This window comes from Poecilia mexicana, unplaced genomic scaffold (genome assembly GCF_051168715.1).
Source record: "Poecilia mexicana isolate PSO_F unplaced genomic scaffold, ASM5116871v1 scaffold_14, whole genome shotgun sequence".
NCBI classification, from domain to species: Eukaryota; Metazoa; Chordata; class Actinopteri; order Cyprinodontiformes; family Poeciliidae; genus Poecilia; species Poecilia mexicana.
Window position 1 is genome coordinate 18,601,836 of NW_028263383.1, and position 124,176 is coordinate 18,726,011.

General features: G+C 41.6%; 1 protein-coding gene and 1 long non-coding RNA gene across 2 annotated transcripts in view; one reads left to right on the forward strand and one right to left on the reverse strand.

Moving 5' to 3' along the window:
• Positions 1-3,023, forward strand: part of LOC106926299 (uncharacterized) — a 6,589-nt gene extending 3,566 nt beyond the window's left edge. The window contains exon 2 of the long non-coding RNA XR_015765198.1: positions 2,969-3,023. This is a non-coding gene — a long non-coding RNA (uncharacterized LOC106926299). The remainder of the gene's footprint in view (positions 1-2,968) is intronic.
• Positions 3,024-11,015: 7,992 nt separating this feature from the next.
• On the reverse strand, positions 11,016-112,651 carry dscama (Down syndrome cell adhesion molecule a). The gene is made up of 33 exons (XM_015001131.2): positions 110,775-112,651; positions 83,041-83,358; positions 82,724-82,873; positions 45,791-45,937; positions 44,407-44,685; positions 43,987-44,262; positions 43,437-43,733; positions 41,563-41,838; positions 39,817-40,095; positions 39,562-39,681; positions 38,256-38,435; positions 28,366-28,562; positions 27,672-27,768; positions 27,460-27,588; positions 27,185-27,352; positions 26,315-26,385; positions 24,833-25,076; positions 23,727-23,873; positions 22,720-22,875; positions 21,280-21,413; positions 21,011-21,164; positions 20,575-20,692; positions 19,888-20,051; positions 19,700-19,798; positions 19,430-19,618; positions 18,181-18,471; positions 17,930-18,106; positions 17,811-17,841; positions 17,315-17,430; positions 17,076-17,234; positions 15,067-15,264; positions 14,622-14,924; positions 11,016-13,139 (listed from the first exon to the last, which is right to left on the reverse strand). Exons 1-33 carry the CDS (start codon positions 110,815-110,817, stop codon positions 12,760-12,762), a joined length of 6,087 nt encoding a protein of 2,028 aa, XP_014856617.2. The 5' UTR covers positions 110,818-112,651; the 3' UTR covers positions 11,016-12,759.
• Between the last annotated feature and the right edge of the window lie 11,525 nt (positions 112,652-124,176).

Genomic DNA, 124,176 nt, shown 5'->3' on the forward strand with positions numbered 1-124,176 from the left:
GCTCATATTTGCAGACCGCTGCAATAACAGTAGCAAAAACCTTTCAAACTGCATGACTAAACCTTGCCATCAAACCGTGTAGCCAACACCAAGCTGTTGTCAAACGGTATGATATTAGTATGTAGCAAATAAACTCTGGTGTACAAGGCCCAGTCCCGTTTGAGTCGCTTGTGTGCTCATCTTTTTTTTTTTTTCTTCTTTCAGCTCAAACAAGATCTATTCTTATCTTTAAATTCTATTTTTAACCCGATCTGTAACTAACTGTGTGTGGTATCCTGTCTAAATGTTTTAAAACTGCCTTTGAGGTGGAATGAATTATTGACCAGAGGACGACGGTCCATCGTTCAATCAGCCACCGCATCCTGGCCTCGCTGCCGTCCCGTTTCAAGTCCGCCGCTGGGGGGAAGCCGCTCCGGAGCAGAGGCGGCGCTGGGATGAGCTGCCTCTGACCTAGATTTTCTTTCTCCTTGTTAAATTCTTAATAGATCCTGAGTGCAGCGCGGTGCGTCTCCCTGGGGAGTCCGTGTAAAAGAACCAAAAATAGCCACACACCAGGAAGGTGGTTTATTCATTTGACCAACTCCCTCTCCGTCAGCAACCCTTAACCAACACGACTCACTTGTGCAGAAGAAGATCAGACCACGCTGATTCAACTTTACTTCCACACCCGGATGTTTCCATCGCGGCTTTTCATTTGAAACCTTCCGCCGGAACCTTTGTACTCATGCGTTTCCGGCTCGCTCGTTTGTTGGACGCGCAAGCAGAATCCACAAACAGCAGCGATGGAAGACCAAGTCAGTTTTCTCACCCGAATCATTTTTCTGATGAACAACCTAAATAACCGATTAAAAACAACAAATGTTTTGGTTGCGCAGCGCCTTGAGCGTCTCTCGGCCCGAGGTGTGACGACACAGCCTCTCCGTCTCTCACCCGACGGATCGTCACAGCGCAAATTAAGCAGATGAAAGTCAGCATGACGCCCTGAGTCCCAACAGCACAAACTGGCTTTGATTTTTTTTTTTTTTTTTTTTGCGTGAGCAGTGAAGCAGATGGCTACTTTGCCAAACAAACCTCCTCTGCTCGCACTGCTTCCATCTCGTGATGGAGCAGGAGGCAGATGTCGGGTCTTAGTTTGACTTTGTTCTCGTTTGACTCGCAGACATCAAAAGTGCTTTGGCATTTGGAAGTGAAAGCGCGGCGTTAATAATTCAAGCTAAACATGGTGAGATGAAACGACGATCTCAGCTGGAAACCGTCTGTAAAAAAAATGATTTGCTTCACATCACGTGAAGTTCAACCTTCTCAGTGGCGCTTTTGTACAAACTGAGTAACGCTAAACATCTCAAGGACGTATTAGTTGTCTTACTTGATGCAAATGAGATTACTTTGCGAATGCTGGACGTCTGAAACTCAGATGGGTTCTGCATTCAAAAGCTGCAGTTTCAAACTCTGAGAAGTTTGTGTTGGTTTCAGTATTTCTCCTTAAGAACTATAATCAACCGTACTCAAACAATAAGTTACTTTTCCTAGCCTTCCTGGCATGAATGGTGGTTAATTATTTATGAGCAAATGTAATGTTATTATCGAGGCCCATTCAATAAATTAGATTATTGTAAAGCCCATTTGTTTTAGTAGATTTATGACTAAGTGAAACACATTATGTAGATTGATTTCACACAGATGGATGTTTGAAAGCCTTTATTTCTATTAATACGTTTCCACTTATAGCTAATATGAAAACATATTTAAAAGTAGAATCTTACATCAGACCAATAAAAAAAACAACATATTTTTAAAATTAGAAATGTGGGCTTATTAAAAAGTATGCTTCAGGTTATTTTTAAAAGGTACTTTTAAGACTGATCAGGTCTAATTTATTGAATATTACAAAATGATTAGTGGGTGAGATTTTTCCCCTGTAGTTAGGATATTTTTGGTTGAGCCTCTGGGAAATTATAATCATATTGTCACATTGCTGTGAGTTAGTAAAATACATAAATACTCTGAGCAGGGGAAGTCTGACATTTTTGGTAATTAACACGTGTCTTCATATCCATGGAGTATAACATTATATTACCAGATATTAACTGTGAAATGCTTTCATAAACAAAGGCTCTCAAGATCTCTAAATTCTGTACATTTAGAGAAACTTTGCTGTAATAAATTCAACCTGCCAGTTTTCTGGTGGAGTCCCAATTCATGTCCACAATGGATGCTTTCTGATAATCCATAATAATTAAATCCATATTCAGAGCCTGTTTGGCGGGCGTCTTAGGAAGAATAACACACACTCTGTAACAACACTCCATTCAAACTCAACATTGGCGAATGATCAACAGTCCTGGTCAGCTGTGATCGCTTCAAACTGTGAGCGGTATTTGGTTTCTAACACGGTACCAAATCTTCAAATCTATTCAGAAAAGAGTTTGTTTAAACGGCTTCCCTCTCTCCCTTTATTATTAATGAAAACAATGAAAGAAAGCAGAAGTCCATACTTCCTTTATTGGGAGGTGTTTTCCATTTCGGTTGGATTTTATCGACCTTCTACCTGCTGCTGTTGGCCACAAGCGCTGGTTTGTTCAACGATGGGAACAAAAACAATAGATTTCTGAAGTTCTGTTCATCAGTCGGGACCAATCACCCAATAGTGGCCACACCAGCTGATTCCACTGTGAGCCTTCGTTAACAATAGGGGGAACTCGGTGTGAAACAAACGCCTCACTGGAAATGTTTTGCCCATCAAATATCACTGATATGCAGCACAAATGAGTGAAAATACTTGGGCTGCGTCACTTAAATCACTTAAAAACCACAGTGACCTCTAAAGGTTTTAACTAAGTTTGGATTTAATTTTAAACATGCTAGAATGATTATATATCTTAGAGAAAAATCTTGAGTCCATACCTGGCTCTGTTTTTTTTTTTCCTTAAGTGTTGAAAACATTTTCCTTCCTTCTTTGACTCTACAGAGGAAAACACCCGGAGCAATGACTGGAAACACCAAGCCATCTGCTGGCCACGGTATGTTCAGAGCGCCATGTTTTATTCTCGTTTCGGTTTGTTAGGGATCGAGAACAAAAGGCCCTTCTAGAAAAACTTTTGGTTGAAACTAAGAGTGATGTGGATGAGGATTGTTTTTGTATAATTCTGTAACTGTTTTGTTTTGGTGACATTTAGAGATTCTCCTTTCCAGTTTCCTGTTTTGTTTTTCCTGTTTTTATTTCTGTGTGGTTCACTTTAGTTCCCGTTTCCTGTCTCTCCTGTTCCTGAGTTTCTTGGTCTGTTTCTGTTCAGTTTTTCTGTTACTAGATGCTTTAGGGTTTTTTTTCTCTAAGTTTTGCTTATGTAGTAAAACATTTCGTTTGTGAATTATTCGGCTTCCAGCCTCATTTGAATCACAAAACTATCAAGAATCAGCAATTACTAATAACAGGCCACATAATTTCCACCTTTTGGGGTTTTTAAATTATAGTGTAATTTTTATACTCTTAAGATTTTTGTCAAACAAAACCCTTCGTTATTGCTGTTGACGTTCCGTCTTTAGGTTTTTATAAAAATGTTCTTTGAACTGCACCTTTAAGACATTCACCTTCCTGCTCAAAAATATGAGCTAAAACTTGGTCATGTTTCAGTGCAGCTGTTATGTATTATACTTTTATCTTATTTTTTGACGTTAAATCCAAAGATTTGAAGCTTATTGACTTTTATGAACAGACAAGAAAAACTTCTTTCTCCTACAGTATTTAATTTTATGTTATACATTTTTTTTCAAACTAATGAAAACATTTAACAGTAAAAATTCGAGTTTGTTTCACACAAACGAACAACGGCCCGCCTCTAGTGGGATTTCTTGTCTCATGACCGCAAATACTTTTATTCCTTCAGTGAGACTTTTCCGCACGTTTCCATTACAAATGTGCACAAAACACCAAACATTTCGCAATTGTGGTGTTTCCACTGAATAAGAGACACGTTTGGTCACTCATTAAAAAACGTCGTCCTCCCACCCCTTCCTGTCCTCGTCTTTGTCATTTCCACCAGCGGTAACATCCTGCTATTGATCGCATGACTCGTGATGCAAAGAAAGTGTTTCTGTTGCAGTTTAGTGAAATACGCTAATGTCGATACGGACAAACAAAAAGCACCTGATCCTAGCTCAAAAACGTTTTATCAAAAAACTTTAGTTTTTCCAATTGGCTCAGTTCTACGGTCAATAGAAATGCAGCTACTGCTGCTAAATTATTTTCCATATCAATACACTACGAAATCTCCCATTGTAATTCTCTCCGCTTCTTCAAGAGAGCTTCCTGCTAACACAATGCATGCAGCAGGTCAATGGCAGCTAAATGACTCCGTCGCCTCAGCCCACTGAGAGAAGCACACCTGGAGGAGAAGCATGTCTCTTCTCTCTGATAAACCTGAGAGGACCGCTGCTGAATTGGGTTTCTGTCCCAGTAGATAAGGAGCGTTACAGCACAGATTCATCCCGCAGGAACACGTCCCAGAGGCAATGGGGAGGGATCTGAGAAAGTTAATTGAATTTCCCACAAGTGTGAAATGTGCTTATTTCTGTCATCTTTCTCGTTTTCTTCCATGACGTGGTTTCGAGTTGCCGATATTGAGTTAAATGCAAGGTACTCTGACATGTTACACAAAATAAAAAGAAAGAATAAAAAATATGCTGATGTTTTATAATCAAATAAAATGCAAGTTTGCTGAAGTTTTCTTCTGATTCTGGGAATGAAAGTTTTTTTTTATTTGTGTCTGCATTTAGGAACTGTTTCTAGACAACTATTTTGGAGCTCTTTTTTTTTTTTTAATAATTTGTATTTCTAAGTTGTTGAAATGCAGCAGGAATCTTTGGCCCAATTTCTTTAAGTACTATCTTATAAACAAAGACAGAATGAAAGAAAAATCACATCCTTTATTTTACTGCTAGCAGTGCTAACCACACCAATCGTGTGTAGTTAATTAATAGACCTGAATATTCCCTGAAGCAGGGAACAGCTGCAGAGTTCCATGTGGCTCTTTTGGACCCTCCAATGTGTTCTAGTAACTTTGGCCCAAAAATGCAAAAGAATCAGTCGATGCTTTTAAATGTAAAGGTAATAAGCAGTTCTTTTCCTAGGCATTTTAATGCGATATATACGTACCATTTCCAATCCATTTAACAAACCGCTGGTTCCCTCCACCAGCTGACTTCTTAGTGCATCTCTCTGGTAAAATCCAATCCTTTGTAATTTATACAGCTCTATTAAAAAAAACTAAATCTCACACAAAGCCTTTTTAAAATTATTTTCCAAAAGGTGTTGGATAAGCGTGCCATGTTTCTGAAGTCCAGCTAAAGTGAGATGACCTTTGACCTTCCAGAGAAGACAGGACCATTAGGAAGAGTCTGTGTGTGTTTTGAGAGTCTGTGATTCTGAAATATAGCTTTGTTTTTATTGTCATCCAAGCAACGCAGAGCCAGCAAAAGGCTCCGTCTAAACGTGAGTAAACCGTTTGGGGGAAAATCCCTTTTACTGCCAGATTGGCCACTTTCACCAGGACCAGCACAGCATGCATGGAGCTCTGCACTGTATGACCCACTTTGATGCACGAACAAACATCACAGAGGAAGCAGTGAAGCCTCAGATCTAAATGCTGAATATTTTCTGATCTATTGATCACATTGTGCGTGTGCGAACAACCAGCACTGCCTTATGTTTAACATATGCACTATGTTTACCCCTTGAAGCACAAAGAATGAGGTTTTGCTTGACTGGAATTTTACAAAATGGATGTGGTTAAGTCCCAAAGTTTCAGACTGGATATCCCTTAGAAACTGGGGCTGTTTGGTCAGTCAACACTGTCTTTATGAAACTGAAAAATGCAAGTTTTAAAAGACAAAGAAAGCTCAAATCTACTGTAAAACAAGCAGGTGGCTCTGCTTGGTTTTGGAGCTCCGAGATCCGTGAATCTCTGCAGCACACAAGTCTCTGGACTCAGACACCGGCCGCTCGTCACCCAACAGGAAACCTTCATCGAAAGGATTCAAGAATGGCCAAAAAAAAAAAAAAGAAGGCTCGCCGTCATTGCAAACCGTAATGCAGCGAAACGTCTGGAGAAAACTGTGGTGTGAAGATGCAAAAACGAGAGCTTTAGCAGTTTGCTTTAGAAGAAAGCAGAATAAAATAATTCAAAATGTTGCCTTTTTTCAAGTTCCTGGTTATTTTGGAGATAGCTTTGTTTACTGCACCTTAGTCCATGCCTACATGTTAAACTTATGTTCATAGACGCAACTTATGTCTAACAAACAGCTCATGTTTTCTCCTTCACTGTCATTACACCAAAAAGTGTTTAATTCAGACACTTCTTTTTTCATTCACTGAGTATTTTGATTCAGCATTGTTTATAAAATAATGACAGTTTAGAATGAATAGTAATAATAGAAGTTATTTCTTTTCTTTTCCCGAAAACTAATCATTCAAGCTGAATAAACAGTTCATCAAATGTAAGAATGTCATATTTTGTTTAATGAGTTTCTTTCCCTTCAACACTGAGTCTGATTTAATGTCGGACAGTTCAGGAAAACAAGGGTTTTTTTAATTCAGCGTATGTAAATATCTGGGATCATTTAGGTTTGGACATTTGTCCACAGATATGCGGTCACTCCGGGTCTGGAATGGGTCAACATGTTAACCACAAGCTTCTAAAAGTCTGTCTTTTCACTCTTTCCCTTCCTGTCTACCTCAGATGAAAAGAAGAACAACGTCCCCCAGGACTTTGACATCGACATGGACGACCCCGAGACGCAGAGGGCCGCTGTGGCTATCCAGTGTCAGTTCAGAAAATTCCAGAAAAAGAAGCAGGATGTGAAGTCGTAGAACAAACGTCGTCAGACTCGTCGCTCTTCTGATATGGTCTCGGTTTTGCATGTCGATCAAACTGCTGCACTGTCCAGAGCTGCGAGGAGAGAAGGCTGAGGTCGGGGCTTGGGGGGGGGATCCTGGAGGTCAGGGTGGGCGGGAAAATATCACTGTAAAAGTCTGTGTAAATTTTACAAACACTAAAACATCTGATATAAGCATCATTGGGTTGGTGACTTTTCATTCTGAATGGGTCATTCTCGTTGAGTCTTATAGAACCGTGTAAGGCGCAAATTTACACGTAGCAAATAATTGGGAATAATTGGAGAACAGAAAGTCACAGATTATAAATGGTTTAATAAAGAGCCCCACTGAATGTCTGAGTAGCTATAACTATGAACAGCTTCAGCTTTTACTTTCACGCCGCTGTGTTGTTCTGACGTGAACGTTCTGCTGTCCCTTTAACGTCATCACGGCTGTGTCAAACACTGTGTACTTGATGTTGCAATTCTTGGTGTGTTATTGTGTTTTGCTGCTGTGACATAACTGATTCAATGTTCCTGTAGTTTTCTTGTATATGTTTAGTTTACAAACACACAGAGTTATGCACGCAAGCTTGCACACATGCATAAAAGAAGAAAACAAAAAATCACTAATAAAGAAATTTAAAAAACAAAAACAACACCGATGAGTCAGTTGCTTTCCTTTGCTTCACAACTACAGTTAAGCCAAAATGTCAATGTCTGTGTTGGATTACAGCTGCAAAAATACACCACTCCTGGTCAAAAACAACCAATTAGAGTCAGGAAGAGTATCTTAGTGCTGTCCATCAATCTCATGTACTCGCTGCTCGATGTGCTAACAGTAGAAAAACAACTTACAGTTTCAGGAAAACCGTTTATCTGCTGTCTGTTATTGGTGGCCATGCTAACGAGCCTTTGCATTTGTAGCGGGCTACGTTGTGGTGAACCTGCTTTAGCATAGCAAACAGCAAAGGGGGACAAGTGTGTGCCAAGACCCTCCTCTTGGCTCTGATTGGTTGTTTCTGACTGAACGGTGTATTTCTGCAGTAAATACTGGGAGATGGAATAGGAGCTTGATTTTTTTTATATTATACTGTCACAACATAATTTTAACAAATATGCAAGGCACTGCATTAATATTAGCAAACATATTAGCATTTCGTTGCCTCACACTAGTTAGAGCAATAATAAAGATTTTAGCTATATTAGTTATTTTTAGTATACTGAATGTAAGTGATGCCCCACATGGTACTGACAGCATTTAGGCTAGCATTAGCATTTTGGCTAATTTTAGCTGAACATACTGAATGGAGTAAGTCCATGTCAACATGCTTGTGACTCTCTACAAGCTCTTGAGTACATTGTAGCTGACTTTAGCATTGATGCTAATTTTTAGCATCAGAACTCTGGGTTCCAGCCGACGGGCACACTTTGTCAGACCCCGGTTAAATTTCTTCATAAATCTTTCCGTTTACTTATTCTTTCTCCAAACTAACAGGTTGTTTGTATTTTCACTAGCATGTACTCGTCTATAAGCCCAATAATAATCAAATCACGGACAACAAAGTGGCAGTTTCCAATTGTACTGACACCAGTCCGACTTAGAACACATTCAGCCCCAGCAAGATCCTGATGAAGCCGACATACTTAGGTGAGTTGGTGTAGTTGACAGCTTAGTTAAAATGAGTTTGAAATCCAATGAAAGTACACAAACAATGCCCAATGCACCAGAAATGCACCTTGATCCAGTGCCATGACTGTCACTTCACATTCTTAGTCATTTATAACGTGCAGCTGGACTCCGCTTCATTGATCACCTTTTAGTAAATAAAAGGTTATTCAGGTAGCATAATGTTGGACTCTTGCATATTTTCATATTAATTTTCCTGCTGAAAGACCTTATGATGACCCATTTATAGCTTTCTGACAGACTCCACCAGAGTTTGATTGAAAATCTCCTGTTAGTCTAGAGTTTATGTCATCCACTCTAACAAGACCTTTAGAAAACGAACATAGCATTACAGGGCCTACGTTGTATTTAAAAATGGGTTTGAAGTGCTTTCTTTTTTACATTTTTATAATGAATTTTCTTTAGAAAAACCGTGGGGTGCTTAATGTTTGCTAGTATGGCGCTGTGTACCTCTGATGTACATATTTTCAGTTTGACTTGTTTTAAATAGCTAAAATCGGCTGGAACAAGGTTTGCCTGTTTTAGCTGTTAGCCAGGATTTATCCTTTCGCAGAACCATCTGACTATTGTGGGTACAAAAACTATTACAAAAAATGTTAACTTAAAAAAAAATCCTAACTTTGCTTCTCTAATTTTCTCAGGTAAAACATCTAATTTTAGTACAACCATTACTGTGGTACTTAGCTCGCTCAACAGCTAGTTTCTGCACATCACAACAGTTTTCTCCAAACTGCTGTCATGACAACGTGCTTAAGACTAGCAGCTGGGTCTATGCCTGAAGAATCAGCACATGCACAGCAGCATAAATATGAATAACAGCTGCTGCATCGCCATGTATTTTCCCTCTCTTATTGTAAATAGCTGATTATTTATAAAATGCGTCTGGTTCATGTGACCACGCCAGCTCGATGGGCAGCTTGATTATTGTACAACAGCGCCATCTACAGGACTGGAGAACAATAATAAGCAACCAGCAGGTGTGTTATCTCCAGGTTTTTGCCAAAACAGTTTCAGCCAGCTGCGTTTCAGATAACAACATGTAGCTTAATTTCCAAAACTACAGATGAAACCACATATTCATATACTCAATAAAAAAAAAGTATATCCCTCACTGCCTCACATTAAATCAGACTCAACCTGGCTTGTTTTAGACCCTTCAGATTAGATTTAGAAAAGGAAAATGATTTCTGATTGTTAAAACCTCGCCTTAAAAACACTGATAATGATATAGCTATGTAGTTTGCAAATACACGAAGACTTTTTTAAAGATGTGACCTGTGGCTTGGTGAAACTGAAGATGTTTCTCCATAATGACAGTTGTTACACCTGGAGGAAAAAGGTGGACCTTCAAAACTTAAAACTCCTTCAGAAATATGAAATACAGGGTTGGCAGCATCATGTTGTGTGTGTTTTGCTGTTGGTGGAATTGGTGAAAGAACATCATTTGGTAATACTGAAGCAAACATCTCAATGCACCAAACAGGAAGTTAAAGCTTGGGCACGCATGGATCTTCCAAATGAGCAATGACCCTAAACATGCCACGAAATTGGTTACAAAGTAGTTTTAGGACAACAAAGTAAATGTTTTGGAGTGACAATCACAAAACCCCCATCTTAATCTTTCAGAAAGTTAATGGGATGAGCTTAAAATGTGAAATGTGTTCAACCAAGATGGTCTCAACACTCGACTCGGTTACACCAGCTCTGTCTAGAGGAATGGGCCAAAATTCCAGGAAACTGTTGTGGAAGGAAACCCAATTTGTCTGACTCCAGTCACAAAGTTTAAAAGAAAATTCTGATAAATATTGAGGACATGTACGGTATTTTCCAGACTATAAGCCGCACCTACAAATATTTTTGAAAAAAAAAAAAAAAAAAAAAACTGGAAACATACATATATAAGCCGCACCGGGCTTTAAGGCGCTGGTATCTCCGCCGGACGCAGCCCTCCGTCTCCAAGCCGAACCATGGATTCGTTCATGCCGAGTTTACGTACAGCGGCTCCATTTCCTTCCTGTACTGCCAGATTGATAGCCTTCAACTTAAAAGCGGCATCTTTTTCTTCGTGTTGTTTCCATGATGAGCGGGTGGATGTGCCTGCTGCTAGCATGTGCTTGTTCTAAATGAAAATCAGCACTTTCTTCTTTGATTTCCAATTTTGACTTCCAACGATTCACTTGCTGCTAAAGCGCCCCCTGGTGGTTGAAGAAAAATCCACAGGAAAGCCACATGGTTCAAAGAGTGGGGAAAAAAAGTAGCCGCTTCTAGTCCGAAAAATACTATACCAATAGGAAAGATTGTGATAGTCCTACTTGAACTAAAGTACAAAACATCTTCATTCACTTTAATGCCTGACAGGAAGGAAATAATGGAGACGTGTTTTCTTATGAAGTGTATGCAAATGTTTAGCGTCTTGTAGTTTCATGGGGTGTCATGTCAAACCTGCGCGGGACACTTTGGGGAACAGCCATTTTATTAGTCAAATTTGAACCTTTGTGTTAGTTTCTCTTTATTCCAGTGCCACCATGGTGAACACCAATGTTAAAAAAAAAAAAAAAGTGACATTTTTTTTTTTCGTATTTTGTTAAAATGTATAATCAGAATGAAGACAGTTAATAATAGAAACTAATCGTAGAAACCGACAGCATGACCTCACAGCGTTTTGTATCAAACTCTCGTCCCTTCAGACTAAAAAAAAAACAAAAAACAAACGAACAGAAGTGGGCCAGGGCAGACAGGAATTAAAAACAGCTTCTTTATGTATATCCACATTATTCTTTTTTTTTTTTCTTATCTTTATTTTCATTTATTTTATTTTGTTTTTTCCCATAGACATTAGAAGTTTGGTTTGACGTTGGGGATTTCTGCTGGATTGTCTCACATGTCTTATCTTCCCTGTCGAGGAGCATCGCTGCCAACGCAGCAACGGTAAAATCTACTGAGAGGAGAGAGAGCCACGACGACTCTACCTAGTGCACTGTAAGGAGAGGGTCAGGGGGTCAGGGGTCAAGGGGGGGGGATCTATCTGGACACACTTGAAGTGCAAACCCTCAGTTCTCTAAAGCCTCCCTGTTCTAGCTAACATCATTTACCACCCGGGCGAACAAGCAGTGGCAAACTACACCTGAAGACAAGAGCCGGAGAGCGTCCAGCCCTGCATTTATACTCACAACATAGTTATTTCTCATCATTACAGTACAGTATAGATCAATAGTTTTCATATACTTGTCTTATCTTTTTATCATATTGCACCATCAAGAATGGGACACAGAGAAAGATTAACAGAGACTCCATTTCCTAATTAAAACAAGATATGTGCAAACATGACTAAGGACTTTATTAACCAAATCAAATTCTTCCCTGTAATATCCACAAATAAAAGTGATTTCTCTTTTTATATATATATTTATAGTAATAAGAATAATAAATCTTCACATTGGATCATTTCATAGTGTGACAAAACGCCTGACTGGACAACCCAGCCGCGTCCGTAATCATTGTCTTTTTAGTTGGTCAGTCCCCATGCATCCATAGGAAATAGATTTTTTTTTTCTTTTCTTTTCTCTTCAAAAAAAGTAACAATTTGAGAGCAGCTGAAAAGTTTGGACTGGTGTCAATTGCTTTTCATTCCAAGGTTTCTCCTCCGCCGCCCCTGTTCCCTCCGAGGTTTTCGTTCGGCGTCTCGAGGGAGAGAGGGGAAAAATAAACCGTTCCGTAGGAAAAAAATGACTCCAAATCGTCATCTTCCACTGCAGGAAACTTAAAAAAAAAAGAGGAATGAACAATGTCTTGGATCTTATAAAAACATAGAGCAGTAATGCTGACAATAGATCATTTGGTACTTGGTAATTAATGATCGTTAATAGCTGGCAATTAATTAATAATCACTGATTAATAATAAAGAATTACCAAGAATAAATAATGCTCCCTTGTTGCTCAATTAGTTTGGCAAAGCTCCTCCTGGAGTCGATCCGGATGGGTGAATTTTTCCTCCCAAGGTGAAAGAAAATAAAAATACAAATAAACTGTTAAAGAAAACTCTAAAATCAATAAAAGGAGATTAGTAAAAGTGACCCCCCCCCAGCCATGAAGGGAGGGCACGTATATACAGAACTGCGTGGTGAGAGTCAGTTTACTGCACTTGAGTGTTAAGTCCAGCGTTAGAGTGAGTTCTGGTCCCGCCCCAGGCGCCCCTGCTGTTATACCAGCGTGTAGGACTTTGCGTAGGGGTTGCTGCTCTGTTTCATATGTCCTCTGGAGTCCAGCAGGGACTCCTGTGAGGTGCTGAGCTTGGCGGCCTGAGCCAGCTCCGAGCCCTCCCTGTGGGGCAGCGTGGCCGCCGAGCCGGGCTGCCACTGGGCCGCCGGGTCTCTGCTGGCCTGAGGGGCCTCCGTGGGCGTGGGCGGCGCCATGCGGGACGGCCGCTTTAGCGAGCGGCTTTTCTGGGGCTCCAGGCAGGTCTGGCCCATGGCGGCTCTCTCGCCGCCTGCTGTCCCCCTGGAGGAGCCCGAGCAGGACATGCCCCGGTTCAACAGGAAGTCCATGCGCAGGTACGGAGGAAGGTGAACCAGCTCGCCCCCTGCAGGACAACACAGACACAACACAGTTAGCTTAGCCCTTTCATGCATAGTGGTCACTACAGTGGACAGCTGTCAGAAAGCCATGTTCTTGTGGATTTTTATGTTTTAAGTGGACACTAATGCATCATAAAATACACCATCAACTGCTGGCCATCAGCTGCAAATGCAAGAAATTATTTTTGTTAAATCCAATATGGCCGACAGACAAAAAGCATGGCAACCGACCCGGTCCCTCCTTCTACTGTAAAACAAATAATGTGACATCAGATAACCCCTAAAGAACGATACTACTGATGTATTTTTCAAATAACTTTGTATTTGGAGAAAATTACAATTGAACACCTATAAAAAATAAAATAAAAAAAATGTTTGTTTTTACTACAAAATTTTCCTACTTTTTTTATGCCTTAAATTTTTTTTTTTTTTTGAAAAAAATCCTGACACAAAGGATCATAATTCATGCATGAAAGGGTTAGAATGATGTTGGAAAAACATAATCATTTTATAATCATAGCATTATTATTTCTGTTTTAATCATCTAGTGTTTAGCTTCACACTTAAGTACTTGTATATCCATTTACTTGATTCATTAACTCAATCATTTGCATCATTAAGTTCTTGCTGTGTGCTTGAGTCCCTTTTATTTATATTTCCACAGCAGTACGGTTTTAGGATGATAAAAATATCATCCTAAAAGTGCAACTGGTTCATTTCCTATAATGAGACAAGACTTGTCCCAGATATATGGACGTGTTATTTAGACCCCCACCTAAAATGTGAGAGCATTTCCTGTGTTAGTTAGACATCTGATGTCTTGAACTCTCGTTTTCCTCTTGTTCAAGAAAATTCTTGAAACAAACGTTTGGGGGCATCTGTCTCTGATTTGATTTTGCCTCCAATGTTTCCTTAATATTAATTTTCCTAACAGATGAAAAGACAGACGTTTTTTACCGATGCAAACAGAAGAGTGATCGACAGCCAGCTCCTCCATTAACCCTTTAACAACCTTTCTACCAGCGACTCAGTTCCACCAGGTGTTTGCTAATTGCTGCTGGCTAGTCTGGAGGAGCTGAGCGAGGAAGGTGGTGCTTGGCTCCCAAGAGCATTTTACAAACCCAAACGGTTGCCATGGGAGATTCAAGGATTTATCAAACATGCGCGATCGAATCAAGGCAACACTCCAGGTATGTTTTTGATGAGGGAATATCATTATAACATGACGTAAAGTTCAGAAAAGTTGGCTTTAGAAAGCGCTGTCCCATTAAACAGACAAGATTGAATCCTGAAAGCTTACTTGATAACGACATATTAAGAAATTAACCTCGACTGCATTCTGCGATACTTTCTAAATCCATAAACAGCGATATTTCTTAAAGTTAGTGTTAGTAGAACATGTCTGTATTAGAGGTTATTAAGCTGTAAGGAAGCTCTGACACACTGCGGCCTTTCAGGCTGCGCTAAGCGGAGCGCCGTGGCCTCACCCGGTCTGTGGGCCTTGGGCACGGCCATGTTCATGACCCGGCTGACGTCCTGAGGCTTGGGCGGGGAAGCAGTGAAGCGGCAGATGCCCGACTCGGACGGCGTGCTGGACGTCAGGCTGTCGGTGTAGTCGTTGGTGCCGGCCGTCATCTGCTCCGAGGAAGTGTCGGAGATGAAGCACTCAGTGATGGTGAACTTGGCGTGGCGCAGCTGCTCCTCCATCTTGGCGTGCTCGTAGGCCCGGGCCAGCTCCTCGTAGGTGGAGGAGGCGCTCTCTGTAGACACCATGCTGCTCCGCGCTCGGTCTGGACACGGCGTGGAGTTAGTGGGAGGATTAGTGCCGAGAGTTAGTGGCAGAACAAGGAACCTCAGAGCTCGGTCACAGACGGATCCGACGGTACGCGTTTGATGTTAGAAAGCAGCTCCAGCGGTCAACTTGAAGCTCACCTGTGTCCTGAGATGGGCTGACGCTGTAGCTGTCGCTCTCCTTGTCAACAGAACCTGCGACCCTGGGCGTCGGCAGCCGCCAGTCGGTGCTGAGCGTGTGGGAGGAGACAGGGGGGTGGGGGCGGTTCAGAGTCCACTGGCTGGCGTAGCGGTTGCGGGCGGCTGGGCCGGCTTTGGCTGTACGGCGGGCGGTCGGGTCTGAGGACAAGGAGGAGAGCCCAGCTTCAATCAGAGTCTGACTTAGGATCTCGCCACCTTCCTAAAATAATGGCCCAAGTCACTTTTATCGAAAAGTGATATTAGCAAAAAAAAAAAAAAAAAAATCACCCCATTGTTGTTGCCAAAAGGTGACTTAAGCAAAAAAAACAAAACAAAACAATCACATTTGGCAAAGAGAAAAAGTCTTAGGTCATTACTTTGGGAAGGTGACAATATTAAGAAATTAAATAACCAATTCAAACATCAGCTCCTGTCACGTCTGGGGATTTTGTATGTAGCTTTTGAAGTGTTTCAATTTAATAAAACACAGCATCTTACCAAGTTTTTTCTTTTTGTTTCTAGTATAAATCCATTATCATGTCTTTGTTCAGCTCAGGAAAAATAAAATGCGGTTAAAAACCAAAGCATAAGGAACTTATAAACTCCAACACTACTATGTTGTAAGTGTGTTACAAGGAGATTCCCCCCCCCCCCAACATGCAGCAAACAGAAGAGGTTAAAATTCAACAAACAATAAAGGGACAGTTGGTGTAAAATAACACACTGCTGGGGGAGAGCAAACAGTGTAAGACCGTCCATGTTGAGCAAAAAAAAAACATGGACGGTCTCTTGTTAAAGACGGACAGGCAGGTGAAGAAAACAATTATTCAGGTACCTTTAAGTGTTAAAATAACAAAACAAAAGGTAGTACAAGAGCAGGAAAGTCAAACTGTGTGTTACTCACAGTTATTGCTGACTGTTGGACGCCTGGCACCAGTGACAAACTATTGTTTACTTGAACTGACCACTCAGGTGGTTGATCTAACTATTCCAGCTCTGCTACAGAAATCATCTGTCCTAGCCGAGACATTTCTTCTCACAGCCTCACCTTTTCATCAAGGCTCTGTAACCTTGACAATTTCACCTTCGGTCCAGTTAAATGAAACTCGTTGGGTCACAAATATTAAGTCACCGTTTGAAAAAAAAAGAAAAAGATTTGATTAGTAATCCAGGAAGTTTGTCATATTTGATCAACCGCAATTTTATTTCCACAGTTGTGGTTTTAAAGTGATAATAAAAAAGAAAGGTTGCAAAAAGAGAGTAAATAAATGTTCTTCTGTGGGATGTTAATAATTGTGGAAAACTCTGCAAAGAAAAAGCAAAAAGTTTCCAACCTAACGACAAGAAAACTGGGCATAAAAATAGACAACAGGCACTTTTTGTGTTGAAATTTGGTATTATTATTCAATGGAAAAAAAACTGCTGAAGCCTGCATTTGTCTATATTTATCCACATTCACAAATATTAGGTGGTTCTTTACCTTTTTGAAATAGTTATTAAGTGTAATTGTGGACGGCTGAAAGTGCGACTAAAGCTGCAGGTTGGTGCAGATTGTTTCCTCGGTGAGGAAATTTCTGTTCTTTTTCCAAGGTAAGGGTTCCTGAACTTCTTTTTTAAGATAATTTATTTTATAAAAAAATGATTAAATATTTTCAATGGCAGAAAGATGCTAAAAATGAGTTTTTCTCTGTATCATTTTAGATAATTCTATAAGATTTTAGTGTCTCTCTTCTGAGATACTTCACTAAAGCCACATACTAAGGAGGAGCATTCACACTCAAAGGAACCAGACTCCAAACAATAAACAATACAGGACAACTATTTGAGTAAAAGTATTACCCTAAGTACCTAGCTAACGTCGGACAAACAAAAAACATGAATTCAAAAAAACAAAGAGGAAAAGTTACAGCGCAAAACAACAAAGCCGGCGGTGTTTACGTGAAATGATGTTAAAAAAAAAGATTCCGTACTGGACTTACTGGTTCCTGGCCTAGCATCCGATACATCTACCAGTGGACCAGTGGCTTGGGAGAGAGACTGGTAGTGGACGGTGTGGGTGACTGTGGACGACTTTTGCTTCTGCGTCTCTCCGAAGTCGTTGTCCGTCAGCAGCACAGTGGATCTGTCGTCTGTGGGACATAAAAACACGAGGTGAGGGCCGAAACAGAGTTTTGTGGATAGTAAAGCAGCCGCACAGGGAGACGCGTACCAACGGTCTCCATGGTGTCCCTCTCCTCGATGAGGAGCTGGGCTCTGGGGATGTCGATGTGCATGCGCAGCGTCTGTTGCTGTTTGTTAATCGGTTCTGTCGGACGCGTGTTTTTACTGAGGGACACAAGAACAAACGGAAACGGCAACATGTGAAGAGCGTGATTTATTTCGTTCTCAATAGAAAGACACAGCCTGTAATGTTTGCAGATTGTGTCATGTCGTAGCACAATCAAGTAACTGTGTTACCTTCAGTTGTGATGAAAATGCTAAATGTATCAAATATGACTCAAGAGAAATTTCACTTTCTAATTTAACACCTTGAAATTGGCGTTTCGGGAATGGAGATAATCCTGTCGATCCTACCTGACCCGGTCCAGAAAATGTTTAGTCTAACATCAGAGTGAGACAGCAACAGCTACGTCTTTCTGTCCCGTGCATGGAAACATCTTATTTCAGACGAATTTTATCGAAAGACGATGACGTTCAACACTCACCTCATGAGCATTTCAGCCAAACTTTTTGCGTCTGGAAAACAAGAAGAATCGTTTTTCATGTGTTTGAAACTGCAGCAAACAAACGAGCAGCGAGGGACCTGAGCGTTAGTCCGTCTCACCTCTCAGCCTCTTGAGCCTCTGCTCCCTCCTCCTCCTCCTCAGCACCAGCAGCCCGATGAAGATCACCACGATCCCCACCAACACGCAGGAAATGGTCACCATCATCTTCAAGCCTTCGCCTCCCCCAGACGTGTCCTCGCTCACATTGGGCGCTTTCACCAGAGGGGCGATGGTACCTGTGGACAGGTCGCGGTGCGGCGTTAAGGATAAGCTTTGAATTTAATTTTTGCAAACACCAAAAACGACGTACTGCCATCGTAGCTGAGCGTTGCAAACTTGACTCTCTTCTCAGCGTAGCCGGCGCTGTTGGAGACTTTCATCTGCAGCTCGTACCAGGTGGCCTCCTGCAGGTCGTACAGAATGTAGCTCTTCGTGAGGGACGTGCGCTGCGCCGTGGTCCAGGTGGGCGCGTCGACGGCCCGGTACTCCAGGGTGAAGGAGGTGATCGGACACCCGCCGTTGTTCCAGCCGTTGAGGTTGAGCTTGACGCGAGTGGCGTTGATGCTGGTGAAAAGCTCCTGCTCCTTGGAGTATTGAGGCTCTTTTTCAAACACAACGAACAAAGAAAAAAATATATATATATAAAATGTTGCGTCTGTCCTCAACAAGGATCTATTGTCACTAACTTGTTTGGTGGAGGGTTGTTGAAAGATCAAGAACTGAAAGTTCACTCAGTAAAATATAGTACAAGCTGCATTTCTAATGAATCATACACGGAGTTAGCATGCTAACGTTAGCATAGCAATTCAATAAACTACAAAAATGGTAAGGAGCGTAGTTTAGTGAAATGTGTTTCATCAGATATGTCTCTAAAAACTGTCAATAAAGCTGCATCTGTCTCATGTGTTTGTGAGTTTATTATTGAATCTTTCTGAGCCTCATAAACTTGTGTTGAAGTACAACAACACATCAGTAGGGGCCAAGAAAAAAAGGAATGAATCCATCCATCCATCCATCCATCCATCCATCCATCCATCCATCCATCCATCCATCCATCCATCCATCCATCAACATCCATAAGGTCAAAGGTCAGTAGGTGCAGTGGTGAGGAAATGTGTTCTGTTAATTTATCACACTTCAAGGCCACCAAGTTTTCAACATATAAAAGATACTGAGTTATTATTCATAAAATAATGCTATTAATTGCAGTTCGGATCATTAAATACAATCTTTATCAATCACATTTACATTCATTGCTAATGCAAATTAGCAATGAATGTATCGTAATGTAAATTAGCTGATCCTCTAGCTATCGGGTGGATCAGACTCCTGATATCCAGGAATCTAATCCAACTCTTAGCTATGAAAACCAGAACAAACCATCTAAAAATGTAGTTGAAAAAGCTCAGAGCAGTGAATTCAATCTATTTTCCATCGACTTACGATACCAAATCAGTACAGTCCGTTTCAATCAAGTGGTAACACTTAATAGGTCTCAATCCCAATCGGCGGCGAAGCAGATTCCTGCTACAGTACAGGAAGTAAAACAAAGCGGGTACCTTTGCCGTGGGTCTTTGCTTCTATGATTTCACTGATGCGACCGGGACCAACTGCGTTCTGGGCCGTGAGGGTGAACTTGTACCAGGTACCGCACTTGAGGTTCTCCAGCCGATAGGATCGCTCACTGGGACTGATGGCGAAGTTACCCCACTGTTCGCTGTTGTCCTCCGAGTACTGCAGGATGTAGCCTGAAAAGAGCCGGGCGGGAACAACAACGGTCAGCTGCTGAGCTCGGTTCTACGGAACGGGAACGCCGAACCGCGTCTGACCTCGAATGGAGCTGCCGCCGTTGTCTCCTGGGATCCAAGAGAGGGTGATGGAGGTTGTGGTTGTCTTGGTGACGGTGAGGCGAGGCTGGTCGGGTGGAACTAGAGGAACCACAACGCAGTCAGACTTTCATGGATGTTTTCAGACAAGTGACCCGTCAATGTTTTCGGCTCCGGTTAGTGAAGCGCACCTTGAACCTGCAGATTGAGGACGATCTTGTCTGAACCAAAGCTATTACTGGCCACACAGGTGTAATTCCCAGAATCCTCCGCTTTCACTGTGCGAATAACAAGGCTGCCGTTTCCATGGACGCTCCGCCGGCTGTCTATCACAACAGGAGCAGGGGTTCCATTGCTGGAACGCAGACAGATATTCACAGTTAACATTCGGAAACTATCAACGTTAAATGCATTCACCAACTACAAACCAGTGTCTTGGACGTCTACAGTGCCTTGCTAAATGGTAATTGGTTGGTTGTACATCCGTGTGTCGGTACGTACAACACATCCTGTATCTGACGAAGCGTTTCCATGTTGTTAAGGTTGCCATGTTTGGCAACGGAGATGGACTGTCCAGAGTTATTTTTCTGTCACATTGCTCAACTTGACAGCTTAGTTTGGCGGCCATCTCTTGGTGAAGTTGTAGTTTTCCCATAATTGATACATTTTCAGACATATAACACCTAACCTTGTTTTTATCTTCATCACAAATTTGTTTAAAGGTAGCACCTCTGAACAGAAATGGATTTTTACCCTTTAACTCCCAGTGGCTCACATTGAAGTTTAAACATCACAAACATGAAAAGTTCTAGGAACATGAATGGTACAATGCATTAAAACCTGAAATCGTTTTTTCTTTTGTTCTTATTTGCACTCACATCTCCTTCAGCCACTTGATGGTTGGGGACGGATCACCGACCGCCTTGCAGGGGAGGACAATGTCCCTCATCCAGGGAGTCGTGACTGTCCTGTTGAAGGTCAGGATTCGAGCCGGAGCTGCAAATACAAACACGCAGGCTTGTGACATCACAGCATCATCCTGGGTTAGCATCAGTCGCATTTTGTGACCCTTCGGCCAACCGAGTCAAAGCTCAGTATGTTAACAGTGGAGACAACATCGATCAGGCAGAATGCGGAGCTGCAGGTTCCAGACACCACAAGCAAGTACCGTACATGATTGCAGGCTTATTCACATTCAACTGAAGAAACAAAAAGGAGATTTCTACTTCCATCCACCTCAGTCTGCCTTAATGGATCACCTTTGAGTTGAACTGTGGGCTCCGATAAGGAAATGTGCATGTGTTTGGTACTGACCTTCAGCCATGGGCTTGATGGTGATGATCTCGCTGGCATTTCCGCGGCCTGCGGCCGTGACGGCCACCACCCAGATGCTGTACTGTCGGTTCCTGCTCAGGTTAGGGATGCGGTAGAAGAAAACATCTGGAGCTGCTTCGAATTCACTGCTCACCTGCAGGAGGAAGGTGAGGGGAAAAAAAAAACAAGGATTTAAAGCATGCTGAACCTGGTGCAAATCCCATTTGCTCAGCAGGACGGAACAGGAAAGTTGCTGGAATTGGTTTTACCGTAGGGTGTGGATTGGAGCAGAAAACTGTGTACTTCCTGATGATGCCGTTCACTTTGAGAGGAGGGAGCCAGGACACAAACACCACCGAGTTGGATGAAGCTGCAGCTTTCACACCAGCTGGAGGACCAGGAACTGAAAGCAGAAGGAGATCGGTTACAGTAGAGACGCTTAAAGAGGCCAGATGAGTGACCGGCCAGATAGAAACCGAAAAACATGCAGTCTTTTTTCAATAAGTGAACGCACCATAGTACTACTAGAACCCTGAGACAACAACTGTCTTTGCTGCAGAAGTTACTATTGAGAAAAGATCACACAAGGTTTGTTTTTTTCAGTCAGAGGAAGTCGAGAGATGCAAGAAGCTATATGAGTGGAAACTATCTCATGCAACATGTTGAGACATGTCTGCGTTTCCGTCATGTTGATATAGCATCGCTGTCAGCAGATAACAGGGACGTCAACTTGAGCTCCTTTTACATCCTGTTGAGCTTTTAGCCTCTGTCTGTCGTGAAAAACCCCAAATCTGGAAATCTTGGCAACCTCAGAGATAAAGGGAGGTTCGACATTCTCCAGAACACGCAGGCGCAGATGGCTATTTTTTGTTTTTTACAACCTGCAGCGCTAGCTAGGATAATGCTAAATTAAGACGCAGGGTGACTATAAAAACAACATCTTTAGTAATCCTTCTCGTATCGTTTTATATTCTAGTTCTTGAAGAAAAATGTAGAAAAAAATAGCCTTTATCAGATCAAAGGTGCACAGAAACTGAATACAGGAAATCTAAAACTCCAGCTAAACATACGATGAAGTAGAAAAATGATCAGTTTTCTTACAGAAGGATATGAATACACTTGTGAGTGCCAGTTTAAGACCCAAACCAGTGGTGTGAGATCAGACAGATAACTGGCCAGCTTCTCTGTCTCTGCTGTAACACACCAGCAGCACACAGAGAAGATCCTAAACAGTGTCCAGACAATGTATATCCATAACGAAACATATTATGAATATACACTGATAATGTACAATATGTATGTCAATGGAGTAGACGCTCACCGATTATGTCCTGCCATTGGTTATGATACGCATCAGAGAAACTAACATTTTCATCTTGTTTGGTGTCATTTTACTAAGACGTGAAAGTTAGAAAACTGCCTTTTCCAGCCGGCCATCGGTCACTGTTTGAACTTGGACTACCTGCCTCTGTGTTCCTGATAAACATCCAGAGAGGAATCAACCGACTCAAGTCTCCTTAATCAAAACAAGCGAGTGAAGTTTTAGAAACTTTCTCACATATTCAGTGTTAGAATTTCATAGGAAATTGAATAAAACATTAAGAAACTGTTGCCTTACAGTTCATTTATGAAACCTCACTGTATTTGCAAGACAACAGCCGCCTTTGTTTATCTATTTTTCTTGTAAAAAGGTGTGTTCGTCTTCCTACCGTCCTCCTTGGTGCGGGTGTAAATCTGCTCACTGCGGACGCCGTCTCCTGCTCGGGTGAAGGCCAACACCTGGATGCTGTAGTTGGTGTATTTCTCCAGTCCATCCAGCTCCAGCGAGGGTTTAGAGGTCGTGACGTTCCTGATCTCCCCGAGCTCTGAAGAGGCAAAGGAGAAACAGAGGGCAGTAAGAAACTCTGTGTCTCAGCCAAAACTATATCCTGACCCAGAAATCAGGAATACACCAATATTGGCAACCACCACTGGCCCAGCAACACGTCTGTCATGTCTCTGTTGTTCTCCAGCTACTTTCTGTCTTTCAGTGTCACTTCAAGTACCCACCACTCTAAAACTACATGTTGTCGCTTTATGTTTCTACAACATGTAGCGTCCTCGCCTTTCAAAAGTTAATTACAGCTGAATTGCAAGGACTTCTGATAACATTAAGTGATTCCGAAACTGTTTCTTCTACTCAATCTGAAAGTAGACATGCTTTCAGACGCTCATCTGATAAATGCAATAAATTGGTCGTATCTGTGATTTTATCCTCAAGTGACTAAGGTGATCCTTTTCAGAGTTTTGTTTGTTGTACATCCACAGAATATACCAAATGTCTTGTTACTGAGTTTCATTTGCATTCAACAGTCAGACAATCATCTAAAAACATTATAATGTGAGCGTTCCCCCGCTGTTACTATGCAAGCCGGTTCTGGCTGTCAAGTCCAAAGCGTTCCTGTTGTTCAGGCGGGCCAACATGATGTGACAGTGCAGGGGCCAAAGGTAATCACACTGTCACAACCAATCCCACCAGCACAAACGCAGCATGTGACAGCACCATGCCATGCTGTCTGACATCCAGCAGAGGACATCTCACACACACCGTCCAACTGAGTCAAGAAATTAAGCCACTTTTGTTCACAGTTTTAAAAATATTTTCTCAGAGCTGTACCGTGTTCGTGTGTGTGTGTGTGTGTTTGTTTCTTTTTAAAGCCAAAGTGTGACTGCGTACCTCCGTCAGGCAGGTTGGCCCAATAGATGACCCTGAAGCCCAGCAGGTTGCCGTTCAGGGCGTCTTTGGGAGGAGTCAGCCAGGACAGGGAGATGACCTCTGGAGTCGTGGCCACGGCCTGGACGTTCTCAGGAGGACGGCTCGGCACTGAGCGAGGAGAAGCAGGACGGGTTTAGAGGGCAGAAATGCATGGCAGTACCTTCCAGCGGCCACTAGATGGAGACAGATACTCACACATCGAAGCCTCCTGCCCTACATTTATCAGCTGTGTTAAACAAATGCTTGGCAAACTAGGATGTTTCTTTGAATAGCTTAAAAAAGTCTGGGAAAGTTTGAAAATTGTTTTGATCATATCCAGTTCTTGACAAGTTTGGAGATCAATTATTTTTGAAAGATTTAAAACAGCGGTTTATAATTTTTTCAATGTTTTTTTTAAACATATTTGTTAAACTGTCATTATGAACAGATAATCTCATCTAAAGAAATACACCGCTCTGTCAGAAGCAACCAATCAGAGCCAGGAGGAGGTTCTTAGTGCTGTCAATAACTCTCTGGTATGCGCTGCTCACAGCCTCCCCCTTTCTCTCTGCCACTCTACAACTAGCAACCCACAACGGAGCCTGTCGTGAATGCTAAGGCTAGTTAGCATGACCGCTGACTGCAGCAGATAAACAGTTTTCCTGGAATTGTGAACCGTCTCTCTGCCATTACCACACTAAGCTTCGCGTACACAAGCTTGATTGACAGTGCTTAGACCCCTCCTCCTGGCTCTGATTGGTTGGGAGCCGTGTGCTTCTTCAGACAGCAGCAGCAGCTCAGGTAGGAGTTTGAGGAGCTACATCTTTTCACAGATAATCCGTCTCATATTACATTGTGACAGTTTTAACAAATATGTAAAAAGTCTATTCTTGTAAAAATTACATGCCGGAGCTGTAAGGACAACAGGTTCTCAGGCTTCTAAAGGACAACCATCTAACGCTGTATAATAAATATTATAAATATTATAAATATATAATAACTGTATCCTAAAACAAGGACTGTTTTCTATCCCACTTTTTAAACAATCGAAACATTTCATCTGGTCTGAAAAGAAAATGTTTTCCTACCGTCCTCCAGAGTGGTAGCAGCCACCTCAGTGGAAGACGGCCCGGTCCCGGCGCTGTTGCTGGCCTGGACCACCACTCCGTACTGGGTGAACTTCTTCAGGTTGTCCAGGACCAGGCTCTCGGCGTTGTCCCCGGTCGTCTCCACGCTGATCACGCTGAACTGGTAGTTCCCGCCGGAGCTGTACTCCCGGTAGCCCACCTGGTAGCCGCGGATCGCCCCGTTCTGCAGGTGCTTCTTGGGCGGCTGGCACACAAATCACATAAGTTGATTTGAAAGCTTGTTTTTCACACAACAACCCAGATCCCCACAAACTAGTATTTTCTCTACGTTTTCTTGTGTGTACTTTAAAAACTTTGTATTTATTTAAATCCTGGAGAAGAAATCCACCCAGTTCGTCACCCAGCTGTGTTTTATTTTCACGATACATTTGTTAGAAGAAAAAAACAAACATGCACAACCAAGCAGTGCCTGTGTTCGCCCACTTCAAGCCGAGTTACAAAACCAATTTGAAGACTTTTAAACTCCAGTGAACCATAGTGAGAACCGTTATCCACAAATAGAAAAAAAAAAAGAAAATGGCCGACCTGCACCAAAAACATCATCCTGGAGGTTAAAAACCAACCCCAGAAAAACATTTAAAACTAAAACCTGCGGTCGACTAACAGCTTGTCTCACATTTGAAAAATAATTCAAAAAAATAAAAACTGGTGGTGGGACTTGATTCAAGTATATATATATATATATATATATATATATATATATATATATATATATATATATATATATATATATATATATATATATATATATATATAAAAAGTGATTAAACGTGATAAAAAATGTTGAACGCCTTAAAATCGATGTAAGTAATTAAACAAAAGTAACCAGGTGATTTCCTGTCCTTAAAAACAAACAACTAAATCATCTTGATTTCCATGAACTTTGGGACAAAACTAAAAAACTCTGGGAAGGCGAATGTCCTGTTACATCTGGAGAAAATTACCACAACATGTCAGAAACGTCAAACTTTAGTGCTGGCAGTATGCTGGTTTTGGGCTGCTGGCGTAAATTGTGGAACAGTGAATTTTGTTCTCCAGCAGAAAATCCTAAAAGCGAAAGTTCATGAGTTCTTTAATCCAACCAGCTGTTAGTTTTGCAGAATTACAGTGACCCAAAGAACACCAGCAAATCCATCTCTGAATGGTTAAAACAGGAAAAAAAAGGGAAGAAAGTTGAACGTCCTAGTCAAAGTCTGTAGTTATTTCTGACTAATATGACCATAAACAGGGCATTCATGATGGAAAACCCACCAATGGATCTCAGTTGAAACAATTCTTCACAGAAGGAAACACCAACATTCTTCCTCAGTGACGTAACAAATCCTCTGCTAGTTTCCGCAAACACTTGATGGGACATGTTGTCTGTTCTCAAAGTCAGCCGTTAGCATCCTCAGCGTCTGGTAGAAACATCGTCGGACTTACCCTCCATGTGACCCGGATGCTCTGAGAGGAGAGGGCTTCCAGCTGCACGTCTTGAGGAGGTCCATCGGGAGCTGCGATCACATCATCCGCACCATTCAGATATAGAAGAAAAAAAAACACAGAGTATGAAGGCTGAGTGTGTGAACAGATGGGACGCTTGGACTTGCTGGTACATCCTGGGGGTGAGGAGAAGTGCCCTGCAGCGCCCAGAGAGGGGTGAGACGAAGGAGAACGGAGATGACTTGCAAAAAGACGTCCAGCCTCAATGTGTCGACCGTGGTGTGACATTTACTACTGAGGCCGCTAATTGAAAAGTTCTGCTTTTAGCGCCGGGTCAGCGTGTGTTCAGTCATGCAACAGAGCCAACGGGGCTCCGCGTTGGAAACGTTCTCAGTTGGGTTAACGACACCTTCTCATTTCTGAAACCTAATTTATTTGTGTGATTATAGTTGATAATAATTACATTTTAATAAAGAAGACCAAGCCTATGAGTTACTTAAAGTATTATGTCTTCTGTAGTATCAATCAAGTAATTATGTCATCTTCACTTGTTACAAAAATGCCGTATATCAAATATGACTTAAATTAAATTTGCAAAATTGAATTGAAATTTTGAGACTCTGTCTCTTTAAGAAGCTCCTGCATCGTCCGATGCTCCCGCCTCCAAGTAGTAACTTCAACATCCCTCTATTAAATGTTTACAAATATTTATTATTGCACTGAGAAATCGTTCATATGTTGAGCCCCGCATTTGCGCAGTTCCACCAGGTGTTTGCTAGCTGGTGCTGCTGCTAGTTTGAAGGAGCAGAGTGGTGGAGGTTTGGGTTTGCTCTGTGATTTTACATACAGATGCCGTCCGCTCCGACTCACCTGCTTCGTCTGTGGTGATGGTGAGCTCGTTGCTGGCCTCGCTCTTCCCGATGAGGTTCTTGGCGAACATGCGGATGTTGTAAGTCGAAGAGGGGTGGAGGTCGATGATGGTCGCCTGGTTCAGCTGAGGCGAGACGTCTTTGGTCTTCTGAGCCGTGTCCCAGGAGGCTGAGCGGGGAAACACGGAGGTTTTTATTGGGGCCAGATTAAAGTAAGTCCCGTTAAATCCCAGCACCGACCCAGAACCTTACGACTCCGGGGACTGGGTTTTGCACCTGATTTGTTTTTGCTCTCGATGTCGAAGCCTGTGATGGGACTGTTGCCGTCGAACCCCATGGTCCATCGCAGAGCAATGGTTCTGTCCTTCACTTCTCTGATCTCCACCTCGGGAGGATCCGGCGGCTCTGTGAAGCAGGAAGTCGTTTACTCTAAGCAACGCCTCAGTTATGGATCTGACCGGAGCAGGTTCTCGGCGGGTCGGTTCTACCTTGCACTGTGAGCTGAATGATTCCTCTGTCTTCACCAAAGGAGTTGATGGCATGGCAGGAGAAGAAGCCTGAGTCCTCCCTCACTGTAGGCATGATCTGGTGGATGCAGAAGGAGGCGTTATGACGGCCATCAGCTGGGAGGTGGATGGTGTACAAACAGTTTTTATAAGAACCCCCCCCCAAAAAAAAGGCTTTTTCACCCTCTCCCTATTTGTAAAACCATGGAAGCTTAACTGTGATTAGTTTATTTAATATATTTGTAAAAAAATAAATCCAGTTTATTGTTCTGTCTCGTTAGCAGCTCCTGTTTGTTATCAGCTGAATGTGGAATACTCTCATGTATTTATGTAACATTATTATACTTGAGCAACACTCAGATGAATGTGTTTATTGTGTTTTACAAATTCTTTTTACGTGAGATGAGGATAATAAAGAAAAACGGTAGCAATGACAAATGGACTGAAGTTCACCCAGATTAGATTTTTAATTTCAAAATCAACAACTTAACTTTTGCCTTCAGGTTTAAAACATTCAAATGCATGAAAGTTTGGTTGCTTTCTTCTCTTCCAGTAACTTTCTTGATGCTAAAGCCAACCATACGTCTCTCTGCATGTAGCTATATCTCCATCTATATATGTGTCACCATCATTATATCAGCATCATTTCTTCACCTGGGAGCCGCTCTGTCCTCACCTGCAGGGTGGAGATGACTTCGTCGCCCACCTCCTTAACGGAAACGACGTAGCGGCTGGTCTCCGGGTTGATGATGCGCTCCTCTTTCTCCCAGCGCACCATGATGGGCTTCTCGCCGTGGGCAGTGCAGCTCATCTTCTTCTCCTCTCCCTGCGTGGCCAGCGTGGTGTTTGGGTAGGACGTGATCATGGCAGGAACTGAGGAGACAAAACAGGCGAGTCAGTCAGGATTGGTTCCAGATCCTTTTTTTTTCCTCGCTCGCAGGCGGTCAGAAACAGCTCACTTTCTGAAAGTCCTGTGCATAGTTAATGAGCTGTAAGCACACATGAGGTTTGGCTTTAATGCTGACTTTAAGGAAGCATGTGGCCCCACTGCGCATCTTGTATCAGAGGCTCCTTAATGGTGCAGGGAGGCTGCAACAACCCTCTGAAGACACCACACTTAACGCACAATAACGACATGCATGGCTCATTACACCCACAGCGGAGTGAATAACAAGCCTGTACTCCCAGACGCTCTCGCACACATTCAGTCTGGGCCTCACACCCACACACGCACACACACACGCACACACACACACACACACACACACACACACACACACACACACACGAGCACACAAAGCATAACTCCGATGATGTGATGGAAAGTGTCAGGCAAGAGGTTGCAAACATTTAAGCCTCATCTCTTATTCACTCCGCCGCCATTTGGGGCTCGGCTACGGAAACGAACGCTGATTTATTTTGCATGACAAGTATGAATTTTTTGTGAGACACATTTGGGACGAGCGGCGGGGAAGAAACAGCTGCCTGGGTTTTATGTAAACATTTTCGTTTTAGCGAACGCGGCTCCTTTGATCCCGCCCTGAAAGAGGCTCGGTTATTTGTTGACACCTCTGGCAGAGCGGTGTACTCCGCTAGGTGACAAAATACGGGGACAGCGATACGGGAGGTTGATACGTTTTCCAGCCATTAGGTCTGTAGAGGATGTGCGGAGGGCGAACTTCACACGTTTCTGACACTTTGGGGATTAAAAGGGAATATCCCGTCTGTCAAGGTACAGTCCCGATGTGTGACATAACAGGAAACGGTCAGATTGTAGAAGAAAAAATTAAATAGAAGCTGAAAAGTGGAAGTAGCAGAAGCAGTACTACTGGTACGTATCAAACTCCAGCCTCACAATTCAACATGGCTGCCACAATTTATAAATGTTTTTTTCCCCCTCATTAAATCAGTTACCACTAATAAATTTGTACAATTTTTTGATATCAACGTGTTTCTAAACATAGAAACACGTTAATATCAACTCGTATCGCTAACTGTGGTTAGCCCGAATATTAAGAGCGGTTCTTAAATCCTCTACAAGATGAAAACATGAACTTGTGTCAATTTTACTTTTGTCTTAGGCTCTAATGAACTGCTGAGATATTCATGATTTCATCCAATCAGTTAGAAAAGGGCAGATTGCTCCGACATCCCCTAATCCTCCCCTCACTTTCACTGTTATAGAGTTTTGAAGCAGACTCAAATTTGTTTTAAGTGTTTTTTGACACATGCAGCATTTTCATAACTGAATGTAACGTAGTTACTTGTCTGTGGTGTAAAATGGCACAATGCGGCAGTACCAACATCTGGTTGTTGATCACGACTCTTGATGTGAATAAAAGTGTTTCCAATGTGAAATACAGCTGAAAACATACCTCATCCTAGAGCAAAAACTTTTTATGGAAAAATAAGAGTTTTTTTTTGTTTTAAATCACCATGTTTCCACTAAGCAAATTTATATTTCCAACATGAAATTGCACAAGTACAAGTGCACAACGGGAACGCAGATACTGCCAATGCATTTCAACAAAGACATATACAAGGTTAATGGACCAGTGGATATTTACATTAGTATTTATTACATATATTCTTAGTAGAAGAAAATCAAGGGTTCTAAGATGTTTTATTTTATAATTCCTAAAAGCAGCTGCTCAAAACTCTCCAACCTCGATTAAAATTGTGACACTGGCATCATTGAGAAACCCTCGGTTTCAACTGAACACGTCTCCAAAATGACGTCCATGAAGAGCAGAAAAGAAAGACTCAACAATCAAGAGTGTGTGGAACATGGCGAGGCCTCTGGGAAGCGCTCTCTGTGTGTGTGCATGTAAATTCAGCAGAGTGTGTGTGCTCTGTGTGTGTGCATGTAAATTCAGCAGAGTGTGTGTGCTCTGTGTGTGTGCATGTAAATTCAACAGAGTGTGTGTGCTCTGTGTGTGCACGAGCAGCTGAGGCAGCCTTGAGTCAGCGGCTGGACCCTGTGATTGTTGTGCTGATTTATTTCTTTAATATGCTGCAGAATTATTGCGAAAAGTGAAAACGAAAGGAAGAGCTGTGATGTAGGACGGCGCCACACCAACAGTCGAAATCAACATATATTTATATATTAATGTATGTGGATATATATCTTAACTGAATGTTAATTAATGTTTATCATCACCTGGATCCTCGTGGGCTGGTGTGTTCATGTTGACACACACATCTGGAGAGCGGTGAATGTCCTTCAGCGTTGTGCTGCAGAGCGACACATCAGCAGTTTGGCTGTTTGGGAAGTGAAGAAGAAACAGCCGAGCGTGCAGCGCATGTTTGCTGCGCAGCACAAAGTGTCTTTTATGTGGAGGTGAGGAGAGCCCTGTTCCTCCACAGCAACCCAGAGGGCAGTGATGATACGCTTAAGCCTGCAAGGGATTGTGGGGGATAGGCTGGCTGCTGATAGGTTACTCCCCTGAGACAACCCCCCTGTATACTCCCTCCCTCTTCTCCCAGGCTCCCTTTCACCTGGCCAGGTTACCATGCCAACCAGCATCGGACAGTCTCTCCTCCTTTCTCCCCACCTCTCTCTCTCTCTCTCTCCTGGCAAAAAAAAGGGCCATTTCTAGTAGCCAGGAATAGAAAATGGACCTGCCATTGATTTCCACTGGAGTGGGATGATTGCACAATCACGTCCTGCAATGTCGCAGTGCAGGAAAAAAAAAAAAAAAAAGAAACATCACAAAAAGAAAAATGTTGCCAATGTGTCTAACTGCTGGTGTTAGTGATGTGGCAAACAAAATTATCCAGATGGGCCAGACGGGAGGATGGTAATGATACAGGTAGACGGCTAATTCAGTGACAGGCCATTCGGCTGCGATCAGGAGGTAAAAAAAATAAAAGAACACGAGTGATTGGGGTGACATTATGGTTATTTCCAGCTTCATTTGAGTGGGATTAGTTATTATGAGTCGTAACAAAAGGACAGAAACATCATATTTCCACTTAGGTATTGTTGAAATCTGTTGTTTTTCCAACTGTTGGTGGCATTTCGTGGTTATAAATGTCCTGATTCACTCCAGCTTATTTGTACAGTGAAAAATTTACAACTAATGTCATCTTACGGCACTTTAGGAGGAAAACAGACCCAATTTATATCCAAATATATGTCAGCTTTAAAACATATTTCAATTAAACTGAATAAATTCCAACTTGGTTGTAGTTGAAACACAATGCAGAGTTAATAAAAATCTATCTAAAGAAACCCAGGTGATTACATCGAATCACTGACTTCACAGCGATCTAAACAAAAATGTTTAACGTGATCCAACTGTAGTGTGCATTCATGCTTAAGCCACATAGAGAATTACATTCATTAATAATTATTCTGTTACTAATTTGGCATTTATTTGCTCAACAGGCAGCTTTTCTGTTGTTCTTCATTTTGCAGTACAGGATTCTGACAAACCAAATTCTCCAGTTGTTATTGTGATACTGGGATCAATCTGATACCAAGTATGATTAATATCGCCGATACCGATACAAAAAAAATCATTATAATTGAATAATTTGGTGATTTGATTTCAGTTAGTTTTTTATCATTATAAAAGGTTTTAGATAAATATAAGTGTCTTTTTATGAACTTACTACAATAGAAAACAATTTACCAGTACAGAGGTAACATAATTCATCTACAAACAACCGTTCATTAGTTTAAGTGAGTGTGAAACTGTAATCTACATTTAACCCAAATAGGAAGAATAAACTATTTTTGGCCTGCTGCAGTTTTAAAACGGTGCTACTGTAATAGAGTGACTAAGTGGTTTGAGATGTTTTTATGACCATAAATTTTTACACCTCCAGGTTTTGCTACTTTACTTTCTATCTGAGATTATAATCTTTGTTGTTGTACTGCAGGAGCCTGTGTTCATGTTCTAATTCTTACCTTTTTTCTTTTTTCTCCTCTGTTTTTTTTTTAGAAGTATTTTTAAACGTCAAAGTCAAAATGTCGTTTTCCAAAGTGAGGCAAAATTGGAGTAGCCTTCTTTCAACTTGTCGACGGACGACTGGTTCAACATTTTATACTCCGCAAAGCCGGGGAACTCAGGAAACTGATCATTTCTCTGGTGGATCTGAGCGGTTACTAAAACCGTAATCGATTAGTCCTCAAACTGCAAGATCTTCAGGAGATTTATGCCCCACAGAGGCCATAACTTGTCTTCTTTTTTTTTTGTTTGTTTGTTTGGATTTTGGTTTTAAAATATCCAGTTCCGTTAAAACACACCCTCTGGTCCACATGCTGAGCTGCTTCCCCTATTCTGGGAGTCCGTAGGTTGGGCCAGGCAACGGCCTGGCACCGCGGAGAGCGCTAGGCGAGGGAACACGAACATGCAGCTTTTTGCCCCGGGGGCCAGACTATATGTGGGTGCTGAAGCGGGGTGGGGGTTGCGAGAGGGGTAAAAAAAGGCGAAATCGCACATCATTGACTGGTTCAATGGCCGTCTGCAATGTACTGAAATAATTCCCTTAGCTGCACGATTGGCTCGGACATGGAGCATGATAGCAGCCTGTAGCCTGGCAGTAGAGCTGCACGGAGGAGGGCTGGATAATGATAACATCACATGAAGGCCACAAGTAGATAAATATGTAATCTTCTTGAACCCTCTCGCATTTTGTCATGTTGCGACCACATATTTTCAGGACTTTTATTCAAATGGCAGCACATGATGATAAAGTGGAAAGAAGGTTTTGGAAAATAATGACCTAAAAGGCGTGAGCTTGTATTCAGCTAAATGCAGGGCAATCCTGGAAGAAAACCTGTTAGAAAAGTCTGAAGGTTTTAAGGTTTCACCGTCGAGAAGGTCAACAACCCCAAACATGGAGATTGAACCATGTTCTTGTGTTCGAACGGCTTAATCAAAGTCTAGACCTAAATTCAAATCAAAACCCCCGAGACTTGACTCACAGATGCTCTCGTAAAATCCGAGTGAATCTGAGCTATTCTGCAAAGATGACCAGGAAAATGTTCAAGTCTCTAGAAAAGCAAAGCTGGTAGACTCTCCAAAAAAAAAACAAAAAAAAAAACAACCCTGTGAAAGACTGAATAATAAATGCATGCCACACTTTTTAGATTATTTTTAAAAATGATGTCATCCGCCAAATAAATCCTCCACTACTTTATCTTGGGACGTAAAACAAAATGTGAAAAAACCTCTGGGGGTGTGAATACTTTTGCGGTGCAGCGTGGAAATCTAACGGACAGCTCAGTGACCATGAGACCATTTAGCGCCGCTCTCCGCCGAAGCCTCGTTATACACTCTGCCCTCATCACCGTCTTCAGACATTATGATGTCTAGCGGGCTTGATTGGTCTTAATTGGCTCTGATAAACACTGAGTGGCTGCTGACTGACTCTGATAGCATCCACTGTGCATTGGTAATGAATTGGCTCAATTGCATCTGTTTTGGGTCCACAGTGGAGATGCTTGACTGAAAATTGCGTTAAAACCATCAGTTCAAGCCTCCACCTGCAGCCGGATTGGAGACTGACTGCATCCACTAAAAAATATGGCTGCTGAAGGAGGCCAAGCGAACCCAAACCCACGGGGTTTAAAGCTGCAGCATGTAACTTTGATCAAATAATGTTTTTCTACATATTGAGACAGACAATCTGTGAAAAAAAATCAAGCTCCTCTGCCTTCTAGCAGTGCTAAATAGAAACAACTAATCAGAGCTGGGAAGAGAGTCTTAGCGCTCATCAACCACCCTCATGTATGCGCTGCTCATCCCTGACAGCAGACCCTGTAGTTAATGCTAAGGCTAGTTAGCATGGTCACTACAGCTTTTCCTTAAACGGTGAGTTGTTTCTCCCCCATTAGCATACTGACCATGATTGACAGTGATAAGACCCGCCTCCTAGCTCTGATTGGTTGTTTTTGGTCTGGAGCGTTGTGCTTCTTCAAGCAGCAGTAATAGCTCAGGGATTGATCTTTTCACAGATTATCCGTCTCATATCATACTGTCACAACAAGGTGACGGTTTTAACAAACATTTAAAAACTATATATATTCTATAAAAGTTCCACACTGCAGCTTTAATTCTGCTGCAGCGAGGGCAAGCTGCTAGAGCAGCCGGCGCGCGGTGCTTGCCGTATTGTGACGAGACATTAGCTTGTGCGCGCACACACGTCTCATAACAATGAAAGTGCCAAGTTATGACATCAGAATAGCAGCAATTCATTTCCTGGGGAGTCCACCACAATAGCATGGCGGAGAGGCATCTACGGGGAAGCGCTAGCTCGCTCATCTGGGCCATTATTCCTTTGTAATGGCTGCGGCGGAGCCAGCTCTTTATGTTAAATGGCGCAGTCCTGTGTGAAATGGGCGCCTTTGTGTTGTGCTTGTTTGCTCACCTGAGAGCATCTCTGCCATCCATGCATCTGTTCCATACATCTCAGATTCGCTCTATTGATTTTTCTCCTGTGTGTTTACTCACACATCAAGCCACATTTGGACAGCCGGTAACACACACACACACACACACACACGCACACACACCATGCTATCCATCACATGAGCGCGTCAGCCTGCGTTCCACCCTAATTGGCTCCTAAGCCTCTTAAGTAGCCAGGGCCGCTGGAGTGGCGTAGGCTGGCCTGGATAAACAGCATGCAGCGTACAGAACATCATAGCTTCAGATGGTCCACATTACACCCAGAAAACGTAGGGAGAAGCTTTAAAGGTTAATGAGCTCATTGTCTGAATGCACACACACACATCCCCCACAGGGGACATGCAGCAAGGTGTGGCTCTCCTTGTGCCCAGGGGCCTTCCTCCTGCAGAGAGGAGACACAAATCAGGAAGGGAAAAGTGCCACAACAGCAAGATGGCTCCGGAGCGGAGAACGAGCCGGAGGGGCCGCAAACAGACACACAAAGGCCCAGAAGAAAAAAAACAGGAAACACGACGGAGATCGATACTCTGTGATATGAAACCCAGGTTTCAGGCCTTGACATGTTATTGATAATGTGGGTTAATAGAAAAAAAGAGAAAGGAAAGTAATGAAAGCGTCTCCAAGCTTCTGGGAGATCTATTGCTAAAAAAACAGTCAAGCATGACAGAGCGAATGCAGCAGTCTGCACCGAGGGAGCAGGTAATGTAGGTTTTCATGCCTTTTATTCACAGTTTCTACTGTGATGATGCTCCACTACAGTGTTTCTCAAAGTGGGGATAGCGGGACCCATGGGGGACCAAACGTGGAGTTATGGAGGCCTCAGAAACTTTGAGAGAAAAAAAAAAAAAGGAAACCATTTAATTTTTCAATCAATATAAGTAAATAAGTTACTGAAATGTCCATCCTTCTGATTGGCTGACTGTCAAGTTGCTTTGCTCCTCAAGCTAGCGTTGCAAGTGGGAAACAGAAAAGTTTCTGTCAAGAAAAAGGCCAATCAAACCATCCAGCAGCCTCACTGTGGTCAACACTGCTGCAAAAAAAATGCTGAGAACTCCTTGGTGACTAAAATCAGAAGGTACAAGGCAGCATATGCTAAGCGAACGTAAAAGTAACATAAAAACTGTGTTTCACCGTCGTTGTGAGGGAGAAGCTGTGCACACCGGACACAGAGTTCCTCGCAGCTTCATTCATCTTCCAGAGAAATTTCCTGTTATTCCTGTTTCATTCTGGTGTATGTTCACCCAACATCAACACAGCTGCAGATCAAATCATGGCTTTCAATAGATAATTTAGAGCTAATATCCCCCTAATTCATTCCAGGTGATTTTAGCTACGGTGACAAGAAGGGGCAGTATTATGTATTTTCCACACATCTGGTGCCATTTTATAACACAATCAAGTTACTACGTTACCTTCAGTTTTTATAAAAATGCTACACACACACACACATATACATATATATATATATATATATATATATATATACTGCTCAAAAAAATAAAGGGAACATTTCACTTTAATTTTGTGTGTGGCTCCAAATCCAGGCCTCCATTGGTTAATAAATTTGATTTCCATTGATGATTTTTGTGTGATTTTGTTGTCAGCACATTCAACTTTGTACAGAACAAAGTATTCAATGAGAATATTTCATTCATTCAGATCTAGGATGTGTTATTTGAGTGTTCCCTTTATTTTTTTGAGCAGTGTGTATATAAAACAAAGAAATTTGAGATGGTAATTTAGCACTTTGAAATTGGGCCTCTGTCTCTTTAAAAATTCCTGCTCTTTCTGAAACTCTGCCTTCAGGAAGTTCTCTATTAACCCTTTAGCAAGGTTTTTGCCAGCAATGCACTCAGAAGTAGCTCCTATAAAGAGCTCAGCTGATATACAGTTCAACTGAACTGCTTGCTAATTGCTGGTGGCTAGTCTGAAGGAGCTGAGTGGGAATGTCGCGCAGGACGGCTGCTTAGTGAGGTGGAGGCTTGGAGACTGCACCATGAAAGCAGAGCTAGGTCCATGCAGGCGTTTTGCACAGCTGACTGGTTGCCGTGGGAGATTCAAGGATTTCTCAAACATGCATGAAAGAATCAAGTCAACATTGAATGTATGTTTATGATGAGGGAATAACATCAGAACATCATGAAAAGCAAAACAGAAAGAAATCTTTTACGAGGAGCGACACTTTTTTACCACATCATGAAGTGTTGCCCTGTTCCAGTATTTTCAGACATGTAGTTCTAATTCTGAGCCTTCAGTGAGACAGAGTCGCAGAGGAACTCTGCCGTTTGGCAGACAGCGAGGATCTCGGCAGGAAGTCCTCTGCTTAAGGTTGATAAGAGCTGTAGGGTCCCAAGCCTCATCTAGCAATGACTGATCAAAATGTGCATCCAGCCAGAATAAAGCTGGAGATGGCACACTGTGCTTAAAAAAAAACTCAACTCTGGCATTTTCTGGAAATAAAAAAAAAAAAAAAAAAAAAACGTTGACGTTCTCTATGTTACGCTGTACTGCTAGGTGTTTGTTTGCACCGTGAAGAAAATGTTTCTGTCTTTTAGCAAATACAAGGTGAAGAAATCTCCAGTTCTCTCAAACGCCTGCTCCACAAAAAGTCCTTACTGCAGTTTCTGGCTATAAGCAGAATCCAGGGCTTAATCCAAAGTACTTAAAAAATCCCCACTTACTCACTCAGCAACTAAATTCTTTACTTTCACCAATGCAACAGCAGCAGTTAACAGGAAGTACTGACTCTGTACAGAGCAATCGGCAGGATGCTACTCTTAGACATGCAGCTTCACCTCTGAGTTTAACAGCAGCTGTTTCTAGAACATCACCAGCCAGGGACAAACCACCTAAAGCAGGGGTCTCAAACTCCAGTCCTCGAGGGCTGCTGTCCTGCAGTTTTTAGATGTGGCACAGGTACAAAACACTGGAAGGAAATGGCTTAGTTACCTTCTCCTTGTGTAGATCAGTTCTCCAGAGCCTTGCTAATGACCTAATTATTCTATTCAGGTGTGGCGCAGCAGAGGCACATCTAAAAGTTGCAGGACAGTGGCCCTCGAGGACTGGAGTTTGAGACCCCTGACCTAAAGTCATAAAATGCTCCCTGAGTCTTTTCAGAACGGAGGTATTTGAAGGTGAGACTTACTTTTGACGTTCAGATACATGGACTTGCTAACATCGGCCCCGACGTCGTTGCTGACCCGGCAGAGGTAGAAGCCGCTGTCTTCCTCCAGCACGTGCTTGATGAGCAGAGAGCCGTTCACCAGAACCTCGATTCGAAAGCCCGAGTTGAGGGCGATGGGTTTGAACTGAGGTACCCCGGCACCTTTCGGAGAAAGCAGAGCAGGACTGTGATGAAGTCATTGCGAAAAAATTGATATTTGTGTCGTCTGCTAATATGGGGTCCCATGGCAACCACTTAGGAGTAACTTGATCCCTGTTCATACAATGTATCGTCTGTTTCCCAAAGCTCCCAACCCTCTGAGCTCCTCCAGACTAGCGGTAGCAGCAATTAGCAAACACCTGGTGGAGCCAGTCTGCTGAGATGATCATACAAACTACAGTGCTCCTAAAAACGGTTGTAAATAACATCAGTGGAGAAGAATTGTTGTGATGATGTGGGTAGGAGCTTCTTAAAGAGACAGAAATCAATTTCAAGGCATCAGATAACAACTTCAATGCCTTTTAAGTTGTTTTTGATGTACACAGCATAATCATAAAAACTAAAGTAACTGTAATTAGCAGAGTTACATGATTGTGCTATAAAATAGCACTATACGTCAGGAAAATACATAATACTGCCCCTTTAAGAGGTTTCCTTCCAGAATTTAACAGTATTTAGCTCCAGCTTCAGTCCCCTGCTGAAGAATAGTATCACCACAGCATCATGCTACCACCACCTCGCATAGATGTTTTGCATCCAGATGAAAAAGTTCATTTTTTTTCTGCCACCAGCACCTTTTTTTTCCCCACATGTTTGATTTGTTCATGTAAGTTTGAGCTTCTAAGATCCAAAACCAAAAATTTCCAATCAAGACAGTGGGTGGAAAAAGGTGATTTGGTTCTTGGACTCACTTCCGACTTGATTGTTTTAAAAATATACACCCTTTATTTCTTGCAAAAATATAGACAATTACTAAAAATGTATTTCCAACTTAGTTGAACATTAACGTTAACTTAATCTGATGTTTCGAGTTCAAAAAGTGGTAAAAAAAATAAAAAATCATCTTACGAAAACCTCCCGTCGTCATTCTGGACATTTGCCAAACAAAAAGCATCCCCAGAACACACCTGGTGTGTTTTTAATCATTTAAATTAATGGACGGGTCTAAAAGTTACCAAAGTAATCTAATCAATTCCAAATATAACTTAAGTATATTCTAACTGCCCAAAGAAAAACTAAAATTTACAAAAAGTCCACATAAATGGCCACATCTCAAGCATTTGTTTACCTTTGGAGTATTCCCACTGGATGGTAGGAACTGGATAGCCTTCAGCTGAGCAGTTGAGGATCACCGCCTTGCCATAGATGGCATCCTGGTCCTTTGGTTGCACCACAAACTTAGGAGGAACTGCAAGTAAAACAGACTTCTGGTTATTAAATGTGTTTTGGATTCTGAAGCAAAAAAAAACAACAACAAAAAAACAAATCTAAGCACTTCTACTGCTTCATCTCCACGTCTATCGTCCCCCCGTTCCGTCCTCACCTCGGACGATGAGCTGACTCTGGTGCTCCACGGCGGCGGCCTGGTTGCGAGCGATGCAGGTGTAGTTCCCGTTGTGGGCCAGCGTGAGGTTGGAGATGCGCAGCGAGCTGGTGAAGTCGATGTTGTCGATGGTGACGCCCAGGCTGGCCGGGATCGGCCGGCCGTCCTTCTGCCAGGTGATGAAGACGGGCTGGTCGCCGGACATGACGACGCACGGGATGAAGACTCGCTGGCCGATGGAGAACCGGGGAAACTCAAACGGGTGGATGGTGGGTGGGACTACGGAAGAAGACATGCAAATGTATTTCCCCTGCAGGCATGTGGCTTACATGCTGTTCATTAAAGTTTAACATCAGAACATGTTCGCATTCCTCCTCCCCATCCAAGGCTGGGTTTTTTTGCAGGAATTAAAACTGCTTATTTACTGTGAATCAGATGAAATTTCTCTAATCACACGCAGACAACATTCCCTACTCCCCCGCCCCTTTTTTTTTTTTGCTCTCTGGGGATGCTGTAGCCACTGTGAGAAGCAGATCCTTTGGAAAATTAATGATTTAAAATAGCATTGGAATAAGCAGCACTTCAGTGCTTATTTAATTCACAACAAAATAGGCATAATAGGCTCCTGGGGATTTCCTCTCGGAAGCGGAGGAATGCTAAGCAGCCGAGAGGCAAATTAGCCGAGGTGGAATCGCAGTGTAGCTTTTGCCTACGCTGTGTGATTTCCCCCCTTCGCACACTCGTTAGCTCGTCAGGGCCCGCCAGAGCGAGGGAGGGGCCGGGCTTACCCATCCGGTGATGGAAATTATGCAGCGTCACTGAGGAAAGAGCCATCTGAGGTTATCTTCATCTGGCTGCGCTCAGCACCGACGCATATTCCGATGCGTTTCAGATGAACCGGCTGGCTGTGATGATGGAGATGGAGCGCTGCTATGTGTGTGTGTCACATAGAGAAACCAACAAATACCTGTTTGTTCTGTGTGAACTGTAAAATGCATGTTTTAAATCACGAAAATTAAATACGGTCTAGATCTATAATAAATGCTCATTTATGCGAGTGAGAAAAAGGAAACGTTTGGAGACATAAAACAATATGAGAGTTTAGAATATGTTTATCCTTGTTTTTTTTTAAAAGTATCTCTTTCTGAATCACAGATAAAAAAAATTGCAAAAACCTGTCAAGATAGATGCTGAGGCTTTCAACCTTGGAGAATAAACTTTAAAATATGTTTCCTAGTTTAAAAATCACTGAAAGGCTTGTCACCAAAACACATTAAAAACCTTCCGGACCTCTCAGGTCTACTGGTTCTGCTCTGCATCCCCCAGAACCAGAACCAAGCAGCATTCAGTCTTTCATTAATCTGAAACAAACTTCCAGAATCGAGTTGCCATCGATTAAAAACAACGAGGTCATTGTTTAACATACGTGACGTACAACAGATGATGGGATTTGACAAACATGATGTTTACGGCTTGTTTCAAAGTTGGTGTTGCGTCTTCATCATGCCTTGCTGCTGAAATGTGCTACACAAATACATTAAGCCTTTTTGGGTTGTGTGTAGCCTGTATGCAGAGAAATATCTACAGTTTGGGACATTAAGGATCGTGCACTCGTTTACCTCATCATTTCTCATAAATACACACAAACTGTTGCTGCATCAAAAACAGCATCGATAACATTTTGGTGATATTTCTGACACTCTCACTGCGTGTCAGGCATTGCACCAGTTTCGACTGGGGCCTTACCTTTAACAGTAACATAGACGCTCTGGTGAGTGGACAGCTGAGGCTGCACCAGCACGTTGCACGTGTATTCTCCTTCGTCCACATCCTTCTGCACATCAAACAGCTTCAGGGTGCCGTTGTTCTCAAAGGCCCGCTGCCGGTGGTTGTACGGCAGCAAGTTGGAGTCCTTGTACCACTTGATGGAGTAGTAAGGGTAGCCGATGACGCGGCAGTGGATGTACATGTCCCGCCCAGCAATGGCAGTGAGGTTTTTCATTGGTCTGATGCTGGCAGGCCCTTGGGGACAACATTGGAGAGACAACTCTCTTAAAATGATTTTGAGGCCTGTGGGGTTGGCTGAATGATAGCTGTGCTGTGTTGTGTTTGTTCTAAAAACAACACAAAGGTCACAGGCCTTGTTTGTTCTTAAAACAAAGTGAGAGAACGAAAACCTGCAAGGGCGTTCCAGAATGCCTCACTACGTTTTCTTCGCCACGTTGAAAAAGCGTCGATCTCAGCCAGAAACGTGATTTGAGTTGTTTGAACTACCACAAAATAAGAAGTCCTTTAATATAATTTGATTACAATTCCATTTCTACAAACACAAATTTAAGTCCGTATCTCATCCGGTTCCATAGGACACTTAATGTCCACACGGTTTTCCCTCTGTATTAGCAGAACTACCCAAAACTTGGCAAGTTCCACGGCTGCAAAAAGGATTGACTGTCCCGCTCTAGAGTTTATGAGCTGGCACTTTTTGTTGTACATTACAGTTTTCTGTTGAAAAATTGCCCTTTTTTCTTTTATAAGTATGAATCAACTCTGACTCCCATGATATTCAGGAAGCATTTTGTTCTCACTGTGAAGCTTGATGCTTTTATGACACATTAGACGTTTGTTCAAGGTCCATCTGACAGCGCAATACAAATATTTAAATATGACTTCTTATCAACAACTAGCTACCATTTTAGTGCTCAATCCAATTGTTTCTGGTTGTGGAACAAGATGTTGCAATATTAGAAAGTCATGATATCGCTTCTCAACTCAACTTGGCTCTACATAGGTTGGGTCATTTCCATTGCAATGTGGGCGAGATCATCACAGCAAAATGGCCCAAAAAATAAGTTGATGTGATTTGAATGCAACCAACTGCCTAATTCTGACTTGTTCATCTGCCACCAAGAACAAAAATGACTGCACTTCATCATTGGGCCAATAGAATAAGAGGGAAAAGGCTGTAAATCAAATATGTCAGTCTTTGTTTTATCTTCAGTTTTTGCTTTTTGCATGATGTAGAAACCTGAATTTTACTTCTTAAACATGTTTAGAAGTTATATAACTGGTAAAGCAGCTACCCCTAAGCTTGAACAGAAATAGTTTTAAACAACATCAGGAAGTAGATTCAATGTCGCATTGCATCCAAGTTTGGTTTGCTACTCACTTGTGTGTTGTTTTGTCTGGTGCTGCAGTGAGTACAACTCTTATCGTTCTCTAAAAGAGAGTACCTTCCAACCACATACCGGAAAATATCCACTGGTATAGGCTTTCATACTTTGTATAAGCAAGTAAAACACAAATCTTTAAAATATTTAGCTAAATTACACTGCTGAGATCACATGCGGAGTTTGGTTCAACTCCTATTTAGATGATCGTTCTTGGAACAACTGTAGATGTGAGAGAAATAACCGACATCCTTTCTCAGCACTGAAACGTTTCATTTGAAACCAATGTTTCTCTTTCTCCCAAAAACCTGAACCCTTTCCACAAACTTAGTGAGGCACTCCTTCTGCGTCTGCACATCTCGGTGCTTTTAGGGTCGCATCAAAACGAAACTTCTCAAGACATGTTGATGTGTGTATGTGATGGTGTGCTGGAAGAGTTGATCTGACAAGCACCTCTTACGTTTATTCGCGCCTGGTAGGAAACCGTCCCTGCCGAGTTGTTGCAGTTGCAGCGGTACACCCCTCCGTCGGGGACCTGGGTCTGGGTGATGTTGAGGTGGCTGACCACGTGGCCCTCGGCGTTGGCGTAGTAGGAGATGCGGTGCCGACTGTCCCGGATCACGGGTTCGTCGTCCAGCGACCACGTCACCCGAGGCTCCGGCGTGCCCTTCACCGTGCATGACAGTGACACAAACTCATTGACGTTGTAGACCTTCTCGCTGAACGAAGCCAGAATCTTTGGGGTGCCATCTGGACGCAGACGGGATTTAAATACAGTCACATGGTGTCTGCTAAGATCGTCAAAGAATGTTAGAAAATCCAGTTTAAAGCATCTACAGAACAAACGTATTGAAAATTCAGCAGACTGGGCATTACAGTGCTGAAATAATTATTCAAAACAGCAAACTGTGATTAAAAACTGCACAGATGTTGCATTCAGAGATCACGGATTCACAAACTGATAAAGATTTCCAAGCGCCCATTCATCTCTGCGAGTTCTGACCTTCCAGTATCACTTGAACAAAGTCCTGGGCGGACATCTTGCCATGCCTGGCGAAGCACTGATAGGCTCCTCCGTCGCTCTTGGCCATTCCAGCCATAACCAGGTTCTCTCTGCTTTGGCCTGTCATGCGGACACTGTTGCTGGGGTAAATGAGCTCTCCATTGCGGTACCATGACAGCTGATACTCCTCAGAGCCAGTCACACTGCAGGTCAAGGAAACCTGGCTTCCCACACTGCCTTTCACCTTCCGTGGACTCACCGTTACCTTCAGGGGTTCTGTGTTTTAGGGAGGCAATGAGACGTCAGTGATCGAAGTCAAGAAGGAGAAATATGCACATTGTCTCATTGCACACTTTAGATATCTGATAAAACTGATTCAACTCCCCACGGTGGGTGAGCAGATTGCCAGTGAGCACTGACCTTTTACGTGCAACCTGCCAACAACCTCGGCGTTGCCGTAGCCGTTCCACACTTCACACACGTACGCCCCCGTGTCACTGGGCTGGGCTCGCTCTATCAACAGGCCCGTGACGCTCTGCCTATAGCGTGTGTCTGGTTCCAGAGGTCGGTTGTCCTTCAGCCAACGGTATTTGGGCGCCGGGTGACCTGAGGCCTTGCAGGGCAGCTCCACTCGATGATTCGTCATCACCTCGCGACGCTCGAAGCTGTCCAGTATGTGCGGTGCTGAGTTGGTTGGATCTGAAGGGCAGAAGAGCGAGGTGTAAGTCGGGGCCGTGAGCTCTGTTGCTACAGGTTGAGATTTACCCAATGTGTGATGCTTGTCTTGGTCGACAGGAGCATCTACTGAAATGTTTTAAGTAACTGGTGATCATTAGGTCCAGAAACTTTAGACCAGACTTGTCTGAAATGAACTGAGGACACTGTGAACAAATAAGTCATCTGGCAAGCACAAGGTCAGGAGCTCAGATTCAGCTCTGCCCTGACCACATGCCCAAGTGTGCTTGAGCAAGAACCCCAGACTCGGATCCATTTACCTCTTTAAGGATCGTCACCCCCTTTTTGAATCCTTGCATTTCTTTACTTCCCAGTTCCATTTTGCAGAACTGCCCCTTTATATTGCTGAAGAGACGGAGCATTGTCTCTCACCCAAGTTCAAATGACCTTTATGGCACGTCATCTTCTCTTCTGCTGTCAGCTTCATTTCTATTCAGATGACCTACAGGATTTGTCACTAGCCCAATTTTACAGCCAAATGTTCCTTGGTTATATATGCATATATTTATACTTTAAATTTATAAATTAAAAGTATAAAGAGGTTCACTACTCTACTACAGGCAATAAACCTGTTCGCTTTACTCACTTATCACTGGTATAGAGCTCAACTGTGTGCAATATCGAAATTCACCATGTATAACATAACTTGCCTATCTGTGACTATGTGCAAAATGACTTACATTGCTATTTCATTTATTATTTATTTACTTTAATCTATGAGTAACATCACCTATCTGCCTACCTTAACATATACACCTGGAATTTACATATTTTTTTACTATACTGCTTCAGTATTTCTATATTCACTTGTATTTTTTGTATATATAGATTTTTATATTTTTTATATTGGTTCTGTTCTGTCCTCTATACGGCTGTAACAATGCAAATCTCCCCACTGTGGGATTAATAAAGGAATATTTCATCTTATCTTTGTTAATTTGGATAGAAAATCTCCCTCACGCTGGTGTTTTAATCTCTACTTGGTAAACGGATAACAAAAAAAATTGACTCACTTTTAGAAAAGCTGTTTACACTGATGATGGGGTCTTTTAAGACTCTGGTTCCTCACCTGAGACAATGAGACGGGCACTATTGCTCTGTCGGGTCTCTCCTGTGTACCGATGTCGTGTCATACACCTGTAGTTGTAAAGCCCGTCCTCCATTTGCACATCCAGGATGTACAGGGCACCCGTGGATGTAATTAGAAACCGTGACACTGAGAGGAAACACATTCAGAAAGCAATATCAGCACACTATAAAGCATTTCTAAGTGTAGATGTACCTTAATGAAATCATAAAATCAGTGAAACACAGATGATCAAATGACACCCATAAATGCCTTAAATGCCTGTGGGGGAAGCCGTTACAACATGTGACATATTTATGTTGCCCACAAGGTAAGTGCACCGCACTGCAAAGTGTGGAAAAGCTATCCGTTTCTTCCCATGAAGCATCTTCTCTTGATTCATTAGTCCCTGCTGGGCTCCCACTCAGCTTAATTGTCTTGTGTAATAAACATTAAAAGAAATAGTAGACCACTGTATTACGCTAGACAAATACAACTGGAGTCTCTCTCGTGGTTTGGCCCGTCGCTGTCACTCATGCCAAGAAATGAACCAAAACAGAAACACAAAAGCACCGTGGTGTAAGGATTCACCCCAAAGATGATTACTACGACATTTCTCGTAAAACCAGAAGTCTGTCAGCCAAGGGGCCGTAAGTCCAAATGTGTTAAAACATCTTCTGCCAGGTCACCTTCACTGATTTGACCGACTGTCAGGTGAGCCATCAGCTACCTGCAACACAACGGCTCCACTCAATGGGCTCCAGGAACAGAGGCTCCAGTGCCTCTGTTCCTGGAGGATTCCTGTGCTGCAAAGTTTTGAGGCATCCCTTCATTTGAGGTCTACAGAGGCCTGGTATCCAGGGACCATTTGATTCAGGTGTTTTGAAGCAGGGATGCATCCAAAAGTTGCAGGATGGTAGCTCTCACATCTGCTCTTCTGCCTCTGTAAACACACGACACATCCTAGCAAAATGGTCTTCCAAATATCATTAAAATCAAAGCAATGCTTTGGGATTGCTTAACGTGGTGCTCTAGTGTTTTGGTCAATGATTTGGAGGATACCAGAAGACATTTGAGGAAAAGACGGTCCATTTTTCATGGACTGCCATCTTCTAAAGAACCGTGATCGACATGTGGAAGGAATCAGCGAAGGACCAGTTGCCTCCAGATTTCATCACTGGAGAAGGTTGGCTTTTTACGATAATATTAGTAATAACAAAAGAAGATGTGACAATCACAGACGGCAGCAGAGAAAGACAGCCAAGTGTATTCGTTTCGTCTTATACATTGTAGAAGCGGGGAACAGAGAAGATCCAATATTGAAGTCACTTAGCAAATATTTGCAAGTCAAGTGAGGTACGCAGCCCTGTGTGATTGTAGTCACCAAACATCTGCTGCAGCCCATTTAGCTCCGAACAGCTCCGAGGCGCAGTGACAAGACTGTGTGCTGTGTAGCAGTGTAACACAGCTCGTTATCATGTAGCTCATCGCTCTTCCCTCTCTCTCCTGGGGGAAACTCTCACACACAGGTCTGCTCTTCTTTTTTTTCTCTCCTCCCGCTCCAGACTAAAGTGCGAGGAGCCGGGGATCACAGAGCTCTTTGATACGGCACGGCTGCGCAGGTCGGACGGCGGTAATGTAACGCTAATTTGCATGAACACGTGGAAGGAGACGGAGGTAGTCAATATTTATGAGGGGGCGATGTGCGCCGCCGTAGCCGGTGGCTGCCGGAGTATTTTATGTCATGAATGATGGAGAGGCCTATCAGGGACGGTGATCAAATGAGGCTGGCGCACGGCGGGGGGATTCTGGAGGTACTGCGAGGCTCATCATGATGCAGACTTTATGGGGTGTTGAATTACCCTCATTTAGTCCTGTCATGCCAGTTTAACACTGATTAAGACTGCTGGGGGAGACTCTCACACAGCACATCCTTAAAATAAGGGAGTATAGATCACCAAACGCAGCACGCGACGGCATCTACCTTGAGTTTGTTGGCGAATTAAAGCTGCAGTGTGTAACTTTTATGAAGAACATTTTCTACATATTTGCTAAAACTGCCACTTTGTTGTGACAGAATGGTATGAAACGTAATCTGTGGAAAAATTTAGCTCCTGTGCCTTCTCTTAGAGCTAACATAGAAAACCAATCAGAGCCAGGAGGCGGGTCTTAGCGCTGCCCGTGACCGTCCATGTGGCGCTGTTCATCGCCCCCTTTCTTCTCCTCCTCGCTCTCTGCTAGGCTGCAGCTAACACAACCCATTGTGAACGCTCAGGCTAGCCAGCATGCAACCGATGACAGCAGGCAAATGGTTTATCTGGAACAACAAGTTGTTTCTCCGCCATTAGAACACTGAGCAGTGCCTTCACAACGTTGATTGACAGCGCTAAGACCCTCCTTCTGGTTCCGGTTGGTTGTTTTTGGGTGCATTTCGTCAGATCACAATAACAACTCAGAGAGGAGGTGGCGGAGATTGATCTTTGTCCGTCTCATAACAAACTGGACGGTTTTAACAAACATTTAATAAAAGTTACACACCGCAGCTTTAAGAAAGCCACGAACGACAGAAAAATGAATAAAACTGGTGGAGGAGAAGAGTAAAGAGCCATGGCCATGATACTGTAAGCAAGTGTTGACCTAGTTAGAAACAGGAGGCCATGGATTTGACTTGATACCCTGCAGGGTATTTTGCTCGCTAGTTGTTCAGACGCTGTAAAAGTGTCCACAACAAACACAATCAGAAGGAAGAGGAGGACATGTGAGGAGGTGCCGTTTACATTCAGCAGGCTGTGGCTTGTTCCTCTCTTTCCCACTTTCTTTCCTTTTCTAGAAACATTGTCTGGCATCAGCGAAAACGGCAGCAGCTTTCATGGTAACACACGGAAAGGGACAAAACACAATTCTGTAAGATCAGATTTGGAGTCCAGTATGAGGAGCAGTTCATGTTGTTTCTAGTTCAATTATTGGAAACTGCTCTCATATGTACTGACAGACCTGAACAGTGTTATCTTCTTTCAATACCATAAGTACGTTAGCAAAGCGTTACAATTAATTCAGTCCAATCATACAGACAGATTCAAAGTCAATTAAATCCATTCCAGTTCAATCCTACCATAAAATAATTCATTTTATAATTTAAATTGGCAAAAGGATTTCTATCTAAGCATCCAGAAGACTTGCATTGAGTTGCAATAATTGCCCTTGCTGAGGATGCATGTGGTGAAGGTGGAAAGGAAAACTGCAGTTTGAACCGGCAGCAGATCCAGGCTGAGCTCTCATCCGTCCTGATCGACTGGTAGCTTGTGCGTATTATTTTTCTTCCTGATCTTTCTGCTCCTCATCCTCATCAGTCGTCTTCTTCTTCTTTGACAGGTGAAACAAGAGAAGAAGTCCACAGGCCTTTCATGTTTACAGGTGTGGAAATCGTGTGTTCGTCTTTTTAGGTGCCTGGTCGTTGCAATCAGAGGACCGAGGATGGGGGATGCACACACCAGAGCTGAGTGGAACCGCACCGTGATGAGGTCGTGGCCTCGGCATTTTCACTGACAAATAAAATCTTCTTACAATGGAAATTATTGAGTGTTACAGAACAGATGCCTTTTTTTCCATAAAAAGTTAGTTAGTTGCATTAAAGTAGTTTGAAGTACATTTTTAAGCAGGTAAAATAAAAAAACAAGAAACAGAAAAAAGTTCTTAATACAAACTTTCAACGTGACAGTTTTGGTTCCTGTGGCAGAAGTTTGGACCCTATTTTAGTAATAAAACATCAATATTTTGTGCAATTGTGTCACTTTGTTTTCTTTACAACCAATTTTTATTGCTTCTTTGAATGAACCCTGACCCCTCCCTACCCAGCAGTAGCTCAGACTCCCTAACACAAAAAGCTGTTTGTATATTAATATTTTTCTGTGTAGTTTCACGCGCGTGTGCATGCAAGGCAAGAGAGTGTTAATCCGCTAACAGCCTCCTGCAGCAGCAGGGAGCAACGGTCAATAATAACGACTGAAGATGCTCGCCGACGCTTTTCCCTGCTCCGCCCACCGCACGCCTGACCCCTCCCGCCTCCAGCCCGTGTTAGAACATGTCAGACGTTCGAGCGAGGGTTTCTGTTCACACCTGTGCGTAGGCTTTGTAAATTACGGCTTCGTTTCAGCCCAGGTGGCTTGCAGGACCATCGGTCGCCTCCTCTTCCCTTCCTCCCGGCCCACCCAGCTGCTTTGGCATCGCTGGTGCCTCAAACACAAGTCTCTTTCTGTGGCTCCTCACTAAATAGATTCAATTAATCCCTGTTTAAGCCACACTGAGCTTGCAAGTAGACGTTTTGTTCTCCAGGACACTTTGCGGTTCGCCGCCGAAACCCTAATTGCTCGGGCAACGTAACAGAAAGAGTGAGAATCCCGCCTGTGTGCTGTTGAAGCACTTTTCGACCAAGGACAGTTTGCACATGTGTCATTGGAAGACACAAAGGTTAAAAATGCGCGCTGAGGACTGAGAGAGAGTGAGGGTTTCCATGGGACACGATGACACACGGCGGGGTAGCTGAGCACTTTGACCCGAGCTTGCTGGGCGACCATCTGCCCCGAACCGCCCCGCTTTAACCCGAAAGGACCAGAACGCACCGCTGACGGCATTCCACCGTGGTTCTAATTGAGACATGAAAAGAGGAAGGATGAGACGGGAGGAGGAGGCGAAGACACACTGAAGGGGAGAGAGAGACAAAAAAAAAAAATTAAAGATCAAGAGGAAAAGAGCACCTCTGGGATACAACCACTTTCTGTCATCTTAAATGACTTACAAATTGGCTTACAGCTATGCGCTTCCAGAGAGAGGGGAGGATGGAAGAGGAGAAAAAAAGAGGCAACTTTCATATGCTAATTCAGATCATGGCTAGGCAGAGCAATTATCAACAAAAGTGTCAGCCCTGTCTGTCTGACAGATCGCAACGGGAACCCACCACCTCTATCTCTCCGAGTCTCACCCTGACTGGAAACACGCTGCCGAAGAGGCAACCCAGGAAGGAAGCTTATTCTTTGAATTGTAATTACATCTGCAAAAAACATGCTGGTAGTAATAAGCGGCAGTAAGTCACTTTCCCCCCAGAGCGCCGGGAAAACTTTGACTTGAACTTGATCAACAGCAGTCTGGAGCCCACTGACGGGGAAACCAGTGCAGTCAGCCAAACCACGCGGGTAAAAAGTGCCTCCTCATCACTCTGCTATCGGAGTCCCTGCTGCGAAGCTGTCTTCGAGTGCGTTAGTGAGCGGAGCGCGGTCTCCGGAGACGAGCCCGGGCCCACGGTGTCACCGTAACCTTGGCCGCTCAAAATCAGTTGAGAGAAGAAAACGGGGGATAATAATTCGCAGCGCTTTCGCAGCTTGAGGCCAAATCACCAGCAAACCTTTTAACTCCTTCCTGTTGTTTAGAGATGTGATTTGCAATTTTAATTACACAGATTAAGAGCAGGCTCAAGACCCGTCTTTTTTAACTGTACTTCCAGAATTGGATCATCTCCATGTAGTTTGTGCAATTTCCATAAAGTTGTGTGTTTCTGCATGTGTGGTTGGGTCATTGTGGGTTTGTTTTTATTGACGTATACAGCACTTTGAGCTGCTTTTAGCATATAAAGGTGCTTTATAAATAAAACTGATTGATTGAAGATCAGAACACAAACTGCTGAAAACGATCCTGGATTTTGTTTCTAAAATAGGTGTCAATTTCTGGAACAGCTCTCACCTGAGTCGGCTGCTTACTGGCTAAAATGGAAAAATTCCAACTTTTTCTGATCAGTGAAGGCAGCACGTGTGTTACCCGTTTGTAATATATTTTCATGATGCAGCAGGACACTGTGAATTTCACCCCACTGAACCCAGTGAGAAAGATATTCAGCTCATTTTCTTACGTTTAGACCCATGTGGCATGTTTTCATTACACCAGCACACAAGTCCAACTATATGGTCTAATTAAATACACACTGACATGCTACATCCCAATATAAAAAACGTTTTGTGTGCTAACTTTCTTTACCAACAGCAAAACAGCCATAATAAGTAGAAAAAAGGGGGAGCACGTTCTTCTAAAAAACTCTGAAAATTCCAAACTTTTTGACTTGAAATTCAGAAATGTTCATGTTTTTTTTTTCTTCTAGAAAATTTCTGAAATTTGTCTGAAAATTTCTGATTTTTTTTGTCGGGATTTAAGTTTTTTTTTTATTTTTCTATCTACAACAATACTAGTATGCAGTCATAGAAAAACTACCTCATCCTAGTGCTTTTTTTTGTTGAATTGACATGTTTCCATTGAGCAAATTTATTTTCACAATTCCAGTTTGCACAGTTTTATAGCCAATTTTTATAGCTAGCGCTCTTGCAGATTATGTATCAGCCGAATATATAAGCTCACTGCAAATAGAGCCAATTTAAATTCTGGTTATTTATAATGAGCTTCAGTATATCGTAGTATAACAAGTAGAAATTCATTCATGATAATAAACATTTACAAGCAGATGTCTTTTCATCAATCTGTAATTGGTGCTATAATATTACCGTATGCGACGCCTCATTGTTTCCCAGTATGATAATGTGACATAGGGACTGGCGCCAGCACTGCCAGAGTGGGCCGTGTGCAACGACGAGTGGACTGTGAGCCCAGGAGGGCCCGGGCTTTAATTAGGCCTCGTCTCAATCATTGGCATTGGAAGTGCGATTTGATCGGGCTGGCATACGTACGCCCATGGAGGCAGGGGGACCCTTCCGGTGTTTGCAGCCCGTGTAATAAAAATCATCTGTCACTCTTACAGGAGGTGCTCTGACAGCTGCTGCGGTTGCCATGACAACACGTTGGGCTTAGTGTGCAGTATTCCCAGCGCTGCAGCAGCAGGCAGACCTGGAGTCAGGCTTGTCCAGTCTAATATTAGAGTGGACAGAAATGCACATCAACGCTTCCTCTTTCTTTTTTTAATATAAGTATATCAGATCATTACCATGAAGGAATGGTGATGACTGATTTTATATGTTTGTTTGTTTTTTTTTAAGTCTTAATTTAAAATATTTAAAGGAGTTCATGACGTCATTAACCTTAAAGGTTTTCATAACCTCCAGAAAACAACCAGATCCTTCACCTTTCTTCACGATCTGTGGATAAACTTTTATCCCACGATGTCGTTTAATTCAAATATTACATAAACAAAAGTTGGACTACTAAATGTTTTTACACAGGAGTGCCACTACATCTGCAGCATATCTCTGAAATTCAGTTCACCATTTTCACTTTAAAACGACTAAATCCAAACATTTAGCAACAATTTTAAATATCTTAAATTATTTTCTCTAATTCTCGTTTCAGAATCAATTAAACAAACGGGGAAAAACAAGCGGACCTCTTGGCAGTACTCGGTCTGTAACCGCCTGGGTCTGGGCCCGGTTTTATTCCTTCTCTGGAGTCGAGTCGGTGTAGGAGGCTGAGCGTTTTCTTTTTCTTTTTTTCTTTTTTATTGCCGCCCCTAATCAGCAGCAGCATCCCTCTGCTCATTAACTAGACACACGCTAACCGCAGGCGCACGGCCTCGTGTGTCAACCGCAGATAAAGATGTCATCTTCCGCTTCACTGAGTAAACTGCTATTAAAACTAGATGCAAATAGACGCTGAATGATATTCAAATCAGCAACGCTGAAGGAAAGCTTAAACCCCGAAGCCACACAGTTGCCCCACATTCCTGTATCAAGCTAAAGGGCCGAGGGAGCCGAGGTATCTTCTGTCTTCACCCAGGGACACGGTGGAGGGTTCGTCCAGGTATTTAAAGGTTCAGCGTTAAAATATTTGGGTTGCGTGATATAACTTTTATGAATAGATGAAATATGTGGAAAAGTTTGAATTTTCTTCAATTTATGCAGAATAAAACTATACATTTAGGTTTATATATATTTATATTTGGTTAAAAGACCCTTAAAGCTGCAGTAGGAAGTTCTGAGAAAACAGTGAGCTGAAAATTTGAACAAGTCCCCCCCACAGCTTAAATTATGTTTTGCGGTGAACGTAGGTGAAGGGTGTGAGCAGCGCTTACATGAGCTTAACTGACACTGCTAAGATCCTCCTCCTGGCTCTGATTGGTTGTTTCTGCTTCTGGAAACAGTTGTGAGACCACTAGGGGGAGCCAGAGGAGCTTCTAACTCATTTTACACCCTTATGACTTAGACCAGTGTTTTTCAACCACTGTTCCGCGGCACACTAGTGTGCCGTGAGTGATCGTCAGGTGTGCCGTGGAAATTATTCAATTTCACCTATGATACCGTATTTTCCGGACTATAAGCTGCTACTTTTTTCCTAAACTTTGAACCATGCGGATTGTAGCCCGGTGTGGCTTTTCTGTGTATTTTTCTTCAACCACCAGGGGGCTCTCTAGCAGGAAGTGAATCATTAGAAGTCAAAATTGTAAATCAAAGAAGAAGGCGTTAATTTTCATTTAGAACTGCCACATGCTAGCAGCAGGCACGACGGAGAAATGTTTTCAAACTCATATGATGCAGCTTTTAAGTTGAGGGCTGTCGAGCTGCCACTACAGGAGGGAAATAAAGCCGCTGCACTTAAGGTGTATTTTTGAAGTGGACATGTTACGTGCAATTTGAAATAAGAAATGTAAAATGTGATAAAAATACATTTTTGTGTTTATTTGATTCCTATTCAAGACACTTTGATAAGAATGACTATATATGTAATATAGGCGACTACAGAGTATCTTTGTTTACATTTCTGGTTGGTGGTGTGCCTCGAGATTTTTTCAATTAAAACGGTGTACCTTGGCTCAAAAAAGGTTGAAAAACACTGACTTAGATACAATTTTAACAAATACGTAAACGGTACATTTTTACACAACAAGAATAAAACCTGGGCATAACTTCATCCAGGTCTCTGGCTGAATTTGTAACATTTGTTCAATTTGTTTGTTTTTTTTTGTCCAAACATAAATCAAGTTTTTACTCATAGTCAATAAATTTCTAACAGGGTTGAGACCAGGTCTGTTTATTGGTCTGTTTTATCCATTTCAAAAGCAGTTTGGATGTGTTTGGGATCCCTGTGCTTCTGAAACATCCAATTATGTCAAATATTCAACTATTTTGCTGTAGACCTGAGATGAGATGAGATGAAAGTTAAGCTTCTTTATTATGCCCTTCAGTTTGTGCAATGCAGCAGTACCGCTGGCAGCAAAGCAGAACCCCAGCATGAAGCTGTCACCGCCGTGTCGGACAGCCTGAACAGTGCTGTGTGATTTCAAAACCAGACATCAAAATATGCTTCTTGTCCAAACAGCTCAGCCTTTATCTCACGAAACAACTGCTGAAGACATTCGGCTTGTCGACGTGGGCAGCTGAACTCCAAGCTGCTTTCTTTAGAGCAGAGACTTATTTCTTTGTCAGCAGTCTCTCAATCCATGTTGATGTAAACTGATAAAAATCCAATCTGCTGTTATTTAGAAATTTGTTTAAAAGACATTGCTACTGTTCCGAGTATTGGTCAATCAAATTAGTGCTGTAAACTAAAAGGTTAGTAGCCTAAACATGCAGGTGAACGCTTGTATATTTGAGTGTGTGAAACTTATGTAGATCTATAAAGAAAATCCACAGTAAATTCAAACCTTCCCATCCAGTTATGGGTTTTTAAAACTAATTAAAGTCGCATCATATCAAGTAACCCTAGCAAATAAATTAAAACGCTAAAAATGTAGATCTCAGTCCTGTCCGTGGTGACTGGATGTGAAATGCTCTCTGCACATAAAACCCAGTCTAACACAAAACCAACACTGGCAGTCTTCGCCAGATTCTTCGTCCATTATGCTGCAAACAATCAAATGATATTTGTAGACTGGAGTCCATTTGTGCAGAACTCATTAGGAAGCTCTGATAAAAGATCTCTCTCTTCCCTCAGACTGGAGCAGCAGCTGGATACTCGCCTTTTATTCCAAAAGGGGCCACAAGAAGTTTACCCCAATCGGAGTCAAATCTGAGAGGAAATCTCACCACAATAGCTCTCAAATCTTTTTCTGCGTGCCACTATATGACAAACTGCGCAGGGTAATTAGCCAGCGCCGGAGTCCGGCTATTAAACCCCGTTTTGTTTACAATGCTATCATTGGTCTCTCTCTGGCCAAGACTAAATGAGGCAGTGTTGAGCCTCAGCTGTACAATCATGAATATTCATCTGTGTGTTCTCAAAACCTCCCTCTGTGTGTGTGTGTGTGTGTGTGTGTGTGTGTGTGTGTGTGTGTGTGTGTGTGTGTGTGTGTGTGGGTGTGTGCGTGTGTGTGTGTGTGTGTAGTTCTGGCAGACACTAAGGAAGCTGCAACTGTCTGCTCCATCACGATCCATCACTTTGTCCGGAAAATAACTCGAGCTCATCGGGAAAGCCAAACAGACCCAGCTCTGTCGGAGGGAAAACAGAGCTCACTTCCAGTCCTTCAGCTTCAAACGACACATCGGCAGGTCAAAGTTGCCTTTCTACATCGCTTTTACTTCTGCTTGATGAAAGAAGAAAAACAAAACCAAAACAAAACAAAAAAACAGGCTCAAATAGCCTTTGTGCCACCTGAGGAAAAAGATATACCGGCTAGACGCAGCGTTCTCTTCGACCGGCACACGTATCCGATCGCACGAAATGTCAATTTTCCAACCAAGTAACCTGTTTTTTTATTTTTTTTCCTACTCAATTGTGCACCTCTCAGCATCCTAATAATTACATTTGCTAAGTGTGAACCAGGAAGGAACACTCTGGAAGGCCGGGAGCAGCACAGGGGTAACCTAAATATAAAGGAGCTAACCTATATACGGATACTCCCTTTGGGATTTCCTGGCACAACATTCCCGCTTGTGAAAATGGGTTTAAACATAGAGCTCATTGGCGTTTCATGGTAATTTGTGGTGGCAAGTGGAGCAAGGCGACGCTGCTCTGTGAGTAAAGCAGAGGGGGCACAAGGAGGATTAGATAATCAAACAGTGTGCCACTTTAAATAATCTCTGGCTCCTCTGGGGGAGGTGAGACTTAAAGCCAGAGCCCTTCTGCTTTAATTGTCTGATTTTCCCATCATTACAGTTGAGGGCCTCAGTAATTCAAGCTTATTAAATATTCAGGAACCACACTGAGGAGGGAGGGGAAGCGAGTGCCGAGAGATGAGGCTGAAGAGCCGAGAGGAGGAGAGAGGAGGTGGAACGATGCTGAGGTAAGAGCAGCCAGACATGGTCAGGACGACATGTTTTCATTCCAGATGTAAAAAAATTAATAAATAAAAAACTCTTGTTTTAAGTAATTACAGTTACAGTGTGTGACTTAGAAGAAAAAAAAAAAAAAAGTGATTTTCCAAATTTGTTGAAGGTATCACCATGACAATACAACACGAGACGGATAATATGTGAAAAGATTATCTTCCTCCACCTCCGGCTGAAGCTGCTACTGTCATCTGAAAACGACCAATCAGAGCCAGGGGGAGGGGCGTAGCGCTGTCAATCAATATTGTGTACGCGAGATTGACTGACACCTTTCTCTCCGCTAATGGCAGAAACAACTTACTGCTACAGGAAACCCATTTATAAGCTGACATCGGTGGCCATGCTAACTAGCTTTAGCATTAAGGTTCTGCAGCACAGCAGAGAGCCAATGGGAAGCTGTGTTTGTTTATTTGAATTAATCAGTTTTTTTTTAAAATGCTTAAACAATAGTTTCAAAGTTCTCTAAATTTTTGCGCTTTGGGACAGAGGGGCAAGGAGCGGTCCGGGTGGTGGGTTAACCTTAAATGATCCCATTTATCCACTGAGAAGCATCAGTAAAAAATAACTACACCGAAGTCCTGAAACTATTTAGACTTTCTGTTGCTGTCAAGAGATAAAAAGTAATTTCTTTGATGTGAATCAATTCAGAAGATAAACATTTAAGATACGAACAACTGACTAAATCAGAGGGTAATAGATAGTTAGCATTTGTGCTGCTACACTCGACTCAGCAGGACCCAACTGGTTGGCTGGTGCTGTCCATGGTGCTGAACCAGACTGAGTTCCCAATCGCAGTGAGATTCACCAAAAGTCACCTGAATGGGTGTAAGGGGAATTGATCACGCATCTGGCGGGTTTAAACTATATTTAAAATTCTAGAAAAGACATTCTGTAAAAACAACTTTAATGGGAATGTTTTAAATGGAAAAAATATAAACAGCACGGCTGCGATTAGCGTTGCAACCTATAGGCACAAACTCCAAGCACCGAATCCAAAACACACTGAGGAAAAAGTCGTCTCAAGGTTTCTGATCTAAAGGTTTTGTTCATCTTTGAAAACCTGAGACAGACTGTAAGCCAATCTCGATTTTTTCTTAAGTAATAAAATAATTTATAGGAAAGATCTGGACCTGTTAACACACAAAAATGAACAGGCTTAGAAATAAGTGGAACAGCCATTAGAAATACATCTGCTACGTCTGCTTTCAGACATAATGTTCTCTTTATTTTAGGAGCAGAGGAGAAGTAACGCAAATACTTCTCCTTGTCCAACAGGAGTTTACAAATTAAAAAAAGACAGATGGATTTGAGATGACATTTCAAACTGTTAGCACTTAAAGCGAACATAGATCTTTAATTTAACTCTAGAATTTCCCAAAAGCTGCCAACACTTCCAAATCTAGCACGCTGACAAGGTTGAAAGCTCAAAAAGACAAAAACAGAACAGTTTTCTGCCTGAATGTACCTCAGGCACATGTCGACGTGTTTCATAAAACGCAGTTTCCCTTAAAGAACTTGTGATACCTCTGTAGCTCCTCTGACTTCAGTCTTTTGGTTTCAAGACCTCCTCATTCACTTTCCCGTCCCTCACCACCTCCAAAGAGAATTAATGTTATTCCGTTTTGTTTTGTTTTTTCCTGTTTCTGAATGGCCGTTGAGGGCCAGTCAAGCTAAGAAAAGTCATCTTGTTCTGGTCACAATCTAATTTCTTGGTGCTTCTCTAAATTACTGAAACAAACACGTTCCAAGCCTAAAGAACAGAATGATTGTCTATCATGATGTGAAGCAGATGTGAACTGCAGCCCAGTTTAAGTGGGGAAAAAAGAACGCCTGCATCCTGATTACATACAGTATATCTAGTTATTTAAAAAGACTAAAACCATTTTATGACAGCAAACTAACAGTGTTGATGTAGAAACATTTCAAAGTCCAGCCCCTCCACCTCTCCAATGGACAGAATGGAGACACTCCCTTTGTTTTGCAGGGTGAGTTGACTGAAAGGTGGCCATGAATTGCTCCTTCCCTCTTAGAAAGACTCACAATCACAGTGAAAGAAATCTCTTCCTCCATTTCACACCAGGTCCCTTCTGTTTCCTTCCTTGTTTTTATTATTTGGTCTTTTTGTCTTCTTCCCTTCCCTCCCCCTGCTCCCTGTACCCCCACAATGCATTAGCTTGCAGTGGTCAGGCCGCTTGACAGCTGCTCCACCTGAAGAATATCAATCAACGTTGCTGTGGAGACCGATTCTGACTCCCCCACCCCGCCCGCTTTCTCTTCTGCTTTCCCCCAAACCCCCGTTCATCAAGTCGTTCCTGCAATGAGGCAAAATGCGATCAAGAGTGTGTGTTCACCTCTCTAAAGTCTAAATAAATCATCAGCCTCATAAAGGCTGCAAATGTTTACACAGAGTTTAACTTCTAACACCGTTTTGCCACCTCTGGTTGCTAATTTCTTTGAGGTGTGATTAATGGAGTTGCAGATGCAACCCGAGGATGTTTCAGGCCATCACTCCAGATGAGCCACACAGACAGGCGTGGGATGGAAGTGTCTGTCACTGCTAACTCATGACAGAGCAGTGAACGTGGTTAAAAATAATGCAGCCAAATGTAGCAGCATGCTAATTGTAAAAACTGTTCACCATTAAGGCCTTTTCTGTTCATTTGAAAAAAAGAAGAGGTGAAACCATTGACAAACATTTTTTTTAATTCTATTTATTTGTCAAACCCAGCTGGAAGGCTATGCGCATTTTAAAAAAATGTTGTTGCATCACCTGGCAACCATTCCTCACGGATTAGCGACATTCTCAGGGGACCAATCACAATCTTCCGGCTAATTGCTCCAATCTACCGCCCGTACACTCCCACTCTGAGCCGGTCCCCGCACGCCGCCCCGGCCCGGCTGCTGTACAAAGCACTCAGTGGCGAAACGACTCCCCGCAGACCCATCATCAGTCGCACTAGTGCCAGGCCCGCCGGCAGAGGGTTAAGTAAATATTGGGCAAAGCAGCTGCTCTCAGAGTACCGTCGTCTGCCTGTGCTGCAGCGGGCCCAGTCTGGTATAAATCACACACTGCAATTAGTGCCATGCTGTCCCTCCGTTCTCGTTAAACGACTCCGCCTGCTGAGGAAGCAACCGAGCACCGCACACAAGACTGCAGGGATGGATGGATGATGGGAGAACGGATGGATGGATGGATGGAGCCATGTTGCTTTCTTAGATCTTCTACATTTGACAAAATGTTTCCTGCTTGTTTCATAACTGGTTGATATTTTTATTAAGTAAAGCCCTTTGATCTTCCTTGTTGCTGAAATAAACTAGATTTTAACAGTCCAACTATGTTGTTCCAGTAAATGAAGTAGCTAAAACTTTGCATTAGCTTTTTATTACTGATGTGGTTTTGATATTAAATAAGTATTTTTACTTCTAAATGTCTAACATTTATTCAAGATTAGTTTGAAACCATCAGATTTTGACTTGGATAAACGACGCACAGCAACACAGTAAATCCTCCCATGTAGCTATGTTTAAATATTTAGTGTTACAGACTAATTAATAAATACCAACCAGTAAAATACTACACACTCTGATAAGCACAAGAAAATAAAGAGCAAGCTTTTCATTTTTTGCTTACTGTCATTAATGACATACACAAATCGTAAGCACATGCAAACAGGAGACATGATGTCCGCCGTGCTACGACAGCTCCCTGATGACAGATCGCCTCTTTAAGAGCGTGTAGCGCTCCGCTATCCCTCTTTAGCCTATATGCAAATGAATCCACTCAAGTAAATGACGGCCTAATTTATGATGCGTGCCCCGAGAAGTGATAATCAATGATGACTGAGCTGATTTCTATCGTTCATCAACTGCGATTTAAAATACCCAATTACATCTTCAATGTAATCCGACCGTCAACAGCTCACAAAAGGACAAAAACCGGGGAGTCGGTGAGGAGAGAAATAGCCATCAGCACCCCATATTACCATATTGCACTAAATTACCACAATCACTGGGGGAGCATTTAACATGCCACTACCCAGTAGAGGAAAAAAAAAAAGATCAGCAAATAATGTCTGAATGAATGTGAGTGATTTCCATTCTGCTCTCTTTGTGATTGTGCCACCAGTTGCTGTTGTGTCCAGGGTAATGAGGAGGTAATAGGGCTGTAATTGGGCGGTGGGCTTATTAGAGATGGAGCGATGGCAGCGGACGAGCTCGCTGACAGACATGCAGAGTGCTCAGGTGCTCTATGTGTCTGAGTCTAGGGGAGGACACCATTTCCTCCACCTGACAGGCCGACGTGGGGGTGGGGAGCGATGGGGGAGTTGGGTGGCCTCATGGTAGAGGGGGGATGGGTCAGGGTGGATGGAGCAGGTGGAGGATGCTACCTACCCTACTGCGTTAAAGTAGCTGGAAAATACGAGATGAAACAAAAAAAAAAAAGGTCGTCACTCCCAGATTGCTAACTTTGTTTTTCCACTTTCCTGTTTTATTACCAACCCCGCCGTGTTTTGACTGTTCCCCTTGTTCTTCCTCCTGCTACCTTTCTTTGTCTCGCTCAGCAGCGTGCGGACGAGGAGCGGGAGACGGGAAGACAACTGCACAACAGCCGTCTTTCTGAAATATGCCTCCCTCCAATTTCCCTCGTCTGCGTCTCTGTCAGACTGAGACAGATTCTCTAGTTTAGGTGCATTGTGAGAGGGAGGAAGACTACGAGGGGGAAGAGAGGTGAGCTTGGTTACTGTGGCAACCAGGAGAGTGACTCTAGGCAATGGCATAAGCATAGGGATTGGGTGGGGGGAAGATGGGGAGGTGGAGGTGAGGCTGGAGTGCTGGTGAAGGGATGCAGCAGGGAGGGAGGGGGGTTAGCGTGCAGGAGGCAGATCAGAGGGAGGTGTCAGTGGGTTACAGCACACACAGAGATTCACCCTCTCTTTTTTTTTTTTTTCCTGTGCTGCCAGAGAAAAGGGGAGGCAGAAACAAAAGGAGCTGTCTTTTGAACAGTCGCGGCGCTGGATTGGACTGTCAGCGCCGCTTCCTAACAACCTCACTTAGCTCCCACTCCCCGACTCCATACCCAACTCTGTCTCTCTCTCTTACTCCGTTTCTGTTCCACAGAGACGAGACACAAAACCGCTCACGTGCGTCTCTTTGAAGCGATTTTATGTTTGAATTCTAACATATTGGTTTCTGTAACTTATCTGGCTTCCGAAGGCGATGCTACATGTGAAGTTCGTTGCAAGGCGTTCACGCGCTCCTAAAAGTTTTGAACGTTTTGTTCAAACCAAAACTGAAACACAACAAAGTAGTACAAAACTCTAAGGTAGAGAGAAAAGGGCACTGTTTTCAGATTTTTCTGCATGTGAAAATCTGAAAAAAAACAAAAAAACTACTCCTTTATTTTATTGCATCTCATACGCCGTCGTACATTTCTCTACTTCTGTTGCCATCATGACTTAGCTGGCCCATTGCGAAACATGATGGGGGCGATGGTAAGAACTACCTGACCTTATGACAGAAACCCACAGAGAAACAGACTGCCAAAGACAAACAGAAGCATGGGGTGGGTGTAATAAATATGCTGCCCCCTGTGGTGGAAATGACCTTATAAACAACAACATTCTGTGGCTGTAGCCAAGCCTGCTGGGAGATGCCCTCTGAGGAAGGGCAAACGGCCCGAGATTCACTGGACGGGACAGACGCTGCTCACAGAACACACAACATCAGACAAGACAAGCTGCTATGTTTTACCGTCAGTCACCTCACCTGCGGAGGAGACGTCACAAACTCCCCGTAGGACGTCACATGTATCAGTCATCCTTCGTTTTTACAACTCGCCGTGTTGCAACATAACTTTCGCAACACGCTATTTGTTCCAACTGTATTCCGTGAGATAGATTATCAAAAGTCTCGCTGATGTCGGCTGCCACATTGCTGCGGTGCGGCTCTGAGCGACCTCTTTTATTCTACAAGACAAGCTACGCCTACATCTACTGTGATCTCAGTCCCGCGTTCCGAATCAAACGACAGAGGAGACACATTCTCATGTTTCAAGGGGAGCTTTCATGTCACCATGAAGGAGAGAGAGAGGAAGGAAAAGAAAAGGGGGAGTTGAAGATTGGAAGTCAAAAGCGAGGCATATGGCATCTTGGATTTCAGGCGAAGCGAGCTGACAGGTTAAGTGAACATTTGGATAGGGATATCCGGAGCCGGTGGGGGGAAACGAGGGTTGTGTGGGTTCTGGCAAAAGTGTGTGTTTGTTTTGGTTGGTGGGTAAGGTTGCTAAACACTCCCATCTGTTTGTGTCCCAAGGCACTTTTAGATCACCTACCTACCCGTCTTATGCAGATGAGGTGTTGCTGTTGCAGCTCCTTCGACTTGCAGTGGACGAAGAATAATATGAATTTATAAATGTGTCTGAATAATAGCAATGTCAAGAAGGAGAAACAAGGAGCATTGAGGTCAAGCTGTTTCCTAGGGAGGGTTTACTTTACCCCAGCTGATGCTCACAGCTCCGCCATGATATGCGAGTGCCCTAACTATGTGCTCATTAGAATTTGCCTGCCTTTTGGCAGCAGCAAAGTCCCAGGAGAGAGATCTGCCTGACGGCAGTCCTCTCTGCACGCTGAATTGCATTACATGAACTAAACCAATACGCTGTCTTTCTCTGTCAAAGAAAAACAAATGAATGCACCAGATTAAAAGATGAATTCATTTTCTTGCCCAAGGGCTCTTTGTAATGTTGACTTGCTCAGTCATGGATTGAAACCCTGATTTTCCAGTTGACAGACAACTGTGAGAGATAAATGACAAAAAAATAAATAAAAAATCATAACCATGACTCAAAGTCGTACTTCTGGTCGTGTTGATAGAGACTGCATTGAGCTGCAGGCATGAGAATGTGGAACAGAAGTTATCTATGCACAGAGGAATCAGCTGGCGACTGGAACTGACCGTTTCCACTCTACGGCCATGTATGGCGACAGGCCTGACACTGACTCAAGAATCTGTTTTTGAAAGTGTCTGACCTATGCACAAGTCTGACCAGATCAAAGGTCACCAGAGCTGAAATGGAGAAAAATTATCAAATTGATTCCTGAGAAAATTGTGATTTTCCTAATGAATATCCTAATTGAAGTTATGAAGAAACCTCCACATGCTTTTAATAACATATTCAAAAGTGTTAAAATGCTAAACTTTGTGTTTGAATTGTTTAAAGAGTCAATGGCAGGCGTTTTTAAGTTCCAGGGTGATTAACGTACCGTCTTCGTTTCACACTTCTGATGATGTTGGTTTGGCCAATAAGCAGGACGTTTGAAAGGGAAGCATGGCCACATGTACTTCATACTACTTAATGTTGGGTCTGTGTTATTGAACAAAGACCATTCTTTGCTCCAGAATTGAACCATGGCTGCTAGCAATACTTGGTCTCTAACAGAACAGGAAGAAGTGGAAGAATTCGACGACAGTGACCACATTAATCTGGAAAACATTCACAGTTTCTAGTTTGAAGTTAGCTGAAGATGAAGAATGCTTTGGACTTGAGGGGGAAGTCCTTTCCTCCAGAGGAAGGAAGAGCTGGATCACAACATAACAGAGGCAATCGTGACCACAACATTTGAAGACGGAGACAACAAGATTCTGTAACTTTGAGTGTAAATTCTGTGGTAGAAGAAAAGAGAGATAAATGACAAGAAAGAGAAGAGAAGAAAACCATCTTGACCAACTTGAGATTGACTTTGTCACAGTAGCATTGTTTGTAACTAAGATGCTTCAAACGTAGCTATTTTTTTGTTTTGGTAATCTGCTCAAAATTAAGTGAGACCCAGCACTAAGAGAAGACTAAGAACATGTCTGCAGCTCAATGAGGATGTGAGTGAGAGCCAGATGTCCAGCAGACAACAGGAAGGATTGAGCTGTGAGCATCAAGGTTGCTTTGATTTAACCGTTTGAGCTCCGAATTTTTGATATGGAACATGCTGGAAATGTTGGCAACCTTTAGGAAATCTATGAAATTAAGATTAGCATTCTCAAAAACTTTGGGACTGAGCTTTTCATGGTCACTAGGATAATTTCTAATATTAGACAGTTAAAAACAGCTTAAAATGTCTATTGTGTCATTACTTTGTTTTAGTGAAAAAGTAGTAACCAAACCGTTAAATGGCCCCTCTCACACTCATGAAGTGATGTTGCTACAAAGAATAATGCTTTTATCTTTTTATCCAATATAGAAAGTGGAATCATCAAGACTCCTAAAGCCAGGCCGTCTTTACTTCAGGGACATTTTCCTAAATGTCCCATCTAGCACAACCTTATTAGACTAGTCCAAACTAGTTTTAGTGTACATTTTTATCTTAACTGTAGTATTTAAGTTACGGATTTCATACTCTACCCTGGCCTTGTTACGACACAAGGCGTTCGACTGGGGAGAGAATCTCGCTTTGCCCTTGTCTTGTTAGGTGGAAACGAATGGTGTGTATGCTAAAAGATAGCATATTCAAATGAAGATAAGGAGCTTTAGACAGAACGAGGGAGGGCTGGAAAGAGAGAAAAATGATTGAAGAAATGGAGCAAGGAAAGCAAAGCCTGAACTGATTTAAATCTGGTAAACTGTCAGGGAGAGGGATTACCCCTCCAAATCCTTGGCAAAAACAGCGACCCAAGTTATTTACTAGCCTTACAACCAGCTGCAAACCATCTGCACTTAATTGTAAGACACAAACTTTATGAAGATCAACAGGGGATTTGGCCACAAAGCCTCTTACGCCACTGAATTGGTGTCTGCTTCGAGGGAGAGTAGGGCGGCTGCTCGAAACTTGTCACATGTGCATTGGAGGACGCGGGCTCCCCTGCTGTTAACAGCCTCCCTCGGGGTCCTGTCCTACTAAACACACAGACTAAACCTCTACTATCAAAGTACAGTATATAGAGTGCAGAGTACGTGCGTTAAAGGACATACAGTTAATGGTGGCTCTGAAAAGAACCAAGGCAAGATCAATGAGCAGACACCCAAATTTACACATGAGTGGTCAAGGCGAGCATCAAAACATTTAATTGGCTTGAGTCTCTGTGCCTCTTAGCAAGAGCCCAGCCATTAGGTCCCAATTAGGCATGTAAGTGGCCTAGTAACCTACCCTTACTCATGGAAAATTAGAAGCAGGAAGACAATACGGACACTGGCAGTGAGATATAAGCCTTTTACAAAAGCTGCATGAGGTATTGTTCAATGTAGGTCGTTGTCCAATGCGTTGTCCTTGGCAGCCCTCTGAAGGCAGGAGATAAGAGGTCCTGTCCAAGTCACTCAGTGGCAGGTAGCCAGCCTAATCCTATTTAACAAGATCTGGTCTGAAACTGGGCTTGGGCGAGTCACAGGGTCACACGAGGAGCCCGTTGGGCTCAAGCTGTTAGTTTGTGGGTATCACCACCAAAACTATTGTGTTTTTCAAAAACAATGGGTCTATTGTCTGGACTATGCCACTGACAACAGAGAATTGTTTGTGACTTATTCAATCACGGATATATTGTGCGTTAGCCGATTCTGAAAACACTTCAGAACGCAACGTCTCCAGAGGGAGCATGCAGCGCACCGCCGCCTTCATTGACTGCATCATCTAAGAAATCACAGACGGGTCATCCAGGAATGAATACTGAGGGATCTAAGCTGCTGGCCTCTTTAACTAATTTATTTTCTTCTGCTGCACTAATTCCACCCGTCTCCATATGTTGAGATGGGGAGGGGGGTGAGTGTGAGGAGTTGGGGGGCGGATGGGGTGGAGGGTTTAGGGATTAGGCCATCCAGGACATATGCCTTTCCAGTGTGATTACAGACTGAAGGCCCAGGTTTTGTCGCTCTCCAGTGAAACACAAACAAAAAAGCTTCCCTAACGGTACTGATATAACGTCACACTGTGTGTGTTCTCGGCAGGTAACGCATTTTACAGTACAATCAAGTAACTATATTAACTTCAGTTGTTAAAAACTGCTAAAATATGAGAATATACTTAAAATATATTTTACTTTGTAATTTAACCCCTTGAAATTGGGCCTCTGACGCTTTAAAAATGCCTGCCCTTTTGAAACTCCACCTTCAGGAAGTCATCACAACATCCCTCTGCTATGAACCCTTCATCAATGTTTACACCAGCGTTTCACTGAGAAGTAGCTACTTAAGCAGATCCCCAGTTCCACCAGGTGTTTGCTAATTGCTGCTGACTAGTCTGAAGGAGCAGAGTGTGGGAGATGCTTTCTCTGTGAGGCAGAAGCTCGGTAGCTTGGAGACAACAGCTGTGAGGAGGAAGGCGGAGCTAGGTCCACCCAGGCGTTTTGCACAGCTGAATGACTGCCATGGGAGATTAAAATATTTGTCAAATATGCACCAAAGCAACACTCCAGGTATGCTTTTGATGAGGGGATGACATTATAACATGATGCAAAGCTAAAAAACATCTGATTTTACATAATACCTTTGAAGTTATGAAATTTGAGCACAAACCAGTCATCAATAAACACTTTGGCCATTTTATCCCCTACTTCAACATCAACCAGTTCCAAAGGAGGACCTGCAGCTCTGTCAGTCGACTGTTCTTATGATGGTTGTAACTTTGTGTGGATCTCAAGTCCGCCCTCTCCTCTCCACATCTCTACATCAGCGGGTCTAATCCCTGGTGGAACATCTGCCTGACGACAAGGCCGCAAAAACGTCGTGCAAACAAGACTGGACGATGACGGCCATCAAGAGGCCTCAATGAATGAGCCAACAGACACTTCCATCGATGGCGTGTTTGCCCAGGCCTCAGGCAGACACACGATACTGCTGTGAGAGCACCGCTGTTATCAGCCAGATAAATACTGTGTTTGAACTGAAGGAAGGTGACTTGCAGTGATGAGCAGTGCACCTGGTGTTGGAGAGCATAGATGTGTGCATGTGTGTGTGTGTGCTTATGGGAGGTGGTGGTAACACAACCTCTTAGTTTCAGCTCAGAATAGGGGCCTTTACCTTTGACCTTTCCCAGGTTTATTTCAGGGTTAGAGCTCACATCTGTGTCAGGAACAGACTAATTCATTTCTCAGTGTTTTCAATGTTTTTCTCTTGTCATTATGAGCTCTGAACTACAGCATCAATGCCTGACTGACATAAAATGGCTGCTTTGGAGCAGCGGCAGAGGCCGACGGGTGAGTTTATTTTCAAAGACAAAAGGCTGATCATAAAGAGCAAAGGGCCTGTGGTGAGGTTGGGATTTTATTTTGTGATTTCATCACGAAATGTTCACCTCAGTGTTTTGATGACACATACTAGAATCCAGTTTGCTAGGGGCCAACGTCCCCCATGCTCCATTAATGGTAGGAATAACCATAGCAACCAGAGACTCAGCAGTTTCTGATTCTCTGATTGGAAAAATAATACTTTCCATTTACCGAACATAATCTGGGAATTAAAATTTGTAAGATCCTCTCACTCTTGTGCTCAGTGATCAGGGTAACAAAACAAGTCAGTACCAATCCCTGGGATTTAATGCTGACAAACACGACAGAGACGCCAGCTGCATTTACGTTGACTGTATAATTGTGCAAACCGGATTTACAAAAAATAAATTATCTTAATGGAAACATGCTAACATAAAAAAATAAAAAAGGTTTTCGATAAAAAGCTCGGATTAGGTGGTTTTTCAGCTGACTCATAATTATCTTTGCAAAATTGCAATGGGAATATTTTTTTTGCATCACACAAGTCATGTGAGCAACAACCAGATGTTACTCCTGGCAGAAACAAGAGGGAGTGGCAGGAAGACGACAGTGCAACTTGTTTTCTTTAACCGTTTATCACATGAACACACTTATTTATGTGCGACTTTAATTGTGTTTCTTATTTGATGGAATACAGGCAACGTTTTGTGCACATTTCTAGTGGAAACTTGGCTACATTCACTGACAGAGTTTGAACGGTGCCAAATGTGTGACCGATTCAAGGAGATAGAAACAGTCAGGAGTAAAAATAAACTGCGCAACTTAAACATTTCCAAGTCAGGATTCCAACGTCCAGGAGTGGAGGTGCGTTCCTGTCGATTTTCCAACTTTCCAAAAAAACTCCAATTTATGAATGAAATGTGTCACAGCAAGTTGTTTTCTTTTTGTGTTTGACATCTTACAGCTGTCCCTGTCGAGTCCAAACAACATCATCAAAAGTTACTGTTAAAATTAAATTTTATTAATTAAATAACCAAACAGCAAAAGACTTCCACTACAGTACGGCTTGTATCGGACAACTGATACTCCTTCAAATTTCAGACAGTGGCCCAGTTTTTCACATTTTTTAAATGATGCTACTCTGGAGCTCTCCTCTGAACCCAAGTATGCAACTGCTAATTTGTTTTCTGTTAGGTCTTATGATTTTATATAATTTTCTGCTTTTTTTTTTTTTTACATTTGTGTGAATCTACATGCTTCCATTTTGCGGCTAGTACAGATGAATCCCCCCACTGAGGGACAACAATATATATTTATGTTCTTTAAACAATAAACATAAAAACGAACAGCTGTCAAATTCTAATATTTTTTTAAGTTGTTCTAAAGACATTGACACTGAAACGCATTTATTTTAGACAAAAGAATATCAACAAATTAATTTGTTAAATCAAACAGTCTTGATTGATTTTATCCCATCTTTCAACAATTTCCACAATCTCGCCTCCACACCAGGACATTTCAGGCATTAGAGTGTGACCCCCCCTCAGGCCACCAAACCAGGATTAGATTGTGGAGATGTAATCCTCAAATGGGGGTTGAGGTGGAGGAGAAAGAAGGGGATCAAGGCACCAGAAAGAGCAGGAGGAGGGTCTGCACACGTAGAACGAGACCACAGGGTGAATCCCTTAACTGGAACAGAAAATTCTTGATTTTTGCTCAAAACATAATAATTAAAAGAAGGATAAGAGGAGAATATTTCAGCGCTCTTCATCCTTTTCTTTTTACCCTCTATGACTAAATGGCTGCTGCATTGGTCACCTGACCTGGTTTCCATTTTGGAGCGTTGCACCAGTCTGCAGGTACAGTGTGGCCCGCCAGACCCACCTGGGACCCCCAAAGATGCCCATCAGTGACCTACACATGCAACTTCAAGCCTGACACAGATAGAGAGAGCTGAGCTCCAAAAAAAAAAAAAAAAAAAAAATCAAACTCACATGAAAGAAGGAAGAAACTGGCAAACCAACAGTAAGCTTAATAGCTGCTGAGAGAGAGCAGCTTATCTTCCCAGCACAGCTAAAATGAGTTTCTCAATTAGATGAAAGCCTCTCTCTCCTTTCTCTAATTTTTTTTTCTTTTTTTAAATTTCTCCAGGCAATTTATTTAGTGTGCATGTGTGTGTGTGCATGTGTGTGTAAGGAGTGGTGGTAGGGGGGTGGGGGGGGGGGGTCGGTTAGAGCAAACCGCATTGGCCAAGCGCATGACGAGTCATAGCGTGCTCCAGCCAATCAGGTACAGCTGTCAGCGTCAACTCAGGCCCTCAGCAACAATATGACTATTTACTGTATTCAAGAGGAAAATCTATTTGGGTTCCATCACTGCTCACCCAGCACATCCCAGACAAAGTGAGGAGAAATTAGTCAAATGAATAAAGAAATAAAGATGCAGAGAGAGAATAAATTCATTTTGCTGCAGTTTAAGGCTTCTGCATTTCTCTTCCCACTGAATGAGGAATAATGGAAGTCAAGACAGACCTGAGAAACCTCACATAATAATAATAATAATAATAATAATAATTATTATTATTATTATTATTATTATTATTATTACCGGCTGCAGAAGGAGCAGCAGCTCCTGACATGCTAATTAAACATGTCTCCTTCATTTTTTGTAGGCAGAGGAAGATGCTTTTTTTTTTTTTTTTTTTTTTTGACAAACACTTTTTCCTGCATTGTGGATTAACTCGGATTATGCAAACAACCTTTCATGCGCTCGCTTATCAGTTTTATTTCTTTGTCCTCTGAATCGTCCCCCCCACACACACACACTCCCCTCAGTGTTGTGTTAGCGGAACCAAAGGATTATGCAAGCACTTCCACAAAAATTAGGTTTCCTCAACTTAAACAAAGTAATGTCGTTTGATGGCAGGGCCGAGAAAAAAAAAACGGTCCCAGTTCAAAGAATCGCCTTAAAGTCGCTAGGATCAAATAATTAATTGCATCTGTTTATTTAATAAGCAAAAATGTTACACATTTATTTATTTTTGCTTGCACATAAATTAATGCTTAATTTGTTTTTCTTGCATTTGTAGGAAATAAGTTTCCTTCAAAATGCTTCTTGTTTCTGTCATTTAAATATCAATAAACCTCCATTTAAAAATAAAATAAAATCAACGAGAATTGCGTTTTATGGCTAAACTGAATAAAATTGTAGTCCATTTGACAATTAAACAAATGTAATAAAAATAATAACGAATTAATGTGGCTTAATTCGTACTACTAGTTTAAGGTGAAGAGAACCATAAAATCAGCTAACAATAAATGAATAACATAAATATTTCTAATTCTTCGTAGAAATAATAAGACTTGGAAGATTTTTGTGTGTTTAAATGGTTCGTATCAAACAAGGACAATATAAAAAAAATCAAAGGAGGGAAAAAAACTAATTATTTGGGTACTATTTTGAAATAAATACATAAAAACAGATGTGTTAACTGAAAAATGCTGATCAAAAAAATGTTAACATTTATAATTGCTTTGATTTCTTTTGCAGAAATTAATGTTTTGTTAATTTGGATAAAAATAAGTAGCAGTACCAGCACTGCCAAGCAGAAACCAAATATTGATGCATTCCCATTCAGACATCAAACCTGCCAGTTTTTTTTCTTACTTGTTTATTGTCATGCATGTTTCCATGGGGTGTCTGATTACTGCCCGTCTCTAGATGGGTGGTATGCATCAAGTTACTGTCACATAAAGATATCAGGATGTGTCAACGAAACCAAGGTTTTCCAGAAAGACTTTGCTTAGAAATGAACGACTTTCTTTAAATTCACCTTTCAGTGTTTTATTCATACCAGGTCCCAAAAACTGAATTTCATTTTTCATGATCTGAAGCATAATTGATGCGCCGCTTCCAGCTTCTGCTGCTTAGAGACTTTAAAGTTCCTGATGAGGTTATCCTCTAAATATGCCAAAAAAAACAACAACAACAAAGAAACAAACAAATTACTTTACTGGTAATGTAAACATCCAACTCCAAGTCTAGCGTTTATTTAAAAACTCATTTATTTAATTTTTTTTTTTATTAGTGGATGGCAAAAAGCCAGTAGCAACACAGTGATTGAGTGGCTAACTATCAAAGATTTAATAAAAATTGTGAGGGAAATAATAAATAAATTAAATTCTCCTTAAGGGTTTGAATATTTCAAAAAAGCCTTTTTTTGTCAGTTTTGAAGGTAGCAGTTGCAGAAATAGAAAAAAGTCTGGCGACCAAAGGATGCAGCGACCCTGGTTGGATAAAAATACAAAGTCTCTTTCTGCAGGCCTCTCAGCCACACATGTTCATAATCACCCTTTCTCACCATCTGCTCCACCAGAGTCAAGGTTACATATGACAGCTCGAAAAAAAAAGAGAGAGAGAGGGAGAGAGGGAGAAAAAAAAAAGAGTGCCGCAGGAGTGTAGCCGTACATGACAGGAAACGTGGGCACAGAATGGTGGAAAGTGGGGGAGACGGCGGGGGAGGTTCACAGAAACCAGAACGCACGCCGCATGCACCAAACGCTGGATGGAGACATCACTTCCTCTTCCTCTGAGCGGAAGAAGTGAGAGCACTGCCTATTACTTCTTCTAATTCTGACTTATTTCACCTTCCTACCAGCATCTTTAACTCGTCTTATTTTGAAATATTCCGTCCCTCTCTGTTGGCTCTGCTCTGCAGGCTCCTGCGATGCGTTGCCCTCGCTCCGCAGCATCAGCTGAACATTTGCTCCTTTGAAGGAAATCTATAAACACAATCATCAGACAGTATGTGCTGCATGCAAGGCTGACCAAGGATTTCCATGACCAGAAACCACTAAAATGTCCGTGTCAAACAGAGACGGGAGGGGCGGCGGGCGGGTGGAGGGGAGGTACACTGGTGTGCAAACAGTCACACATCAGAGGAGGTGATGCGTTGATGTCCGGTGACATTTAATTTCTTGCCTGTCCTTTATCGTGAGAATCATCGCCGGGTTTGCTCCACATGAGCCTGCATTAAAGCCCTGCTTGCTTCTTCTCTTTTTTTATCTTCTTCTTCTTGCTCTACGTCTTTCTTTTGTTTACCTCCCTGCCATAAAATGCAGCGCTGACGGGGACAGAGATGGAGAGAGGCTGAGGGACACGGGGAAGGGAGGACGGCTGTGAATAGGCAGAGTGAGTGGCATGCATGGACAGCCCCTCTGTCTCTCAAAGACACTGCAGCAGCTGCATGCGCGCGATAAGAGCAGTCATTCACAGCCAAGTCTGCCACCCCAACCCCCTCCTCCTCCTACACACAAACACACACACGTATACAGCGGCGCACTCTTTCCCTCACACACACATCCAACGCAGACTGAGACGCACATCACTCTCTCAGCAGGTTCCTCCACGGTGCTGGCTACTCCAAGCCGCCTTTGTGATAAATCGATGGGAGTCACAGAAAATTATTTTGTTTTGTTTGGTTAAAAAAAAAAAGAAAAAAGAAAAAGTCTGGTGTCTGAGTAATCACCAGCATGTAGTCAGCAGCTGCACAGGCTTCAGGTTCCCTTCAGTTGCAGCTTCTGTCATATTCCATCTGCTGGAATGGCTCAAATCTGAAATAAAACCGAACTAAACCAAACTAATTACAGCCAAATGCAGTAGCAACATGGGACCTTATGTAACTTCAAATAAAATACATTAATGTACAAATACAAAACACTGTGTTGTTAGTAATAGCATTACTACATTTTTTTCTGTTGGTTTGAACCCTCTTAAAAAGTCTGGTATATGAAGATTTAAGGCAGTTTGCTGGGAAAGATTCAATCATAAAAGCACAATTATGCACCTAAATGTTTGCCAACTACATATTTTTTTTCTAGGACGGTGTCCTAAGTTCACCACAATGTCTACAATAAAAAAAAAAAACTAATAAACTGGTGGCTTTGGTCCAAAATGGCCGACTTTCTGTTGGATTATGGGTAAATGCCCAAAATACCTTTTTGTGCATTTTGAGGAGATTCACTGTGTCCTGAGATATTGTGCATATGCCATGGAAATGAGGATATTTGTATGATCTGTGAAAAAGATAAATATTTACCAGGCCTACAGAAATTTCCCTGACTTTGATAAAAAAAAGATAATTAAAAAAAATAAACTCTTTACATTCCTACCATATTCAGGGCTCAAGCCTTAAAAAATCGCTTCATTCTTCAAGTTCTGCTGTTGTAGTTTTGCTTTAAAAATGAATAAAAACTCTTGGCTTGATGTAAAAAAAGTAAACAAAAAACATCTTAACCTGTCTATATTATCTACTGAGAACTACAGACCCATCAAAACATCAGTAATTTTATGCTGCAAAATTTGCATACTGCATGTTCGCATGTCATTTGTTTCACAACTGTCCAGTCCCTGTGATGGACCGGCAACATGTCCAGGGTGTTTTTCTTTAAATAACTAAAATCAGCAAAATCAGGTGCCTAAATCTAGAGATTTTCCCACTTTCTTTAATTTATCATCGTCATTAACAACTGAATGTAAGTATTTTTTGTTTAACTTCACATCAGCTCACTTGACAAATCTGTTATTTCTTTAAAGCTGCAGTGTGTAACTTTTATTTTTTTTTTTAAATTAAATTTTCTCAACACATTTATTAAAAATGTCACTCTTTCATGTTGGTCTGGTGTCAGACAGATAATCTGTGTAAAATCACTTCCACCCAGTGCTTCTACTGCCTTCTGCAGAAGTTCACCTCTTGGTCAGAAACAACCAATCAGAGCCAGGAGGAGGGTCTTAGCGCTGTCAGTCATGCTCATGAACGCCCTGCTCAATGTGCTTAATGGCGGAGAAATAACTTACTGTTACAGGAAAATAATTTCTCCTGGTTATTGGTGGCCATGCTAACTAGCCTGACCACCGGTAGGCTCCGTTGTGTGGAAGTGGCTGCAGCCACAGGGGAGGGAGTGATTGACAGAGGTAAGACCCGCCTCTTGGCTCTGATTGGTTGTTTCTGACCGAGAGGTGTATTTCTGCAGATGGCACTAGGACAAGATAGAGAAAATTGACTCTTTTTTTTTCAGATTATCCATCTCATATTATTCTGTCTCGCCAAAGTGACAGTTTTAACAGACGTAAATATACATGTTTTTTTTTTGTTTTTTTTTATAAAAGTCAGTAATTTTAACCCTCAAACTCAAGCTAATTTTAGCAGCAATATTTATTTACATACTTTCAACCCTCACATTGTGAGAACATGTCTAAAAACCAGAGGACATCTATGACCCAGGCGATAGTCTGCAGTCCTGAGTCCATACGAGCCACAGAAAGTCTAAGTGCCAATTAATCGGTGGCTCCTTCCACTGTTAGCTCATGTTGCACTTATAGCTAATCTGTGCTCTGGCGTGGAGCCACACATGACCTGGCTCACGTCCAGGCTGAGGAGCGGCGGAGGCAGCAGCCATGAGCCGGTCCAACGCCGCGCTGAGCGGCATGGAGGAGAAGACGTGCCAAACTGCAGCTGCACAAAGGAGACCTCGCTGTTTATCAAAGATTAAACAGTGTTTAGCTTCTTCCCCCCCAAAATCCCCTCCTCCTCCTCCTCCTCCTCCTTCTCCTCCTTCTCCTCCTGCAGCCCAGCATGTGCTTCAAAATATGCATGCGCACACACACCAACACACACCTCTAGCTCACACCCTAATTGTTCGCAGCCCCAAGAGTTTAATAAAGAACAAATTGCGGTTATTGGCGAGCAAACAGCACAGTACGGAGGTGGGAGCGTGATCATTGCAGCAGAGAGAGAAAAAGATAAAGAGAGAGAGGGAGAGAGAGAAGGAGAGAGAGCATCAGCCAATTTAATTAATATCTCTGTCAGTCTCAGGCTACGACTGGAGCAGCAGGCTGCGTGGAGAACAGTAATGTGGAAAGCTCACTGAGGGTCAGCAGGCTGTTACATATGCACTCATGTATTCCACCAGGAGGAAGCCTTTAAAGCACAGCTACCCTGTAACGCAGTTTATCACCCAATCATGGAAACAAATCTCACTTTTCAAACGACCGAACCTACCTGGATTTCCAAACCGTTACTGTAATTCTGACAAGGTTCAGCCCTAATCGGTACAGGTCTTATTTTTAATCTCCTGTCGTTTTCAGGTCCTGATTCTGTGTTTATCATGCTGCCTGCACACCGCCCAGCCCCACCGTATCCAACCGTCATGTTCCCATAATCCTTTGTGGCAGCTGCAGCCAGATTTATGCACACAGGTATTGATTTTCTTCCCAGCTTTTTTTTTCTTCCTCCCCTCTCCTTTCAGTGCTACCCTGTATTTATCTTGCCAAAGCTCCGGCCAATGGGTGTGAGGAGAGACACAACTCGCACGCTCGCCAAACGCAACCCGGATTTATTTTGATTTTTCCAACGTTGGGAGCCGCTCCGCCACACGGTGTGGCCCCACCCTGAGCGGGATGCATGTGTAGGTGCATCCGCCCCTTCGCCATTCTCCGCAGGCCACCTGACCCATTTTTTCCTAGTGGATAACGACGCTCCGGTCAGTCACAGCAGCCGGAACGACAAACGCCGAGGAAAGAACAGCGTACAGCCTGTCACACGTCACATTACCAACCCTGCCTGTCGACAGCGGAAGGCAGAGGAAGGAGAGAACGAAAACGGGAGCAAGAAGGACTTAGTTATCCTTTTTCTTCCTCCCCCTCCATATATATCCTTCCACACTGGGACCAGTAAAGCCATTACACACCCTCTCCAGCCCCTTAGCTCAAGGTTGCGCTCAGCCAAAGGCGACGCTTCCTACATGAATTCTAAGAAAAGGGCAAAACTGACAGCGAGTGAGCTGCAGAGCTTCCCTCAACAAAAGCCGGTCATTATCCCACACTACCTGTGGGCTGAGGATTACCTCCAGTCCTACTTTCTATATATACGTTTACTGCTCTGTAACGGTGGTAGCCATGAAGAACAACGAGCGAATCGCTGGTTGTTGTATTGTTGGTGTTTGGTATAATTGTTTTTTGTTCACTCTCAGATCGGAGCGCAATGCTGCCTTGGGTTCCTAGTTAAATCAAGAACAGACTCGAGAACAGCTAAGAGTTCATAAAGGTTTTCTGTATTTACATTGGTTAGTGACCAAAGCATTTCACAAACACTTGGATAAAGCTACTGGAAATTTCTTCAGTGAGCAAATGGCAAATCTCCTCTACATGTTAGCAGAAGATGGCTAAACATATTTTTTCAGGAATATCTTAAAGAGTGTGAGGCATTTTTACTTCACGTTACCTTCCGTTACTATAAAAATACTGTACACATCAAATATGACTTAAATTACAAAGCGAAATTTCTTTTGACACCTTGAAATTGGGTCTCTGTCTCTTTAAAAACGTCTGCTCTTTCTCTTGAAACTCCGCCTTCAGGAAGTCATCGCAACATCACTCCTCTATTAACCCTTTCACAAAGTTTCTACCAGCGCTGCACTGAGAAGCAGCTCGCATAATGACCTCAGCAGATGCGCAGTTCCACCAGATGTTTGCCAATTGCTGCTTGCTAGTCTGAAGGAGCCGAGTGGAGGATTTGCCGGGGACGGCTGCTCTGTGAGGTGGAAGCTGGACGCTCGGAAACTGCACCTCCGAGGAGGAGCTTCGCCTCGAAGGTGACACTAGGTCCACCCGGGTGTTTTGCACAACTGAATGGTTGCCATGGGAGACGGCAGGATTTCTCAAACATGCATGAGAAACACGATAGCACTCCAGCTTTGTTTTTGATGAAGGAATAGCATCATAAGATGAAGTAAAGTTCAAAAAAGTCTTTAAATTTTGATAGTTCATTTACAAATGGAGAAAAAGTTTCCATCGCACATGCACACATTAAAACGGTGCAACTGCATGTTTTAGAAACTGGGGTGCGATCCAGTCACCACATCAGTCTTCAATAGTGAAATCTTTCTTAAAATATGTATCGGACCAATCTACTAACCAATCAGGAATTCTACGGTCCTGTGGACTTTCTAGGCAAACGGTGGAACAGTTGTTAACCCTGTTGCTTTGTATCAAGAAGCTCCTGGGTTTTATCTAAACAGCGTCCATCAGCGAGGAGTTGGCTTGTTCTGTTTGTGCATGCATAGGTTTTCTCTGGCTACTCTGGATTCCACAAAGCATGCTTTGTTAGGTTAATTGGCTATGCTACATTGCCCTTTTGGTTTTTGTTTCTCAAGTATGTCTCCATGTTGCCCTGAGACGGTCTGGCAACCTGTCCAGGGTGCACCACACCTGGAGAGAAGTACCAGATGCTTTGGAGCTTCGGGGCATTGGTGAAGGACTGGGGGTCGAAGAAAACATACCGTATCTTAATCGTCAACAAACAATTTGGCTCCAGAATGAATTATTATCAGATATCAAATAAGCCTCCATAATTTTATTTGACAATTTTATATAATTGGATTTTAGAGCTATGTTTATGTAACAATACATTGGCTTGAAAAAGCTGGAGAAGCAGAGCAATAAATTCAGACACGAACGATGAAACCAAAGGAAGTGGAGGGAGAGATGAGCAAGGCAAAGAGAATCTGTGTGATGGCCAATGGCCTTTGTGTTTTGGTCGTGTGCTGAATGAAAAAAAGCCCCCTTGTGTGTGTGTGTGTGTGTGTGTGTGTGTGTGTGTGTGTGTGTGTGTGTGTGTGTGTGTGTGTGTGTGTGTGTGTGTGTGTGTGTCCGCAGTATACTGCTGGGGGGGCTGGCCCCCTCTCGCCCCGACGGGTGCTGAATGCAGAGCAGACAGCATCAGGCTGGGGCAAATGACTACAAGGCCTCCTCAGTGACTGCAGCAAAGGCTGCACCTGGGGGAATGGCCCTGCTCAGCAGCACAGCCGCAGCCACACACATCACCCCAATACATCCAGAGAGCCAACCCTGCAGACAAGGCACACAGCTCTACCAGGTACAATCTGCATTTAGATGGGCTGCTTTTTGTTTTCTCCAACTTCTAAGAAATACATTGGACAAATGATTAAAATGAAGTATTTGCTGCCCTTTCATTCTAACCTACATATGCACACAAATTTCTTGTGCTTTTCCGCCATTCTGCCAGCACCAGCCATTTTCTACAAGGAGATGAATTTTAAAAAAGCCACATTCACATAACAGGAACAGCTTCATCAGAATGGTGCACAATAAAGGTGTTGAAGCGGTAGGTAACTGATTTAGTCCCACAAAAACATGTAAAACCTACAATAAAGACCAAAATTATTAATACACATGGTAGATTTAGATTTAAATTCAGTTTTTACCCTAGTGTATTATAAGCCTGGCGGACCACCAGGCATTACTTGTGTCCCCACCAGGCTAAGCATCGTTTTATTTATTTATATATATATATATGTATATACTGTATATATATATATATGCACCTGTCTTTAGCAAGCATCCCCAATAAAGCTAATAAAGCAATTTAAAAGGAGCATCCTATTTGGAAAAAAAAACTATATTTGTTATTTACATTTTATTAATGACATATAAAAAATAATCTATATCAGTCTCAATCAAGTCTGCATAAGCATTATAGTCATCAAACTTAATTACATTTTTTTTGTGTGCATACTTTCCATGTTTTCACAATTTACCTGGCGATGAGCTGAGAGATTTTGAGGCTGGAGGCTTCACTGCCATCACCTTCATCTTTAGCTTCTTCCACATATTTTCCATCAGATTCAAATTAGGAATCTGACTAGGAAACTCCAAAATATTCACTGAAATCAGAAGAAATGTGTAAAGATTTCCTCCAACCAAAATCTGTCAGTGGTATCAATATATTTTACTGGAGGAAACTATTCAGACTGGATTTTATCCTTAAACAGAAACCATAAACAGACAAACAAAAGAATGTCATTTCTGTACAAAGTTACATTTTCTAGAATATATTAATATTTCTCTAAGGGGACCAGAGCTGTTTGGTTGGTTTTGAACGGATCAGAGTTTGTTTCCTTGGACAGTCAACTATGCTTGAGTAAGTATAAGAACGCAAATAAGCTCTTTGGCATTCAGTGTGAATGTCCTACCTGTGTGAAATGTAAAGAATAAAAATCCCTCCAAAATGTCTTCACACCTTTCCTTTATCTAATCAACAGGCAACTCTGCTCTCTTGATCTAATCTGGTAAATGTTTCCAGTGATTCCCTTTGTGATAAATCAAACTCATCTTTTCCAAGAAGAGACTCTTCTGACGGTTCTTTTGTATTGGAAAAAAAAAGCAGGGAAAAACAAGTGAGCAATGCCAGTTACTTTGCCAGCATGCGATGACCCTAAAGCGCTTTTCATCATAAATTGAAAATCTTTTCAAATGCACAAAAGGATCCTTGCATAAGTCTTCTGTTAGTCTGCCCTGCAACAGCTCGAAAACGTCCAGTCCAGTGAGGCCGGCAGCAGGAATGTCGAACCTCTGTCTAAGCTCCATCTCTTAAAGTGAAGAGTCCCGGTCAATTATTCATGCTGGAGACAGAAAAGCTTTATTTCTTAAAGCTTTTTTGTCTTTGTCAAAGTGTTGATACGATTTTAAATAATTGAATTGTGAAATGCCCTGGGTTGGTCTTGAGGTTGAGGGGTTGAGCCGTCTTATGTGGAGCTGTCACACACACACACACACACACACACACACACACACCCCCACACACACACACACACACACACACACACACACACACACACACACACACACACACACACACACACAGACAGTGCACTTAAAAACTGTGTAGCAGAGAATGAGGTAAATGGACGATGCGATGCAGGGTGCGTGCATTGAGACGTGAATAAAGACCACTTGCTCATAGATTCATAGGCTTCTGTCATCCATTATTTAGCATGCAGGAGAGCAGTGGATTGGTGGCTGGATGATTTTTTTGACAGCATTTACATGGCTGATGGCTCCAGATGGGAGGATTTTTTTTTTTACTGGCAGAGATGAGCACCTTGTTAAAATTTGCAACTTTCACTATAAAAGTAATGAGGAAAAGATGTTTCAAATTCTCAGTCAAAGATTCACATTTTTAGTTTCCACAAGCTTGCCACAACGCTGCCAGCCGCAATTGTACTTCTGCTGCAGAACTAATGGATATAAAGGTTTGCTAAGGGTTAAAAAAATGGATGTTTTTCACTGTACTGCCCCACGTTTTTACAACCTTTTACTTAGACGCCAGATAAGGTGCCTGAGTTGTTTCCAGCTGAATGCAGCACAGGTGGGGTAGGAGTGTTCCCTCTCTACCTGCTTTTTGCTGATGAGCTGACAGGAAGAAAAATATGGAAGACAAACTGAGATTTTTTAGGAATCTTTCTGGTCAAAATAAAACAGAAATACTTGTGCAGGAAAAAAGAATGTAAGATTAAAGCTAGCAAATGAAAAGTTATGTTTGTTGATCGATGGCTCATGACTGGGGCTTAATCAGAATATAGCAGCTTGTTGTACTTCCTGCTTTACCCCCATCACACTTTGGTACATCAGCCTGTCATTGCAATGGTGCTGGAAGAATATAAAACCCTACAAATGCCTTTACCTCTCTATCATACACAGGTTGTTTATGAAATTAGTCAGGATCCCTGTGGTGTTTTGGACAAATGAAAACAATTCAACTACATGAGTATCTCAGCTCTCAGAAGTCCTGTAAACTCCACTCTATCAATAAAGTTGTGACCCAAATCTATGAAAAGCACAACACCGAAACGGCCAGTATGCTTTTCAATACTTGTGTAAAAACTGTTCCAGAGTAAAACTTGTCTAATTGTGAGTAAATCATACCAGCTCACGCGACTTTGCACCGCCAAACCATTGGCAGCGAGACAACAAACAGTTCAGGGACATCACAGAACATGCTAGCACAAAAATCAATTTAGAGATTGATATAGATTTCAACATGGCCGATATTTCCTTAGTGGACAAATGTGAAACGTCAACAAAACAAAAAAAAAGAAAAAGGGAAAAGCAATGGCTAGCCAGCACTTGCCCTCCATCCAAAAGCAAAATGACATTAGCACTCGTCTATTGAGTTTGCTAAATGCCCCACATAAAGTGAATTTTCCCCCCAGGGCTGGGAAACAATCACGCAGAAGAGCGTTCCATTTAAGTGATTTGAATGATCGGCGCGCCGCAATGCATCCTATCAGCCGGAGAAATGGGTCAATACACTGAGACTAAGTGACACGGCTGGCAGCCAGCACTCTCGTGGAAGACGGGGCAAAAGGAGGGCGAGCAGGACCCTGCCTGCCGTCATCGGGTCAGACAGATGTAGAGAAACAGCCCTCTCTGCAGTGGCACTCATGGAAGCACTGTTGTTTCAAGAGAATTAAAAAAAAAACAACCAAAAGCCAAATAGGAATATCAGCACGCCCGAGAGGTCCAAGCAAGACAAACCTCACCAAGGATTCCCATCTGCATGTATACCACTATCTGAGCGTGTCACAGGCTAGCAAACATCCTCGCCTTGGTTGTTATAGAAGAAAGAGGTGTAATGCCTTACTTTCAGCATTGATTGACATTGTGTCTTTCTCCCAGGACACAACAGTGATGTAGGCCTCCACTGAGGCAGGGATAATGCACTTGAAGACCGCCACATTGCCTCTCATGGCTTTCTGGTCCTCCACCCGGACAGTGTACGGCTCTCGTAGGACTACAGGTAGAGGGACAGAGAGGTGTGCAGTGTTTACGCTAGAAAACAACGCAGGCAGAGTTCAGACAAACAACCTCTCTTCAGTGCAACGTTCATTTCCAGGGTTACAGCAAATCAATCGGTGGCAGAGACATTCAAAGAGGAAGGGGGAAAAACAAAAAACTGACCGGCCTTGATGTGGACATCTTGGCTCCTGATTCTCCCTGAGGGGTTCTCCGCTGTGCAATAGTAAGTGTTGTCGTGGATGAGTTTGCTGAAGCTGGAAGGGGGGATGTGGAAGATCTGAAGGGTGCCATTGGGGTGCACATGGCGGATCCCTGGCACATCATAGATCTCCTCGCCGGTGGCCAGGTACCAGCGCAGTGAGACAGGGGGCACGCCTGCAGCGGGACAGGGCACCGATGTCCCTGTGGTGCTGGCAAACACTACCTCTTGCACAGATGCATTGACAAAATATAAGCTGGAACGTAGATCTTCACAGAAAACTGCAAAGAAAGAGAGAGAGAGAGAGGGAACATAAGATTACAAAATTGTAATAAACCGTAATTATAATCCTGCTTTTTGAACCTAAAAAGTGTTAGTTTATTGTTTTTATAGTGCTAACCTGTAGCCTCCTAGCATGCTGACTACTTCAGGTGTAGTAGTCAACATGCTACTTACAGTAGCATGTTGTAAGGACAAAAGTAGTGGATTTAGACTGCAACCATCTTATTTTGTCTGAAAAAGGGTCCTTGTTGTATAAAAAACATTCCAGCTAAAATGAGTGAACTCATTTTGACCACAAAGCAAAATGTATCCACAACCAGATGCTTTGATGTAAAAATGAAAATGTTCTTCAAATAGAGACGTTAACAATATTTTTCAAGCTCTAACTTCATCAGCTAGAGCTACTGTAAATCTCCACATTATTCACGAGGGAATCTGATGAGTCCAAAAGCTTCAACAGATCTCTAATATTACTAGTATATAATATTACTGTCATCAATCACTGAGGACAGAAAACACACTTTAATACAGTTCTTTACATACAACATGCAGCCAAAACTCTAATTTTCACAGCAGTCAATGTGATGCGATACACTTCTGAATACATTAGTCAACCCACATTGCCAGTGTGAAGCCAGGACCTTCACCATAACTGTCAGCAATTATTGACAGATCCACAGTTACATATACTCCTACTACACTTTTAGCAAAAGAGAAACAACAGCCTAAAACAAAGCTGGAAGCATTTTCATTTAAAATAAATGACAGACAACCAAATATCTGTCAAACATTTGTGGAAGAGTTCAAAGCACCATGTTTACTTGATAAGGGGAACTATGTATTTAAAAATGTCAAAGTACTTCCATCCATCACTGGATAATTGTTACATGATCCATAAACATTTTTAAACAAATCCATGAAGAAATGCAGTTGCTTTGTATAATAATGACCAACAGCCAAACCCTTACCAGCCTAACTCTTAGTAGCACCTGAACTTAGGATTTCTAGTCTTTTTTCCTCTGTTCCCTTCCTGTACAATTCCGCTTAAAAAAAAAAAATCTCATTTACAGCTCAGTCTGGACTTTCTCCCCTTCACTTGGATTCCCTCCAGTAGATTTTTCTACCTGGCTAGTCAGTGACTAGAAGGAGAAATGGTGAAAAATGGCGCCGATTTTCTGCGCTGTTAAGAATTGTAGCCTGCCTGTAGTTTCAGAAGTGAACGAAGCCGTTAAGCCCGCGTTGGACACGTTTCCAAATACTGAATTGTCATTAACATTTGCTTCATTCGGATGAGCACTTCTCTCTTCGCACTGGAGGACAGCAGTTTACAATGCAGGCAATTTCCAAATTTCCAGTAAGCTTCATACCAGCGGCAAACGTTAGCAATTGGGTGAAATTTAAAACCGTAACACAATCCATGCCTGTTAGAACCAATCGTTTCTCAACAGCTGCGAGCTCAGACACTCTTGATTAAGCAAATAAGGGCTGGTTTTCACCAGGTTATCCTTACCCCTGACTATGCATGCATCAAGAAGATATCAAGGTTTTAAAAAGTTTATACCTTTTTAATGACATGCTTTAATAACAGACTCAACAGAAACATTGCTCATTCATCTGATACATTAAATTTGAATACGTACTCGTACATAAATCTATTCAATAGATGCGCAGCGGACTCAGACGGTAGTATACACTGACTTCACCTACACTTACTACGCACATCAACATGGACCAAGCAACCCTTGGTTAAAGGGTAGCGACATACACAAAGTAAATAAAGAAAACCATGGGTCATCAGGAGCAGAGGAAGAAAAACAGATATGACACAGGGAGTGTCGCTGGTTTTTCATCTCTGCGCCCAAAAACAATGCATGAATTTGCGGGTAAGAAATTCCTCCCTTTATTTTCTTAGCTTTTTTCTTCTACTCTTCGTCTTTTCTTTAAACAGTTTACAAATCAGCATATAATCCACAGCGATCATTGTTTGTTTTTAGTCTGGCCTGGCGGGGTTGCAGCGGCACTATTCCCATTTTGTGCAACTTTTTTTAGTGAACCACACATGTTTAGTTTAGTAGCCTTCGCAACAAACTAAAAGGTCTCAAAGTGGAATAGTAAGCTGAAGTCAACCCACCAAGATCAAGCCACTGATTCACCTTGGAACAACAATTGCCCGTAACCAATATGAATTATACAGGGTAATGCAGGATTGTCCAGTTAATCAATTGAGAACAAAATTTTGTTTAAATACTCCCAGTTTATGGACATTTTGTATCTCAACAGGTCTTTTAAGTTGGTAATTAAACAAGTGTTACTAAACTTTTTACTACAGTGCAACTAATAAATACTGCAAAACCTCTGTCAAAAACAGAAAAGAAAGTGGTTGAAAAGATCGATCCTAAAATTCTGGATAATTGCATGTTTAGAGCCAAAGCTGAAGATCATGTGATTATTGGTGAATTATTTTGATGCCATCTGCTGAGCAGCTACAAACAACATAAAATCAGTTAATATTCAAAGGCTGCCTCTACGTTGCGTGCTCTGTGATAGGAGCAGCCTTGTAAAGCTGTTGCATAAACCACCAGTGTCAGTAACCTACTGTAAATATTTCAGGCGCCGCTGCCGTACACCGCAGCCTCCACTCTGTGCTAATGTGGGATCCCTCCTCCTGTCGCCAGCCCACTTGCTTGGCTGCGCGACAGCTGCCAATCCCCCCTCCCTGGAGACCAAACATTTTAGCGCTTCATAAATTCCTAATGAGCGTTCTCGAGTCACCAGCCACTTCCACCCACTGGTCGTTCAACATGCTACAGCAAACAAACAACGTGGCAAACACATGTTTCTGCACATTTAGAGCTAGACTCACTTCACACATGCAGTACTCCGAGGGCCGGGCCCAGAGGTGTTGAGAGAGGAAGGCCTGTCGACAGATACAAGGCTGGCTGCCGTTTCTGATCCAAAAGGTGTCAGAAGACGGCGAAGGAGACGAAAAGGAAATCGCGGTACAAACTTGGATATGGTCAGTCGTAATAGGCATGAATAGCACATTTAACTTGGACTTTTTAATGATTTATTTGATCCGTTCTTTTCCCAGGGTGGTGACTGCACAATATAAAACTTGAGTGACTTACAAAAATTTGAGCTTTTGAAGTAATTGTGAATTTTCTCTAAAGCATACAGGTTCAGAATTATACATAGAGGCTCACAAACATTCATATATTTCACTAATACTTGATTAAATACTCCAAGCAACCCAACCGCGTACTTTTTGAAGTATTTTGCTAGTTTGGGTCCTCATTCTGAATTGATTTATTTCAGTATTAATATTTATACAATAAATAATCAGAACAATCCCTAATACTGTATGATATATTGGTGGGCGGTTTGGCTAGCAGCAGCTTATTTAGATTTAAAGTGACACGAGGCCCTAAAGCAGCTCCAAATATGCAGGACTGACTAGACTAAAATATAACTATTTAAGAAGGATTTTGCTCAAAAAAAGTAATGAACATGCTTTATGTAGCCCATATAGGCCCATCCAAACCTGATCAAGGAAGCATAACAGGCCACCTTTAATCTGAGGTTGACAGTTTTGGACCTTGTGAAAGGGTGACACAGCTGAATAACATCTGCATTTGTTTCAATTGACGGTCAATCAAAAGGTATTCTACAAGAAAAGAAAAGAAGTTGTAATTTTAGGATAAATATAAAGTTCCCCTTCACTTCACTGAGCTCTTTAGACCTTCCTGTTGTTCTACACGTTGGTCAGTCGAATGAGTGGTGGCAATGAAATCCTTTTTGGAGAACCAAGATAAGCTGCAGGCCACAGACATTTGAAAGTATTGATGACAATAAGGCCTGATAATGTTAAAGACCATGTTTAACCTGCAGCACTACAATATTTAGGGAAATGTAAGCATATATTTGAGGTTGTACATGCTATTTTGACATTGTGTGTAATAGAGAACATCCAGAGAGTTCAAGCTTGTGCACTAGGTTTTTGTTGCAGTTGTATTTTGCAAAAATCATCCCTACTTGGAAAAAAGTATGTCATATAATACAAAATGCCCCACATGCTTTCAGGCACTGTTCAGATGAAGAACTATTTGCTGTGGGTGTTCGCAGAGACGGACTGCGCTGACAAACACTGTACCACACTCTTGCATAAACAGGGTTTAGGCACAAGAAAGGTCCAGCGTTTGAGGCAAAATCAGAGAAGCGAGCTTAATAAACATCGCGCTCGCCCTGCAGTGATACACGGGGGCCCTCTCGGTGGTTAATTTACGGCCTTGTAATCACACAGAGTAACAGCTTGTCATGGGTTTTCTCAAGTAGGAAAATCTGCCATCAAGATGATCATAAAATCACAGCATCTGTTATGAATAGCGGGAAGCTTGAGGCATTTATGTGTATGACTGTTTCAGTATTGGCTCTCACCATCTGTCCACATTTCTGGTAATGATCTCCTAAATACCGCTGAGTCCTCTTGGCCCCACGAAAGCAAACGGAACCGCCTGTTACTGGGACAGTGCGCGATTATGTGCGACTCCAGGTAATACCACAGACTCCATAAGTGGTTTTATGGACTAAATAACTTAAAGGTAATGTAAGAAAACATTATAATGTCACAATTATAAACTAGTTTAAACAGTTAAAAATTTAAACCAATCAGCATTTTTATACAAGAAAAAGCTGAAAATTCCTTAGGTTTCAGATCTGGATCACAAGTTAAGAATAATAACACAAACCACAGGAAATAACAACCCAATTTAGATGCTGTCTGGATCTGTTTAGAGTGCGTTATCTCTTCACATTGGAATAATATATTCACATTCATCCACCTTCCCAGTATAGTAGCATTTGGCTGTAATCATCCATCAGAGAAATTGTATTCTAAATGAGAACAAGCGGCCATCAGGCGGGCTATGGTCCCAGCATGTTTAAAGAGTGACTGAGTGATGAGGAGAGGAGAGCCTGCCTCATAACTGCTTTTGTCTCAATAAAATGATTTGCACCAACTCATAAAAAATGGAGACCACCTCCGCCGCCACCATCAGCTTTTTACAGCTGGCTGATCCGTAAAGACGGTGGCAACTGATGGGGAGGCGAACCCCACCCAGATCCCAACGGTTCACCCTGGATTCATCGGCGGTGCATTCATGTTTCAGCGTGGGGTGGGGGGTGGGGGGTTTACGAAAAATAGTAAGTGTGGGGGGGGTTGAGGGGTTGAGGGCAAGGTGGGAAAAGGAAAGCTCTCAAAATGGAGGTAGGTCAAATTTAACAGTGAAGGAGAAACAAAGGAAAGACCATAAAGAAAAGAAGATGACGACTTGGAATGTCCTGTGCTGATAAAGCTGCTATTTCTTATTTTTCCATGGGTATGTGTATATAAAGAAACACGTTTCATGGGTCTAAATATGAAGGAAAATGCATATTTTAATAAACATTAAAGCTGCAGTATGTAACTTTTACAAAAATATGTATTTTCCACACTTTTGTTGTGGCAGGATGGCACGAGACAAGTTGAGTTCAAGTTGAAAAAAAAAAATAACAGCTTAAACTTGATTTTATTTTTATAAAAAATTTACTCTCCACCTTCTCCCTCATCCCTTTAAAAAATAAAAATAAACAAAACAAGACAAAAAAACAAACAAAATTTGAATTCTAAATATAAATTCGATCCTTTTTGTTCAAAGTCACATGCCGTTTTTGATACTTCTAAACGAATGTGCAGGCCTGGCCGGGTGTCTGTAAACAAAACTGGCCCACAAAATATATTAATCGTTAGAGTGGAAATGATCAAGCTCATTTTAATTGGTCATGCGATTAACGGATTAATTGCAATAATGATAGATGTCCACCAATTAAACCACAGAAAGATGAGGATGTGGATCAACTGAGCTGATTTTCACAAAAAATGCTGAAGAGTGAAGATGGAACATTTTGGTGTTTGCAACATTTTGGCCCGAGAGCAGTAATATCTCCCTTAGGAAGCTGATGTTGTATCATCGTTTACTTCAGGCAACGTTCGCAAAATCCAAGGCAGGGAGATATAACTATGTTTAAATTTAATTTAATTTTGTTTCTGCAGATGTCCGTTTTAGAGAACGACAAAAATAAAAATTCGATCTGACCTGTATTCATCGTCGACTGGATCGCTCATGAAATGGAGCAAGCAGATCAAAAGTGAGTAGAAACGAAAAGCTGCTCTTTGTTTCTTCAGATATCTTACCGCAGACTTTTTAAACTGCATTTCTGACTCCATTAATGTGGTTTGTGTTTACAGTTAGGCTAAGTGTTCAAATCTCAGCAAAGTACATTGGTGCAATGCAGGACAGAACAAATATCACAACATTTCAGGCATAAACACTTTTCCTGAGCCAGCAATGCTTCGAAGTGGAAAAAAAAAAAAACACTGGGTCAGTTGGTGACCTGATCCGATTAGTGTGGTTTGCGAAAACTGACATAAATTAATATTAATTAAAGCATATATTTTGGCAAATAATATAACCTTAATATCTGCCACCAAGATATTAAGATTTTATACATGAGTGCAAAAATGTCAACAAAGCCTGGAGTTGAAGAAGGGAAGAAACATGAAAAAGACACCTGCAGGCAGACACTTTTCATTGTTAAATAACAAGGATTGTTTGTTTGAAGGCAAACCTAACAGTGTGTGACTTTTCCCCGAGAATTATCTAATAAAGCAGAAATTACATAAACCCAATTTGTATTTTTATGACATATTATTCGAATGTGCAGCTGTGAATCCCAGACTATTTTAATAACGCTCGCTCGCGAGCAAGAGAGACAACATGTGGGCGGCTGTTGGCTGTCATCGAGTGTGTTTGTGTGCACGGCTGTTAAATGATAATCTCGTTAATGGCTGGCATGAAAAGTAAGATGCCGCGCACAAACAGATGTGCCGCTCGCAGATGCGCTCAGTAAAAGTGGCGGAGCGCATTTCTGAAGATGCGTTGATGATTCCGGAGACACGGGCGTGAGATCAAAAGCGGGGGCTGGCAACGAAATCTGGAGAGATGTGATGAAATTTTCATGTGGATTCTGTCGATAGTCGGTCGGCTCTCAGGCTGATAGAGAAATATCTGAAGGCTGTCTCTGAAGAATATTTCTTTGCATTTATTAAATAGATGAAAAACAGTTTCGTACAGTAAGGTTTCCTCTTTCTTTTTTCATAAAGCTTCTCTTCTTTTGTCAACATTGACACATTAAAGGGGCAGTGTTATGTAAAATCCAACTTATTGAGCTTTACTCAATATTATGTTATTCTCTCATCAAAAACATACCCGGAGTGTTGCTTTGACTCTTTCATACATGTTTAAGAAATTATTTACTCTCCCGTGGCAACCATTCGGCTGAGCACCCTTCCCTCATAACTCCCCCACTCGGTTCCTTCAGACTAGCCAGCAGCAATTAGCAAACTGTGCATCTGCAGAGCTCATTATAAGAGCTACTTCTCAGTGAAATGCTGGTGAAAATGTTGTTAAAAGGTTAATAGAGGAGTGTTGTTGCGATGACTTCCTGGGGGCGGAGTTTCAGACAGAGTAGGAGCTTTTAAAGAGACAAAGGCCCAATTTCAAGGCGTTAAATTACTAAGTTAAATTTATTTTAAGTCATATGTGATAGAACAATTGAAGTTAATGTAGTTACTTAATTGTGCTATAAAATACATAACACTGACACTGAAAATGCAGTCATTGATTGCTTAATGAAAACACCACAATAAAATCACTTCTGACTAACATTAGGCTGTCCTAATGTTAGATTTAGCTTTGCTGAAAAACACACCAAAAAGAAGAAGTCATTTGTTCAATTATAAATCTCGCACATGCATAAATGATGAACTCTCCTTTTGCGTTGTCTGCCCTGGTAAGTCTCAGAGGAGGGGGCAGCAGCAGGGAGATGGGGTCCTGTTGGGCCAGTGAAGTAGGTCTCCTCCACTAGCTGTGTGGAATAATGCTTAGCACAGTTCCACATGTCAGCACCTATTGGTGGCAGGCCCTGCTGAAATCGTCTAATCGTGGATTGCAGGTGACTCCTCGTGTAGTCATCCCCTTTGTGGAGCCGCTGCTACACCATTTAGAGCTCAAGGGCACCAGACGTGTTTCAGTCAACGAGAGTGTATGCAGGCGTGTCAGATGGAAGTGCATGTGCGAGGGGGTGGGCGTTAATGTCTGGAAGCCGATAAACATAGATACTGACTTGGGCTTGGTGTGCAGGCAAGACATCAGGTCAGATTTGGTAGAGAGTCATCTTGTTGGGTTTAGCCTGCTATCGTAAGATTCATCTTGAAGTGTCTGAATGAGGAAATGGTTTAACAATGAAACATTCTTAGAAATAAGGTTACACCAGTTTGTTCTGGTGTAAGAAGCAAGAAGTGTCTTGCTTCTTTTTGAACAAGACACTTCTTTGCTCAAAAAGAAGCTAAAAAAGACACTTCTTCTTGTTTTAGTTTAATGTAAAGCAACCACGTGAAACAAGGCAAAACATCATAACAAACAAATGGGAAAAAAAGAAACAGAAAAACAAAAACTGCTGCACTCCCAGAAAATAGTAGCAAAAATCTACAATCAACAAAACAAAACAAATGCAAACAAAAAATGTTGCAATCACAGGAAATGAGAGCAGAAATACACACACACACACATATATATATATATATATATATATATATATATATATATAAACATAGATATATATATATATATATAGCAAGACTATTTTGGTGGAGTATTAAACACCATAGCAGTATGATACAAACAACAGTATGTATTACACCAAACACTGTGTCCACTAAACGGAAGTCATTCAGGCCACTAGGGGGAGTAATATGACCTACTCCATGGAGTAGGTCATATTACCTAGGTGAATATGTCGTAGCTTTATAATATTGTAAAAGACTATAGAGCTTTTACATGTGTTGTGTTATGAATTATAACACAACTTTTCCTATTTCCTTTTTTCTGAACATCCTATTAAATCGTAACATTCCATCTTTACTGAGGGTTTGGTCCCATACGATTTGGGGTCGACTCCAGCTAGGACTCTGAAGCACTTCCGTTTGTGGAGTGAGTTTGCAACAATTCATATCTGCTGTTGTTTTTACTATTTGCTGCATTTTCCCTTCCGCTTGCATTTCCTGCAGTCGCAGCATTTTTTGTTTGAATTTGTTTTGCTGCTTTTAGGATTTAGCTTCCATTTTTTGCGCTTGCAATTATTATTATTATTTTTTATTTTGCAGTATTTTTCTGTTTCATTTGAATTTTTGTTCGCATCATTCATGTGTTCACAGTGCGTTTCGCTGTTTGCTGCTTGTTGGCATCACTGTATGAAGCACTCTTCATGACGACATTCCAGACTTTTCAAAACTAAAATTTACAGTTTCGATTTATATAACAAACCTTTATTTATGTATGTATGTATGTATGGATGGATGGATGGAGATAACACTAATATTCCAATCTTTTCCTTAAGGCATTGGAACCCTGCAGTATACAACCCATTATCCTCCACTCTCACAGTGTCAATCAGTGGTTGCTTTCAAAATTACCTCACCAATTTATTTAAGTAAGCGTCTGATCAATACACATGCCACTTAAAGGCAACATAAAAGGTCTATACATTAACCCATAAGAATTCAAGCCTGCTCATTTTATATTTACCTCAACCATACGACTTTAATCAGCTTATGCAAAACCTGTGCAGAGTATTCCAGTATTCCTGTAGCAATGAAATAAAAAACAAACCTCCATGGTGCTTCATCTTTCTGCCATATCACTGCGTTTCACTGCTTAGCCGTCTGCCACAACAACTTGGTTTCCTCCATTCGTTCTGGGTTTTATCACATTAAATTAGCTATTAGCCTTAACATGTCCTCCCTGCTCAAGGCTGATAACATTTTGAAACAGCAGGGTCTGATTGGCTCAGAGCCACACTGTGCCCCTTACCAGGTCAGAGATCTTTGTTGTGCTACGGCTTGCACTGAGGCATCAAGGCATTAGGGCGACTCCACTGGGGTAAGCTATAGCACTGAGTCACACTGACAGCTCATGGCAGGCAAATCAGGTAATTAAGGCACAACTCTGAAGGAGCCGCCTGGCGGAGGGGGGGGAGGGGCAAGGCCAGTTGATGTGGAAGGGTGGAGATTGGGTGGAGGACAGGCTGGTTTTCATGATGACATCCCAAACCTCCACCCTTTCCCCCGTCGCCCTAGGGGATTACACAATAAGCGACAAAGATAAGCACCGCACTGAGCATAGATGCGTGCATGCAAGAGTCCCCCCACTCTTCTAAATCAACGGTGCCCAATTTGCTCTCATGAATAATGTTAAGATCCCCATTCAGCGCTATGCAGCTGCCATGTAAAACCAATTTTACCTTCCTCTGATGTCAGCTCTCTGGAGGGCAAAATAAGAGTCACCTTTGAGTGGTCTATGGCAGTGAATGCTCATGTACATGAACGCCAGCAGAGCACAGTGACGTCCCCAACCACTTGTTACTTGGAAGACTTTGATCAAATATATATAACGAATGTGTGACATCAAAATGACTGAGGATGTTTTCACATCCCAAAAACCACTGAAGGAAACAGCATAAAAACATTTGAACACTGAACTTCCTTCTTTATGAAATTTAGGCAAAAATGGAGCGGTGTCAGATTTTAGTGGTTGTAGGATTTCTCTTTTGTCTTATTAATATAAAATATTAGCTCCTCTTTAATCCATGTCTGATCACGAGCCATTTCTCCTGCTAGTGCTAGACACCGTGTTTGATTTGGCTGCATTTACCCAGAATGCCCTGTGCTATAGTTCGCTTCCTGCTTTTGGAATGGTGCCCAATCACATATATGCATTCGGACTGAACCAGAGTTCACTCCAATCGAACAGAGATCGAGGTTTTGTAATCGAACCAGTTTGCTTGGCAAGCAAACTAGAGTTCAACTAAAGTGGACTAAACAGGGCTGAAGAGAACTCCAAACAATTGAACAAATGGACAGTGGCTGATTAAAGAAGACACCAGTCATTTTTGAGTTCGGACACAAACACCCAGTAGAGACCAGAGAAACACACGACATCGCAAGCCATGTTGGTTTAGGACTTTATTGGATCTATTGAATTGCACTATTGGGGTTGTGCACAACATCTGGATTGTTTACCTATGTACGATATATAAAACATGTTTTCACAGACAGTTGACCTTCTATTTTGTATTCAGGCACAACTGGTATCCAAATCTCCAGTAATTCAATATGTACTGCAGTGAAAACATACCAAAGTAGAACATTAAAACCGGGGTGTGCAGCGAACCATCATTTTTGCATACAACTACAACTCTAGGGGACACAGATAGTATTATCACTGGAACTTTTTCAACAGCAGCGTTTTGGAGAGTACTCTGTGTCACAGACTGGGAATATGAGACCAAGCAACCCTCTACACAGACAGAACGAGAAAGCAGGTTTCATTATCCAAAAGGTCTAAAACTTAAAAAATAAAAATAAAAACATCCACGTCTTTGAATTGGGGTTAACATTACATTATGAATTCTTATATCTCATAACATTAGTGAACATTTCGATTTCCTAGACAGATATACCTTTAAGGACCGTCGAAGGCTGATCAAAGACATCATGCACGTTGAAGTCATACTACTTGTATTTCAGAGAAACAAATATAGATGGTCTGACTGGGACAGAAAAATTGATGCATAGTCATGGTCACCAGTTTTGAACCCCTATAGTGACTCTTAAAGGGGCAGTGTTACGGGAAAACTTTGAGCTTTACATTATATTATGTTATTTCCTCATCAAAAACAGCTGCAGTTTCCAAGCTTCTGTGATTCTGCCTCACAGAGCACCCCTAACCCGCAACTTCCCCACTCAGCTCCTTCAGACTAGCCAGAAGCAAATAGCAAACACCTGGTGGAACTGCACATCTGCTGATGACCACGTCTGCACATCATTATACGAGCTACTTCTCAGTGCAACGTTGATAAAAACGTTAAATGGTTAATAGAGGAGTGATGTGATGACTTCCTGTAGGTGGAGTGTTGGAAAGGGCAGGATTTTTTAAAGAGACAGAGGCCAAATTTTAAGATGCTAAATGATTAAGTCACATTTCTTTTGTCATATTTGATATATACAGCATTTTTATAACAACTGAAGTTAACATAGTGAATTGATTGTGCTGTAAAATGGCACTATGTGCCTGGAAAACACATAAATCTGCACCTTTAAATAAAAGCAACCAGTGACAGATCTAATGACTTTTCTGACATTAGCGGAGACTGACGTGAAACCACAGTTCCTTCTTACTCTTTCCTACGAGCATCAGGCACTGCTTTGGGCCCCTCATCCACCCCGAGTTCTCACAGGTGGCCCAGTCCTCGCACAGCAGCAGCCTCCCAGATCCAGTCAGAGCTGCTCTCTCCTCGTCCAGACTGATAAATTAATCGTACATGTGCAAACCCGTCTGCTGAATGATCCCCTCACAGTCAGGGTGGGATGAAAATGGATTTCAATTTGTTTTAAATAAATCACTGTTCTAAAATAAATGTCTGCATTTCTGTTTTTGACCAATTTAGATTGTTAATGTAGACTACATACAAGAAAACACACCAGAGCAGCCAAATTTACCAGAAACTTTTCATCAATTTACTTCAATAAATGAAACCACGTTGTGAGCTTTTGAGGCAGATTGTTTTACCTCTGGGGAAAGCAGCTCTCACCTTTTATTTCCGGTCTGAACAGCTGAAAACTCAAGTTATTCCTGAGGCGGTGTTATACTTTATGTTTTCTGTGATAAACAAATACAGCTTAAGGAAAGACAAATAAAACGACCTGTTACATGTTTTACTGCTACTCATATTTTCCCAGTGTAACATTGCTTATTGTCTTTGGGACATCTCCAGACATCTCCAAGTCTAAGTGATAATTATCTACAAGATTTAAACTTCACGAAAATAATGGTTTTGCCCAGTTAGTTCCTAATGTGTGAACAAAAACAGTCAACACGGCAAAAACACAAAGTCTTATCAAGCGTTTTTGATCTAGTTTCTAGTCTAAATATATTATTAGTACAATTGAAATACCACAAAAGTGACTTAGAAGTAACTTTTTAGCAAAATGCAGGAGCTTGTTGAAGTCAATCATTTCTTAATATTGTTGAAAAACTAAATGACATAATCTGCCAGTGTAACAAGACATTTTAATTTATAATATGGGAAAATTTCTTGTTCCACTGGCAGCTTATTTTACTTATAGTTCTATTTCTCCCCGGTTTCTTAAAGAAAAGCTACTTTTAAATTAGCTTTGTTTGCACTAGAAGCTAGGCCAAAAACACTTGGTAGATTTTGTGTTTTTGCTGTGAATTTTCTTACCTTCCTGGTGATAACGGCCATGTTTTACACAGAACCCTGACAAGTTTATTTCCTAGCTACATTTTGTTCTTCATTCACCACATTAATGCATTTAACGCTCTGCAGCCTGAGGACTCAGAAGACGGACTACATTTTCTTTCTGACCGTTCTTTAAAAACACTTCCATTTCACTCACTAACTGACTTTGTTGCTTTCTCCAGCATTCCTGCGTGTGTGTTGCCATGGTTACGCTCACCGCTCACGATGGGCGTTTAGCGATGTTGATCCAACCACCTTGCTGGCTTTGGTGCAGAAACTTTGGAGACCTAAATTTCCTACCTCCGTTCAGCACCACCAGAGCCGCGTTTCACACAGAGCATTTTTGCTAGAGATGTCCTCTTTAGTCTCTGACTTTCTGAACCTTTCGACAGTACTTGACTTAAATTTGTATGTAATACTTTGAAGTGCGGCATACACTGTGCATGCTTTCAGAGAGTGGATGAGTGGCGTTATTTCTGTTTCATTAAAGATTCCACCCACATTTGCTCGCTCGCTAAACCACAGCCTGACTGAGCTGATGGAGGGGGGAAAAGAGACGGAAGGAGAGAGTGGATCAGGTAGGAAGAGGAGGACGTTAAACCCGGTGTGTGTGTTTGAATGGAGAGATTAGCTTAAGGAGGAAGGCTGACAACTTGAAGATAATCTACACTACTTAAGCGATGTTGCAGCACATACGTAATATAACCTGAGGCGCTACATGTTTAGTTCCAGTGTCGTTAATCTGCCAGAAACCAGCAGAAGAAGGTTTATAAAAGTTCACTTTTTATTGACTTCCTTTTCTTGATAAGTACGTTTGAGGCACAATAAGTTCGTTTCCATTACAAATGTGCGCAAAGCTTTGTGAATCTTAATGACGAAAGATCACAATTCTGCAATTGGGATTAAATAAGAATAAGTTTGTTCACGTGATCAGTTGTTGAAAAATATGCCATGTCATCATCGTCCAACTACTTCCTGTCGTCTTCTTTGTGGTTTGAGCCAGTGGCAACATCCGGTTGATCATGTGACTTGTATAATGTGAAAAAAAAAAAAAATAGATTTCCATTGCAGTTTTGTGAAATAAACCAATTTTGATGCGGCCAAAAAAAACTCCACCTCATCCTACCGCCTCAGCTTTTAATCAAAAAAAGAACGTTTTTTTTTTTTAATTGTTGTGTTTCCATTAAGCAAATTTCTTTTCAAAATGTCAAACTGCGCAATTACGAGGTCAGTGGAAACACAGTTTCTGATACGTCCAGGTTTTCCTTTCCCATAGATAGACGGATTGTGACCATAACTGTTTTAATTAATCCCAAGGCACCTAACATGCAAGTGGAAAATGTTTATGACAGCGCAATGTTCAGCTTGTCTGTCCACTCTTGGTGTCATCTGTTTAATTAAAGCTCATTCGTTCCATGAAAGAAACTTGTCACCAGCACTCGTTTTTCAAATTACAATATAATTGCAATAATAGCAGCTGCATTGTTAGGTCTCCCTTTTGCAATGCAGGTATAACCAGTAACATGCTACTGTAATCAGATTACTTTCTTATAAACTAATCAGTAAAGAAAGGGATTAAAACTGATCTTCAACATTATTGAAGATAAGGATGAGGTTTGGAAGTGTTTTAGACAAGGATCTAAATTATTTTCACAATTAATATTTGGGTAACATTTTCCTGATGAACCAGCTTCTGCAGCTGTAAATAGCTGCTCTTAATACACTGCCCACAAAAAGTACTGAACCAATTTGGACGTTAATATCCTTTTTACAAATTAGACATGAGCAACAAAAATCAGCTTTTGACCAAAACAAATTGGCAATTCTCCTTTAAAATCAAACAGAAAACAGATTATACAAAATATTGACATATATTAAAATGTAGCTTAAACAACAAGAACATGCAACTTAAAATAAGTGACTGTGTAAAATATTCACCCCCTTTCAAGTGACTGACCTAATTTAACGGAGGTCCAGCCAAGTGGCGCAGTGACGGTCTCAAGTAAATAGCATTATAAATACACCTGAGTCTGGAAAAGTCCATACACTGGTTAATCAGTATTCCTGGCTCCGATCACAGCATGAAGACTAAAGAACAGTCCAAGAACACAGACAACACATCTCAGTGCGTGTGCAGCAAAACGGAATCAGAGTTTCACAAAATCAAGTCCTCAAACACCTCAGCAGGAACCATCCGCTACATGCATCGAGCTTCTTCATGCTAACAGGTGATTGTTAAAAGACTTATCTGATTGTTGGTGCAGAATCTGGCATCTCACATGTGTAAAAGAAAGGTTGATGGAAAAATGTTCCTACTCAAGGTTGAGACAAAGAGTTTGAATAATATTGCATTGAAATGTTTTCTTTAAAAACACTGAATTGTTTTTTTTTAACTAGCGTTTTTTTCTCTTTCGTATATTTCTTTTACTAGCTTAAGTAACTGCTACAGAATGGGACAAGTTTTTATTTGGTTACTCAACAAATCGTCAGAATAATCAACAGATTACTTAATTACAGCCAATAAAAGGTACTAAAGGCAGTTTAAAATGTTAACTTCCAATCCTCCCTTTTGGCAATAAATTAGCTCTCAGACTCGCTGAACGATTCTGCATTTATAGAAAGTCTAGAAGAAAACAATTTGAATGCTTCTCAAGTCTTTTTATTATAAGATAATTCAACTAACATCAGTGTCAGTGGGGTCACAGCTTCACAAACACCAGAGATCAAAAAATTGGCCACAAATCTCTGATTGGTGCATATTATTTTGATTTGAAAGTCCTTGTGATGCTTTCACGGCATCAGAAGGTTCTAGCTTAAGAAGAATTACTTCAAAGAAACAGATTTTCCTTTTAATAAAACCACTTTGCTTCTTGTTCATGTGAAGCCTCAGTACAGTGCATGCTATCTACAGGAGACAAAGAAAGAGGTAAAAAAATAAATAAAAATAAAACAAAAAACAGGACGCAGGTGACAGTGGAGGGCAAATCAAAGTCCTGGGGTTAAGAAAGGATTGTGGGTCAGATGACTTTCCACTGTCAGAGCCCCTCCCATCTTCAGCCTCCCATTTCCCTCAAATGCAACAGGATTAATTCCTCACTTACTTCCACCATGCGAAACCAACAGAGTACATTCTGAATTCGGGTGGATCTATATCCTGCTTTTATGTTATTCATAAAGTAAGCGAGATCACTTTGTCTGCATTTTCCTTACATCACGGTGCATTAGAAGCCCACCGTGTGATTTGGGAATATGGTTTAGAAATCTAATCATTTAGCGCTGTAGCAGGGAGCCTGACGTACCGCTATAATAAATCACCCTGATGGATACACTGTCAGCTGAGAGCAACAGAGACAGACGCTACTGAGAAAATGGCAGCTGTCTGCATTAGCGCTGCACTCAATCTGCAGAGAGATGAGAAGCGGCTTTCATTAACCGCCGTGTTTCCTGTGATAACGAAGCCGCAGCACATCAAACCGGGGGTTTCGCTCACGGCCGCGCCCGCCTCCCATCGGAGCCCAGCGCGCATCCCTCATCCCGTCCGACACCTGGGTCGGCGGCGACAGAGGGCCCGGCAAACACCGCCAGGCAGCAAATAAAAAAAGAAAAAAAAACACACAGCAACGTTTTCAGAGCGTTTAGTGCCCGGGATTAATCAAATTATAATTTAATCATCTGATCAAACAGCAATTAGCATAATCACTTCTGGGTAAGGCCTGATAGAGCGTAGACTGGAGCGGGATGGAGCTGGGGGGCTAACAGCGCTTTAATGAAACATTCGGCAGAATGTTTGAAAATGTTACACATTCCCGGCTGCGAGAACGGAGCTGGATTAGGAATGCTAATCGAGGGTTTGGCTCTGCGTAATGAACATGTCCAGTAAGGCAGTCAGTGGGGCACGAAATCAGCCCCAGAGTCTCCGACTTTTTCTTGCTCATCATCTTCTATGTGTCAGCTGCAATTTTGTAGATGAAAGTGAACGTATTTTGTCCCAGACGTACCGTAACGGAGCAGAAGTAAAGACACTTAACTAGGAAAAGAGGTAAATCTTGTAAATGAAGAAGGTGAGAACAGTAGCTGCATTTCCATTGGACAATGTTGACATTTCAAAAATAAATTAACTTAAAAGAAATACACCACATTTTGGAAAAAAAAACTGTTTTCAATTAAAAAAAAACGTTTTGGCACTAGCATGAGGTGTTTTTTTTTTTTTGTTTGTTTTTGTTTTGGTTGTATCAAACTTAGTTAATTTCTGCAAAACTGCAATGATAACATCACGAGTCACATGATCAACAACCAGATGTTGTCGCTGCATGGCAGAAAACAAACAGAAGACGGCAGGAAGTAGTCCCTGTCTTACAGAGATGTGCTTAATAAACATTTAACAAACCTGTTTGAGGAAATTAAATAATCCAGCAACACGTTTTAATCAAGTAATCAACACGTTTCCCAGTAAGAGAAATGGATGGACACTAAATTCCATTTTATACTCAGTGTTTTAGCGATTGAAAAACTGAAGAAAGCACAATGAATCCTACATGGCTACATTTAGGTTCATCACCAAACTTTATTTCATGACAGGTTCAACTAAAATCTGTCTTTTGTGAGAAAAAGAAAATCAAACAATGAAGAAAAAGTGACCGGGTCCTTCATTTACAACAACTACCTGCTTGGTCGCAGCATTGACCTACTGCCCTACTTTATGTAAAAGTCCACAGACATAAATAACACACCTAATTGTTATCCTGTTAAGTCACCTTTCCTTTTAGCGCATGACTGGACCAAGTTGCATTTTCAGAACAGGCAGAACACCACAGAACATTTCACAGGCATTCAACTAATGAGGCTTGCCATCACGCTGAACTTTAACCTCTCTTTATCCTGAGAGACACACAAGCCAAAATTCAGTGACAGGAAGCTCTACTGTTTCTGTTTGCAACTTTGTTGTTAACTGTTTGCAAAGATTAGCAAATAAAGCAAACGTCTTTGCTTCTGAATCGCCTCGTGGGTTGAAGTTAGAACGAGAACTGCAAGAAGCAGCTACCAACGGGTTCCTCGCCCAACCCAGCAACCCAATGCCACGCCCCTCCCTACATATGTCTTGTCAGCCATATTGAGAACCTGTATTAAGCATGACTTAGTGATCAGTTATACACTGAAGATTGTAAAAGTTACTGTATCAAAACTGCAAAACCTCGCCTTCATACCTCTCTTACATGTTAAATTCCTCTATTGGCCCTTTTCCAAAAGCACCTAGCAGCACGGCTAGACTCGACTCGACTCTACACACAGTTGGCAGCGTAGTGACTTTGTTGCTATATTTAGCAACATTTTTTTTTTTTTTTTCAAAAAGGCAGCTGGAGATAAATCTAGCAACTTTTCTCTACGTTATTGGAGATTTTGGCAACAGCACATGAAAGAACAAATCGTACATCGGCAGCGAGAGCTGCACTGAAACCCTCCCACCCCGACAGCTGCAGGTGGTCAATCTGACAGCAGCCTCATTGGGCAGGAAACCCAGCCTGCAGTCAGGGCAGAGAGGAGATCAACTCCATTCCATGTATGTGCAAAGCTACTGCTGCTCCCACTCTGATTTACAAAGAATGTAAATATAAATATAGTATTTTTATGTTGCCTAATGTTTTTTTTTTCACTGAAACTGCCACACTAAAATTAATTTATGCTTTTGATTCACACATCATCAAGCCACTTGTAGGACAGCCAATAGCTGTAGTAACTACACAGTTTAAGTGGTTCTCTGTTATGATCAAGTTACGGTCCTGGGTGGGTTTTTCATTTAGCTGGGTGACTCCAGAGTCTAAAGTATCGTGAGGTGATCTGTACCCGACACAAAAACAAAACACAACCCAACAACGGAGGGCATGTTGACTATTCGGCTCAGTCTGTGGCTTTTTGTCAGACTCACTTGTGACTTTTTACAAATGGCGTGTTGGTTTATGGTAAGGGAGTCGCCCTTATGACTACACCCTCTAGCCAATCAGTGACCAACAGTCTTTTGATGCGTCTTCAGCCCGACTCTGCACCCTTGGAATCCCAGCGAAGCAGGTTCTGAAAAATGGGCCTGGTACCACACAATCATTGCACGTGAGAAAACCTTTATAACTGCACAGAGCTGAGTAAAGACATGAAGAGTGGAAAAATGAGCAAGAGAAAGTCATTAAGTGAGAATAATTTTCATCAGCTGTGTCGAGTAATGGCTGAACACTGCGGTATGGAAACTAATTTTATCTTTTTTTTAATCTTTTTCATTTTCTTTTTTTTTTCAAAATCTCTTTCTCTTTCTTACCGTTTATTCAATGTCACATGCTGCTCTTATTTTTTTCTTTAATTATGTAAAGCACCTTGAAATGCCTTGCTGTTGAAATGTGCCTTACAAATAAAATTTGATTGATTGATTGATAAGGCATGTTTTACTTTGTGTTTTAAGGCAGGAAATTGTGTTTTAAAGATAAATTTGGCAAGCTACAATCAGCAACTCTGACCAGCAGCAGACTGCAGGCTAGATATCCGACCCAAAAGCCCAGTCAATTAACCAGCTGATATTAACTTTGTATGTCTGTGTTATTTGATAAAGATATATTAGGGGTTAGTTCCAGACTTCTGCAAAATTATTTATCAAAATCAAAACACTGGCAATTAAATACCTTAAACATTATTGTAACTGCGACAAAATGTTCCATTGTTTTTGCAGCAGGTGGAATGACTGCTAAAACGTTTTTTGTTTTAAATTTTGGTGGTTTACCACAAAATTGGTAAACTGTAAGCAGTTTTGTTAAATACTGTTTTGGAAATGTAAAGATGCTCAGGTACAGGCTCCCAGTTGCAACATTTTTTTAAAAATTACATTTTTAATCGACCTGACCCAGAACTTTGTCATCACCATTTGGTAAAAATAAATATAAAATGATTTTTAAAATACCCTATTAGTGATATTTTTACTCAATTTACAGACAAATGCTTCTCAAGATATAAAATAAATATTATTTAAAACAAAAAACAACAAAAAGTCCATCTGACGGAGTTGACAGTGCATGACGGAGTTGACACAGAACTGAAGGTGGTGACAAACTAGTGAGTAAAATGAAAAACTTGGTACATGTGAAGTAATGCAATTCATGTAAAATACATTAAAATGAATTAGTTGCACATTTAAGTGAGATTTGACAACAATTTAACTGAAAGAGTCAGAAAAACTCTGACGGAGTTGACATCTGACGGAGTTGACGAAATGCCAAACTACCTCAATTTATATGATGTTATTCTGAAGGAGGCCATATTGTAGCTCGTCAGGTCCATGAAATCTTTACATTATAACAAAATTAAGCTTTTATTTCGCAAAATTTCATCAAAGTTTTGTAAATTGTCAGTTATGGAGTTGACACATCATGGTTGTGACAAACAACTTAGGAATAAAACAGAAGAAAAAACTAAAGAATAACTTAAGCTAACCGGAGCTAACTAGCCCTCCTAGCAAAGGAAGAGAAAAGACGACGTCATGGGGTCCTCAGAAGTTCTGGTGCCCCCCAATAATGCCTGATTTTTTTACATTCTTTTCATTTCTGACGGCGTTGACAAAAACTAGGGACAAATTTCAACGGAGTTGGAAAATATCTAAAAATTATTTTTAATTCAATTCATTGATACTTTTATAATTATTTATGTGACTACTTATACTTAATTGTCATAATATATAATTTTAGTATTTCTTTAATTGTTTTAAACTATTATAATGTATTGAGTTCTGCTGTGGGACAAGGGGTTTTACAGGCATCATCCACCGACTACAACATTTAAAATAAAAAAATATTCAGCAAACACCAGGAAAATATTCATTGTTGTGCTCACATGACCCAGGTTAGTTGAGTCAGATATTTGAAAAAATATATATTTTGTGTATATTTTATTCAAATTTTGTGCTTTATCCATAGGACCTGCTATGTCCCCATTCTCAAGAATCACTGATTTACAATAACACGAACAAAGAATAAGGACTGTGTCACCATCTTGTTTCTGGAAGAAAAAGAAAACAAGCCGATTTGATCCGACTCTCTGAGCTTTAGATGCAAAATAAGATGATCCGTCTCTGCGTGTCCCATCTTCCCCCCATTGCCTCCCCCTCTTTTTCTGCCTCACTACACACTATCATCTCCTTAAGCATTCCAGTCTGGGTTAAATGAAACCTTTAACAGTTCAATGTGCATCCATTAACATATGCTTGAGTCTGCTCACAGCCAAGTCGAGGCACACGTACGCACTGCGGAGCCTCAAAGAAACCAAAAAGAATCCTGACCCGACGGCACCAACAAATCCCGAAGTGATTAGTCCGCCGCTCTGTCCACGAAAAGAGTGAGTCACTAATCCTTTCTGATGTCACATCATCAGCATCTTATTAAAACAAATAAAAATGGTCCTACTTCTTACTGCCACCTAGAGCCCCCGCTATGATACTTCTCATGTTTACAGAAGGATTAAAGCCTCTTTAATTTATTCGTCGTCATGAGCAGTCTTAAATAAAAACCTGAAAAGTGACTAAGAATGAATTATTGTGTCCGGTTTTAAAATAATAACCTGTTTCACAGTGTTCTTGTATATAACCAATGGAAATATGACCACCATTTTTCTCAGACCGAGCGTTTTGAAGCTTTGCTCCCCGTGGCCTACATTCAGTTGACTGGTGTGCTGATTTTAAAGTGCGACTGAAGAGCTGAGCTCGGCTGTTGTTTGCTGATGTGTGTTGCCGCGACTCTGTCAACCCTTCCTACCTCTATGTGAAGTGACAGATGTAAACCAAAAGACGTGGGTCTTCAGAGACCCACTTTCTCTCTGGCCCTCGTGTGACCTCTAAACATCCTTGTTTCGACTGGTGATAGTTGTTTAAAACCGTAAAATAGAACAGAATGCGGAATCTAAGGGTAATAAAAAATATTGCTGTGAAATGAACCGTCAAGCGGGCATCATCGTCTGTAGTGTTGCTACTATAAAATGTTTTCTATCAAAGTGGCTGCCCTGGGTTTCTGAAAAATCAAAGTTGCTATCCTGTGGTTTCTTAAGAAACCTTACCGAGAAGTTTTCCAAATAATATTGATGAATCATAATTTATTAAACAACCGTGTTTGACACAATCGGCAAAGTTCAAGTTAACTTTGTTTGTAAACATTAACTTATGTAGGCAATTTCAAATTCAACCAGAAAACATGGAAAAACATCCAAGAAAAATTGGGCTCCTGCTTCTAAATATTACAATCGTCTAAGTTTAGCTACTACATGTAAAGCTGCCTGTTACTAAAATATGTAAAAGCCCATTACTGTAAACTTGCTATAGAGGTAGCTGAACTCAAGTTAGAAGAAAATTACTTTTCTGTCTTTAGCTAGTACAAAATAATCTGGAAAAGTCAGAACCCTAAAAATCATAATAATAATAATAATATAATAGGATTAGATGCACTTTTAGTAGCTTCTGACCAGATATGAGCAAAACTCTGACACATTTCTAACACCAGTGCATCAGTACCTGCAGCCGTGATTAGATGCTGAGGTGAAATCTAGATACGTGAATCGTTTGTTCTGGTAAAATCTGATCATTTTGATCAAACATTGGGTTTGTTAATTAACTCCTGTGAGGCTTTTCTTCTGCCGTCCTTCCAGCAGCACATCAGTATTATTTCTCAGCACTACCACCTACAGTTTGGAAATAGAACTACAGCAAGCCTGCCAAAAATAAAAGCTGAAAGTGCATCTTTAGTCCATTTCACCCTAATCATACGAGTATCTTCTGTCAATAGTTTTGAATTGTAAGTCTCTTTTTTTTTTCTTAGTAAATCAAAACTTTTTTTTTCCACTTTAATTTAAAAAAAAATAACCACTTTTTGTATTCTGTAAAGGTCGAGACATTTTCCATGATGAACAGTGTCAAAGAGATTTAGCTATTCTTTAATATTGAGAATCTGGAAAATAAACTTTTTGCTTTCTACTAAGATACCAAAAAGCTGAGAATTACACTTTTAAGGCAGAATTTTCATAAAAGTCAGATTTTCATTGATAGGGAAAATAAGACAAGATCCTCCTGTGATGAAAGCCTTAGGCTTAACTGCATCTCATGTGACGTTAATATATCGGATTGCAGGAAATGTATCGATAAACATATTGTATCGTTCACAGAGCACAGATACCCGACCCAGTAAGATCCTCACTTCCTAAAGTGCTTACATTAGTCTTGTTCTCCAGGATTAAGAACTGATGGGGAAACAAATTAAACACAAATCTGTCAACATGCCAGAAACACATTCAGTATGGAACAGATAGGGGTGGGCAGTGATCACACCGCTTATCGTGGTAAGAATCTGATTTATCGTTGCCTCCAATTAATGACGTTAAATGAAAGGACAAACTGACAGTATTATCGGAAAGGTTATTTTTTACCATTTTCTCCACTTGTTTGTTCTACGAGAGCATCAATAAATATCAGAACATTTGAAAATATGATTAAATGTAGTTACTGTATGCAGCTTGGTGACATAAATCACACTTCTGTAAGTAATTGACATCCTAAAGAAGCCTATTTCAAACTGGAATGTTTTTTCAAGATCAGGACTTGTGTTTGTGGTGCTCTGAAGAATGTACAATGCAGTAATATACATATACAGTTACCTAAAAAAAAAAAAAAGCAATCAGTTTTTTATAATAATTTTTATCATTATCGCAATAGCACCACAAAAAAATCACAACAAAATCCTAAGTCTGTACCATCCAACCATAGTAACACATCATTTGACCAATCACTGTGATCAATAGGTTCCTTGGAGCCAATCTAGGAACACAGAAGGCCATTTCTAAGATATTTTCATTCCAACCTTGTCTCCTGTCTCTGGGCTTCTCTGACTCTGATGTTCCCTGTTTCTATCGGGATCAGTCTAACTACTGATGACAGACAACTCGGATGCATCTTCCTAACATGAACGACCCAATAAATAGTTCACTTTGCAGAGACTGTCACTAACCCCAATGCAGTGAAACAACAACAACCTAAATTCTACTTTATAACATGATGAACTTATAATAAAAGATCTAATCTCTACACAGAAAGCTAAATTTGGACACAAATGTATTCAAATGCCAACAGAGGATCTCCACTGTATGTTTACAGAGCTTATTAGGGTCTGGTGGAGCATCCGCTTCAGCCTCGTCCCCGTCCCCGGCAAGGCTGGGCAAAAAAAAAAACATTATGCCACTTCCTCCATTCTGTCGCCTAATAACCAGAATATTTTGTTCCTATTACATTTATGGTTTTAATAGGCGCTTTTGCGAGAGCACTTCAAAGGCTCGAGCGTCGCTGAAGTGAACTCCACAGCAGCTTTCACTCTCTGCAGCAGTGGATTGTTTATATGCGCTGGAGATGAGCTTGCAAATGTGTCCTCAAATTGGCAAATAGCAATTCGGAGCTAAACGGGGAAGAGGCGATGTGGGGGGTAGGGGGGATACGTGTGATGGGCTCACAAATGCTCATTGCAGAGTTAGATTTTTTTCTTCTTCTTCCCTCATGAAAAGGCATAACAAAATATAAACAAATCAATGCAATCATTGAAGCAAATCAGACCAAGAGTGAAAGATAATCATCGTGTAATTGCAAGGAAGGAGTAAAAGGGCTGTAATATAGCGGAAAGCGTTGCTCGGGTCACCTGAACGGAGTGCAGTGTTTTTCTCCTGCCCAAAGCCCACACTGCAGCAGCACTCATTACCTGGGTCTCCATAGAGACAACCTCAGCAGCCCGCACTGGACCGGAGCTCTAAAAGCTTTCATTTCATAGAGCTGCAGCTCTCAGTCCAGAAGAGGTGCAAAATAATAATAATAAAAAAAGAAAAAAAAAAAACATTCTGATGGAGGCTGCTCACCAGCCTCTTAATCTCTGCAGGCCTATTCAAGCACAACAAACAGGCGGCAGAAACAAAGCTATCAAAGATCAGCAGTCATAGCTTCTTATTGCAAATGAAAGAAAAGGAGTGAAAATACAAAGGGAGGCTTGTTTATGGTGCATCTGGGTGTTTCATTATTAAAAAAGAAAAAGAAAAAAAAGCTGCGTTTAATTCTTCGACTCGACACAGAAGGTCAGCGTCAAACAGAGCTAGGTTTATATATATATATATATAAATCTAGCATTTATCACTATTGCACGACTGGCTGTGTCTGCCGTTCAAAGTTTTCCTCTAGGTGTCTGTAGCAGCAGCCATTTTGCAACACTGTTGCCTGGACCAAAGAGACTGAAAAAGCCATTCACAGCAAAGCAAACAGAGGGATTTTTTTTTTTAAGCTCGGTACAGAGAGACAGTCCTGCAGCAACCAGCGGCGTCCTCTTTTGTTTCCAGAATCTGTTTCCAGAAAATCATGTTTGCTTTTTTTTTTTTTCCTACGTCTACCCCCTGCAAATAAATAATGTCCGTCTTCGCTGAGCCCTTAGCATGGCCACAAAATGGTTTGCCTGTCATGTTTGCTTGACGCATCGTCCTCTGATCTCAGTCCACACTCCGGCCACTTTTAACCCCTTTCTTTCAATTTTTCCTCCCAGAAGAGCTTTTAAACAACCTCCTTTTCTGTCTAACTGATATCTGCCCCCCAACACACGCACATCCCACCCACTACACCACTGTCCCCCCCCCCCTCACAGCCTCCGCCTTTCCTCAATTCTTGTATTCGCCATAACAATCATAATAAAAAGTAACCCTTATTCCAAAGTGAGCAGAAAGCTTCTTATCCAGCCCGTCTTTCGAGGACTTTGCTGCGCTCAAAAACGACACCTAAATTCATTTAGTGAGATGTGCACTTAGGCAAGGGTTGTAAAGGGCTTGTCTTCTTTTTTTTTTCTTTCCCCCCCAATTCAAAATGACTCCACGTCTGTGCTTCTAATATGGCGGGTGCAATGCCGGAAAAAAAAAAAAAAAAAAAAGAAAGCGCAGACAACCTATGTATTCGTAATTCTTAAGCTACACACTGGATGTTGCAAGAAAAACAAATAATAAAAAACAAACATGGAAACATGCAATCCCATGTTACAGCAATTTATTAACAACCTAAAACAATAAAAATGCATGCATGTATTTTTGATAATGGATGTAAATAGATCACATTTCCACCAAAACACTTGCTTGTTTCCAGACTCAATTTATCATGTTGAATTCAAACAATTATTATTGTTCTAATTATAAGGGGGGCTCAGGGGCACAACTGATTTGTCTGAAATAAATTAGAAATGCGGCTTCAAGATTTAAACAATTTGCTGATTCCACCAAGAAAGCACTGAAGTATAGAGGAAAAAAATCATTTCCCAATTAATATCCTTTCATGAGGCAGGTTTTATAAGTAGAAATTGATTATTTGCTGTTGATTTGCAAACAAATGCAGGAAAAGCCACACAGACTGAGGCCCTGTGCAGGTTTAGGATGGGGAATAAATAATCGCCTTCAGAAGCTGCTAATAATGAAGCTAAATAATTGTTAGATGTCATTCAAACCTTAAACTTAAGGTTTAATTGAGGAATTTAAACAATATTTTTGGAAATACATAATGTTGCTTCTGCAGCACAGGCTGCACCTATCACCAGCCTACATTTTTTTTTCCATTTTTTTTTTTTGCTTCTCTCTCCTCTCTTTCTGCTTCACTTCTCCTTTCATAAAGGGTTATTTGTAAATGTTGAACCTGCAGAAATGCTGGAACAATTTTACACTTGAGCTCCATGAGGGCTCCTGCGGACTGAACTGTCAGCCTACCCCCCCTGAGCCCATAGCCTGTGTCAGGACATAGCAACAGCCTGTTCCTCATCCGTTCGATTAAAAAGCACCACTAAAAAATAAATAAAATAAAAAAAATTTAAAAAGAGGAAATAATCGAATTTTCTCCGCAGACCTGCACCGGCACCGTGCAGGCTGCGGTTCGATAACGCTGCGATAATTAGGCTAAACTTGAAGTTCCGATGTGCGCATAAGCATCACTCACCATTCAAGATGCACTGGGAAAAGATAAGAGCCAATATCCACATGCCCCGCTCCGTTCAATATCCAATCTTAATGCTTTTTCTTCTTCTCTCCACGCACTCTTTCTTGTTTCTCCGTTTTTTTATTTTTATTTTTATTATTATTATCCCTTCAACAAGTCAGTTGCAATGAAAGAAAGCGGAGCTTGCAAATCTCTTTCCCTCTCTCTCTCTCTTCTCTCTGTGTCTCTCTCTCTCTTTCTCTCTCTCCCTCAATCCTGCACGTTGAGAAAAAGAAGAAGAAGAAGATGAAGAGGAGGAGGTTAGAGCTTCTTCCTGCTGGTGATTGTCTCCTGGTACAGCCGCAGATATTGTATAAGATCCACAACTGTAGCGTCTCTTCTGCTTCTGCCCCCCTCCACACCCTACGCCGCCGTTTGGACTTGACCGCACCAGACCGCACCGCTCCGGGCCTCAGAGCAGCCGTCCGCCCGTATCGGAGCGCTGCTCTGCGGGGAACATGAGCGAGCTCGGCTCGGTGCGCTCCGGTCCAGGTGAGCAGTGCCGACACCTCCGCTGCTGCTGCCGCTGAGTCAGAGGCTGGAGACGCATAGGACAAAGTACCTGTTTTTTTGTTGTTGTTTTTTTTTTTTTTTTGCGCACACCCAACTACAAGAGCAATAAAAAACAAACAAAAAAGCCCTTAAAAAATAAGGAAAATAAATATGAGATTTAAAAAATAAAATAAAATTAGAAGCGTGAAGCCAGATGCGTCATCCCAGCCGTTAGAGGGAAAAGTTGGAAAGAAGAAGAAGAAAAAAAAAATCAAGAGGATGGAGTTGATTGTTAGCTGCGCTGGAAACTCTTTCTCTCTTCTTCGCCGCCTCTCTCCGTCCGCGGAGCAACAAGCACACGCATCTTCCACGCACACACTGCGCACTGCTGTGGTTCCCTGCGCTCAGAACCTGCCCTGCCTCAGAGCGCGCTGGAATAAACCCGCGCCTCCTTCTCCGCAGACGCTTTTGTCCCTCTCCATTGCCTTAAAGGTGCAGGGGTGGGGAGGGGGGAGCGCGCAGCTGAGCCTCTGAAGGAGCGTTAGAAAGGGGAAAAAAAAATCTTTTTTTTTTTTTCTTCTATATCACAGAGATGACGGATCAAGGTGCCCCACTCAGAGGCAGGGCTGCTTTAATAGGTGAGAGAGATCTAGCAATTCAGGACGTCCTTCTGTTTTTTGTTTTTTCCTTTTTTTGCTGGCACTGCTCGTGTGTAGGGCTGGAGGAAGGAGGAAGGGGGGTAGTGATGTAGCCTACACCTGACTTGATGCTATGGAAGCATTTAGGAGAGAGAACAAACAAAAAACACATGCTAAATTACCTTAATTGGGGAGAGATCTAAATCCCGACTTTAAAATAAATGTGTTGTTTGGATAATTTATGACTCCCTGGGGCAGTTTTGGGTGTGTGTGTGTGTGTATGTGGAGGGGGAGGATCCTTCCAGCTGTAACCCCCTTGCATTCAATAATTGACCTTGACAAATATGAGTAGCAATCCCCCCCTCTGCAGCAGGGGGCATCAAACAGCAGCCATGTCAGACCCACTCCATGACTTCTGGTCCATTCCAGCTCCACATGATGACTGAGGGGGGTGGGGGTATGAGAGGAGATCCACATGCACACTAACTGCCTAAACCGCGAGGTAAATGTTGATTATTTGAAATAATTAGAGGTGACCTCCACATTAACATATCACAGCTAGTAATGAGCAGGTGGCTCTTTGGGAAATAGACTGGCGTGATGTACAAAGGCGACTTCCTGGCAATTAATATTTTCCACTAAAACTCCGTACTTCACAGAATGAAGTAAAAAGAATAATAATTGATTGTGCTGCGATCATTGTACTGCAACCCGAAACTAAAACGCCGGCTCAGTTTTAAACAACAGCATCCTGTAAAAGTTTTTTTTCTCCTACTCTACAACCAAGCAAGTGATCATCCTCAAACCTTTTAGTTCCTCTAGCACGGTCTGTTTATTTGCAACTTTAACAACACTGACTCCAGATATGAACTGATATTAGGATGTGAAATTATTGAATCTTTTCTGTTCCAACAGCGCTACTTAAACGCTACTAGGAATGCATAAAATCTATTATTCTTTTTTACAAATATCTTCTAATAGGCTTTCTTGCGTTGAAATCAATAGTCAATTTCACCTTTATTCGTCACTGTGAAGCTTCAGTTGTTGACTGTGTTTTCTATGACTTTGTGTATTTGTGGTTTTATGATGTAAAGCACTTCGAACTGCCTTGTTGATGAAACATGCCATACAAATAAACCCGATTAAACTTAATTGATTGATTGATTTCTTTGTTGAGAAAAATGTAAACTTACTTGCATCTTAATTAACCTTTGTTCCAACTACTCTCATTGTGCTGTAACCAAGTTTGGGACTTTAGCGTGTTCATTTCGATAAAGAAATTACATAGATCTTGACGTGTTAAAAATTTGAATGCAGTTAATTGCTCCCCCCCTTTTTTTCTAAATACTAAGGTTCCAGCCTGAACAATTTTGAATTGTTTCTGGTACACCCTCAAATCAGGCACACACACGCGGCATTCGCAAACGAAGACGATGAACGGCGAAGCCGCTTGTCTTGGCCCACTGAGGGCTAATTTTTACATCAAAAAACAATCTGATGGGAAGCTGGAAAAGACCGTTGTTGTGTTGGAGTTGTGTTAAAAGGAGTTGGCCTTTAACCAAATTATTCAGGCCTAAAATAGCATCTTTATGCAAAACACCTTGCACGTTTTTTTAATAGAGAAATGTGGGGTTTATGGAAAAGTGTGTTTAATACCTACTTTTAGGATATTTTCAAAAGATACTTTTTATCTGACAAACCGAGTCGCATCAGAACACATTTCCTGATTTGTTGAACGCGACTGTACACTGGAGAGGAGAGGCTGATTAACAAGCCAAGACCCAACATGTGTGTGTTATAAGAATGTTATAAGTGAGAGTGTCTAAGTTGTACATCAAAATTGGGCAAATTCAATCTCAACAACAGTGTATCTGCCTAGCATGGCTGTGGTAGCATCATGCTGTGGGGCTGTTTTTTTTTTTTGTTTTTTTCACAAAACTCACGAGAGATATTTTTCATCCGTTATTACAAAAAACTCAGTTGATTACAGAAACTACGAAGGCAGGATTTCACCAAACGACGAAGCTTTTTAGAAGTGCAACGCAAAAACAAACAAACAAACAACACTTGCGACATCTCCACAACCCAGTTACGCTAACTAGCCCCAACCCTAAACCCAGCCTCATATCTGTCTCATAGATTCAGTATCCACACCAGACATGATTTTTTTTTCTTTCCACCAGGAATGCACAACCTGCCACCGCCTGTCTGGCCCCTGCATACGCTCCCAGCCAGGCGTCCCCCAAAATAAAACCGATTATTATCACTGCAGCCACCAGGCGTAAGAGAGCGCGGATGAAACATGCAGTGCTTCTCTGTGTGTGTGTGTGTGTGTGTGTGTGTGTGTGTGTGTGTGTGTGTGTGTGTGTGTGTGTGTGTGTGTGTGTGTGTGTGTGTGTGTGAGTGCGTGCGTGCGTGCGTGCGTGCGTGCGTGTGTGTGTGTGAGCAAGTAGTGTTTGCTTCAGTGTTTGTAAAGATTATACCAAATCCCCCCTCATTGTGCACAGCTCTAATCTGCAGATTGGTGCTGTACAATGCCCTCTATCCATTTTTAAACACATTACTGTTTGAAACCCTGCTTTCTTTATTTTGTTCCAGCCGACTGACAAACCAATCCGATGCATCCCACCAGCAAAACAGATCTCCGCGTACACACCTACATCAAATGCTTACTAATACTGCTCATTATACATGTGCACGCCAAAGGTAGATTTTTCTGCTGTTTATTTTTATTAAGTTAAAGTTTGCTTCCTAGCAGGCCATAAAATGCCTCAAGTACAGACATGTTATTTCTAATGAATGTTTGGACTGCCACATTTGGATTTCATTCCCTTTAGCTGAGTAGAAAATGTTTTCAGATCCAATCCTCTGCTGCCAATTTTAACAAAATCAATCCAGAGTTTTAGCTCAAAGTATTGTTTGGAAATCAGCTGCAGCATTCATACTTCACCAAATGGCCTTCCACCCACTCAAAGTTGAATAAAAACACATTTGAAATGGCAATCTTGCTTGTAAAATTAGATTTTAGGATCCTCACAACCCATATAGATTGTACTAGGAACCACTGAGACGTCCCTTTAATTCATTGTCCTTAATTTGTTTTAACATTTAATGGCTAAACCACATAAGTTGTGCAGAACAGGGTCCTCCATTACTGCGTTTTCTCCGTTTAGGACAGAGAGCTGAGCAGAGAGCAAGCATTTCATTTTACTCTGATCAAATCAAAGCTCCAAGTCTATTCAGCAAAACAACTTTTTTTCTGTATGTTTTGTCAAGCCTGATTACCAGATATATCCTACAAGCTCTAATTTTGAAAGACTCAGTTCAGTATCGAAAACAAAACAAAAATTAAAAAAAATAAATAAATAAATAAATAAATCAGGATTGGCATATTCCTAATTCCAGAAATCCATAGCTGAACTGTCACCAGAACTGTCGATAGCAACAGCAGGATTTTGTTATCCAACATTCAGAAATCTCAAGCATTCCTCCCCAAGTGATCTGATCCACTTCCAAATCGTTCTTGTTTTGTATTGTTTATCTAAACTTTCAGCCATATGCAGAATGGTTCTCGCCGGCGTTTATCCCGGCGGACGCTGTACAGAGATTGGATTAAAATCACTGGCAGTATGGTCAAACAGAGCTCCAACCTTATTTGTCTAATCCCTTCTTTAGGTCTCCGACATGTTGTGAGGTCACGATCAAATCAAAAGGCATTAATCTCTTTATATTTTCCTGTTCATTAAATGACTTTTCTGAAAGCTTTTTTTTTTGCACAACATTTTGATTCTTTTCTAAGCAACCAGAAAAAAAAACTGTTCAAATATGACTAAAGATTAATCATATCATGGGGTTTTCCAAAACTAGTGCTGTTACTGTTTTTCTAACTGTGCCTTTTCGGACTGAAAATGCTATTTTTTCTTCAAGCTTCAACCTGCTTTTTGACAGATTTGGACAATAGATTGAAAATGGAACAAGACAAGATAATAGTGGCACTTTGAAGGTGTAGACAGAGCATTGGGCTAGCATCACATAAGCATGTTCACAATAACAATTTTAACGTGCAGATATTTCAAATATAGACCTTTTCCATATTCACTTGTCCCAATTTAGCATGAATGGTTCCTGAAAAAGTAAAAGATGAAGAAAAATTATAGACTTATGTAACAATATATAAACCCTGTTAATCTGGTAACTTATTTAATGATATTTAATAGAGGATGTTTAAAATAATTGCGAAAGGGCATGAATATTTTCTGATATTGTTATTAGTCTGATGATTGATCATCTTGAAACATTATAAGTGAAACACAGGACTGTAGTTGGGCAGATTTTATGATTTAATAAAACAAAGTTCTTAAGGAGATTGGTTGCTGAAAGTGGACTGACAAGTGATTGGTCAGTTTAGAACGCCATTATTTGGATAGCTAATTATATGCACCATCTAACATGTGGAAAAGAATAAAAAGAAGCCAAAACCTCTTTGGTCAGTGTAAGGTAATGTTATCTTAATATTGCTGGTCATCTTGAGGTTAAGAGTTAAGTGTCTTTGCAGATGCAGGTTTCACTGTCTGTCCCCTCAAATCCATGTGCTTGTCAAGTTTGAGTTATCCACAAAAAAGAGCCGAGTTGATTTCAGCTTCTTAGTGTAGTTGTAATTGTTTGGACCATTATATTAGCTCTCTGCAAACATATTGCTCATAGGTGAGTGCTAGCAAAGAAATGTCTCCAACTCCTCAAGTAAAACTTCAGTTTCAGCTAAGTTAGCCAAGTTAAGTTTCTACTGCTGCTTTCAATGTATCACATTTATAGCATTTTAGTTTGTGTTATTTTTCTTTACTCTTTATTTTTTTATTGAATGTCAGGAAACGGTTATCTCTGAGGTTCCCCAAGGGAGACGTCGTGGCACATTTGTCTTTAAATTGACTCCTGTGTGGTGAAGTCAGATAGAAATTATTTTAATCCTGCCATTCCCATGCACATGATTTCCCATGCAAGTGTATTTTCCCTCAGATGATTTAACTAAGGCCTGTATCACATTGAAGCAGCAGTAAGACATGTTTCTGTATATTTGCATTTGTCTTATTGGCATGATATTCCACAGACATGCCAGAAGTCAGCGACTGGTCAGCAGTCATTCATAAAGCAAAAGTAAACATCTTTGAATTGGACTCTTCCGGTCCATAACTGCCCAACATGGGGTGTCAGCGTTGCTTAGTAACCACAGCACATGAGTGACCTTATCGGTGCGGTCATAAAAATGTATGAAGTCCTTTTTTTCATATTCTCTTGTGTGCTGCGTTTTCTCCCTCTTTCTTTCCCTCTGTCTCACACAAACATCGACACAGACACGTAGTCCAGATGAACAGACCCTAAACGCACTGTCCTTTGTACGTGTGTGTATGTGTGTGTGTGTGTGTGCGTCAGAGAGAGAGAGAGAGAGATACAGAGAGAGAGCAGCAGAGTGGTAATGAAAGGCTGTACCTGACACATGCCACAGACCGCATGGAGCAGCATAAGGAGTTGGCGGTGGGGGGTTTGCATCCAGCGACAAGAAAATCAGCACAGTTTCAGAGGATGTTTAGTTTCACTAGAACATTCCTGCGATGTTAGTTGAAGTACAAAAAGGCACACAGAGGCTTAGGAATTTCATAATGATATTTGGATTATGTGTTTGCAACACTATCCATATCAAATCTCTGTGATGGACTTAAAGGATGTAAATCTGTTCACTGTGGTTTCCAGAGTCTTAATCTGGATTTAATCCCCAAAACATATTTATTGAAGTGACAGATCGCTAGGCAGCGCTGGCTTTGTGTGTACGCATGTGTGGGATTTTCCAAGGCCTCTATAAGCCAGCAGCAGCGGCAGCGATGATAACACACAGGACATTAAACACAGCATCTGTCAGCTCGTACTATCACAGCGACTGGCTTTCATACAAAGTGCTGCTCTGTCGTTCCCACAGGGAGCACAGATGTTAGCCTTGCTGTCGCCTCCGTGGCCATCTTTTCTCCCCGAAAACATCTGTACAGCTGTGTTTGTCGGGGCCGAAGCGTCGCACGCCGCTCTTGAACTGTTGACAGCTAGGGGCAGGTCGGCACAGATGGCAGAGAGGGGGTGTCAGGAGACTGGCACCGGGTGGAGGTGGTGGAAGGGCGGGGGGATGGAGGGGCGGTGGCAGGTAGAAATGGGTGGGGGCTCCCATCTGGCCTCGGTGCTGGTAGTTTGACCCTGGGGCATATTCAATGTTTCCTCAGCACACAGCCTGTCAGGAGCTGGAAGTCACCTTGTGCAAAATGCCTTATTTTCTAGAAGGTTTATGCAGAGTTGAGACAAGTGGGGAAAGCGGGGGGGTGGAGTCGGACACAACCAGTGTTATTATTTAAACTAACAGTACAAAGTAGACTTTGGAAACCATTGGGGAAATAAGTAGCCTATTTCATTACCATTTCAACAATTCTTGACTCCAGAAAATACTGGTTCACAGTTTTTGTTTTGGTCTATGCTAAAAATATTCACATAATGGCAGCATAACACTAGAAAGATCCTTCGCCTGCCGGGGTCTTTCTAGCTCTTGGCTTTTTTCTAGTGTTTCATGTTACTTTTTCCTGATGTTTTCATCATTTGGGATGGCTACGTCACTCAGAACGGCTTTCCTCTGCTGCTTATCAATGATCACAATGTCTGTATCTGTTGGCCATTACCAGCAGCTGGACAGCTCAGTTGGCGAGACATCAGACCCCAACCTGGGAGACTGGGGTTCGCCGTGCAAGGCTGGGGTTATTTAGCTGGTGAATGTCAACCATCATCCAGTGTTGGTCCTTAGGAACCATCAAGACCATCAATGTTGACTGCCTCTCTGATTAAATGAGAGCAAATTAACCGAGAACCATACCAGCTCAGACACTGTCCGGTCAAACAAAGTCTTCAGGACATTGATGGCACGTTGGCAATAGACATGGGAAAAAAATAGGGCAGTGGAGCTACATGAAAACTGTACCTAATTTGTTCAAAATAAGCTGTACAACTGCTCTATTAAAGACTCTTGGCAGAATTTCAGTCAAGTTCATTTCATGCCTTTTAGGCGACACAGATGTAAAAAGAATTCATTTAGATGTCAAGGCAGTTTTACTTTTGTATAAAAAAAAAACCCTGTTTCATTATAGATATCGATGGACTATCAAGACTTTAATATTTTCCAGAAGTAAAAGTACTCAGTAGGACCCCTCATATAATGGGTAAAAAGATACTCATTCATTATGAGGAATTTCCTCGAATGAACTATAAATCCTACAGTCTAAAACACACAAAATGTCCTTTGTCCTGCTGCTCCTCTTCACTGTGAAGAGGAAGAGCAGGGTTTCTCCCAGCATAAGTTCTTTTTAGTTCAACAGTTCCAACAATATCGGACAGTTTGACTGCCAAACCACACGGCAGGATTAAATTAGATACACGTCAGGTTGTTTCAAGAAATTACTACAAATTTCAAACTACAGTTTGTCACATTGACATAAGTGAAATCTATTTCAACACTTTGAAATCCACCAAGTCAGTCAGTCAAAAGAATAAGCCTTAGATGAGGTCTTAGGTCTTAGATTCTTTTGTCAAGGTATACAAACTGAAAAAATCTGGGGGATTTGTACATTGGTCAAACCATTATTATTTTTTATTTTGTATTTGATGAGGGTAGCTAGTGATAAGCTAGCATAAAACTATATTTGCACCATTCAGTGGGGCTGTAGTCGATATGTTGATTGGCATATGCCTAGTCAAATACAAACTTACTTTGTTTGCCGAAATCTAAATCTATTTAAACACAAGTTAGGATTTTTGAGATTTCCTGGTTCTGTCATTGCAGTACAGCATTTACATTCTGCTTTCTTTGCATCAAAGATCATTCACAATCAAGTTTATGTCCAGTTATAGACCTCACCAGACAATGTCTAAAGACTGAGCATGAGAATGCCCCACAGGCCAGCTCACTGAACAGACCTGTGGATCCCAATAACTCTGGACAGCAGCATGGGGTGCTGCTCAGTGGGGGTGCCAGGCCTGACCTGGACTGGCTGTCCAGGGCACAGGGCCAATGCACAAGAAAAGCGCTTTACGGAAGGGACATGTGGTCGGTTCAGGTCAACCCGACGTCTTCAACCTCACCCATCCCCCGTTGCAGCTCCCCTCCCTTATAATCCCAGCCTAAGGCTTCCTCCTCACCTCAGCCCCCTCCCCTGTTTGGAGCATACAGCGAGGAAATGCCACCAGATGCCCAGTGTCTAAGACGGGCATTATGTTCTTAGAGGATGTCCTGGTAATTCTGCTTCTTTTCTGCAGACTGTGTGGTGTGTGGAGGAGACGGATCACAGAGAACAACAGGTAGCCATGGTCTCTGCACGGTCACGTGGTTCTGCTGTCTATGCAAAACAAGATGCGACTCCCCCAGAGGGAAACATGTCCGTGTGTGGTATATTAGGAGATACACTCCCCATCATTCAACACAAATGCCGCACACACAGACAGATTCTAATATTGTCCACATAGCATTGTCAGTGGCATTAAGGGCATAACTAAATGGTATTCAGGGATAGCAAAACAAGGACGCACCAACAGCAGCGTTTAGTCTTGTATTTTATAACATGTTACTCATCAAGAATTTAAAACCGGAGGAGCAGGACTTCATCTGCGATAAGGAAAACTGTCAATCACGGGGACTCTGGGAGAACGTGCTTTGTCAGACCCTGAGGGGGCACCACTGACCTAAATACAAAATTGTCAACAGCAATGCTATGGTGACCAACCAAAGAGAACTCTGGGGAGACAAACATTTAACCTGGAAAACGGCATTTAGTGGAACGAGAATGCACCATTTCCAAGGGTTCATTTTACATTCTGATTCAAAAATTAATCCCTACAGGGTACAAAATACACTTTTGTACATATATAATACACACATATTTACCCTGAAAACAATACTGAAATGTTTTTTGGTTTTTTTGCTGTATGGAGGGACCTTGTTATGAGAAAGTAGCTATCTTACATGGAAATCCTTTTGTTATTCCTCAAGCTTATTTATCCAGGGAGGATCAGTCACTCGTTTTTCTGCATTGTAATGATGGTATAGGCTGTACATATAGGAGAAAAGAGATTATTGAGATTACTATTAAAACCTCAGCAAAGAGGATTTCTCAAACCCAAGCTCGTCAGAGGTGCTGAACGTATGTTCAGTCACTGAGAACTGACGCCACCGTGTGGCCAGCAGCTGTTACTGATGGGGAGGCGGAGAGGAGTAAGGAAATAAGTAGACTGTGAAGTCTACATATTGGTATCCCTGAATACCATTTAGTTATGCACTTAGTCTTAGATTGAATTAAATCATTTTTGATCTAACATTATATCTACAATATCAGGTTACTGTGCGCTTATCCAGATACCATCTATACATAAGGCACTACAGATACAAGGCAGATGTTATAAGTTAGCATAAATATACCAAAATGGAAATGATCTGCGGGCTACAAACTACCATATTTAGAAAAACTGCAGATCAGATGATTAATATCCACTCCCCGTGATTAAGATAAATAAATCTGAGCTCCTTTTACTGTCATTTGTAAGGTTTTGGAATTCCAGCAAAACACTGAGAGACATTATCCACACACTGAGAAAACATAGAACACTGCTGAGAAAAGGGTCACAAAAGAACCACATCTACAGGTCCGTCTTCATGATTCAACTATAAGAAACACATAGGCCAACGTGGAAGACCCTATGGTGAAAGGGTGAGCAAAAAAAACACAAACACCTGTCTCAGATTTCCTAACAAAAATCTTCATGAAGACTAATAGGAACAGTTTCAGAACGGGGACAAGTTTCCATTATTGATGGAACCATGAGTTTTCCTCTGAAACGGAGATCCTGAAGGAGAATATCTGGCCACGACATTTTTTTAATGCAAAATGTACAGTGACATGGCTGCTTCACTGCTTAGCATGTTTTAGGATTTGTTACAAAAATGCAAAAGATATTTTTTATACCACAATTGGTCAATGCATCATGGGGGATTCAAACCTTACATTGAAAAATAAAGATTCTATTTTTAAAACAAACATGAAAATGTCATTTTAGCCCAGGTACACCAGAAAATGGTAATGAAATCATTTCTTGTCTGTGTAAGAGTTAGAAAAGAAATCTGAATCAGCTAAAATCTGTCAGTGGACAGTTTAATGAATTGTCCACAATAAGTCTGTATTACATATTTAAGTTAAAGTAACACTTTAGCTTCTGTTGTTTACAGCGATTTTTAATATTTCTGTACATATTAGACACAAACTGAGATTTGCCCAATAAGATGTGAAATATGTTGCGATGCTAATACCCAGATCTAGATACGGCTCACGTCACGTTGCTCATTAAACATGATCAAACCTGGAAAAAAAAAAATCTGCTTTCTGTTTTGCCTTGTCATCAGTGTTCAGGTTGAAGAGGATTCCGCGAATAGCTCCTGTTTCATACAGGAAAACAGAAGCTGCACCCGCTCAGAACTGGTTGACCTACAAAACCAGCGAGACTACTGATGTTCACCATCACTGCAGGACCCCGGTGTGTCGTAAAGACTCACGCTGATCCGAGAGGCTATGAGGCTTGACGTGTGACATCGACCTCACGAAGGAACAGGAGGGGGAATAAACACACAACTGCCCGGTAACAGCGGCGCTCTGCTCATTGGCTGCAGAAGAATGTTGCATTGACTGTTTTCACTGTGCATAACCACATAGACAAGATTACTGCAACACAGATACACACTAGCTTTTGTGAGCACCAGACACACACTCGTGCACATGGACTTTCTGTCACCCTCACATAATTAAACATCACAATGACGCACTGACAAACTGCTCTTGAGAACTGGGGCAGAGCCACACAGCTAAGCCTCTTTTTAGTCAAATATCTGCTGAGAATTCAGCAGTTTCCTCCCTCCGCTTAGATTAGCATTTAGTCCCGAGTAACGGTGCTGTCATTTTGTCTTTACACGTCACCCGCCGTGCTTCAGACTTAACGTCAACGCGACTCCTCGGACGCGTTAAGGAGCGGCGCATTGCTTATGCTTGGAAATGAGAAAATTCAATTCATGTGTCTTAGCTCCAGTTTGGTAGAACTTTTAAGCACACGGTTCACAAAAAACGAGAGAGCTGAAGAAAACATCATCTGTAGAGTCAGTAGGTCAGATGAGACTAAATCAATGTTTGTTTTTTTTTTAAGCGTACATGCAAAACGTTTTGTCACTGCACATCACACACAGTGACACTGTGGAAATTGTATTCTTTCGCAAGGAAAAGGAAGTTGGTCAGAGTTAATAGAAAAATGGATGGAGTTAAATCGAGGGCAAGCCACGGAAGAAAACCCGTTAAGACACAGTAGACCACCTGAGTGTAGTGACCTTTGACAGGATGATGACTCTAAACATACAACCAGAGCTCTACTGTAATGGTTTAGATGAATCACATTTCGAAGTTGTGTGTTCTACCCTTACATGTAGAGGATTTCTCCTGGTACTTGCATGTAATGTTATTTAAAGCTGCCAAGCACAGAGGGTGTCAAAATAGTGGGTTTCATTGTAGAAAAAAATTATTCTGAATTTATTTGTATTTCAACAAAAAAAAACAAAAAACGCCACATTCCAAAGTATTGATAACCTTCTCAATAATCAAACCTAGCTCTAATCCAAATGTTTTTAATATTTGCTGAGAAGCTTTTTGGATGTCTCCAATGGGATCTTTGACCATTTCTCAAATGTTTTGGGGCTGTCAGGCCTCCTTGCCACCACCTTAACCCTTAGCTCAATTTATAGATTCTTTATCAGATTCAAGTAAGTCCTCTGGCTGAGCCACTCAGAAACATAAATATATTTCTTAAGTCACCTCTTCAGTAGTGTGTTCTGGGTTATTGTCATACTAAGATGTCCAGTGTTGCCCAGGTTTCTCTTCAGACTGCCTGATGTTGTTGAAAACCAGTTGCGGCCCTGTGGGGTTTTCTCCGGGGGTGGGAAAGCTATAAATCCAAAGAAGACATACATCAAATATACAATAATAATATATCAAAACATATACAAAGGTATACAAACCTGTGTGTTTACATGAATGAAAACAACCAAAGCAACATTATAATGTCATGAAGTGTTCCACTATACATTTTGCTCTTCTATCCTAGTAAATTTCTCAATGTGGTTGAAGTCA

What these genes read in the sequence shown, in the direction of transcription:
- dscama (XM_015001131.2), bottom strand. Translation starts at nt 110,817, where the DNA reads ATGTGGATATTGGCTCTTATCTTTTCCCAGTGCATCTTGAATG. An exon ending in CATTCAGCTCACAGTGCAAG is followed by an intron (nt 27,589 to 27,671) that starts GTAGAACCGACC and finishes CCTGCTTCACAG; the next exon opens with AGCCGCCGGATCCTCCCGAG. An exon ending in GAGGCTCAAGAGGCTGAGAG is followed by an intron (nt 17,842 to 17,929) that starts GTGAGACGGACT and finishes CTTGTTTTCCAG; the next exon opens with ACGCAAAAAGTTTGGCTGAA.